The 144,179-nt window shown below is 42.7% G+C and overlaps 1 long non-coding RNA gene across 1 annotated transcript; it reads right to left on the bottom strand.

Annotated features, from left to right (window-relative positions):
* Window positions 1-65,426: 65,426 nt before the first annotated feature.
* On the bottom strand, window positions 65,427-126,211 carry LOC148685834 (uncharacterized). The gene is made up of 3 exons (XR_015949828.1): window positions 126,094-126,211; window positions 74,507-74,648; window positions 65,427-66,295 (listed from the first exon to the last, which is right to left on the bottom strand). It is a non-coding gene; the product is annotated as an uncharacterized LOC148685834 (long non-coding RNA).
* Between the last annotated feature and the right edge of the window lie 17,968 nt (window positions 126,212-144,179).

The following is a 144,179-nucleotide window of genomic DNA, read 5'->3' as shown; positions in this document are numbered from 1 at the left end:
AAAGTGCCAATACCCCAAAGGGCACAGAGGGCGCTATCCATAAGGATTGTATTCATGCTTGGCACAGGAAATATTGTCATATGTCTTTTCCTTATGTGAAAAAGGCCCCTGATTTAGTCAAAGGTTGCAGGTTCAAGCCATGTCAAAAACACCTGCAATGCCGCGCATGTGCGAAAGCGAAGACGAAGAGATGCTCTTATCCTAGGTCTGAGAGGAAGAGCACAAAGCCATTTCAGTTAGTGCACTTGGATATTTCTGGGCCTATGTCAACGTTAAGTTTAGGTGGTTCAAAATATGTTTTGTGTCTTCTGGATGATTTCAGGCATTTTTCCTGGGTCATAACACTGAAAGAGAAGGGGGAGGCTGCCAGAGTGATACAGGAGTGGGTAGCCGAAGTAGAACTACAGTTCTCCGTCACTGTCCAGTGTTTCCAGAGTGACAGGGCGGGAGAGTTTTTGAGTGCAGAACTACAAGGGTTTTTCCGCAGCAAGGGAATTAGGCACAGAAAAACCGCTCCTTTTAGTCCACAGGAGAATGGTTTAGCTGAAAGGAAATTTAGAACGCTGTCTGAACTGGTAGAGGCAACGTTGTTTGATGCAGGACTACCCCAGAAGTTTTGGGGGGAATGCTATAAATTTGTGAATTATTGTTCAAACCGCGCTTTTAATTCAGTTGTGGACAACACACCCTACTACATGTTGTATGGCAAAGTTCCGAAGGTGCACTATTTCAGAACTTTTGGGTGTGAGGCTTGGGTTCTAATTCCAAAGCAGAAGCGCAGAAAGGGAGGATCAAGATCCAGAAAAATGATCTTCTGTGGTTACGAACCAAACTCAAAGGCTTGGAGGTTTGTACCAGCAGAGGGGGACCAAACCCGCGTTCACATTAGCAGGAGTGCTACGTTCTGTGAACAAGAGGGCTGGAGACGCATTCATGCTAACCCCGAAGTTCTTCTTGACTGGTCTTCAGGTTTTGACCAGGAAGAGGAAACTCAGGTAGCTGATGCTGGAGTTCCAGGTGCTGCAGGACCAGATCCAGGTCAGGCAGCTGGTCCAAGTGGTGTAGCTCCTAAGGAAGTGAAGCAAGTAGTCAGAAGCGCACCGACTTCACCCAAGGTCAAGCCTGGGAAGTACAGCAAACGTGGTAGGTCACCCACTTCACCCAAAGCAAGCCCAGAGGGGGCTGCAAAGCGTAGTAGGTCTCTTGACAGTGCTGCTAGTCCGAGAGAGCCACAGTCAGAGACAAGCAGTTCGGATTTAGAGGGGGAAGATGTGGGACCAAGGCGTTCAAAACGCACCACGAAAGGTAAACCACCTGAAAGGTTTACAGCTGTCAGTGTATGGGCGAACCTAGCAGTGTGTGAGCCTGAAAGCTTTGAAGAGGTGCAACAGTTGTCAGTGGAGGAAGCTAGGAAGTGGAAAGTTGCAATGGAGAAAGAGTTGAACTCCATGCAATCTCTTGGTGTGTATAGCCTAACACAGTTGCCAGAAGGTAAGAAAGCAGTCAGTTGTAGGTGGATCTACAGGCTGAAACCCACAGTGACTGGAGAGCCTCAGTACAAGGCTAGATTAGTGGCTAGAGGTTTTACTCAGAAGAAAGGAATCCACTACACAGATGTCTTTAGTCCGACTTCGAGAGCGGAATCTTTCAGGATGCTTTTAGCGACTGCAGCGCAGAGAGGCCTAGTGGTCAACCATTTTGATGTGGACACCGCTTATTTGAACTCTGACCTCCAGGAGGAGTTGTACATGTTGCCTCCTCCAGGGTTTGAGAGTGACGTGCCAGGTCAGGTGTGGAAGCTGCACAAGTCGATCTACGGTCTGAAGCAATCCGCTAAAAATTGGAATTCATGTCTTGATTCTGTTTTGAAGAGCCTAGGTTTCAGGAAGAGTCTAGCTGACAGTTGTCTGTATCTCAGAGGTGAAGGAGAACAGCAAGAACTGTTGCTTGTCTATGTTGATGACCTGATCTGCTTAGCAAAGAGCCAGATGCAAGTGCAGAAGTTTGCAAAAGAGCTAGGCAAGAGGTTCAAACTCAAGAATCTAGGTGCAGTGAATGTTTATCTAGGTGTGCAGATAGACAGAACTGAGGATGGAAGTTTCTTGCTCAGTCAGAAAGGCAAGATTGAACATTTGCTTGAGAAGTTCAGAATGTCTGACTGTAAAGGGGTCAGAACACCCATGGAGACAAACTTTGTGAAAGATTCACAAGTGAAGGACAAAGTAGCGTTTGAGAGTCCTGAAGTGTTTCAGTCAGCGCTAGGGAGTCTGTTGTATTTGTCACAATGGAGCAGACCAGATATTGCTTTTGCAGTCAATTTGCTCAGTAGAGAAGCATCGAAACCTAGCGTGCATGCTTGGAATGGCATTAAGAGAGTGCTTAGGTATTTGCAGGAGACCAAAGAGTATTGTTTGGAGATGTCAGCGCAAGGTGAGCCACAACTCACTTGTTTTGCAGATGCTGATTGGGCCAATCAGGAGGACAGGAAGTCAGTGACTGGTTTGGTAGTCAAGTTTGGAAATGCCCTGATTGGTTGGCGGTCGCGCAGGCAAAGCCTAATAGCAATGTCTTCCACGGAAGCCGAATTCTGTGCGTTGTCTGCGACATGCACTGAATTGGAGTACTACAGATGTTTGGTCCAGGAAATCTGGGGTGATTGTAGCCAGCCCATCACTGTTTGGGGCGACAATCAACCATCTTTGAGACTGGCGGAGTCTGGACAGTTCAAGGCCAGAACCAAACACTTAGACATCCGCTTCCGAAACGTATGTCAGAGCATACAGGTAGGCTTGGTGAAGTTGAGGTATTGTCCAAGCCAAGAGAACCTAGCGGATGGGTTCACAAAACCCTTGAGTTTCCAACGGCATGGGGAATTCTGTGAAGGGTTGTTTTTGGGGTAAGTTTGGATACCCGCTATCCCCAGTGTTCAGGTGAGAGGGGGTGTGATGAGTAACAAGTAACTAAAGAGTTAACTGTGTACTGTAGCACCTGACCACTGAGGAATATCATGTTACAGAATGTACCAGAAGTGTTTCTGTATGTAGCAGTTGGTTTCGTTTCTGCCTGGGAGACGGTCGCAAGATGTCTGCGCTCTCACCAGGTTGTTTGTTATTTTTCTCTCTAGAATAAACTTAAGTAGTTATTAGAACACTTTGGACTCTGTGTGTTCTTAAGAGGCTTTTTATCCAACGGCTATACAAGCTTTCGCTGTGTGAGAAGAAGAACTCTGCTGTGTGTGTGTTTTACTGCCAGCCCGGTTCTACGGAAGCAGAGAAGCGGAGAGGAAGCGCGCCGGGCGATAATCAGAGGCTCCTAATTGAGTCATAAACAACTCAACGGAGCCCTATACCCGTCACATCTCCTGCCTAAAAGAATGCTACAAAAAAGCATATATTAGGGGCATAAAATAAACATTAAAATGTTTAATGCTAATGAAGTTTCCTCCACACATTCCTTATAAGTTGATACGTAAATTAATTTAAGATGGGAAGCATGAAACTGTGAAAAATTTGACAGATTTATTGATTCCCCACTTAGCCATACTTTCTAGAGATTTTTAAAGGCCAAATCTTCCATTGTCCCCATTCCTTATCATTGTGCCATATATTCTACAAATGGTCGAACAGACTGTGGAATGTATCCAAGAAGTTTTCAGATCATCATTGTTTGTTTGTTTGTTTGTTTTTAAAAAGAAGAAACTTCACAAGAATCTCTATAGCAGTGCCCTCCACTTGGTATCCTCCTGGTGTTTTTGATCACAGCTTACAACCTCTCTAACCATTGGCCATGCTGGCTGCGGCTGGTGGCAATTAGAATCCAAAATCATCTGAAGGGCACCAGGTTGGGGAAAGATGCCCTGTGAGGTAAAATTTGTCCAATTTTTTGTTGCCCCATTTTCTATTTTTGCACTACAAGACACACACACACACCCCAAAAGAAAGAAAATATGAGGACCACCCCTCCTCCCACAAAGCAAACACTCCCAACAAATTACATGGTGGGTTTTTATGGGGGGGGAGGGCGGTGAGGAAGCAAAGCTTTATGATAGTATTTTTTACCCAATACAAAATACTGTACACAGGTTTTTATGCTTCCTGTATAAAATGTACTATATAAATGTAAAGTACTTATTATCTTGTTTATTGTATTTTGACTTGTGGGATAAACCTCTAACTGATTGTCTCGAGAAGAGGTATAATCTGTTACGCTCAACTAACAGTACTATTTCCTTCTTTCTTATCTTGTATTTGGTCTGTTCAGACATGTTTGTTCTTCTTACTGATCTTTTAAAATGTGTTTAGCAAAGTAAATGATGGATGGATTCTATTAATGTTCCTTAAGTTCACGTGAAGTTTGTGGTGCACTTTTTCTTTCTGCGTGCCTTAACGTTTAGTTGTGCGTTTTCAGCTTTCTCAATAGCAAAAAAGAGAAGTTGGCCAACTGCTTCCTTGGGTAGGGGTGCACTTTCCCTGAGGAAGTAGGTACACAGCTTTTTTGGGGGGTGGGGATGGGGTTGCCTTTTGGATTCAGGTAGCCCCAGTGGCCAGAAGACCCTTTACCAGCTACACCTGGTGTATTAGTTATGACCTTTCCTCATAGCTACCAAGTCTCCCGTATTACCCAGGAAACCCCCATTTTTCCAGCTGTTCCCAGCAGAAAAAAATGGATTTTTTTGTTTCCCCCCGGTTTATTCTGGCGCGGCGGCCATTTTGGAACTGGGCGGAGCATGCTCAGAAGCGACTTTTGATGCTGCTCTGCCCAGTTCCAAAATGGCTGCAGTGTGACTTCTGGTGCGGCGGCCATTTTGGAACTGGGCAGAGCAGCATCAAAAGTCGCTTCTGAGCATGCTCCGCCCAGTTCCAAAATGGCAGCAGCGCTACTTCCAGTCTGCTACTTCCGGTCCGATCCCTTATTTTTCAGGCAGGAATTTGGCAGGTATGCCTTTCCTGCAGCAGGAGAGCTTAAGCACAGTAGTGAATTCAAGACTGGAATACTGCAATGCATTCTATCTGGGGCTTCCCTTTCACTTGATCTGCAAGCTGCACTTAATGCAGAACGCTGCAGCACAATTGCTGACAGAAGTGAGGCTGTGGCCTTCATCTAGACTTCCTTTTGTTATTGTTTTTTTAATTGAAGATTTTTCTGGAGCTCCACACTTTCTAGGCACAGGTCTGGGCTTTCCCAGCAGGTTTTATTTTGTCCCAATGCTTTCTCTATGAAAAACTGCAATCTACTGCTAAATCAGAGCAAACAGCAATCTGTGGAAAATGTGACTGTCATTTGCTTCAATTCAGCGGTAAACACACAGATTTTCCTGGCAAAAGAACCCAAAAAAGTGTGGGGGGGGAATGCTCAGACATGGAGCTTTAAATCAAATCAAATCAAATACCTTTATTGGCATCACAGTATAAAACATTTCAGGTCACTGGGATAATTAAAAGGACAAGGGTGAAGCTGTCGAGAGTCATAAGGTCACACTGTGATTGTGTGCACTTAGATATTCTGCTATGCCCTGTCTCTTTCTATTCCCTGAAAAGGATGGTTCATTGGGAACAACTTTCGGGTAAAATTGTGACTAAGAAGGAAGCTATTAAAGCAGTGATATCCCGATCTTCCAGGAGAAACTTCATTGACTTCTTCTCAGAGTTACCAGAGGTCCAACATTTTGACGTGGAGCTTTCAGACCTGTGCCTAGAAATGTAGCACAAAATGAATTCCTGTCTACATATTCAACTTCTCCCCAAAGATCTGCCCTGGTTGCCCATTTGCTACTGGACCAAGTTCAAGGTGTTAATGTTAGTATAGAAAGTCCAGAACAGCTTGAGACCATTTTACTTGTGGGAACAACTTTTGCTCCATATAAGCCCACTTGGTTGCTTCAATCTGCAGAACTGGCGTGGTTATTGGTTCCACACTTGTAGGAATTTAATCTTTTAGTGTTGCGGCACCTACATTTTGGAGTTCCGCTGTATTCTTTTTAGCCCCTGCTTAAAACATTTTTGCTTGGAAACATCTGAAGAAGTGTGCATGCACACGAAAGCTCATACCAAAATAAAAACTTAGTTGGTCTTTAAGGTGCTACTGAAGGAATTTTTTTATTTTACTTCGATCCAGACCAACACGGCTACCTACCTGTAACCTTGCTTGGAAACAGTTTTCTTAACATAGACCTGATACATCTCAATTATCAATTCATATAACGGAGTATATAGCTTGGTAGACCATAAGCAGAGAGGGCTGTGGAAACCCCATAACATTCCAGACTACAGAAAATATTTATCAGCTGAGGAAGAAACAATCAGAGGAGAAAGCTTAATATATGAATGCTCTGTGCATGTTTCACTCTTAATCTGAAAATGGTCAACTTTATCGGCTTGTTCAGAAGAAGAAAATCACAAACATTTGCCAATGTTGCAGAAATATCAACTGAATGGTTTTACTACAAAATAGTTCTTATTTAACAAAGCTACCGCCTCTTCCTTCAGAATGGCAGATATAATCTCATTGTTACTTGTAGGATCACCTTACACTGAATACCGTTTCAATCTGTCACTGTTACAGGAGAAATGAAATACTCATTCTGCACTTGTAACAAATTGAAACATTCATACTCTTTCCAAAATCCTTTGCCGAGGCCATTGCAAAATAGCTGCAGCCACATGTTTGACAGACCATCCTTGGCTTGCATCAGCAGCAGGCAACAGCAGAGAGGAAATGAGAGACTAGGAAGTGGTACCAAAGTAAAAATTCCCTCCTCCTGCCCATGAGATGGAATAAATGGCTGCTCACCTCTATAGCCTCTGATGCAATAAATACCTCCCAGGACTGAAAGAGGCAGGGCTTATGAAAATCCAATCAGGCACTTATGAAACCTTATGCTGATTTGCTTTTCCCTTCTTCATTCTAATTAAGGGAAATTTGAATATAAAGGTACACCAGAAAGAAGAGAATTTATGCTTGACATCTTTTAAGGTGACGAACTTGGGGAGTCTGGAATTCAGAATTAGGCCAGCGGATGGAAAGGAGATTTGCAATCTTACCAAAAGGCTAAGGAATCTACTTATGATGTAGAACAGTCTAGCATCGCTGATATCCCAAAATGGAGATGGGCCATTTCTAAATTTAAAACTGGTCACCACAGTTGTGTGTTTATGGTGTCTGCTGCACCTGGGTAGAAAATATATGTCAGTATCTTTTCAGGAATAAGCCCTACTTAAGTTTGTTGCATGAGGACAATGATTAAAATTTCATTAGAGCATTTGTTAACAACAATAAAAAAACATTTGTTTCATTACATATTTTTTAAACAAAGAAACAAACAAAAAACCACAAGCAATATATTGTTTTTTGCCCACCACCAGATGGGACTTATTTATATGCACATAGATTTAAAACATTTTTCTTTGCTTGCTCACACTTCAGTGTGTGTTTGTGTGTGTGACCCCCTCAACTTCTGTGTAAATTCAGTAATGCAAAGTACTACCAGGGTAGATTGGCAACTCATCTCTCTCATATGTTTATCCAAAGCATGAATGCCATTTATGCAAACTTCCTTTTAACTTCTGCAATGTTTGTTACACATAATTTCTCCCATAGAACAGGCTGCTATCCAGATATTCCCTTCCCTTTTGTAGGGATGAATTGTATCAGAGCACTACAGGATTAGCAAGGCCTGTATAGTTCGAGGGTTCTTTGAATCTTGCTCTGATAAATCCTCAAATGTCAAGATTAAAGGGCAGAATTTCAGAAGGTAGAACTGCAGGATGCCCAGCTCGTCCCTTGAAATTATACCTCTGCCTGCTTCCTACCCCTCCCCCCACCTCACAAACCTGGGTTATGGGCATCCATCATGTTGGTGGTTCCAGAAAAATCTCTTCTAGTCCTGCACTTCACACACCCCAAGCATCAGATCCCTTTCCTGGCTGTTGGCTCCAGAGGCCTGCCTCACTCTATAGAAATAACTTTGCATGCATCTCTGGCCAGCCATTTCCCCCATCTGCTGTCTCAGCAGCCAATATATATTTGTTGTCAATCTCTACTGGCTTCAGGGACCCAGGTGGCGCTGTGGGTTAAACCACAGAGTCTAGGGCTTGCTGATCAGAAGGTCGGTGGTTTGAATCCCTGCAACGGGGTGAGCTCCCGTTGCTCGGTCCCAGCTCCTGCCCACCTAGCAGTTCGAAAGCACATCAAAGTGCAAGTAGATAAATAGGGACCGCTCCAGCAGGAAGGTAAACGGTGTTTCTGTGCGCTGCTCTGGTTCGCCAGAAGCAGCTTTGTCATGCTGGCCACATGACCTGGAAGCTGTCTGCGGACAAATGCCAGCTCCCTCGGCCTATAGAGCAAAATGAGCACCGCAACCCCAGAGTCGGACACAACTGGACCTGATGGTCAGGGGCCCCTTTACCTTTACCTACTGGCTTCACAAAGACTTGAATTCTACCTGGCTATCTTCTGTTGGGTTTTTAACGGATGCTCTGGTTTGTTCAGAACTGCAGGCAGCAGCCACATGCAAAGGCCAACCCACCATATTTCAGTGCATAGAGGGATGAGGGTCATGTGAACCACCATGATGTTATTTCCTGTAGAGCTACAGGTGTATTGCTTTAGCTAGAACAGCTGAATTTCTTCAAGACTGACTACTGGCATCTCTGCTTCAAGGATATATCTCTGCTTCTACTGCATATTGCAAGCATGCTGTCTTTTTGTTGCTGTTGCTGTTACTTTTGTCTGGAATAAACCACAGCACAAATCATTCTACCATAGCCATATAAATCAGCCTCTCATGGTCAACAAGCTTCAGAGACTGAATTTCAACTGGAGAGGAGGGGTGAGGGAGAGAGAGAGAGAGAGAGCTTACTTCCCAGAGAGCAAGTTGTTGGCATTTATCTTAAAGGATTGTCCATTCCAAGTAGCTAAGATTAATTTTATCTTATGTAGCATAAGCTAGGAATGGGAAAACGGTCTCCTCCAAATAAACTGCGAGTTTTGTAGAGGATAGAAAATTCAGGCCAAATACAAGCTATAAAGAAATAGAGAAATAATACCTATGGTGCTTACGTGAACTTGCCTTCTGGAGTCAATCACCGATAAAGGTATTTCCCCCCCTTGGGATTATGGCGGGGGAGGAAACAGTAAGCTCATTTCCCCACATGCCACCATCCCAATCACCCCCCTCCTTGGAGATATCCTGCTGCCTAGTGGGAAGGGGAGGGGAGGAGCACGGTGGCAGGGTGGTAGCCATGCAGTGGCAAGGGTACCCAATTGGTTCCACTGGTGTGTTTCCTCCCTGACAACCTCCTTGCTGCCCCCCTCATGCTTCACCCTATCATTAAGCAGCAGAGACTCGGCATCCGAGAGGTCAAGTGAGAGCTGCCACTTTGACCCTACCCCACAATCTGCTACTGGTTTTAAGAGTATGGGACGTGAGCCAAGAAATTGTTTGGGTGGAGCGTCCTAAAGGAGCGTCTCCACCCCCATCGTTCTGCCCGGACACTGAGGTCCAGCTCCGAGGGCCTTCTGGCGGTTCCCTCATTGCGAGAAGCCAAGTTGCAGGGAACCAGGCAGAGGGCCTTCTCGGTGGTGGCGCCTGCCCTGTGGAACACCCTCCCATCAGATGTCAAAAAGGAAAACAGCTACCAGATTTTTAGAAGACATCTGAAGGCAGCCCTGTTTAGGGAGGCTTTTGATGTTTAATAGATTATTTTATTTCATTTTACTGTTGGAAGCCGCCCAGAGTGGCTGGGGAAACCCAGCCAGATGGGCGGGGTATAATTATAATTATAATTATTATTTGGTTTGAATTTTACTGCAGCCATGAACAGCCCTGCTGCTCTCTCTGTCAACTATCTGATGCATATGGGTAATAATATTAACAGACCCTACGCCAAAGGATAAATGGACATAAATCTGACATCAGGAACCACAAGACAGAGAAACCAGTAGGAGAACACTTCAATCTCCCAGGACATTCTATACAAGATCTCAAAGCAGCTGTTTTATTACAGAAAAAATTCAGGAACAAACTGGAAAGAGAAGTTGCTGAATTGGAACTCATTACCAAGCTTAAAACCATGGAGCCACCTGGGATGAACAAAGACATTGGATTCTTATCTTATTATGCATGATCAAGCTTTCTTTAGCGCCTCAGCCCTTGCTTTTCCCCCGCAGGACCAATTACAGTCATCAGCAGTCGTTAACAGCCATCTACAGGTTTACCACTCCCATCAGCCCATCACCCATTCCCCCCCCCCCGTATATACATAAGGGACTGACTTCTGTTTCAAGTGTAACTGAAGAAGTGTGCATGCACATGAAAGCTCATACCAAACTAAAAACTTAGTTGGTCTTTAAGGTGCTACTGAAGGAATTTTAATATTAACAGACCTTACAGAGTTGTAAGGTTTAATGGGCTAATGTCAGTGGAATGCTTTAAATACAGGAAAAAGTTAGTGGGAAAACATTGCTGTAGGAAGTTGGGTGTACGTTCAAAAGATGGGGTTAATGGGGCCACAAACAGTGTTTCTCACAATTCAAGATAGTGGAAACAGTATTCAGGTCAGCCCCATATGAGCAGTCAGGGCACAATTCCAATTCCTTACTTCCACACGTAGAAAACATCTTTTCATATCCCACGGATTTATCAGTTAAAACGATGGCTAGGTCCCATTTTCTTTATGAAATGGTCACATTCAAACACTGGGTGGTTTCTGTAAGGTGCTTCTTTTCCCCACAACTAATTTTTTTAAAAAAATAAATATGCCATTCTGTAACTGTTAAGTGCCATGATTTAAATCACACATTTACAAGTTGTTCCAGTATTACCGAAAGACATTATTGAATTAACATATTTTACTCTGAAAATTCACTAGGGATTTATGTAAAATACATTTGCATTTCCTACTTGAGTGCTTCCCAGTCAAAGTATTTCTTTTATTTCATATCTGAAATATAGTTTGCCCAGCGCCGATGTTGACCCATTTAAAATATGGTCATTCTTGAGGTATCTTAATTGGAAAATCCAGACTTTTACAAACGTTTTGTATTGAACCTTATGGTATAATACCTTTGGCTCCAATCTGGAGAATTTTAATCTTTCTTAATTTCCATTTAAATCAATGGGGCAAAAGTTCGTGGCAGTTATGGCTGAAATGAAAAGGTTTGTGCATTTTATTAAACGGTTTCATCCCCTGAGAAATGCACCTCTTTCGGATAATTCGGAGGGAGAGTTCCTAAGGACATAGAAGTATTGAAGCAAACATTCTGTGGGGGCAGGCTTTGATTTGAACAGGTATGAGGAGGCCAGGTCCCTGCTTTGCCAAGACAACTGGGCTATCACTTCCTGCTTTGCTGCACTGTGCTACAACTGTGACAGCAAAGGTGGAAATGAAACAACCACGGGGCACTGGTTTGGTTGCCTTAGCAACAGGGGTATTTCTCTCTGTCTTCCTCCATTCATTCTAAGTGACGGTAATGCAACAGGCCCCATTTGCCCTCTGTGACACTGGCAATGTGGGGCTGAAATGGCATCTAGAGAGAACTAATTACCTGTGTGCTGATTCTTGCGAAGCTAAAACAGCTGCATCCATGCAGAAGAGGGAGGTATCAGGGGAACGTCAAAGTTTGCAGAAATAGAAGAAGAAGAAGAAGAAGAAGAAGAAGAAGAAGAAGAAGAAGAAGAAGAAGAAGAAGAAGAAGAAGAAGAAGAAGAAGAGGAGGAGTTTGGATTTGATATCCCGCTTTATCACTACCCAAAGGAGTCTCAAAGCGGCTAACAATCTCCTTTCCCCTCCTCCCCCACAACAGACACCCTGTGAGGTGGGTGGGGCTGAGAGACTTCAAAAAAGTGTGACTAGCCCAAGGTCACCCAGCAGCTGCATGTGGAGGAGCGGAGACGCGAACCCGGTTCCCCAGATTACAAGTCTACCTCTCTTAACCACTACACCACACTGGCTCTCAGTGATACAGATGATCACCCCTCCCTTTAAAGAAGGGAGTACCCTATATCAGTCAGATGAGGACTGAGTGCATGCAGAGGGTGGAATACATGGGTGTCTGGCTGAAACCCTGAACAGGAGCACTCCTCACTGCCAACATTTTAGTTGAAGCTCCCACATGATCACAGGACCAGGAGCCCTGCCAGAAACAGGAAGGTGAAAGGGATCTACTTAAGGAAGCACCATGGGAAGGTAGATATTGAAGGCATCGATATCTGGGTGACAGATCAAGGCTTTGGCTGTAGCTAGGAAGAGGGCGATTTGGACTCCCATTTCAGGCAGCAAAGTAGCTTGTGCAGCTTTAAAAATGACTTTTAGACTGGCTTAAGCTATAACAGATCAGGGGGAATGGGGCAATCAACAACGCAGACGTTCTCAAATACATTTTGGTCCCCTCAAATGGTGGATGTGTAATACAGAGTTCGACATAAATTGTTCCACTGATGTAATAGCTGTCAAACATGATGTCATTTCTCCAGATTATCACAGAGATCTGTGCCCCCATTTTATGCTACAAGTGGGCTAGAATTATCCCTTGATAAAAGTTTCTGGTTGCCTCTAGGAACTGCCTAGCTTCTAGGTTGTCTTCAAGCTACCTAGGGGTGATGCACCAGTTATTTCTTGCTACAGTAGCCTATGGCTAAAATGTAATAAGGACATCTTGTCACTGCTGCAAATTTTCACCTAAGGTGAAAGTCAAGAAGAATTTGCAATGGCTTCTCTAGGGAAACCATCTATAGGGATTTTGAGGAAAGTCCAAAGAGTCTTGATAAGAATTGCAAAATAATAATAATAATAATAATAATAATAATAATAATAATAACAACAATAATAATAATAATCCTCAGAGAGGCCATTGCCATCTGTAATGTGGGTCAAACACTGTGAATATCTTACACACACACACACAAACACACACACACAGAGGGGGGAGAGTTTTCTGTGAGCAGGACCTGCCCCAGTCATTTCAGCATCAACTAAATCTTCATCTGATATGGACACAAAGGTACACCTCTGCATGCACACTGGAGATAACTGATTCATGCCAAGATGTGCACAAGCTTTCATAAAGTACTGCAGTAGAGGCAACTTACTACCTGTGACACATGTGTGATAAAAACGTACGAAATCTTGGAGCTTATGTAGCACACTGAAAGAGGGCTAATAATGAAAGGTAATAGGATGAATTGCACAAAGGTAACAGTTAGTATTAATATCAGGGAAAGCTTCCTGACAATTATATCTATTAGCTTTTACTATAATCTCCTTAGGGAAAGTAATGAAGGCTCGTTAGCTCACATCTTCGAGAATATCCTGGACACTACACAGAAAGACATGGCACGGGAAGAAAACATGATGGATGAGAAATAATAAAAAAAGCTGTTGGTCCACTTAAGCCACTTCTACCCACTTCATGCTCTAAGCACATGGATTCTGCACTAAAATCCTGCAGCCAAAAAATCAAGGCATTGTGAAAAGCGTACGTTATGTTCACTAAGCTATTTGACTATATATTTGTCCTCTGGGGGGAAAGCCTAGTCACAAAATGAATTTATTTTGACACAATTCATTATATACAGTTGCAGCCTTTCTGAATACTCACATACCTGAAGAAAGTTGCAGATCACATATCTGAGTAATGAGGCAGATCACTTCTAGGAAGCAGCAGACTTTTAGAGGATATCTGAAGGCAGCCCTGTTTAGGGAAGCTTTTAATGTTTAATAGATTATTGTATTTTAATACTTCTGTTGGAAGCCGCCCAAAGTGGCTGGGGAAACACAGCCAGATGGGCGAGGTATAAACAAATTATTATTATTATTATTATTATTATTATTATTATTATTATTATTATTTATTATATAGCCCAGGTGGACACATGAAAGCAGCAAAATAACCAGATGGTACAATGGTGGTGGGATAAAATCAAGCCAAATCTTTATTGACAGCAGCAGCAGGGTAACGGTTGGCATAGCATTAGGACCAAGTTCAGTTCATCATTTCAGAAATCCCATGTGGATCCATTGGGTTTTGACTGCCCCAAACCTGTTTCATGTGAGTTGGCCAGTGCTTAACCTTGCTGTGGTGCAAGCCGAGCAAGCAAGTTGTCACTGGGTGACCAGGGTACAGATTCCAACCAGACAGATACCCCAACCCAAGCTTGGAGGTGTCATGGTCAATATTGCCCTCTGACCTCTTATGAGGGGCCCCCTATTCTATGCTGATCCTTCCCAATGCCATTCTGCCCTCATACAAACAATGAATGTTCTTCACCTAACAAAGCAAGGCCATAATTTCACTGAGGGAAAGGTGGAAAAAAACCCAACCAAGTGTCTAGCAGGTTAGAATCATAGAATCATGGAGTTGGAAGATACCACGAGGGCCATCCAGTCCAACCCCCTGCCAAGCAGGAAACACCATTAAAGCATTCCTGACATATGGCTGTCAAGCCTCCGCTTAAAGACCTCCAAAGAAGGAGACTCCATCACACTCCTTGGCAGCAAATTGCACTGTCGAACAGCTCTTACTGTCAGGAAGTTCTTCCTAATGTTTAGGTGGGATCTTCTTTCTTGTAGTTTGAATCCATTACTCCGTGTCCGCTTCTCTGGAGCAGCAGAAAACAACCTTTCTCCCTCCTCTATATGACATCCTTTTATATATTTGAACATGGCTATCATATCACCCCTTAACCTTCTCTTCTCCAGGCTAAACATACCCAGCTCCCTAAGCCGTTCCTCATAAGGCATCGCTTCCAGGCCTTTGACCATTTTGGTTGCCCTCTTCTGGACACGTTCTAGCTTGTCAGTATCCTTCTTGAACTGTGGTTCCCAGAACTGGACACAGTACTCCAGGTGAGGTCTGACCAGAGCAGAATACAGTGGTACTATTACTTCCCTTGATCTAGATGTTATACCCCTATTGAGAGGTTGAGAGGGAAAAAACAATTCTTACCAACCCTGTTAACCGGTGACCCAGAATTGCTCAGTGAAGGCTCTAACCCGAGGGTGGGTGGAAAGCTTTCAAGTCGAAGTGGCCCTAAGCTGCAGGGGAAGCTTTCCCCCTCTATAGAAGCTTTCCCCCTTGCCTTTGCAAGGGCTTATGAGACAGCTTTTTCCCATGAGACCATCGCACAGACAAGACACTGGGCAAAACTTTGCCAAGTATTTTACTGTACCCTGTGGGCCACAACACTGCTGGGCAAAGACATCTTGCACTTCCTGGCCATGGAATGAGGCCTCTAAGCAAATTATACAATTGTTATGGGGGCCTGAAGTTGGCTTGGAAGGGGACGTTATAAATCAGATTAAAAAATACATTGCACAATCAAATGTTGGGTACCATATCTATAGGGAATGAAATATCAACATCTCCATACAAGGTTGGTGGAGAAATTAAATTAAGTTTGCACATTCAGAAGTGTGTATTCGGAGAAATTTACACTATAAAGTTGCTGGCTTTTCATGTGGTTTTTTTTTTAAGTGTTGTGAATATAGTGGAGGACCAAACATAAGAGGACAGATTCACCCATCCTTATCTCCATATTTAAGGATCACAGCAGAAGAACAAGGGAAGTGCAATTCCCACTCCCTAAAAGATGTGACTTCCCCAAGGACTCTTCACTTCCAAATTCTGTTGAGCTGCCCCCATACTGTATGTTTTAACTCTTTAGGGAGATAGTGAAAGATACAGGAAATTGAATTCAGATTTCCAAAAAATAGCAAGGAGAGACGAGAGGGCCTTCTTAAACGAGCAATGCAAAGAAATAAAGGAAAACAACAGAATGGGAAAAACCAGAGATCTGTTCAAGAAAATTGGAGATATGAAAGGAACATTTCGTACAAAGATTACCATAATAAAGGACAAAAGTGGAAAGGACCTCACAGAAGCAGAAGACATCAAAAAGATGTGGCAAGAATACACAGAGGAATTATACCAGAAGGATATGGAGGTCTCGTACACCCCAGGTAGTGTGGTTGCTGACCTTGAGCCAGACATCTTGGAGAGTGAAGTCAAATGGGCCTTAGAAAGCACTGCTAATAACAAGGCCAGTGGAAGTAATGATATTCCAGCTGAACTATTTAAAATTTTAAAAGATGATGCTGTTAGGATGCTACACTCAATATGCCAGCAAGTTTGGAAAACTAAGCAGTGGCCAGAGGATCGGAGAAGATCAGTCTACATCCCAATCCCAAAGAAGGGTAGTGCCAAAGAATGCTCCAACTACCGCACAACTGCGCTCATTTCGCATGCTAGCATGGTTATGCTTAAAATTCTACAAGGCAGGCTTAAGCAGTTTGTGGACCCAGAACTCCCAGAAGTGCAAGTTGGATTTCAAAGGGGCAGAGGAACCAAAGACCAAATTACAAATATGCGTTGGATTATGGAGAAAGCTAGAGAGTTCCGGGAAAAAAACATCTTCTGCTTTATTGACTATGCAAAGCCTTTGACTGTGTTGACCACAGCAAACTATGGCAAGTTCTTGACGAAATGGGAAGAAGAGTTTGGATTTGATATCCCGCTTTATCACTACCCAAAGAGTCTAAAAGCGGCTAACAATCTCCTTTCCCCTCCTCCCGCACAACAGACACCCTGTGAGGTGGGTGGGGCTGAGAGACTTCAAAGAAGTGTGACTAGCCAAAGGTCACCCAGCAGCTGCATGTGGAGGAGCGGAGACCCAAACCCGGTTCCCCAGATTACAAGTCTACCGCTCTTAACCACTACATCACACTGGCCCTGATCACCTCATCTGTCTCCTGAGAAATCTCAATGTGGGACAAGAAGCTACAGTTAGAACTGGTCATGGAATAACTGATTGGTTCAAAATTGGGAAAGGAGTACGACAAGGCTGTATATTGTCTCCCTGCTTATTTAACTTATATGTAGAATTCATCATGCGAAAGGCTGGACTAGATGAATCCCAAGCAGGAATTAAGATTGCTGGAAGAAATATCAACAACCTCAGATATGCTGATGACACAACCTTGATGGCAGAAAGTGAGGAGGAATTAAAGAACTTTTTAATGAGTGTGAAAGAGGAGAGCGCAAAATATCGTCTGAAGCTCAACATCAAAAAAACTAAGATCATGGCCACTGGTCCCGTCACCTCCTGGCAAATAGAAGGGGAAGAAATGGAGGCAGTGAGAGATTTTACTTTCTTGGGTTCCATGATCACTGCAGATGGTGACAAGCAGTCACGAAATTAAAAGACACCTGCTTCTTGGGAGAAAAGCATTGACAAACCTAGACAGCATCTTAAAAAGCAGAGACATCACCTTGCCGACAAAGGTCCATATAGTTAAAGTTATGGTTTTCCCAGTAGTGATGTATGGAAGTGAGAGCTGGATCATAAAGAAGGTTGATCGCTGAAGAATTGATGCTTTTGAATTATGGTGCTGGAGGAGACTCTTGAGAGTCCCATGGACTGTGAGAAGATCAAACCTATCCATTCTGAAGGAAATCAGCCCTGAGTGCTCACTGGAAGGACGGATCCTGAAGCTGAGGCTGCAATACTTTGGCCACCTCATGAGAAGAGAAGACTCCCTGGAAAAACCCTGATGTTGGGAAAGATGGAGGGCACAAGGAGAAGGGATGACAGAGGACGAGATGGTTGGACAGTGTTCTCGAAGCCACGAACATGAATCTGACCAAACTGCGGGAGGCAGTGGAAGACAGGAGTGCCTGGTGTACTCTTGTCCATGGGGTCATGAAGAGTCGGATATGACTAAACGACTAAACAACAACAAACTCTTTAGGGTTGGCTGGTCCACTGACCAGTCTCCAAATGGAACATATATATCTATAATATTTTATAGAAGTAGCTGGATGTTGAAACAGAATGCTCTGATGGACATAATAATCAACAATATTTCTGTGATTGAAGCAGCAGGAAAAAAATTGCTGTGACAATCAAGGAAATTGCTGTTGCTCGTGGGCCAGTTCATGCCATCTATATATTAAAAAAACCCTCCGTTTACAGTGGCCTGTAATGCACAGAAGTGTGGGGGAAGTAATATATGAGCTGCTATAACCACATTGGCAGATGCTGCTTCACAGCAGTCATTCACACAAGCTGCGCTATCATACTCTCAAGAATCACTGTCAATGTATGAGCAGTGATGACTGTCGTATATCCTCCATATGTGTGTGCGTCTGTCCACTGGGCAGCTCTACACAGATGATTTCAGAGCATGTGAATGAGCTCCGTGTGCATTATCTCTTAGCTCCCGCCACTTTAGGGGAAGGGCCATGGCTCAGCGGGAGAGCACCTGTTTTGCATGCTGAAGGTCCAAGCTTCAATCCCCAGGGAATCGGAATGTCCCTTCTGAAAACTGGAGAGCTGCGGCCATTGCTTAGTCCTTGTTTACAGTTCCTGCTTTCCGCCTCTCACATTGGATTCCCAATTTAATGGTTAAAGTGCTGGACGTGGCCTGGGGAGAGTTGTCATATGTCCTGTTTTTTCCAGGACACACCCTCTTTTTCATGATATGAGTCATCATAGAGATCTATAGTTAAAAGTACAGTGGTACCTCTACTTACAAATAACTCTACTTATGAATTTTTCTACTTACAAATGGAGCTCCGTCCGCCATCTTGGATTTTTAGATAGGGTTGCTTCGACTTACGATTTTTTTCTCCCAATGCATTCCTATGGGATTCGACTTACAATTTTTTACGACTTACAAATGTGTGTTTGGAACGCATTAAATTCGTAAGTAGAGGTACCACTGTAGAAGTCGGCAAATGTGTCAAAATATGATGCTCCCTGAGGGACCTTGGCTGGGTTGTATTCACTTTCTCAGCCTAACTACCACACAGGGTTATTTCTTGTGAGGATTAAAGAGTTGTGGGCATAGAGCAAAACTATGTATGCCACCTTATTGTGGGCATAGAGCAAAACTATGTATGCCATACTAGGCTATTGCCTGTGAGCTGCTTTTTGCTTTTGAATTCAATGAAGCAATTTGCAAACTTGCTGCTTCTATGAATTCTTGGTCCACAACAGTGAATGTGTAGTTTTTGCTTTGGGAACAGAAAATCACAAATATTCACAGCATCCCAGTCCACTCTTAAACACTGGCAATAGCCAAGCAAGCCTTCGCTGATGATCCCATCAGGTTGTTATTTGAAAACCTAATGTTACAACCTCTCGGACACGGTTCCAAGTGCTTTGATGACTGGGATGTAAAGGCTGCTGAGAGGTTTGTTTGCTTGTTTGTAGGGTTGGGAGGAGGTAAGAACAATGTCATATTCAGGATTTGGGGGTCAGTTTCTAATTCTGGTTGATACATTTAGTTCAGGACTCTGGCTCCTAGTCCTTTTTATATTTCATAAGACTAATTTATTTAGCAGGGTAGGGGCATTCAGTTTTATTTCAGCTAATGGTAAAAAAATAAAGGAATGAATCGTGATGTTCTGGGAGGGCTTTGCTGTCCTGGAAGAACCTTGCAGGAGAAAGTTATATAACAGTAACTCTTAAACTTCCAGTTTTTGTTGTGGGAGAAACAGGTTTACAGATATAGATGACAGATAGATAGATAGATTAGATAGATATAGATATCAGTAATCTCAGTAACAACAACAACAATCTCAGGTTAGGAGATACATTATTTTACCAATAAAGGCATCATATGAATATAATGAAAGCTGTCTTTTGCAACTTACATTATTATTATTATTATTATTATTATTATTATTATTATTATTTTAAAGCAATTTATTAAATTTTCAAATAAACACATTAAACAATAACAAAACATTCAACAACAAACACAACAACACACAATAAACACAATTTTTCTCCTTTTAACATCTATTCAACTATCTCAAATTCACTGTGCTCTGCCGAGCTTTGACTTCCCTCCCTCCCCTCATTCGGTTTTCTTATCCACTCCTGTCTCGCAGTACCTTTACTCCTTCTACTTAAAGTCCTTTCGTAGGATTTATTTCAGTCCTGCAAGTGTCTTTAAACTTCTACAGTTCCTCTCCATATAGTCCACAAATTTACTCCAGTCTTTTTGGAACCTTGCCTCTCCCTGGTTTCAGATCCTGCTAGTCAGCCTTGCTAGTTCCGCATAGTCCATCATTTTCGTCTGCCACTCTTCAATTGTCGGTAACTCCTGAGTTTTCCATTTTTGGGCTAACAAAGTCCTAGCCGCGGTTGTCGCATACAAAAATAGTACTTGGTCTCCTTTTACGATCTCCTGTCCTATAAGTCCTAATAAAAAAGCCTCCGGTTTTTTGGGAAAGGTATATTTAAAAATCTTTTTCAGTTCATTATATATCATTTCCCAAAATCTTTTAATTTTTTTCTCATGTCCACCACATATGATAAAATTCACCATCCTTCTCTTTACATTTCCAGCATGTTTTACTACTCATCCTATATCTTTTGCAACTTACATTATAATGTGCATCACAGTGGGATAAATAAAATAAGCAGTAGTGGCAAAGAATGGAAAATGAAACATTATTATTGATTGTAGTCTGCAGTTGGTCTTGGGATCAGTTTGTTCAAACAGCAGAATCAAGTGGTAAAGCCTTTTCTGGACTATATTATTTTAATATCACGTTTGTGGATGGGGTGGCAGTAAATGTTGGTTAAAACTTAATTTCCCCATAAAAGCCTGCTACATCACATGGAAGGAGGAAAGCTAAGCTGAATCCTTCTCCATGAGCATTCATGTCTTGGAGGGCATTTCTGAAAACAAGAACACACAAACACCTGCCCATGTATATACAGGGTATACCTACCATTTACAGATCAGGGGAAACGTCACATGAATCTACCTCTTTATGTATATTTTCATGACCATCCTGGTTTTCCACAGCAACATGTTGGAGGGTATAAGAATGACACGTGTCACTCCATTCTGTGAATGCAACCAGGATATCAGAGCAGAAGTTGCCTATCCAATTTCTTCACAGTAGTTCCATTGAGAACCCACAGAGAAATAGGTTAAGAAATTTGTAAAAGGCAAGCCTTTCTGCGATTATGCTTTTACACATTTGGCTACAAGGTGTACATCATTTTGAACGCTTCGGGAAGGCCAGGAACTTTGCCCATGACTTTTAATTGTTGTTTTTTAACATTATGCTAAATTCTATTAAATTATTCATCTTATGACTGGCCTTATTTAGGAGCTTCACATCTGCCTTTAGCTGCAGTACAAAGGTTAAGTTGTTAAAAATCCCAGTTGCCAACCCATGTTTGTAGAATTAGGTTTCTTTTAAAGAACCATTGCCTCACTTAGAAAGTTGGTAATTAGATCTGGGCAATATCACTTGATTTTTTTTATTGAATTTCATTTTTATATCTAAAAGGACCTTTTGAATAAAGTTATATGCCAATAAAGGTGTTGAATTTGAATTTGAATAAAGTCCCACATCTGAGTGGTGTGGTTTTCAGAAACTCTATCTCCACGATGTACTTCAGCAGCTGATTTTGAGGCAATACAACATTGCATATGTACATCATCGTCAATGTGTATTACGTGCACATCATACATGTACAATATTTTAAATATTATGATGCAGATAAAACTGCCACTTCAAGCCTGTCTGCAGAAAGTTTCTATTAAAGTGAATGTCACTTTTGTCATTGAAACCTTTTATTTACGGAGCTGTGAGATTTAAATCCAAGTAATTGAGAGGTGTGGTAAACCAGCCTGTGACAACCGACTTTGTGTTATCAACATTATAGTTTGACTAGCAGCTTTTCAGAGTACAGAAAAAAATGCACACCAGTGCAAAGCTTTTCTGAAGCCAAATATTTTCCATGCCACGTCAACACAAAGTACATTAACATTAATTTTTCCTTTCCAGCAATTTTCATTTGAATTACTATTTTGAACAGCAAAACTTCTTAAGTGCAGTGAAGCAGGATTACTTTAAGAATTTTCATCAGCCTAAGCATTCATATTTTAAGTGATGAGTAACATGAGTTCAAATTAAGGATGATGCAGATAACACCGTATTTTCCGTTCCATAAGATGCACTTTTTTCCTCCTAAAAAGTAAGAGGGAATTCTGTGCGTCTTATGGAGCGAATGTGTGGTCCCTGGAGCCGAATTGCCCGGGGGCTAAAGGCAGATTGTGCTTTTTTAAAAAAAGAAAGAAAGAGAGAGCTAAAGGCTAACAAGAGAGAATGAGCGCTTTGAAAGGAACCCGCTCAGCAGCTGATTGCAAGAGATCGGGGAGGGAGATAAGAGAGCTAGCTCCCTTCCCGGCCCCTCCGGACCCTTTGCCTAGGCCTCAATTGTTGTCTGCAGAGGGAGACATGTGACTGGCTGATTAGATTATCTGTCTGGAAACTGTAGAAATGGGTCCCTTTCCTAGAGAAGCTGCAGAACATTGAGTTGAACCCCATAAAAACAGGATTTTTTCCCTTTGCAAGGAAACTCAGTAACTTTGAGCTGATCCTAAAAAATGGAGCTTTGCAAAAAAAGATGCACAGCTCTGAGCTGCCCCCCCCAAAAAAACCGGGGCCTTTCCCATTTGCAAAAAAAGCTGCACAACTTTGAGCTAAAATGTATATATGGAGCTTCCCCCCTTTGCAAAAGAAGCTTGCTCAAATATTTAGTGGTGGGCAAAGGTACCTAGGCCTCTAGGAGTTGGCTGCTATGCCTAGGACAATTCAAGAAAGCAAAAAAAAAAAATTCTTGTTTTCCTCCTCTAAAAACTAGGTGCATCCTGTGGTCAGGTGCGTCCTATGGAGCAAAAAATACGGTAGATGCTTATATTCTGCTGTGGCTTTGGCAGCAAATGTGATGCTGTCCACAAAGTACAGTGGTACCTCTACTTACGAATTTAATGCGTTCCAAACACACATTTGTAAGTCGGAAAAAATTGTAAGTCGAATCCCATAGGAATGCATTGGGAGAAAAAATCCGTAAGTCGAAGCAACCCTATCTAAAAATTCATAAGTAGAAAAAATCCTATCTGAACCGCATCCAAGATGGGGGACGGAGCTCTGTTCGTAAGTAGAAACATTCGTAAGTAGAGTTATTCGTAAGAAGAGGTACCACTGTACTGAGTTGTCTAAGGCTGAAATCCTTTGCACACTTCCTTGTGAGTAAATCCATTGAACTAAATGGGGCTTACTTCTGAGTAAGATCATGCTATTAGTGTTCCATGTTGGCCCACAAGCACAGGACACTAATGATCTGTGGGCCTAGTTGATGTGTTCCTGGAAGACATGTGCAAGCCACCCATTCTTGCTCCCAAAATTATACTTTTTAGAGAATTTCAAGAATTCAATGTGAGTTGTTGAAAGGACCAATTATTATTATTCCCCCACTGCCCCGTTCCCTACAAGTAGGGTTGGAAGAGGGTTCTATTTGTTCCCCTTTGTGTAGCACACCAACCCAATTGGAAATTCATGCTGGTGAATCAGAATGCAGCTATCAGTCAGATTACACACTTCTTTGAATTTGTGGACTTTGTATTTTACATGTGAATTGTGTACAAAGTAGGCGTTTTACAGGAAAAATGACATTGAAAAATGTGTGTGTTATGGGAGGGACATGTACAAAATATGTACTAATAACAATATTTTTGTTGCGCATGTGTCCTTTAAGAAAGTCCACAAAAAAAAAAAAACCAGGACAGAATAGAACAGAACTGTGATTGAGTACTTGACCCTGACTTGGAATGGACTTAAGTTGATCTATCCAGCCCTGCCCACAAATCTCTAAACAGAGGCAGATTTAGGGTAGCCTGACCAGTTTGCCCGTACTGAATGCCAAGCTGAGAGGGCAGCACAACAGTGATGTAAAATGGAAGACGAGAGGCACGGGGTGTGTGTACCAAATTGCGGGCACATGGCCTTCTAATGGATCTAAATGGCAGAAGATTCAGTATGGACAAAAGAAAACACTTCTCTAAGCAGTGCATCATCCATTTACAGAACTTACTACCACAAGATATGGTAAAGGTAAAGGTAAAGGGACCCCTGACAGTTAAGTCAAGCTGCAAACGACTCTGGGGTTGTGGCGCTCTTCTCGTTTTACAGGCGAAGGGAGCTGGCATTTGTCCGCTCCGTAGACAGTTTTTCCGGGTCATGTGGCCAGCATGACTAAGCCGCTTCTGGCACAACAGAACACTGACACCAGAGCAGCACACGGAAACACCATTTACCTTCCCGTCGGAGCGGTACCTATTAATCTACTTGCACTTTTGGCGTGCTTTCAAACTGCTAGGTTGGCAGGAGCTGGGACCGAGCAACGGGAGCTCACCCCGTCGTGGGGATTCGAACCGCCAACCTTTTAATCGGCAAGCCCAAGTCTCGGTGGTTTAGACCACAGCGCCACCTGCGTTATGGTAGTAGCCACTAATTTCTCAGGTAGGCATCTAACTGACCAATGTACAAATCAGGATGGTGAGTTATATAGGCCCATGTAATTTGATCCATTAGGGCAGTGGTTCCCAACAGGTGGTCCGGGGACCCCCAGGGGTCCGCGAGCTATGCCAGAGGGGTCCTCAAGATCCTATTAGAATAAAAAATATATTAAATATATTTCGTATGATAACAGATTTTTTGTTTTGGCCGCTTCCTGCATGAGCAGAGTCTAGCGCAAAACTAGAATTAGATAGAGGCAGTAGTTCTGCTGTATGCCGCAAGGACTACAAGAAACTTGGAGATAAGGCAATGAAAAAGATCCTTCCATTTGCAACCACATATCGGTGTGAGCAAGCATTTTCTTCCATGTGTTTCATGAAAAACAAATATAAGAATCGGCTCGACATGCGGTCGGATTTCAGAGTGAAAGTTTCAAGTTTGGAACCTAATATTTCAGAAATAATGGACTCAAAGGACAGATTTAACTCATCTCATTAAGAACTGAAAATTAAAACTAACTGTATACTGATGGAGTACTCTGTTGTAACTGTAAAAAACGTATAAATATAAAATATAAAAAGACTCTTAATTTGGCTCTCACTTTTTAATTTTAGGATTAGGAATTAATGGGGGTCCTTGTCACAATAGCGGCTCGATGAGGGGTCCTCGAGAAAATTTTGTTGGGAACCCCTGCATTAGGGACCCTATTTTTTGTTTTTATTCAGTTTCCTCCTTTTGTGCAACAGACAGCAAGAACAAGGGAAGGGAAGGGAAGGGATGAAGAAGATGAACCATATAAATACATCAATTTCCAGTGATGCTTCAAAAGCAAAAATCTTGATATTCAAAACAGTGCAAATGGTGCCACAGAATACAGTAATGCCATTTCTAGGCATACAGTTTAGTATATACAGACATTCATCCAAAAGTGACTGGCTGATATGCTACACATTCAAATGCAGACAGTGCAATGAGGTTGTCAGTCCATTGCACAACAGCTATCAGAAATTTCTCCTTCCAGGCTCTGTCTTGTGTTGCTTGTACAGCTATAAATTTTGAGCCTGTTCCCTCCAGAGAGCATTGTAATTAGTAAATGGGTCCTAGTTAATCAATGAATGTCTTGCCGTTCTCCCAACACACCATATTCACAGTGGGCTTTGTATGGTTTGAGGAAAACACTGGTAACTTTCTCTTTCACTTAAGAATGAATTATAGTTCACAGTCTGGTGATTTTTACATAAGAATTCAAAACATTTAAGTAGCAGAATAATTTGCCTCTTTCTTTCTTAGGAATAAAATGAGCGTTTGAACTGGTACACGGTAAACACTGTGGCGATAAAGTGGCAATCAGAAAATGATGCCATAAAACAAAAGACAAAGAAAGCAGCAGACTACTGGAGGGAACATGAAAAAAAAACACTTAGATTTTATTTCTGGGCTACAAATAAGGAAAACTCTTCCGAAGATTTTGCACCATACTGGAAAAAAGAGAACCCCCTTTATCATATGCTGCTTAATTTCTGCATTCAGAAAGAAAGTACTTAACATGTCAAGTAGTGCTTAACTGCATTAGCAATTCCATCCTTTTCAAGGAGGATTAACAATCCCTCCTCATTCGATGTGAATACAGACCTGAGAAATAAAAATGCAGCTGGCGGGGAAGAATTTGATTTTGCTGGATCTGTGTGTTTGATTATAGGGCTAAATAAAGGATGTGACCCACTTATTTTTATTTTTATTTTTAAAAAGTTACATGCCCTGTACATCCATTTTGTCTGAAAGAAATTGATTAGACCCAATGCATACTGTATATCTTTATAGTATCTTCAGAATCTGAATTAATAGCTTTATGGAGTTATGCAATCATTGTCAATGAGGAAATAATCACTGCGAGGGAGGAAAACTGATGGAATTTTCTTCCAAGGTATTTACCAGCGTCTTTGTGTAGCTTCTCTGTGTTTAGCATCTTAGTGAAAGATTGCAAGAACTGCGACATTATTTTTTTTTTTAAAACCCACAATTTTTTCCCTCATGGCTGCCACTTATATTTTAATCATACATTCTAAAATGAGAAAACACTGAAAGTTAAAATAAAGGGAGAGGTGGCAATTTTAAACTCAATTAACACATGGCACTTGGAGGGTTTTAAAGAAATCCATGAAAGTAGGAGAAAATATAGCCACACATCTTCCTTACAAGCATCATATGCTTCAAATCTTTACTGTTGATGAGGGCCTTAGAACTTTATTTATTAATTATTTTGGTATTTTGTGGGAATAAGAGCTTCCATGTGCACGGGAAGCAGAGGGTTAATCCAAGGTGGTCTGTGACTTTGCCATCTTTTTCTTTCTCTTATGACCGATTCTTAACTGTGCAAGCAGGCTGCAAGAACAAAGCATGTCAAACATGAAAATCTAAGAAGGCGTTGTTGCTGGCAAGGTGACATGGAAACTGCCCATAGCTGCCAAGTCTCCCGTTTTCCCCAGGAAACCCCCGTTTTTCCAGCTGTCCCCAGCCCAAAAAACGGATTTTTTTGTTTTCCCCGTGTTTATTCTGGCGTGGCGGCCATTTTGGAACTGGGCGGAGCATGCTCAGAAGCAACTTTTGATGCTGCTCTGCCCAGTTCCAAAATGGCTGCAACACGACTTCTGGTGCGACGGCCATTTTGGAACTGGGCACAGCAGCATCAAAAGTCACTTCTGAGCATGCTCCACCCAGTTCCAAAATGGCCGTCGTGCTACTTCCGGTATGCTACTTTCGGTCCGGTCCCTTATTTTTCAGAGAGGAACTTGGCAGGTATGAAACTGCCTCCACCTCAGGGATGACATACCGGGGTATTTCCTGAACCACCATGTTAGAGCATTTTACCCTCCTCCTAGGTAGTCAACCTCTATGTTTGGCATAACCGTAAGGGATTTAAAAGAGTGCATCTCATGAATTCGTGTGCTGTGAGGGCTTCATTCAAAGGTGCTGAGGTGCAAATGTGTTTTCTTTCAGAGGTCCTCTTGTGAGGCAGAGAGTGCGGTAGTTTTCATTTGGTCTTTCCAGACTGCAATTGATAAAACAGCTCTTGACTTCTTTTTAATTAGCAAGAGTGTGAGGAACATTTTAACACTACCTTAACAAGTGGTGAGAGATGGGGTCAAACACACCTCGACATAACAGGGGTGTGGGGGAATCCATACTGCTTCAGTGTCCGTCTGCCCTAAATATGTGATTCAGATGGCACTTAACTTAGTCAAGGGGCTAATTGCTATGTGCTGTTTCAGGGACCCATCCTTCCTTAATGTAGCTAAAAAAAATTACCCTTACGGCTTTTGGAGTTAATTCTTCTCCTTCTGGAATGAATGGGGGAGGGGTAATGCTTGCGTGCCGGGGTACCAAGACTTCCCACCAAATAATTTCACACATCACTCGGAAATTAAGTTTTGGTTTTTGGCATTACTTTTGGCCACAACTTTATTTAAATACAACTTTATTTAAATACAATAAGGCACTAGGGGTTCAAGTGACCCCACTAAATGCTGTTTAAATTGATTTAAATTAAGTTAAGCACACACACACAACACCCATTTTCATACAATACAAATCATTCACTTCTCTCAAACACCTCTACATCCTCTTCTACCGTAAGTGATAATCAAATGATGGATGTTGGTGGGTGCCCCTCGCCTCCAAAAAATATGGTGTACATTATCTCTCTCTATTTTTATTTTTAATTTTGAAGATGAAGAATCCAATATAGTCTGAACATCCTTAAAAAGTCTCTTTCTTGTAGCCCTAGTTGATCAAACTGATGTAGGATGGATCTAGACCAGGTTGCCAAAGACACCAGAAGAGCCAGTCTCAAAATTGGCAGGACTTGCCACTGCTGACACCAAGAAAAAGGAAAGGAGTCATCTCTTTGATCAGTGCAATGGCAGAACATTGCAATATGAAACAGTTTTGTCTCTCCACCCCATGAAGTTGTGGAATGTAGTTGCTGTACAGCTACAGCAGTAGAGTCAGAGCAGCTATGCTATAGTTGAAAGGTCTATCAAATTGGTTGTTGTCACTGGTATTTTACGATTAATTATTATTACACTATTGTTACATTATACGTACTGTTATACATGCACTAATGGGAGGGTCTTTTGTGATTATATAGTTTTTTTGGGGGGGGGAAGGAAAATCTCAAAAATGAATTTGTTTCTCACCTGCAAATTGTGTCATATTTTATAACTTCCACCAGCTTTCTTGAGGTGCATTTGACCTTGATACCAGATTGTATAGTCAGTTTTGCTTTTGTGTAGGCAGAGGGTCAACCCAAAACATTCTCAGGTCAATAAGGGGCAGATGGAGCTACTTTGGAGGCAGATCTGATCCATCAGCTGCTAGATCTGACTGCCTAGCCACGCCCCCTGGCCATTCAGCTTGCAATCTTATTATTATGGATGTCAGGTTATTAGAAATGGCTGTGTATTTCTCAGCATCTTCCATAGGGCTAAACATTGGTTTGCTCTCAGATAAACAGGATAGGGTGGGGTGTAAGAAGGGCTGTTATTCATCAAACTTTCATTTATAACATTTAAGCCTTGAGGAAATGATCAACTGCTAAACCCACATTTGATTAGCACTGCTGCAATTTACAAGCTTGTAGGCATTCCTGCCATTGTTAGCTTCTTCTTCTTTTTATTTCACTCTGAATAAAACTTCAGTTAATCTGTGGAATATCAACGAGGGCCTAGATACCCAACGGATCAGTTTATCTGTGCATTATGTGTGTCGAAAGAAAGCTAACATAATAAAACTGTTGAAGCATGCAAGTTAAAGCAAAGGCCCTGCTGCAGAGTTGAGAGTGTTTTAGGTCACCTGAGACTTAGTTAAAGCTGATGTATTAGTAGTGAAGTATTAATAAGGTAAGCACTGCTGTTTGTCATTGTTGCTTATATGTATACCACTGGAAAGAGAGAGCTAACAAGAAGCTTCCCTATAATTGTTGGGCTCTGCTGTAGATCTGTGCTATAATAAGACCATCCGTTTTCTTCATCTTTTAGTGCTTTATAACACCTCAGTGCACATAAAACATACAATTATATTAAATGATCTGAACGCATGCTTGGGAAATGAGTAAAATAATACACCGTTGCAGTGTGGTTCATAACATTAAATAAAAAAGAAAAGATAAGAACATCTTCTCAACCAGTGAGATTATTTCAGTTTACCTCTTTTGGAATGGCCATAAAGCCTTCAGCTAATCATCAAGGTCACTTCTGAACTCCCACGAACTTTTTTCTTAATCTATTGATATTTCAAGGAATATGTTTATGACATTTCAAATCCATGATATTTTCTAGTTCTCGGGTGAGTGGAAGTGTATGAAACACTGAAATGTAGTTATTTAGATCAGATCATTTGAATTTATAGTGCCTAAAACTCAGCTGGGGCTAAAAGGAAACTCTTCAATGTCATTCCATTATTTACAATTTGGTCCTAAATATATTTCTTCCCTCCCCAAACCTTCTTCTTCTGGGTAATTTTCAGATTACTTTCCTCTCACGATGATAAACATGGTACATATGAAGGATGTGAAAGCCGCCAACCCAAGGGTGGAGACTCTCGTCTGTTCCTTATCAGATCCTAGTCTCACAGGCTGAATTTGACTAGTGGGTGAGGCTGCCCACCTGTCAATCATCAGACATCACTTCAGGGTGCTTTGACATCCTGAAGTAAGGACTTCAAAGCACCATGCAGAGATTGTAAAGAGCTCTATGCCCGAGGCTTTTGGTTTACTGCTCAGTTGATGGGCAGTAGAGCCAGACATCGACTGGATGAGCCATTTCCCCACAGGTACAGCGAACACACTGAATTCTGCGTTCTAATGAAGTTGCTTGCTCAGCTGACCCAGCAGGCATTGGCTTTACGGAAGCCAGCTTTCCCTTGCTAGTCCAAAATCAGGAGCACACAGTCTAAGGTTCCAGATTGTTCACTGGCAACTGCATCTCTATGTCTTCCACACCTGACATCACATATGACATCAGGTATAGGACAAGTGAGCATAGATTGAGGGAAATGGCCTCACGGCCCAAATTTGAAGAAGAAGAAGAAGAAGAAGAAGAAGAAGAAGAAGAAGAAGAAGAAGAAGAAGAAGAGTTTGGATTTGATATCCCGCTTTATCACTACCCGAAGGAGTCTCAAAGCGGCTAACAATCTCCTTTCTTTTCCTCCCCCACAACAGACACCCTGTGAGGTGGGTGGGGCTGAGAGACTTCAGAGAAGTGTGACTAGCCCAAGGTCACCCAGCAGCTGCATGTGGAGGAGTGGAGACACGAACCCGGTTCCCCAGATTACGAGTCTACCGCTCTTAACCACTACACCACACTGGCTCTCCTGAACTCCTGGAAGGTCAGGTATGACCTACAGGTTGGAGGTTCCCCACCTTGGCTCTAGTCTAAACCAATGGGCTAGGCTGAGTGTGTGAGGCATGATCCTAACATTAGGGAGGGTGAAGTGGATGACGGGGCGCAAAGCAGTGGTTAGATGTTGGTAGGGCCAACCCTACCATTAGGCAGGATGAGGCAATCACCAGAGGATGCAGATACTGAGAAGCAGCAGAGGCAGTCCCCCGGCTGTTGCTCTTGAGCTCCTCTGGCTTTACTATCTGTTCCAGGGCAGAGTTGACCTGGGGCCCGTAAACTAACTTCCTGCCTCTGGTGTGATGAAGGATACAATCACGTCGCAAGTGCTGAAGTCAGTTTCAGCTCACTTAGCTTCTGTACATGGACTACGGACGGTGTACCAACTTGCCGTTCACCTCAGGAAGTAAACTGGCTTGAGCCAACACTGGTTTTTGAAGAACAAAATTATTTGCATCTGTGTCACATGGCCTAGTCTGCATCCCCTAAGTCTTTTACCCCCTAAGCAGGGTGGGGGACATTCACCAGTGCTGAATTAAGATTCAGTTGCCAGTCCACTTGGCTTTGGTACGTGGATTGGGGTGTGTGAAATGTCCTTTGACTCAGGTCAAATGATCTGCTTTCAGTGTGGCATTTCAGGTTTGTTTGCTTTAGGGGTACATGAACAAGAATCAAGATACATAGTAAAATGTTCAATAGGTAAAGGGGACCCCTGACCATTAGGTCCGGTCGTGACCGACTCTGGGGTTGCGCGCTCATCTCGCATTATTGGCCGAGGGAGCCGGTGTATAGCTTCCAGGTCATGTGGCCAGCATGACAAAGCCGCTTCTGGCAAACCTATTTATCTACTTGCATTTTGACGTGCTTTCGAACTGCTAGGTTGGCAGGAGCTGGGACCAAGCAACGGGAGCTCACCCCATCACAGGGATTTGAACCGCCGACCTTCTGATCAGCAAGCCCTAGGCCAGGCATCCCCAAACTTTGGCCCTCCAGATGTTTTGGACTACAATTCCCATCTTCCCCGACCACTGGTCCTGTTAGCTAGGGATCATGGGAGTTGTAGGCCAAAACATCTGGAGGGCCGCAGTTTGGGGATGCCTGCCCTAGGCTCAATGGTTTAACCACAGCGCCACCTATCAAAACTTCAGTTTCCTCTAGGATCCTGGAGCATTTCCAGAGCTCAATTAACTTAAATTAGCATTCTTTTCCTAATTACATAACAGCAACAATAAGACAGAAATTCTATGAAAATGAACACAAATGAGCTATGGTGAAGAAGTGAATGTGAATCTTCCTTCTGCACGAAATAAGACAGAGAAGAATATTGGTTGTCATAACTGCCTGGATAAATTTTCAATAACAGGCTTCTTTAAATATATTCATTGTAACAAGTGATGATACAAATATGAGAAAAGGATAATCAATACAACCATAATGAGAAAGTGTGATTGCCGATCCAGTTACATGAAGAATTAGAATCAACACAGTTTGACAACGGATCAAAGAGGCTTGAAACATAAGAAGAAAATAAGGTTTTGTTATTCTGTGAAGCAAATTTGATATGAAGTGTATGGGGGTGGGAATTTGTGGGCACATTCCAGTTGTACGGCAATGAGTTTCAGAGACTTAATCAGCTGCCATTGACAATCAGCATCTAACCTGCAAAGAAGTTTTCAAAATGTTGTTTCTTTCTTTTTAAATATCAACTAAGGAGAACAGGAAAGAAATGAAAGAAATCACTCAAATGGCAAAAATGCGTGGGATAGATCATGAATATAATGTGCAGTCGCATGAGGCTCTTCCTGTTTTGCAGGCAAAAGTGCTCTAAAAACTGGGATAAAGAGTATCCTCTTAGATAGACAGGAGAAGTTTGTACAGTCAAACCTCAGTTTTCAAACGTCTTAGCTGCCAAAAGTTTCAGAAGCCGAACGCCAAAAACCCAGAAGTGAATGCTTCTGTTTTCGAATGCGCCTTGAAAGTCAAATGGCTTCCGAGGCGTGTTTTTCATCCCCCCCCCATTGAACTTGCCGACAGCCCTTTGATTCTTGGTTTTTAAACGTTTTGGAGGTCAAATGGACTTCCGGAATGGATTACATTCGAAAACCGAGCTTCACACTCTGAGTGTGAAGGAAAATATGAATTGTGAAGGTTGTGTCCAGTTGCTAAATAAATACTGTAGTTTTGTTTTTTTTAAAATGTGGAAATGACTTCAGCATTTGGTGTCTACAGTAAGACATAGGAGAGGCAGCCAGTGGTTGGCCAGGAGTGGGTGGAAGGAAGGAATTTTGCCATACTAATGGTTTCGATTTGATTCTCCCCTCCTGTTCATGCCCGCCATGGGATTGTTGTTGTGTCTTCAGTTAAATCTGCAGATCCTTCCTTTTTAAAAACAAATAATTAAACCATCAGGACAGCCTTTATTTAAAGGTCCGTTTGTTATGATTTTTTCTCTTCCTAGGAGGCCAAGCAAGCCTCCAGGAACCTTACCTGAGCCAATTAGAACCACAAATTTTTAATGAGACTGTTCTTCCAAATCTGCAAACCTCATAAATACTCCCCTAGTTAGATTGCAGCTGTGTTTGTGTTGTGTGTGTGTTTTGTGTGTGTGTGTGTGTGTGTGTGTGTGTGTGTGTGTGTGTGAGAGAGAGAGAGAGAGAGAGAGAGAGAGAGAGAGAGAGAGAGAGAGAGAGAGAGAGAGAGAGAATATTTTTATTTATTTCTTTTTTTAGCACAAGGTAGAGAGTGGAGCCACAGCTTTTCTTTGTACAGCTTTCACTAGCTCCTTTGCAAAGGGCCTCTTGAGAACTTTTAAAAATTCACAATGGGGGTGGGTGGGAAGAAGAGAAAATTCTGGTGTGTTCTGTTGAAATGCATGAACAATCCTATATGACTAGGATTGCTTACAGCCCTATTGACTCTGGGTTGCATTCAGCTAAGTTCTACACAGAGTAAACCCAATGAAATTAATATTGCCCACATTTGTCTGTCTCTGGAGACAATGGAGTGCACTTTCAGGGTTGAAGTCAAACCTCTGTGTTACCAACACCAAAAATGACTTCCCCAGAGTGCAAGCCTGGCAGTGTGTGTGGAGGTCCTGGGCTGACCACACAAGACGCCCCACTCTTGGCTTCACTGATGTGGCCCAAAGGAAAGCAGAGCAATATGTTTGGCTTGGCTATAGGAGTTGCCAGGAGGCAAAGTACAAAATGCCATGCAACCATCTTAGGGACTCCATGCCAGATTTATGTATGGTTTGTTCCTTAGCATTTTCTTCTCCTGGAGATATCTCATAAGGCAGCAGAGGTTTAGGACCAGAATTTCCTTCTCCTAGACTTGTAGTAAACCCATTGAAATTAATGAATCATGTCTATAAACTCAATGGGCCTACTAGCATTGAATGCCATCAACTTATGCTAGAATTAATGTTTGGCTATCATTACCCCCATCGTTCTGCCCGGACACTGAGGTCCAGTACCAAGGGCCTTCTGGCGGTTCCCTCGTTGTGAGAAGACAAGTTGCAGGGAACCAGGCAGAGGGCCTTCTCGGTGGTGGCGTCCACCCTGTGGAACGCCTTCCCATCAGATGTCAAAGAAAAAAACAGCTACCAGATTTTTAGAAGACATCTGAAGGCAGCCCTGTTTAGGGAGGCTTTTAATGTTTAATCGATTATTTTATTTCATTTTTCTGTTGTAAGCCGCCCAGAGTGGCTAGGGAAACCCAGCCAGATGAGCGGGGTTAAAATAATAAATTATTATTATTATTAGGCGGGAGAGAGAATGCTGGTTTTTGTTGAAAAGCAATGTGGTTTTGGAGTGAGAGGAAAGATTTATTAAGCTGTCTTCTGTTTGTCTCCACCAGTTCTGCGTATCCAGAGGTAGACTGCCTCACTCTTGAGATCCAGGGTGTGAATGTGAGGAACTGGTGACCAAGCCAGTACTTAGGATGTGGTCAAAGGGTTTTGAAGGACTGATGTGTGACATCTCTGAGAAGTGGTACTTCAGAGCTTCTCAATGACTTTTGCAATTTCTTCCATATCTTCTCAATTGTACTGGGATTTGCTGGAAGGCCCCAGGCCTCTTACTCAAAGGAAGTATCCCCAGGTATCTGAACTAAGCAGATTCCTGACAAAAATGGCAGAGTTGTGAAGCAGTTTTAGCCCCTACCCTAATGGGGACCCTTAGCAGACCCCTCTATTTTCTCCCATATAATTGAGGGCTGCCATTTTGCAACTTAATAGATAGGAATAAATTAAAAAAAACATGATATCCAAGCATGCTGGGGGTTATACATAAGAAGCAATGTGCTCTATCATTATTTGACTTCTCAATACCGTTTCCATCTTTTATCAGGCTAATTGGTTGCCTAATTTGTAGATGTCACAGAACGATTGCAAACGAGTACTTCTCGTTGTAGAAAGGATGATTTCTTTATTTGATATAATGAGTGACAGTTTTCTTAGAAAAACCTCTCATTCCTTCTCATGTTCTTAATTGCTTATCCATTAATCTCTAGTTCTTGATATCTATAATACTACCAATAGGTGGAATATAAGTGGAATTTTCTCTACCCTGCCAATCAGAACTATACACCTTTCAATCAACAGATAGGATTAGCATTTATAATCATTACTCAATTGCAAGGTAATCCACATTTTTCTCTAACCACCCGGCCTTTTGATTATACCACAGTTGCACATTCAAAAAGGAACGAGAGGCTGTTTCCCCTCACTTGACATTATTACAACTGATGGACTATTATAAATATCTTTCACCTGAATGTTATTGCCAACCCCACCCCACCCCCCAAAACCCCTCTAATAGTTATGCCTGTGCTAATTGTATTGGGTCATGCCGATGAGGACTTTTTATACAGGCCGACTATTATTTCTCTATGTACCGGTAATGCTAATTCTTGTTGCAAGTTTGGTTGCATTGATCACTGTGAATAGCTAACTGAAGAGTGGCTTGGGAAACATTAACAAAAGAGCTTTAATTATTCTTCATTACCGGAGATGTTCATCTGGTAGCTGAGAATGTCTTTACAGCATTTGGAATGCAATACTCCTAAGAGTTGGGGAAGGTGAGATGTCTCAGGACTGTCCCCCACTCTTAGAAGCAGCCTGGGTTCTACTTTCCACAAACCTGTGTTGATACTCCTGAACTGCGGATCGGCCCACAAATCCCAATCTGATGGCACACTTATTTGGATTTTGCAATGCAGCTTGGGTGCACAAAAGGGGCACACACACACAAAATTTTGCATTAAAAGTGCATGCAAAATTTAAAATTGGACTTCCCATATCTCCTTTCACAATCTACACAACATGGTGTGGAATGGACTTGGTGTGGCTGAGTGCAAGCAAAAGTGAAACCTCTCAGTCCATTCCTGAGATTACAGGGCCCAAACCTGAGACATAGGGGCAGCCCTTGGGGATGTCATTAAGCATGATACATGATACATTAACCACAGTTGCTGGGGTCATGTCTTCAAATAAAGAACATGAAGTCTAAGAAGTCAGCAAATACCGGTACCTCACTGGTTGGAAATCAAGACAGAAACCTTAGCTAAAGGGGCATTCCTAGGTCTAGCTGAAGTATGGGGATCTTCTCACCTGCTTAGGGAGCCTAGGTGAAGATGTGATGTTTGTAGATGGGGACAGGAGCCCAGACTGATGCCCCTGAAGGCTGCAATTCTAAACACACTTACCAAGGATTTTCACTCTCTCAAGCCCTCCTGCTGCCATCTGCCAATCTCTGGAACTTCAAAGCAGCCCTGAAGGTGTGGCACTCTCTCAGGATTGGTGGTAATGTGGCTACAGCCAGGTTGCTCCAAGAAACATATGAGCTAAAACAGACCCAAAGAATTTGTGGGCTGCTGTAGAGAATCATAAAACTGTGAAGTTGGAAATGACACCAAGGGTTATCTATTCCAGCCACCTGCAATGCAGGAATCTCAACGGGATCATTCATGACAGATGGCCATCCAATCTAGGCTTAGAAACCTACAATGAAGGAGAGTCCACCATCTTCCGTCAGAGTCCGCCCCACTGTCAAACAGCTGTTACCATCCAGAAAGTTCTTCTTGATGGTGAGTCAGAATTGCCTTTCTTTAGGGAAAAGGTATTTCCAACTTTGTGTGAAATCTATAAATAAGTGTGTTGCGTGATATAAAATGGCTACTATCTTAATAACTGTAAGTAGTTAACTGTGAGAGATAAGGTGGCTACGTGTAAATGAAGCCCAATCATGACTTTGTAAATGAGCTTTAACTGTTGGCAGCTTGCTTACTGTCAACAAAGCTAAAACTTTTACCAAGGAGACATTTATAGGACTCAGAAGGTTTACAGTTAGGTTCAGAAGTTTATGTACCAGACATGAAAATGAAAAAAAGGTCAGGATGTGGTAGGCCAGTCAGAGCATATTCTAATTGGCTCATAAATACAGGCCAATGGACTGGAGCTAACGAGTTATTAAAAGAGGGTTGTGGTTATAGACTATAAGTCCTGAAGGGGGCCGGGATCACCTCGGGCAGAGAAGAGCCTGAGAGGGTGTCACGGTCCGGTCGGCAGGCAGTTGAAGCCCTGACTGAGGACATCAGGACCAGAGGCAAATGGTGATGTAGAAGCAGGAACAGGTGCAGGGCTGATGGTCCAGCAGCAGGCAGTCGCAGGGTCAAGGAGCAAGGCAGAGGCGAAGGTCTGGGAGTCGAGGAGCAAGGCGTCGGCAAGGCAGTGGTCCCGGGGTCGAGGAGCAAGGCATCAGCAAGGCAAAGGTCCAAGGGTCGAGGAGCAAGGCGTCGGCAAGGCGAGGGTCCAAGGGTCAAGGATCAAGGCGTCGGCAAGGCAAGGGTCCAAGGAGCAAGAGGCCAGAGGCAACCAGGCAGGGATAGCGTTGCTGTGGCAAAGAGCTGAAGGGGAAATGCTGAGCTTTTATCCCTCCCAGCTCCTGCCACCAGGTGCAGTGAGGTATCAAGTGGCCTCACCTGAGTGGCCACTCCTTGCCTCTCCAGCACAAGCTGAGGCAGGCCCCAGTCCTGCAAAGCACTACAGGCCCCAGAGCCTGACTCCTGCTCATACTCCTGACAGAGGGGAGACGACTGCGGCAGAGTGTCTGAAGAAGAGCTGGGATCACTGGGATCTCCTTGTCAACATATGATGGGCTGGCCGACCTTTGATATGGGGTGAAGCACCCAGAGGCGGAGCTAGCTGCTCTGGCACCCGGAGTGGCCCACATGCTGTGCACCCGGGAGTGGGGCCATGGGGGTGGGGCAAGTGTCCCAGGGGTGGGGCAGGGCGAGCATCCCAGGGGGGCGCCACCCGCGATGAACATCTCGGGGGGGGTACCGCCCACAGCGAGCATCCCAGGGGGCAAGCCGCCCATGGGGCGGAGCGAGCTACCCATGATGGGCTGCTTCCTGGGCGGGGGGAGGGAGGGAGCTGCACTGCTTTGCCAGCAGCCTTCCTCCCTTCCCTCTTCCTTTTGACAGCTCGAGGGAGGCTTCCCCCTCTGCGAAGCAACCCAGGAATGGGGGACAATGGCCCGTCACCCACCTGTGACCCCCAAGCCTCCTCCGAGCTGTTAAAATGAACGGGGAAGGCCGGCGGCAATGTGGCGCAGCTCCACCCCTTCCCCTGACGGCTTGGGGGAGGCTTGGGAGTCATGGGCGGCGCGCCAAATGTCACTCCTCTTGGTAATGTCACCCCCTCGGTGATGACCCCCCCCACCGCCCCCTGGAAGCACCTGCCTCAGGCAGCAGAAGCACAGGAAGCAGCGCCTCACCTGTCTCACCTACTTCCATCGCTACCCTAGAGTGGAGAAGTTGAGTCACAATGCCTTGCAAAGTGTTCCAGCCCCTGCTGAGTTCGAGAGATTGATGTTCCCGTGCACAGCATTTCTGCTCATCTTCCCTGCCCTGCGGGTGGGTGGGTAAAATTTTCATCTTCCATTGGTGATACACCCATGATAGCATCCTGTATAACCACTAAACCTTATTCTGTTGCTCTATACTTGTGTTCTGCCACTGGTAACACTACATTTTAAAAAAGTTCTACCGTAGTTCTTCTAATGCATTTCACAGCTGGAATAATTTCACCCTTCAATCCCTGGGTGTCTCCAGTAAGGGGAGAGAAACCCTTACCTGGTACCCTGGAGATTTGCTTCCAGTCTGTTCTCAGCTAAATGGATCACCAGCAGCTTCTTAAGAGTCCATCCTCATGATTCTTCTATCATGCCAGTAGTAAGAGCAACTTTGCCCGCTGGTATTCAGCTCTACAGATAAGTCATAATACACTGTTATTCTTTTTCCTCCTAGCATGATTAAAGCAGAAAGTTTCAATATGTTTTATGTTCCTGCAATTTTATTAGCCAGTGCTTAAAACGTCTCCTTCCAGAGGACATGTGTAAAGGTCATGTGGTGAGCTGGCTTGATGGCTATCTTTATCACCTTGCCAGTGACTGCGCAGGCAGATTGGGGTCACTGCAGGCTGGGGAAAAAAGGCTGAGCAGAAATTCTAAGTGAAGGTGGATTAGAAAACAATTTGTCTAGAAAATGACACTTCCAGAGAAAGAGTGAAGGAAGGCCCCTAGAAATACCGACTCACCTGAAAAGGTCCTGGTAGGTCCCGATGGGATAAATGGGGATTATAGTTTTTCGGGCTGAAGTCTATGCTAATTTTCCTTGTGTTAAATGATTAAAGCATGCCCTGTGAGGAGCTTATGCTAAACTCAAGTGCTCAGTGTCTCACTGGGGGAAGTAATTTGACAGTCTGAAGCCAAGTCTCCTGCAGGGAGTAATTTGCAGGGATGAACCAAATTCTCATAAAAAAAGACGAAGACTCAACTTGAGCCTGGTGAATTTGACCCACTCAGGATCTCACTGGTACTTGATACCCAAGGCAAATATCTTGACAAGGCAGGCCAAGCTGTTGCAGACTTTTGGAAACCACCAAATGTGTGATGCACACAAAACAATAGGTCTACACATGGGTTACTCACATGTAGAGCATGGCTTGCTAAGTCAGGAGTAAAGTTGTGCTTTTAACCCCTCCCTGTCAGCTTCTCTGCTTCTTTCAATAACCATGCCTTGTGTGGAGTTTTCTGCAGAATCTCACACATGGTCATTGTTGCTTTACACAAAACCATGCACAATACTTGACTGTTGCAAGAATCAGACACTATATTTGGTGAGGGGCTAAAAGCTCTGCCCTCTTCCCAATTCAATATACCGGTACATTTGCCTTACACATGAGTAATGTGCATCTAGGGCTAAAGTGTCTAGCTAAAAGGATAAGCAAGGACGTATGAAATCTGTGTGAGAACAAATACTACTGGTATTTACTACTAGAATCTGGAGTTACTACATGGCTAGTAGGCTCAAAGCAGACTAGGATTTTGTTCAGTCTGCATTTTTAGCTGAACCTACCTAATTCATACTTCCTGGACACACAGATTAGAACATGCCCCCAAATTCATATTTAAAATGTATACTTTAGTATAAAATGTCATGCAAATAAATCTGTACCTTAGTGGAAAAAAATATTATGTAGAAAATGCATATAAAAACAATGCACATTTTAGTGTTGTTGTTGTTTTATTTTTTTAAAAAACCCAATCTGTCCTGTTTCCACAGATTTATGAATGAATGCATGGAAAACTGACACAGATCAGAAACAGACTGATCTCTCCATCCCTACAGCTAACAAAAGAATATTCCTCTTCATACAATGAATCATTTATGTAGTAAATTCCCTATTGCAAGGTATGGTGATGACAGCTCACTTAGGTCACTATTTCAAAAGAAGAAAGGAACTTGTGGAGTTAATGAATTAGCCATGGCAGCTGAATAGAGCCTCTTATCAACAGGAACGGTGGCAAATTTCAGGTCCAGGGACCAGATGTGGCCCTCCAGGCTTCTCACCTGGCCCTTGGAATATTCTCCAGCCCACATAGCTCACTGGCCCTCTTTCATACCCTAAGTGTTTTTGCGTGGCAGGACTGTGTCCTTGAGAAGTGATCATGCCTCTAGCTTGTCTGGATGATGGGCAGAGAAGGTTGTGTTAATTTGTGCAGAAGCTTCCACTATACAAAGGTAGAAAATTGGACCTGCTCCCCTTCACATTTTTGCCTTTGGCTCCACCCATGTGTGCCTCAAACATTGGCCCTTTTATTTGTAGGCAAATAAAAATGGAGGGTGGTTCTCTTCATGCCTCTTCAAGCTCTCCAGAAGAAGCCAGCTGACCACCACTGAAAACAAACAAAAGCAAAGAAACCAAGAATGGTGGGCAAGATTAACCTTTGGTCTGATGCAACAATAATCTTCTTTAAATTTGTGTTTGGTAGTAGTCATATTGTGCAATTTCAGCTGTAAACAATTTCTGCTGTATTACCAATTCAGAAGACAGAGATGAACCCAGTGCCAAAATGTGTCTTCAGCCTATCCATCATACTTCAGCAAAGTTGTTGTTGTTGCTGTTGTCTTTTTGGACACTCAGCTCATGCAAATAGGAATGCCTAGTTACTGCAGGACATAAACAGCAAAGCAGAGGATTAGTGAGAGCTTATAAAGGGGCTGAAAAGAGAGCCTAAGTAGATCTGGGTTACACATATTCTTTATCAAATTTCTCTAGGGCATACGGCCATGTTTGGACTATCATATCTTAGCTTATAAGCAGAAATATAAAATAAGCCTTAGGTATTTGCATACCACACTTTTGTTCTTCCGTTCGCACAAGCCAGGAAACAAGTCACACTTAATACAAGGAAGGCTTCAGATAACTATAGTTTCCATTACGTCTGAACAGGGAAAATAGGTTCAATGGCTTCCTGGAGAGACAAGATAGAAAACCATAGCATAAAGTAAGTTTAAATCTTATGTTGTTTGGGAGCTATTTACCACAGTTTCCTTATTTGTTTTCAGCAAATTACAGACTTCCTGCCTTGTTTGCTTGCTTGAAGGAGATTATGGCTTGATCATATTGACTTACTGAGTCCAAAAATGATCAGCTGAGTGTGACCATTGTCCTCTGACTTGGGCAACCAATGTGATATTGGGCAACCGATATGATAAAAGGGCCTGGAAACCAAGCCTTATGAGGAATGTTTAAGGGAGTTGGGGATGTTTACCCTGGATGAGAGGAGACTGAGAGAAGATACAATACCATCTTCAAATATATAAAGGGCTGTCACATGGAAGATGGAGGAAGCTTGTTTCCTCTTGCTCTGGAGGGTAGGACCCAAACAAAAGGATTCAAGTTAAAAGCAAGGAGATTCCTACTAAACATCAGGAAGAACTTTCTGACAGTAAAGAGCAGTTCAACAGTGGAACGGACTCCCTCAGAAGGCCATGGACTCTCCTTCCTTGGAGGTTTTCAAGCAGAGGTTGGATGGCCATCTGTCAAGATGGACCTCAGGATTATAATGTTGTAACTTTTTTTAAAAAAAACCTATTGCAGTATACAAATTCTGAAGTTCATGAAACCCAAAATTTGGGGTGTTCTTGAACATCCAAAAATGAACTTCTCTCCCAGAAACCCTGGATGTCAATCCAAACCTCTTTTCTCTTCATAATTATTGAATCAATTTCCAAGTCCTTGCAAAATTCTGTTAACACAGCATGTCATTATTTGTATGATAACATGCAGATATAGACATAGATGAAGCATATTTAAATGCTTTTGCAATGTTGCTGTTGTCTAAAGAAAAAAAAAAGGTAAAGGTACCCCTGACCATTAGGTCCAGTCGTGGACGACTCTGGGGTTCGCTCTCTCATATCATTCTATAGGCTGAGGGAGCTGGCGTTTGTCCGCAGACAACTTCCGGGTCATGTGGCTAGCATGGAGAACCAGAGCAGCACACGGAAACACCGTTTACCTTCCTGCTGTAGCGGTACCTATTTATCTACTTGCACTTTGACGTGCTTTTGAACTGCTAGGTGGGCAGGAGCTGGGACTGAACAATGGGAGCTCACCCCGTCGTGGGTGGGGATTCGAACCACCAGCCTTCTGATCGGGAAGCCCTAAGCTCTGTGGTTTAGACTACAGTGCTACCCGCGTCCCTTAAAGAAAAAAAAAAGCACAGGTAATTCAAGGCAATGTATGCTTTGCTTGATTTATTTAAAAAAAATTCTTAAGTTCTGCATTTCCTTTAAGATGTACTTTGTGGACTAGCACACCCTGGGAGAAATTATTCAAAAATTGCACTAATGAGTGTCAAACTGCATTGCAAGGCAGTTTGAAAATTGTCCTATTAATTAATGGTGTAATTAAGCTTTTGTCATTGACATATCATATTTCTGACAGGAATAGATGGCCTATGCAAGCCTGTGCTAGGCAGCAATCCAGGCAGCTAGTGTGTATAATGGATGGCAGCAATTTAATGCAGGTTTACAGTGATGGGACCACCTGCATTGGGGGAGAGCTGGCAATAGCATACCAAGCAGTTCTCTGCACTGCATCTCGGCAAAATCGCCTTAGCTTAGATTGATGGAATCCTCCCTTGGATGACACATTAGCTCTTTGCCATTAAACCATTAAAAAAGTGTTTCTCGGTGCTTTTGTGACAAAAATGTCAATTAACTTCTAACTTTCATTTCCATTTAATTTCGTATTCCCTGACTCATTTGCATATTAATGTGAACGTGGTATAGAACAGTTAGATTAGAATACCTTGGTAAGGCTAATAGCATGTAATGCATACTTATTGGGTATAATAGTTAGAAAAACATGAAAGTTTCTGGAAAATTTATTACCATGGTAGTATCTTCACATGGAAGGGGGGGGGGAGATAATATCAAGCCATCGACAACATGAGTAGGTGGTATATTCAATAGGGCCGACTAAAAATAGAATGAGGGTAGAAGAGAAATTTCTAAGTGCAAATGAGTGCAATATAAACCATTTTATTCTGTTCCTCCCTTGGCAACAGATCTCTATTAATTCTAATATTAATAATTTATAGCCTTGTGCAGTTAACAAGAACTCAAGAATTTAATCTGGGGGAGAAAAGAGGAAGAATACTATGAGGAAAGAATTTAAGTGCAGGACAGATTTAGCTTCTTTGTCACATGCTCAGATTTGTTATTGCATGTCCAAGAATGCAAACCTTTGCTGTTTGTAACTGCTGAGAAATGTGATTCTTCTGCTGTCACTAACTAGCCTAAAATATAGGAAGAGCAAGGCAGTAAAGGCTAATGGAATATCAAAACAAGTACAGTACATACCCTGATTTAAATTTCTGAAGTTCCCTGCATCTCAAAACATGAACGAGATTTAATGGAAGCTGTTTGGGACTGTCCATTTAAGGAGAGGGACTTCTTGACAGGCTAGTTCCCTCAGCATCACCTAAGGAAAACCATACTAGCTTTACACAATGAATTACTAATATTATAAATAGAGCTGAGCTACCACTGCCCACTCCCACCCCCAAAAAAGCAGTTATGGAAAGTTCGGCAAACTTCCCTTCTTTTCAGCAATTTTTTTTTTTTTGGGGGGGGGGTCCTAAAAAGGATGAAAAATATTCACGAGGGGTATAATCCCTATGGATGCTCCCAGCCAGTTGCAACTGTGCTGCAGCTCCAACACCGTTCTTTGTTTCCAGAGCCTTTATTCTCCTCCACTTGGTTCCAGCCATCCAGGGATTCCACATCCAGGGATGTGATGACATCAGAGCACCACATGGCCAGTCAGGTTTTGACACATGGCAGGGTCACTGAAGTCAAAGGAAATCATTCTGTGAGCAGAAGAGTGGGGATTGTAAGTGATACCAATGATCAAGAAAAGCATAGGGAGCAGGGGAACTGGGAATTTGCATTGATAACTAAATTAACAGAGCATATTAGAACAAGGAAAAATAGATGAAGACAGAATAAATGTATAGCAATCAGGATCTCCTTTATTGAATATTGTAATAAAAAAGCCCCACAAAAACACCCTGTTGCTTCCAAAAATATTATATTTCTTAATGGTTGGAAGTTATTTCAGTCAGATTTTGATTTTTCAGAGATCATGGCATGGCTACTGCATATAATATTTTGAAAGCTAAATCTGTTTTGAAGTTATGGTTTTGTTATGCAGCTCTTTTAATTTTATTGCCTTATGTATTTACATGTGACGAACCATATTTCTTATATTATTTTACATTAGCAATGGTTAGGACCAGAGGTCTCTGTTTTCAGTATTTCATACCATTTTAATTTGCATATGCAATTATTTTTGTGATTAAATTTATGAGTAAAATACCTCACGAATGTAAAAAACAAAAACAAAAACCCTTGCACCTATTTGGCAGGCTGGCTTCATCCACTCAGAATGGGCTATAATTCTTGTTCCAACAAAAAGTAAGGTGTCTAGGTTGTCCCTTTGTGGAAGTTCTCTTGAAGAATGCCAAAATCCAAAGATATGGTAATCCCAGATAGCCATGCACCGAGGTTAGTGCCGGATTTAAGGTGGTGTGGGTGGTTCCCTAACACAGGGTACCGAGCCAACAAAATAATAATAATAATAATCCTATATTTATACAAGTACTTAATCAGATCCTCCTAATCGAGGGTCTGCATTGCGTGTGGGCCCAGGGTGCCCCCTCCCACCTGTGGGCTGGGGGTGGGGGGGTGAGCCTGAGCCACGCGATGGCCCCACGGTCATGGCATGGCCGATTGGCCAATGAGAGTGGTGGCGTGATTGTGGGGGCATTTTAAAAGACAGTGTTGCATCGCTGGGGCTTTTACATGATTTCCCACCGCCGAACACTCGCCCACCCGCCCTAGTTTTTAGGTGTCTGCTCTGGCCTTGCTCTGGACTTCGGTTGGTCGCCTGTTTTGGAACAGGGACTGGGTAGGATTTTTTTTCAATTTGGCTGATTGGCAGGTGCCATTTGGTTTTTGGTTACCTCTTAGCAATCATCACAACTTTGTAAGGTTAGGCGGTTAGGCATTGGCTTGTGAGGTGTGTGGGGGAGGTGCGGCCATCACCTGCCCCTCCAGGTACAAGGGTATTCCGTTAAAGGAACCTGCAGGTCTGGATTTCCTCCGAAGTCCACTTAGGGGGCTAGGGCCATGCTAGGGTCCAGCAGGAACCCAGGGTGAGCTTCAGTTGGTTGCCATCAATGGAGCTCCTTCTTTTGGTGGTTTACCCTTACAGACTTCCTGCAAGGCAGGCAGGAGTCAGGTATAGTCTTTGCCAATGCCTAAGCCAATACCACTCACATTTCTGTAATGAATAAAGTTGTGGCCTAAATTTTGCCCATCAACCTTGAAACTAAAATACTGTGTCAATTAGTTTTTTATTATTCTTGGGGGGGGGGGGTCACCGGGGCCTTGACACACAACTGAGAATATCCATTAAAAAGCAAATGTTCCAAAAGGAATTATTGTGAAAATAAGATATATTTAGAGGCTAGGGTGCCAGATTTTGACCGCAAGAGCTTTCTTTGACCTCTCTGCCTGAAGCACTTTTCTGCCAGCCTCCTCATATGGCCGTCTGGTATCCCAGCAGCAGCAGAAATTCTACATTCCTTTCACCTCTTTTTATGTCTGGGATCTGAAGTGAAATATCAAGAGAGAGAGGTAGCCATCTGGGACAGTCAGGTTGGTTGAGAAAAAGCTGACCAGAAGGAGATAAGCGGTGGTGATTTTTTTTAAAAAAAAAATTGGAACACCCGGAAGGTGTTCGCATGCAGAGGTCATGCAGACCACAAAACTTAGATATATTCCCAGCACTCATAATTTATGCTTTGGGGTGAAAGCAACAACCCGGGCATGTATACTACAGTACAGATTGATATTCTGTGTGTCTAGCATAATTATGCCTTGATCTCCTCTCAGACTCGTAACTCAAGAATGAAAATAAAATTGCCTGCTGCAGTGAGAGCTTCCAGGATTTCTATCACAATAGCTGAAATAAATCTAAGTTACAATCTGCCATAGCCTTTACGCACCTGAGGGTCAACGGGCAGCCAAGATACAAGAGTGTCCTGCAGTTACTGCCAAGTTTCAAAGGTGATCTCGGCCAAAGATCTGAAGACTTCATACTGACTGAATATGTTTCTAAGTGACTATAGAGACACAGCATCTCTTTTGATGGCTTAGTGGATGTCCAATATATTTAAATTAAAATAGTGTTTCATTACATCGGATCAGACATGGAATTACTTTGCCATTAATTATAGGTAATCTGCACTTTTACATTAACTCCATTACCAGTAATAGACTTTTAATGTGGTACTTACATTGTGCTTAAAGGGTGAGCACTGATACTACTTGGAAATATCTAAAGGAGAGAATGAGAGAAGGGAGATTAGAGGGGAGAGGATAAGACATGGGGTGGGGAAGGAAAGGAAAGGAAAAGAAGGGGAGGGAAGAATGATGGGCCATCAAGAGGCTAGAGGAGGTAGCGATGAAGAAAAGAAATGCAGCAGAAGAGAGCAAATTAAAGGACAAAACAGGATAGGGCATTGGTGTGATCATTAACATAGTGAAAGCTTATTCAGTGCTAGAAGAAATAGGTCACAGCTAGGACTAGTTTCAAATAGCTAAAGGCCATTTCAAATATTACACAAGGCAAATGTATCTGCACCAAATCATTCATGTATTTGCAATTATGCTTGTTCCCATCACACTTTATACATTCAGGATAGGCTACCTTTAAATTTGTCGCATTCTGGAAATGCCGATATCAGCAGTTATGGATTTGGGGATCTGTTTATGGGGAATAAATATACCATGGAACTGGGGGGGGAGGGGAGAGAGGAAGAATCACTGAATCCACAGTAGGCTTGGGAGTGGCCATGTTGTTTCTTTCGCTACACTAGGAAGCAGGCATCTAGAGACCTCAAGGCCTGCCAGGACATTGTAGAGCAAATTGCAATCTCCATTAACAAAGTGGACATCCAAAAAGCACTCTACTGTCTGAATTATTGGAGGTGGACCAGATTAACTTTCCACATGCTGGAAAAAGTGCCACAAAACTTGGGGCCAATTAAACAAACTTTGATAAGGCGAACTGTTTGATTGAAATGCTCCTTGCTTTGTGTTTTTTAAGGACTGGAAATTCCTTATGGACTTTTTGCATGAAAGAGAAAATGAACTAAGAGATGGAAAAGGGGCCCCACCCATTTGTCCTCTGGCACAGAGCGCCCTTTTATCTGTTCTCTTTATGACCTATTATCCAGGTGAACATTGGAAGCTAGTCTGGCTTCATTAGCTCTTAACACTTGCCAGGTACAAGGATTACACGGCTGGCAGCCGCAAGCGCAAAACAATACTATGTGCGCCAGCAGTGTTTCTACATTGGTCCTATGGTTCTAAAAACATTATGTCTATTTTCATCCCTAAAGAGCTGCAGTAGATGAAAAGTTGCGGAAAGTAAGAGTCCCAGCATGAATTAGAAAGAAATAATTCATTTCAGTGGGTCTTTGTTGGCAGTACAGAACTAGGGTCTGACATTATGTAACCTCATGCAAATAGGGATATATCTATATCTATATATATATGGATGAGGTTACTACAGAAGAACAGTCAGAAGATAAGGAAACCAATTGAAAATACTTTGAAAATGCAGAAAAAACATGAAGGAGGGATCCACGCAATCCAGCAAAAGAAAGTGACTGCATTTCTTTAAGATTCTGCTTTAAACTAACAAAGTTTTTATTTTGGTATGAGCTTTCGTGTGCATGCACACTTCTTCAGATACACCGAAACAGAAGAAACTGAAAACTTCTGTTTCAGTGTAGAGTGGTACCTCTACTTACGAATTTAATGCGTTCCGAACACACATTTGTAAGTCGAAAAAAATTGTAAGTCGAATCCCATAGGAATGCATTGGGATAAAAAAATCGTAAGTCGAAGCAACCCTATCTAAGAATTCGTAAGTAGAAAAAATCCTATCTAAACCGCATCCAAGTTGGCAGACGGAGCTCCATTTGTAAGTAGAAAAATTCGTAAGTAGAGTTATTTGTAAGTAGAGGTACCACTGTATCTGAAGAAGTGTGCATGCACACGAAAGCTCATACCAAAATAAAAACTTAGTTGGTCTTTAAGGTGCTACTGAAGGAATTTTTTTATTTTGTTTCGACTCAGACCAACACGGCTACCTTACTGCTTTAAACTATACAGTTCTGCCTCTATTGTTTAAGTTAAAACAGCTTGATGTGCTGAATGTAAAAAATAAATAGAAACAGAAACACAGAGTGTCGTTCCTGTTCAATTATATTTATGATGATGCTTTGGAATTTGACAAATTTACAGCAAAAATCTTGAGCTGTAAAGATTTGCACTTCCTCTAGCAGCATCTTGTTATTTAAAGGATTTGCGATGCAAAATCTTAGATGCTGCATCCAGACACACTTTGCCATGTGTGAAAGACAATGGATTTTAAGGTTGTCTTTAATAATTTACCCAACTCTTCATTTCCTTTCCAGTATTTCCATCTCCAAAGTGTAGTGATAGCAGCACTAAGACTTTATTAGCTGGAAACCTATTTAAAAGGAGTCATACAAAAAAGCTATAAATGCATTTGCAAACTGGAATCTTTTCAGGAACCATTCATCAAGCTTTGTAGGCTATGCTAAAACAAATAGAAATAAAATTCTTCCCCAAGGCAGTCTAAATTCTGTATCAAGAAAAGCTAAATTTTGTACCTTGTCCAAATGCCAATTGAACACATTTGTATAATATATCTAATTCACATAATTTATTCAGCAGTTTTTGCTGTTGCACATATTTTATTCTGGATTGTTCATTATAGGCGAACAAGGACCATGAAGCACTCCCCCACCCAATCGACAACTTATTCAGCCACCCCTCTGGTTTTGGAAATTTCTGCAGGCATTGTTCATACAAATTTTCAGATATAAATTGTGTTATAAAAATTATATGGGGGGGGGGAGCAGGACACCATTATTAATGAACAGAGAGGGGTGACAGAATTTGACAGCTGCAACTACCCAGAATCCTGTTCAATGCCATCTTCCCCATCTCCTCTCCCCTCCCGCTAGGACGAGACCCTGCCTGAAGGAACGCTTAAGGATCTGCATATGCACACATGTCTCAACGTTAGCATAAGCTCACACATTTCCCTTCTCCACCTTCCCCTCCGCCCCAGACTCCTTTAGATTATCACTACAGAACCTTTTGCCTTAAATTATGCTAGATTCTCTCTGTATTAGAATTGCTGTCTTATTCATGACGTATGCTAGGATCTCTCTGTATTAGAATTGCTGTTTTATGTCTCAGAACCTTTATATATCAGGACTACTTGAACCTTGCCCCATCGCCATCCTGATTTAAAAGACACACATGGACAAAGATGGATTAACCTCCAGAAGTGTCACCTTTTACATAATCCCAGAGATCATCCTTGCATGACCTGGGGGAAAACACCTGCCGGATGGATCCCAACCCCTCAGCAATCGCCAGGAACGTCCCCACCCCAACTCCCATCTAGACTGATCAAACAAAGGGAAACCCATCAACAACGGGAGGAGAGCGATTGACATTTCACCATATGAAGAAATAGTTGTATCAACACCCAGTTAATCCCATCACCACCCATTTTCCTTGTCTTTCCCGTCCCTCTCAGTCCAGGGATTTTCACATGGGGACAGGAGGGTATAAGAGGGAGGTTCACCATTTCCCGGGGTTCCTTCCTACATTCTTTGAGGCAGGGACCCTACAGCTGTAGTTCTTCCTGTAATAAAAGGATCAGTTTGTTTTTCCTGACAGCATCGTGTGGTCTCTGTCATTTCCCGGCGGAGCTGAACTTAGTGCAAATTTTGGAGCTTCCGACCTGCATCTGTCCTTCCTAAAAGGCTGCGCATTTTAGGGGTCTTTTTACCATAACATTTGATAGCCCCAAAGGCGATACATTTGCTATTTACTCTAGCTATCTATCTGAGATTCTCGGGAAAGTACCGTTTGTGCCCAACACCACATTCTGCATCTTTTCCATGCTTCTCCAGAAAGGCAGCATGCAGAGTAAGATCAGGGGGCCCAAACTAAGGCCCAGGGGCCGGATGCGGCCCAATCACCTTCTAAATCCGGCCTGCGGATGGCCCAGGAATCAGCATGTTTTTATATGAGTAGAATGTGTCCTTTTATTTAAAATGCATCTCTGGGTTATTTGTGGGGCATAGGAATTCATTCATATATTTTTTGCAAAATATAGTCCGGCCCCCCACAAGGTCTGAGGGACAGTGGACCGGCTCCCTGCTGAAAAAGTTTGCTGACCCCTGAGTAAGATGGAGAGAGGCCTGGCTATTGCCATGTTATAAATTTGGAGGATCAGTCTGGATGAAACCCTGGAACCCCTTCCATGCCTGCAATCCTGTATCTGTGAGGGTAGACTGTATCAGAGGAAGCTTGCCAAACCAGCTCCTTTGTCAGGATAATGACTTTGGCTGGCTAGTTAAGTACCGCAAATCAGCATATCCAGAAATGTTGCCCTATTCCATAGAAACAAATGGGTTCATCGGTTTACACATTCATTCAGTCAGATAGACAGTGGAGCTGACAATGCAGATTCGGCAGAGAACAATTTGAACACTCTCCACAGTTTCCACTGACTGTGGCTGCTATCAGCAGATTTTGGGAGATAGTAAACAGAAATGGAGACCCATGGGACCCACAATGGTAGAACCCATAGTCATAGCTGCCAAGTGCCCCGTTTTCCCCGGGAAACCCCCGTTTTTACTTACCTTTTCCCGGTGGTTCCCCCGTATCACTTCATCTCCCGTTTTTCTCCGTTATTTTCTCCTGCCGGCGGCCATTTTTTTTCTTTCCGATTGCCCTTCTATGGCCACCAAAAATGGCCACCGCCGGCTTCGAAAGTCGCATCTACGCATGTCCGGAAGTGCATAGAAGCAACTTCCGGTGTCAGCGGCGGCCATTTTTGGTGCCCATAGAAGGGCAAAGCGACACCGGAAGTTATGTCGACACAACTTCCGGTGTCACACGGCTGCCGGTCCCGGATTCTGCAGTCCGGGACTTGGAAGGTAAGCATAGTGTGAATTCTCTGGGAATCAGCTTGTATGTTCTGTGGCTAGCGTGCCATTTCAGTCACGCTCGGAAAATTCAAAAGTGTCTCCTTCCACTCACAGGGGAATATGGCTGCAATTGTACGAATTCTCAAGGAAACACAATCCCCTCCTCACGTCTACTTTTTGCTATGGTGGGAATATGGATTAATAATAGTGTGGGGTTTGGGGTCCCCCCCCCTACAGAGCATTATAGGGTGCAAGACGTATAGGCCTGTCCACCTCGTAATTTCAAAGCAGCCTAGAAGCCACATATGGTTGATCAAGAATATGGCATACAAGAAACATCATGACTCGTTGGCAATCTATTACTTGGCCTGTTACAATATAGGGCAGGGAGGCCACAATATTCCTTTCCCCACCTTTCATGTTTAGAAAAAGGATGGCTTGATTTCCATTCAGCTCCAAAATTCTTATTCTCATCCTTTTATGTGCTCATCTATTGACACAGGAGGCTGTTTCAGAGAAGATCTTATTTAGTGCTGTGCTTGCATCAGATTTGCAACAACATGAGCTTCAATTGCTCTGTAAACCCCAGGAAAAATGCATTTCACAGTGCATACAGATTCCATCACCTTTCATTACTCACAGGCCAACTTTTCTTCTAGTTTAGTGTTCACCCAAGATGAACTAATAAAAAGCCTCAAAAACATTTCTAGGAAAATACAAGGTGTGCATGTGATGAAAGGCATTCTCTCAGAAAAAAAAAACTCTTCAGACCAAAGTCTGATTTTGACAGTCATCTCATTCTTCTGTATGTTTCTAAAAGCTTTCCCTAATAGGAAATTTGTGTCAGTTCAGTGAGGTCAATGAAATAGCACAGCATCTTGCAGTTACATTTGGAAAGAGAGGCTTAAGAGACCAGCTGGTGCTACAGAGGACTGCCACTAGCAAAAGATTCTTTCAGAGACCTGCTTACCTGGTCATTGTGTGGACTACAGCTTAGGGTCAATCGATGAAGCTGGTTAAAAAGAGCTTCACAGATGCCAAAAGATTGTAGCCATAGCACAGTAGCAGAATACATGCTTTGCATACCAAAGGTCCCAAATTTAATCCCTGACATCTCCAGGCAAATCTGGAAAGGCCCCGTCTTAAAATCTGGAGATGGCTTGTCTACAGTTCCGCTTGTCCTTTGTCTAGGAAGCATGTTTCTGAGCAGTTTTCTGCTTGACCTGTGCTTTCTAGGCATGAGTCTGAGCGGTTTCCCCTTTTTACCCTGCCACTTTACCCTGGAAAACCTGCTCTTTAGTGCTAAATCGGAACAAATGGCAATCTGCAGAAAGCCCAGTTGCCATTTGTTCCAATTCAGTGCTGAAGATTGGGTTTCCCTGGGGGAAAGTGGTGGGCAAAGGGAGGTTTGGATAAGCTCTCGGTGTGGACAATATTTAGATGGAACAGTGACCTGTCTTAGTATATTGCAACTTCCTATTTCCCCAGTTTAATCAGTTAATGGAACTCCCTACTGTAAGATTTAGTGAAGGCTTTGAATAGAAATTGCGGTCTATTTGCTGTGATATCTAAATAGAGAAACAGAAACATATGGTATCTATTTGGGGTGTGCAATTTGCATGAATCCCAAACTGGAGCAGGGTACCTCTGGGAGATGAGATTTTTGGCTTCTTTGAGGTGGGGCCTATATGAGGCACCTTGAAGCAGTGATCCCCTAAAGTGCCTCAAAGCACCTCCAGGACTCAGACACAGAACCCCCCCCCAAAAAAAAGGAAATGCAGAGTAGTGTCTGCAAAGAATTGATATTCTGCCTCTAAGCTTACCCCTTCAGGAAATAGGCCAGGGTGTGGTTAGAAGGGAGAGAAGAAGCAGCTTTGCAAAAGCAAAACTTCTGTCTCTACAATTAAGAATGATGCCAGGACCAGGAGGCGTGAGGGGGAGTGCCTTAATGATTGACAGATCCAGCATGTAATCAGAGATAATTATTTTACCAGTGCTCCAATCCCAGTGCTTTGGGGTAAAGATTTTGAGTAGAGATGGGGAAGATTTCAGTGAACTTCACATTCTGTATCTGTATCTGATCATAACACAGACATGTGGATTAGACCGCATGTTTATGAAACTTTCCAAAGCATGGTTCACTCTAACTTACATTGCATTTTCATAAGCTGGTCTAAGGACATCTCCAGTTCTTTCTTTCTTTCTTTCTTTCTTTCTTTCTTTCTTTCTTTCTTTCTTTCTTATAAGTAAGTAAGCAAGTAAGTTTATATGCAGCTTTTTGCAGCAGCTAGGTAGTGTGATATATTCTGCACTCATTGAAAACTGCAAATAAAATCACCTGTAAGGCTACCCAGGGCGTTGGTGTGTGTGAGTGTTAAGATATTTGCCCCATAGCCATCTTTATATCCATATAATTATTCAGGAAAGGGATGGCAGTCGATACACTAATTGAAACTTCCGACAAAATTCATAACATGCCCCTTTATCTAGTCACTGTTTTCAAGGAATGTGGCAATGGTGGTGCTTTCTAGTCGCTGCAAGCTGAGACATGGAGGCCGAGGCTGATGAGAACTGTAGTCTAAAAACAGGCATCCCCAAACTGCGGCCCTCCAGATGTTTTGGCCTACAACTCCCATGATCCCTAGCTAACAGGACCAGTGGTTGGGGAAGATGGGAATTGTAGTCCAAAACATCTGGAGGGCCGAAGTTTGGGGATGCCTGGTCTAAAACTTGTGGAAGGCACCAGGTTCCTGAAGGGCTGTAGCAGGTCATTTCCATCGAAATTTGTGTCAATGTTTGAGGTTCTAATAACTACCTTGCTTATGAAACGTCATGTCAGAGCATTAGTTGCAGAGATATTCATGCACACTCCCATAAACCCCAATTTCTACCTTTCCTGGTAGCAAAAACTAATCTGTTTTTCCTTGTGCTACAAGTGGCCTCTGTACCAAATCTGGTTCAGATTTGTCATCTCGCTCCTGAGATATTGAGACTGCATCATACATACACTAAATTAATGATTTCTCTTCTGAGAAAGAACAAACGTGTAAGAATGCCAAACTCATTTATCCTCTTCAGAACAACATACCATTCAACCAGAAATCAATAGCCTACTTCCAACATTTCGTGTGCATGGAATGGCATAACAGCCCCCGCTAACTTTCAGAAATGAATGTTGGATTAGGTGGGTTTTGGCAAGGTAATTCTGGTGCCCTTGTGGCTACAGGGACCGGCGCTTGTGTTGCAACCTGACCCAAGAAAAGAGACACAAACAATGGGGTGAATGAAGGCCACTTTTTATTCATAATATCTGCAGGGGAGATTAGCAGAGTGGGAAGCTAAGGAAGGCACAGCCCCCCAAACCTAGGCCTCACGTTATGGTAAGCAAGGAGGCCTTCTCTCTCCCCCCAAAAAACTCCAGCTAAAACTGGAGTGCCAAAACTCCAGCCAGGTACAGCAGGTGGGATGGAGGGTGAGTTGGGCAGGTATGAGAAAACAGCCAAAGGGACTTTCTGGGGATGTGCCTTTGCATACACAACCTGTGTGTATATGTGTACACTAGACAGTCCAGATTTTGTAACAACACTCCCAGACTCAGCACTGGATGGCTTGAGGGGGAGCAGACCTACGACACCTACAGTAGCTCACCTTCACCTTAAAAACAGTAGCAGAGTTCTGCAGATCGTTCCCCTGCCCCAAAATTTGGCTAGGAATTCACCTAGAAACAATCTCCTCCAAAATTAGTGGCTTGGGTGAGCACCCCTCTCTTCCTGTCTTACTGAAGTAGATCTAAACTGATTGAACCTTTATAAGGAAACACTGAAATTTATCCACGCCCCTTTTCACAATAGGGAAGTAAAACAGAAGGGCAATGAAACAACACACAAAGGATGGGGAGGAGCCAGGTAGACATTTATAAGATAGACACACCTTGGATATCTATTGCCACCCTTTGGGAGATAAGGTGGGGTATCTAACAAAGAAAAAAAAGTACTATTGCTCCTCTGAAAACAAATGGTGCTTCATTTCATTTGTTCTTACCGGTAGGTACTTTTGTATTAGGTTGTGCTGGTCTGTTGCTTTCTACTGTCCATGTTCTCTTTCTTTACTGCATGTCATTTAACCCTGACTTCACTTCTGCTGCAGGAATCACTTTTCCTTTGGGTATGTTTTGAAAGAGAAGAGAAAAGAAAAGAAGAGGAGAGGAGAGACCACGACCTAACAAATATTACTGAAGTCCTTTTAACAGTCCCATTGAAATTCCTACCCATATTTTGCCTCAGTGGGACCTTTCAAATTTGCTTTAAATTCCATTTTGGACTAGGCATATATTATATGAACATGGCTTCAAAAGAACATTTCGTCTGCTGCTACTTACAAAAAAATGGCAGGCTTGGCATCTATTCAAGTACTTATTACGAAGCTTCTGTGATATTAATAAATGCTGCCTGCTAAAATCTCATTTTCCCTTTTAACTTTGGTGGGGTGGGGGAGGGAGTAGAGGACGACACACTTATACCTGCTCTGACTCATATAATAATTTTTAAAAGCCAAGACCTCTGCAGAGCAGTCCAAGCTACAGCATTTGCTATTTTTCAACACCTTCTCAGAAGGGAGTCAAATCAATCTCTTCGTTGCCGATATGGTAGGTCACCTTCAGCCTTTTAAAGTCACACACACACACATTGCAGGTAGCTAATGTAGCTTCTCTTAATGCACACCTCTGTGAAAGATGCTCTCTTCAGGGTCCAAACACCTATCTAATTCTACCCCTGCCCTAGCTCAGCAGCATATTAATTCTCAGTGCATGCACACATTGGAACAACCGCAGAATATTTCAAAAACAACATGCTACTTACTTAGTAAGCAAAAAACACTCTTAAGCATGCTCAGTTTCACAACTTTGGCATGTCAGCTACTAACTCTCACCCTAGCCTACTTCACGGGGCTGTTGTGAAAATAAAAGTGGGAAGGGAAAGACTGTGTACATTGCCTTCAGGACCTTGGAGGAAAATAAAGATACAGAGGTACCTCTACTTACGAATAACTCTACTTACGAATGGAGCACTGTCCACCATCTTGGATGTGGTTCAGATAGGATTTTTTCTACTTACGAATTTTTAGATAGGGTTGCTTCTACTTACAAATTTTTTCTCCCAATGCATTCCTATGGGATTCGACTTACAATTTTTTTCTTTTTTTTATAATCTATTTTTATTAATTTTCCAATTAAAAACAATTATATCACATTCATTATTTCAAATTATACAAATACATATCAATCAAACCGAATGTTATGCCAAATCATCTAAAAATTTTCGGGGTTCCCATGCTTCAAGAAATTGGGGATTCCTCGCAACTGCCCACTGCCGTCTTTTTCTAAAGTCCAAATCATCACTCAAAGTCTATAATAGTCCCGATCTTTCCCTTACAGTCACAAAGATGTTTTCCTCTTTCATCCGATTTTTCCCCAGCTGCTGAGATAAGTATCAAACGAGATTTCACATATGTTCTTTCTCCTGTGTGAGTTAATCAGTCCGGCCTCCCCTCGACTTACAAATTTTTTTGACTTACAAATGTGCGTTTGGAACGCATTAAATTCGTAAGTAGAGGTACCACTGTACAATACACAGCAGCAAGCAGAAGATATGTGCAGCTTCACAACTCTCTGCAAAACACATATACTGTACACACAAAAACAGTTCGCCAACATTCATCACTAAAGCTTCCCATGTGTTAAAGTGCAGTTTCCAGGAATTTTAACTTGCTGCAGCTATAAGGTGTTTAATTATTTTATCGTTGTATTTGCTGATTCATTCTGTAGTTTATATTTTTATTTTATGTTTACTGTATACTAATAAAGAACAGCCTAGTGATGATCAATGAAGAGGAAGGAATTTTTCTTTTTTTTCTTTTCTTTTTTCTTTGATGGTAAATGAACAGTAGTGGTTGTGAAGGGCATAGAAAATTGCTGAGGGGTCTGCAAAGTCACCATTTTGGCTCAGTAGGAAGGAAACCTCATTTATTTGAAGGATTTTACATCCGAGTAAAACATAATGTTATGAGTTTGTGGGTGCCAGATCCCTCTAATCCTAGCAAGTGTTAAAAGCCAAACAAAGCAGGCTAGTTTCCTGATGAGGTAACTGTCTGGGTGATGGGCCATTAAGAGAACAAAGGAAAGGGAGCTCTGTGTCAGACACAAAAAAGGTTGGGCTCTCAGATAAAAGGACAAATACTGAGTTCGAGGACAGAATTTGCTGTTACGCAAGCTAGAAGCTGGAGAAAAAGCAGCTAGCAGAGGATCAGAGTGCAATGATCATTCTCTGCTTGAATTCCAGGTTGTGGCTAAGGGAGAAGGAAGACCCTTTTGGGGTGTTAATGCTGTGAACCCCTCCATCATAGGCTCAGGTTATATATATGTGTAAATAAACCCCTTCATGGATCAATGCCTTGTCGTGGCGAAGGGGCTTGAATAACTCAGAGAAGCTATGAGCTATGCCATGCAGGGCCACCCAAGATGGATAGGTCATAGTGGAGAGTTTTGACTAAACGTGATCCACCTGGAGAAGGAACTGGCAAGCCACTCCAGTATCCCTGCCAAGAAAACTCCACGCTCACTGGAAGGACGGATCGTGAAGCTGAGGCTCCAATACTTTGGCCACCTCATGAGAAGAGAAGACTCCCTGGAAAAGACCCTGATGTTGGGAAAGATGGAGGGCACTAGGAGAAGGGGACGACAGAGGACGAGATAGTTGGACAGTGTTCTCGAAGCTACCAACATGAGTTTGACCAAACTGCGGGAGGCAGTGGAAGACAGGAGTGCCTGGCGTGCTACGGTCCATGGGGTCACGAAGAGTCGGACACGACTAAACGACTAAACAACAACAACAACAACAACAACAACAACAACAACAACAACAACAACAACAACAACAAAATAAACCATATATCATAAAGATGCCACAGTCTCCGCTGTGCCTCATTTCCAAAAAAGAAACACTGTTCCATCCCGAGGCTTCTCTCAATCTGGAGAGTATGAACAAAACTCCACAATTCCACACGTTGCATTTTATTGAAGTTCACAAGGCACATGTAGAGCTATTTCCTCACATTCCAGTAGGCTGTTGTTTTGGCTCTGATAGAATGTGGTTAGGAAGCTCTTTGTAAAGTTCTGTAAGAACGAGTGACTTTACCCCCCTTCCTGGGCTTGCAAGAACTAAAACAGAACTAGGTTGCAAAGGAGAGAGGGAGTTTCCACCGCTCTGGGCAGAGTCAATAGAAACTAGAATATTACTGCGCCTTCATTTCCCAGCCTGCCTTGAGTTCTGGAAAGGCACTACCTTTTCTTAGAGGAGCAACATTATTATTCCTTATACCTACCTAATACTAATACAGAGCTTTGCTGTCACTAAATAACTGGACCCTGTGGGAGCAGAACAAACACAGACCCTTGCACCCCTGGAATCTTGCACTGCTTGGAGATTGGGGTGGCGTGCACCCAGGCAATTGTGTTTTATTCTGGAAATGCAGCAGAGTGAATTAAATAATATGTGCTTAAACAAACATACCCCAATAATTTTCTTCATCCACCTTCCCCTATTTCTTTCTGCTGGTCAACATTCCTTTCTTTAATTCCTTGGCAGGTGTGATTAAGCAATAGTGCAGCCTGCCAAAAACTGAAGCTTGAAAGTTATCTCCTGGAGTTGTTTTATAACTTTCTTTTAAAATTCCCAATAAACTTCTTCTTTTTTTAAAAAAATGAAAGCCCAGTAAATGTGTACCCTCATACCGCCTTGTCAGCAGCCCTGAATTGTTTCAGATTGTAATCTTAGTCACAGAAAGCCTCTGGCTTCAGGCTTTCTGTTCAAACAGGCATGGCTTTTTGGTCTTCCTTCCATGTACAACTGCATAATACATAAAGCAATGCTAGCAAACTTCATCTTTAGCTCTCAGCAGGGAACTAATAATAGTGCATGATTGCAGTTTAGCACATGTGTCACAAAAGCTAGCACCTCACTGTGATTTGGGAGCAGAGTGGCAAACTTTAATTCAGTATAAACCTGACCTAATAGGCTTAAGAAGAAGAAAAAGCTAGCCACTGAATCACTACCTATGACCACAATCTTTTTGTTCTCGAAAGCCAATGTTTATTTTCTTCACTTTTTGTGAATCTTTTCTATACATTTTGGAAACTGGAATACTGTTGCTGTTTTATAAAAGGTACTTTAGCTTTAGCTATTTGAATTTGCAAAATTGTAAAAAGTTGCTGGAGAACAGAAGGCTCCCTGCTTCAGAAATCCATCCTCCAGCTCATGTAGGGTAAACCACATTGACCAAGAAAAAAGAAAAGAAAGTGATTAAGCAAGAAAACAGGCACATAGATGCTGTGGAATATTATTATAGAAGGGTAAAACTCCTTTGCGTCTATGTTAAAGTGTTGATCCTTTCTTCTTTGCTTTCTTCTTTCCAAATTTCTGCTCCCAACACTTCCTGTGTCTGATTTCGTGTACATTAAAACATGCTATTCAAATGAAACAAATTTATGGTTATGTTAAATTCTCCATAGCAAGCTGATGAACCCTTTTCCTTTTCCCTTTCGCAGATCAAAGTAAAGGATACCTTTTAATCTTTCAGAAACTTATATTTTAATGAGAATTGTAACCCTGTATTATAAACCTCTCCTTAAGTGACTTGGCCTAGTAGCAGGAAAAACAATCAAAGCTTCTTTAGCTGCTCACATTAAGATTCATTTGCTTCATAGCTAGAGCATTTCTGCTGATAGGTCAGAAATTCCATGTCTTAAATATAGCTACATATCAGAGTGAAATTAGTTAAAGCAACAAAGGAAAGGACTTCTAAACCAGAAAGCAACCAACCTTGTGTATAGCTCCTACACACAAGCACAAGTGCAACAAGGGCTTTTTAGTTGAAATTTTTAGTAGGGGCAGAAAAGGCTACTGCAATGAGACCTTGTACTTAGAAATAATTACTAAATATTAATAGCTTTACAAACGGCAGCAAAAGAAACCAGTTTGTTTGCTGCCTGGCCTTCATCCTAAGATCTCAGCGTGGGTTACAGATTGTATTGGTTAAGGACCAAACTAGATGTGATTGGGACATCAGACACCAAGTGTAGTTAATCTAAACTTCATACCCATTTGTGCCATGGACCTCTCCCCTCTTCACCTGCCCTATGTCTTGAGCAGGGGCAAGGAACCTCAGCTGTGGGAGCCGAATGGAGCCCTCTCTCCCTGGTGCTTGAGGGTCTCCCTACACCAGGCATGCCAAACCTGCGGCCCTCCAGATGTTTTGGCCTACAACTCCCATGATCCCTAGCTAGCAGGACCAGTGGTTGGGGAAGATGGGAATTGTAGTCCAAAACATCTGGAGGGCCACAGGTTTGACATGCCTGCCCTACACCATGGTTTCTCCCTAGCCCAGGGGTCAGCAACATAAGGCCCATGGGCCACAAGTGGCCCACAGGGGCTGTTGAACCGGCCCAGGAGCCTCCCCCCCGAACCAAGCCGCCCGCTTGGCAAGTCCCCGCGTACTGCGCTAAACCGGCGCAGCGTGGCACAGGGACTCGCTTCCGTGGTGCCGGAAATCACATCTGCGCAGATGCCGGAAATCGCAGGCGTGTTCGCTCACATGCACAGGCAATCTGGCCCACGAAGGAATCTCTGCTGGAGTGAACCGGCCCAGGCGAGATAAACCTTGCCGACCCCTGCCCTAGCCGGCCTTGCTCCGTACCTTCCTTTTGCTTCCTTTTGTCAGAATGTGTCCTTGAAATGTGATGGTGCCTCTTTCATGCCAGAATGGAGATACGACTGTATGTCTGTCTGTAGGAACCTAGTAGGTGGAATGAAGCCCATTGTACACAGGTATGGTAAGAGTTAGATTCATAGCCCAACTATGTCTTGCTCTGACTATGCTTGCTGCTGGACTGAAAGTGCTCTCCTACCCCTGGTTTTGAAACACTACCAGGAAAGGCATTGCTTATTTCAAAGAAAAGAAAACCCTGGAGCATTGATTAATGTCCCCTCACCTGTATAACCCCCCCTTGGTTAAAAATTAAGCCCCCTTCTCAATTTATACAGTCTTATGAATAAACTAACATGTCTCCCCACCACATCTAGAAAGAAGGCTTTCTGAGGACAGAAAGATTGTCATTTGTGCTACTGGTGGATACTAGTAAGCTATCAGCTACTTATATTTTCCATTACTAAAGTTCTCTTTGCTGCAGAAAAAGGTATTTATAATGGGCTTTTAGCAAACAGATAGATGAATGAGGTTTCTTGTTGAGCCAGGGATCTGTATGTTCCCAGAGTTCCCTCATAATGTACAAGTCCATGGATAATTGCTAATGAGCCAAGCCCCTGGAGAGCCAAGCTTCTGATCTTCGCTCTTTTCAAGGAGGTCTTTATGTCTGTCAGCACCTGCTGAATATCACATTAATAGCTTTGAATAAAGGACCCGGGTAAAAGAACGGAGATCATTCCATAATAATCAAGCTTGTAGTTCAGGGAACTGAAAGCTTGAACAAAATAGAAAAAATGACAAGTCGTTTAAACGGGTGGATCGACTAATTTCAAAACTTAGGAGCATATGGCACCACTCAACTGTCCCTCATTAGAAGAGACGCCACTCCGAAACCTAACACCTTCCTACACAGCCCTGATGTTCACACTTTATTGTAGTAAATTGTTTACAGAAAAGAGGCTAAATCATGAAAACAGGGCTGTGGAAAAATCTCACATTGGGAGTAGAAATTCCCACAGGAGAAGCACTTTGAGGAAAGAGTGGAGGGGGAGGAACTTCTAAAATGCATTGCTCCAAAGGCCTAGGGAGGTAGTAAAGCTGTGTTTGGGTTCTACCACCTCACATGACAACTAAGCCCAAGTCCCATGAGCACATCCACTCTGATATATTCATACACACAAATGCACGTACATCATCACTGTAGTCATTACTGTACAAACAAGAGAAACTAAATGAACAAAAAGTACTACAGCCCAAACTGAGAAAGAAAATGAGAAAAATATTCTGCATCTCTCTCAAATCATAGCCAGTATTACTAGATGAGCAGGTCACCATGGTACAATCTTGTTCAAGTATTGTATAAATGGGATCTATTGTGTTAACAAAGCCTGATTTGAATTAACATTTCCACCCCAGAGATATTTAAAATAAGTCAACCAAGGCTACAATCCTAGCCTTACTTACCTAAGGGGAAATCCCATTCAGTTCAGTAGAATTTACTTCTGAGAATAGGATTGTGCTATTACAAATCAACACCAACTTCCAATTCTTTCATTTCCAGATCTCAGGACTTGGCAAATGGTCTTGTTCCTAATGTAGTTGTTGTTGTTTAGTCGTTTAGTTGTGTCCGACTCTTCGTGACCCCATGGACCATAGCACACCAGGCACTCCTGTCTTCCACTGCCTCCCACAGTTTGGTCAAACTCATGTTCGTAGCTTCGAGAACACTGTCCAACCATCTCGTCCTCTGTCGTCTCCTTCTCCTAGTGCCCTCAATCTTTCCCAACATCAGGGTCTTTTCTAGGGAGTCTTCTCTTCTCATGAGGTGGCCAAAGTGTTGGAGCCTCAGCTTCAGGATCTGTCCTTCCAGTGAGCACTCAGGGCTGATTTCCTTCAGAATGGATAGGTTTGATCTTCTTATTTAGTAAAAAAAAACCTACCTATAAGTAATGAATTAGCCAATAACTGTCTGTGTTCAGATCTAACATAAGGCTTCACATAAAATATTTATAGGCATCAATGGGATCTCTTTAACTACTGTATAATGTCTTTCACATATAATAAAATATATTTTCCATATTGCTGGGTGATGTCACAGCCCCATCAGATGTGGAAGGAAGTCTCAAGGCATCATTCAAACATGTAGCAATTGAATGACTATGCAATCTGTATATTCTTACAGCATAATGTATATGTTATAGGTATTTTTTTATTAAAAGCTTACCCATTGCATATGTATATATATATGATGTCCATTGTAAGAATTGGTCATCTCAGTAAGCAACTCTCCACTCAGTTTTAATTTAAAGTATTTTATCAACGTCAATCAAACCTCTCTGAATACTTTGGATAGCAGGCACTGTTCTCCACCAGAGTTGGAGTAATTATTTAACACAAAAGGTGTAATTATTTAATACAAAAACAAACATATTATTTTGAATAATAAACTTGAATTTGCAGGTATTGCAAAAAATGAGAACTTGCTTATTATGTACCTATTGTATTAATGTGCCCAAACAAGGGCGTACCCACCATGGGGCAAGTTAGGGCAGCTGCCCTACTCTAGAAGCAGGGCTGGTGGGCAGAGGCGGAGCACAGCCCGGCGGAGCGTGAGTTGCGCCGCGCCGCACCCTCCCTCCAGCTCCCCGGCGCGCCCTCAGGCAAGGCCAAGCGCGGCGGGGAACCAGGGAGCGCGGCGCGGTGGGCGGGAACGCCGAACTCGCGCTCCGCTGGGCTGGGCTCCGCCTCCACCCACCAGCCCTGCTGCTAGGGAGGGGCACAGCCCGGCGGAGCGCGAGTTCGCCGTTCCCGCCCACTTTGTGGCCCCTCCCCTTCCGTGCCTTGGCCCCTCCCCTTGCCCCCCCCCTAGTTTTGATCCTGGGTACGCCCATGTGCCCAAAGATAAAATACTTCCCAAACCATTCCTCAAGCCAAATTTTAAAGTTCCTTCCCTCTTTAAGTTTCTGAAATTCCTTGCTGCCAAGAAAAGAGGAGAATGGATATATTTTTAATGTTATTAAGAAACTTGCAGGGTGGTTATTTTCACCACTGTTTCTTGTATCCACTCAAAGCCACAAGCAAATTTATAGACACCATTTGACTCTGGCTTGGCAATTGGGAGCCAGATGGTAACCTTCAGGGAGCTTATTTTTCGCTCAGGGCCATCAGTTCTCAATGCTCTACTGTATGAGAAGTGGGATGGATGCAGGCTATGTAAGTATCACACTGCTTGCCATGATGAAAGGATTTGAACTCCACTGGTGTTCCAACCAACTGTTTGCAAAGGATGGAGGGCTTTGAAAACATTCAATATGCATGCTTGCAAAGACTCGAGATTTCCTGCCACTGGCCCCCCTCTGTCTCTCTCCTGTGGCTAAGAATCATAGAATCACAGAATTGTAGAGTTGCAAATTTAGCGCTGGGAAGAGGAAGGCAGCCACAGGCGATCCCAAACCATAGCAGAGTAACTTTTCACTCCCGGGACTTGGGAGACCTTACCTTACTTGGGAGACCGTTTTCTGGGGCTACAAGCTTGTGCAAGCTGTACTTTAAATCAAAAGGTGCTTGATCATCTTGGTGTTTCATTTGCAAATGCATGAAGCCAGTATTTCAGGAAGGATCCCTCGAAAATGGCACGTGGCACTTCTCTTAGGACATTGCCTGCAGTGTGAAGTTTTGCTCCAGCATTCCTGCCTCTAGGCCTTCTGCCACCTATGCTCCCTGCTTCCTGGGATGCCCTTACACCAGTTTTCCAATTTGTAGTCTGCTTTGCATAGTTCTCCCCCTTCCATAAGGGTTTAATCCCAGTTTAATCCCAGCCAACTGTCTGCATCAACAAAAGTATAGTGTCTAGATCAAGGGAAGTAATAGTACCACTCTATTCTGCCTTGTTCAAGCTGCAATGTGTGCAGAGAAGGGCAACCAAGACTTATGAGGAACAGTTGAAGGAGCTGGGTATGTTTAGCCTGAAAAAAAAGGAGACTAAGAAGAGATATGAAAGCCATCTTCAAATATCTCAAGGGCTGTCCCATAGAAGAAGAAGCCAGCTTGTTTTCTGCTGCTCTGGAGGGTTGGACTCGAACCAATGGTTTCAAATAACAATAAAGGAGATTCCGACTAAACATCAGGAAAAACTTTCTGACAGTAAGAGCTCTTTGACAGTGGGAACGGTCTCCCTCAGGAGGTTATGGACTCTCCTTCCCCGGAGGTTTTTGAGCAGATGTTGGAGGGCCATCTGTCATGGATACTTTAGCTGAGATTCCTGCATTGCAGGGGGTTGGACTAGATGACCCTTGGTCTCCCTTCCAACTATGATTCTATGATTTTCACAAAAGTTCCCTAGCATCACAGGACTTGAGCTTAGCAATGTCAGAGGCCTGACTATCACAGAATCAGTATTTTAAAAAGCACACAATGCCTGACTTCAAATTAGTATAGGAAGCAACCCTATATACAGAGTTCTCACAGCACTCCTTAGATTTAGAGTGTCATTCCATAAACTCTTTAATCACTACAATTCACAGCACATCTTTGAATCTCAGGGCAACCCCATCTCAAGGTTCAGGGTGACCCAGAGAAGGTCCAAATCAATTGGAGCCATCAGGGCTTATGCAAATAAGAGCCAGCATGAAATGACCTATTCAAATAACTACAGCTCCCCATGCCAAGCTGCTGTGGGTTAGCAGGATCTGACTGCTTTGAGTCCAGACTTCTGAAGATTCTCTGCAATGCAGGCTTCGCTGTTGAGGAGCTGTTTGTAGTGCTGAAGGATTCACCTCTGTTGCTGCTGTCTCCGTTCAGATTAGCCAGCAAAGTATAACATCGGTGCCTGCTGTTTCATCATGCCTGGTGGGTATATAAGGAGATCAAACACTTTACATCTGCACAGGAAGAAAGGCAAGAAATGTATCATACTTAAAAACCAGAAAACAGAAAGGCAACAAACATGGTTATGGCGCTAGTCGTTCCGCTTCAGGCTTTACTTTTAACCAGCAATGCTAAATGCTTGAAGCCAGCCAGCTCTTTGCACATTACTCTTTGTAAGGAACACAGGAGACAGCAGGCACTTTAAATGCATACATAAATGCATACACAAATGTTATGGGAATCCACACTTTCTTTTGTACAAAGTTATTGGATAGGTGCACTTTGAAACTAGGGGTGCCATGAATAGCTGTGATTTCCTACTCCTAATCACTGTTTCAAGGAATGCACAAGCTGTGGGGCACTTGAGACAATGGCAGAATGATTCAGATCAGCATTAATTTATACACTACTGTCTGTGCCTTGAAGAGGAGGGATGTGGTATACATTTAGGGTAATGGTTGTTTTATCTATTCAGCCACCAGAGAAATGTGATTGGGATATAATCCTAAGCAATAAATACAAAACAGTCATAGGCCACCTTTATGTCAAAATGCTCTACAGGCTGCCTTACATCAATTGTTAAGGAACATATGAATTATCCCCATGTGTGCCCCATGGGTGGGGAAGCTGGTTGGAGGGCAAGAATAGTGCTCCATGGCCAGGCAGCAGTCCAGCTATGCCGGTTGGCCTTTGGGGAGTTGACCAGAGAGGGAATGTCTCTCTTCTGGTCCACTCCTGGATTATACAGTTGGATGACCTTTGTGGTCCCTCCAACTCTAAAATTATATGATTCTATGAAATCATAAGTCACAGCCAAGCACTGTTTGGGATGTGATAGGGGATTGGGAATGGAAGAACAGTTCCTAGTTGCTTTGCGCTCACCATTGCCTGCATGCCCTTTTCACTTCATTCAGAGTTGATTTTGAATACTGTACTTCCCCTAGTATAAAGATGCACAAAATGCCCCCTGTTGTAAACAAAAACTGCTCCCTTTCCCTTATGGGGTACACAAGAGCCCTTATAGAGTCCTTTGTACGTTCTCCATCGGTAGGAGAAAATAACAGAGGCCAACCAGAGAATACTGAGAAGCAAAGCAGCTAGTAAGTCTGATCTTTATTAAAGGTGTTGCAACAGGGTGCTCCCCCACACGCATGAGAGAGGAGGAGGACCCAGGACAAAGGTGTGCAAGCCCTTATATAGACTTTTGAACTGCTCACCCTGGAGCGCAAGACCACCCCTCCATACATCATACATACATCAGAGAAGGGGCGGACTACAACAGAAATCTGAGTGCGTTGTTTTTATCCTGTCTGCCAGGTTACCTAATTAGATTACCTGGGCATCCTGGCAACTCTTTCATTATGATAACTACTCAATTATTGAATCCAGATCACAGCTCACCCTATTCATATTTTAACTATGCCCTTGAGACAGGATTTGTGAGCAAAGAGACAGTGGGGAAGCTCCCCATTTCATTCGACCTTACAGAGAAATATTTGAGGTCAATTTGGAAGAGACAAATGGTTTCAGGACTTTTTCTGTGGGTCTCAGACATGTGGTCTATACATTTATGTATGTGCTTGCTTGGTACATTTATGAACATTTACTTTATATACATAAGACCTTAAAATTCTTATAACACCCCTTTACTGGGAACTTACTTATAAGGAGGAGGCTCAGACACACACTCATATATATTTCAAGTTAGCTCCACCCACTGCTGGCCATGCACCCCGCAGTCTGCATACTCTATAGGCTGTGCAGGCAAAAAAAAAAACCCATATGAGAGATTCCCACCCATGAAGGGAATGTCTGTTCATACATCAGTGTGTCTATTAAGGCCCTTCTCACATGTGCTGAATGCATGGAGAATGGTGCATGTGGCTGGGACTAGCCTGGGGGGGGGACCTCTTTATGTGCAATTTGGGCATATGGGGAGGTGTCATTGGGGGGTTCCAGTCTTACACTGCACTCCAGACCACCTACTTAAGTTATAATCCTGTGGCCCCATTGTCTGAGAGTCTGATGCATCGTTACCCCCTATATTTGCCTCTGATGTTGTGTAAGAAGCACAAACACGGGGTTGTGTGTTATTTCCAAAAGAGCTGTAACACTGCAACCCCAAACACATTTACTAGGCCATAAATTCAGCAGAATTCAGTGAGTCTAACTTCTGTGTAAACATGGGCTGGCACTATAAGACTGTAATGCTTAGCCACCTTAATGGTGAGTCTCTGATTTAAATCAATAGGACTTTCACCCCAGTAAACGTGCTAAAACTGTTTTTTCCATGTGCTTTGGACTGAGAAGAAAAACACCAGATAAATAAATGTTTTCAAATACGGTTGGAATGGGGGAAGGTGTTTGCAAGCATCATCTGGGAGGCAAACATAATCTAAAAATAAGTTATTGTTATGCGATTCCTTTGTGATTTTCTTCTCCTTTGTACACTATTTTTAATGAATTCCCCCTTGTGATGCTTCTTACCTTTTGTTCTCTGTTTGTTTCATTAGTTCTAGATTGTTTATGGTTACTTGCTTTTTATTTTAACTGCATTTGCTATTCCCTGCATCTATCCCCCTGGACAGACATTCTTCTCTCTTCCACATTACTGCTTTCTATGTGCCAAGATTAAATACTCTTTGATCTACTTTGCTCCCACTGATCCATTTACATCTCTTCTGTATGTTTTTCTGGTCCTCGGATTACTTAACCCTTAAGTCCCTGATTTATTCTAGGTGCCAAGCTCTGTTTTCAGTTATCTCTCAGAATCTGATACTTCACTTTCTGAAACTATGATTACAGAAATGTGTATGGCCATCTTTTCTCCACCAGCTATTTGCTATCCCAGATTACCTATAGAGTTTTTCAGTGGAGTACGATGTTCCTTCATTGACAACTTCCACTGTGCCTTCTGCCAGGGTGTCCAAGGACACAGTCCCACCCCCAGTAATGATGTGACAGTAATTATGTAACACATGATGAGTGCTCCTATGATTTGAGCATTTGAAATGCATGTTTCTCTCTTTGACATCTGGTGGGAGGGCGTTCCACAGGGTGGGTGCCACTACCGAGAAGGTCCTCTGCCTGGTTCCCTGTAACTTGGCTTCTTGCAGCGAGAGAACCGCCAGAAGGCCCTCAGCACTGGACCTCAGTGTCCGGGTAGAATGATGGGGGTGGAGACGCTCCTTCAGGTATACTGGACTGAGGCCATTAAGGGCTTTAAAGGTCAACACCAACACTTTGAATTGTGCTCGGAAACATACTGGGAGCCAATGTAGACCTTTCAAGACTGGTGTTATGTGATCTCGGCAGCCGCTCCCAGTCACCAGTCTAGCTGCCGCATTCTGGATTAGTTGTAGTTTCTGGGTCACCTTCAAAGGTAGCCCCACAGATAATTCCAGACTGCTCATGGCCATCACATATCAAACTTTCAGTGCTGCGTGACGCTGGTGTTCCCACTGACCCCTCTACATGTTAGAGGCTTTTCGTCATTTTAAAAATGTACCCATAACCTGCTGAGATGTTTTCGTCCTAGTTGGCATATAGCTGGGATGAAATTTGGTAACACTGTTCATGGGATGTGCCAAGGTTGTTACGACTACTCCTGAGTAACGACCTTCCACATGCTTGTCTTTCAAAAGTCTTTATTAGTGCACATTATTTACAGTGTAGTGAGCTGTCGGTTTCATGTCTTCTCATTCCGAATCAGAATCCGGCACTGCCCCCTTTCGCGATTTTGACCAACATAAAAGCCTTGGGATAGTGAATCTCCTCCCCTTTCTCTTCCTTCTCAATACTGGGGTTGGGGGAAAAGGGTCTAAGGTCTGCCCTAGTCCTGCCCACTCTTTCCGCCTCTCTCTCTTCCTGCCTGTGGAGCAGGGGCTCTCCGGTGCTGCCAGAGCCCTGGCACTCCTTCTCCGTCTCCTGACTCACCCCTTCAGGCTCCTCGCTCTCATGACTGCTTGAAGATGGGCTGCTTCTGATGAGAGGGAGGGGGTTCTCTGTAATCCCTCCCCCTTACAGGATGCAAGGAGGATAGGAACAGTCTTTGGACCCAGAGCTCCAAGGATTGTTAATGCAACCCAGTAGAAGACTGTTAACGCCCACTTTTATAGTGCAGATCCGTGTATGTTTGATTCAGCTCCACAGGTTAAGCAGCATTCTGGGGCAGAGTTTGTTCTGCTACAACAAAGCACCTTTTAGGTTTCCTTTCTTTTTTTAAGTTACAGAAACATATGCAGCCTTTGGCTGCCGACACTACCGTTTTGTCCCCAGAAACTCGGCACCACCACTTCCATCTCGCGTACTGACACTTCAGATTAATTGCCAGCTTTTCCCCTGCTGAACTCAGCCAGCAAGCCACTTATGACTCCAGCAGATGTTTCTGCACTTCTAGCAAGCTAAAAAAGTTTATGTTCCCTTCCGCTTCCTTCTGCATTGACAAATTAACTCCACTGCAGCAGAAAAATTAAACGGATGGGGGGAGGAGAGACAGAACCACCAAAACTTATAGCAAAGAAATAACTAGTTATCAAATTAATTTGAATAATGACCCTGTTAACACCTCACTTCTATCCAAGTGGGAGGGCTGGAGTCCAAGCTGAGAATAGACAGAGGCCCAAACTGACCCAGTAAGAGAAAGAAAAACAAACACCACGTTCTTCAACTGAATGCTTCTTCAAATAATCTTTGGTTAACTGAGCTTCAACCACTTTTTTTGGAAAAAAAAGGAAAATAACCTAGTTAAGTTCAAGCCCAGTCCTGACCCCGTCAAGCTGCTGATGACATAGTCTGAATCTTTCTCCTAGCCCCTCTTGAGCCCCCAGTCACACCCTGTGAGATCTCCTATGTCATAATATCCCAGACTTCCTTAACTGATGTTGCAGAAGCACCAGTTTCTGCAGCAGGTAAGGAAGGAAGACTGTCTCTCTCTCTCACCCACCAAACTTGCTATCTTCTTCCCTAGTGCTCTAAAGCCTGATATAATTTGATAGGAACATGGAGAGAAGGAAGAAGGCCACCCTACCTGCAGATTTGCAACCAGAGGAGTGTATTCTATGGACTGAAGTAGTAAATACCATATATCTTCCAGCTGGCTCACTGTACACAGAAGAATGCTCTGCTGTGATGAGGCTAGGGAACTGTGGATCTGAATTGTCTGCTTTCAGCTTAACTTCAGTTATATCTTCATGACCATCAAAGAAGATGCAGTCAATTTCACCCTTCTTTTTCTTTTCCTTCTTTTAGCTTTTATGTTTGATATCTGGTGTTGACTTAATGCATATTTTTTTCCTTTGTTTTTCAAGCTATTACCACATTTTTTCACAAAATATTAATAAGACAAGATTATAAAATCATTGAGAATTCCACTAAAACATAAAAAGTCAAACTTTTAATGTGGTTATTTATCAAGCAAAACTAAATTATATTAATTTAACCCAAATATCTTTTGAATTCCCAAGTCATGTTACAACTTTTTAGCACCCCTCATTTTTGAAATTTGAAATATTCAAGAAGGAAAGGAAAGGAATCAAGATGTTCAGAAACTAATTGCAAACTAGTTACTCCAGACTAATTTCAGAACAGTGCCCTCCCCCTGCAAAGCATAACAATTGCAAACAGTATCCTTGCCTGGCAGGAAATACTGTATTTACTTGAGTCTAATGCACCATCGAATCTAATGCGCATCTCAATTTTCAGAACCTTGAAACCAAAAACAGTATTTACTGGTGAATGTAAATGTGCCATCGAATCTAATGCACACCTTAATTTTTGTAGCGTAATTTGGCCAAAAGAGGTGCGCATTAGTTTCAAGTAAATCAAGAGTGCCTAGTGAAAACCAAAAGCTAGCAGAATTAGTCCTCTCCAAGCTCCAAGCTGTATTTGTTCAATTCTATTGATCCCACTGTTATCGTAAATGGGGTCTACACAGTTATAGTCATAGTAAAGGTCGAAAGGCCATAACAGGCTATTTTCTAGTAGTGTGACATGCAGACATGTTCACAGACGACCATCGTCTGCATACTCATGTTTTCGATCAACCTGGGAAGAAGAGAATGAGAAGTTGTTTGCACGAGGAAGCCTCTTCCCTCAGTACATAATCCATAATATATTGAACATCTCATAATCCCTGGTTTAGAATAATAAAACACATGTCTTTTCGAAGCAGCCATAGCAGTCCTTCTGGGAAAAATAAATGAATAAGTAGAAGCACACAAGACTAGCACATCAAGTACTTTGTCCTCAAGGAAAATAACCTTTGACCAATCATTTTAGAATCATTTCTAAATTGTGGCAATTTCTTTCTTTCATGTTTGAAGTCATTGAATTCCCCCCTTGGCTTGTTTTTTTCCTTCATTCATTGTATCCAAAAATGGAAACCTCGGTAGAATCAATTATTAAACTTTGTTTTTGTATATGAGTAGTGCCTCAGACCAGCAATTGGCTGCCAACCAGAATAATAGTATCACAGTATCCAAATAATAATGATTGGAGATATTTTTAGTTGTAAAAGAAGCCTTTGAGACATTAGCTCCCCAATAACCAAATGCAAAATAATGCCCCCCCTTTCTCTAAATGGATCCTAAACTCTCCATTTGTGACCAGTGGTTTTTCTGACAATCAACTCACAGGAACGTGGGTGAGATTGTAGTCCCAGGTAACACAATATTAACTTATATTTAGGCAAAGGTGTTTCTCCCACTCACAAGAATGGATGATATGACATTATTTGGAAAACCAGTGTCTGTTTGAGACAAATACCCATAACAGTGTGAAAGTGTTCTGGTTTTGGAGCAGAAAATCAAGCATATATGTGCATCCTGGCGCTTTATGCTCTGAGCATCAATGGCTAGGCTTAAATATACAGAGAAGAAACACGTTAATCCCACAGCAGTTTAATGTAATATCAAAGTCATGAACCTCCTCTTTCTAAAATGTGCGAAACTGCCTTGAGTCTAAATTGAAAAAGCAGAATGTTTCCAGAACTCACAGTTGAAACCCTGCAAAGTGAAGCATCATCAAAGGTTTCTGAGTAGGACTACTTTAGGAATATGTGAAACCATTCCTTCTGCTTTTGTGCAGTATTCCATCTCTCCATGCTTTCAGAAAATCACAGGAAGTCAATGGAGTGCCTTTGAAAGCTACATGTGTTCAAATAACCTGTGCCTGCGGAGTTTTTACACACATGTCTTGAAAAAGCTCTTGCATCAACTCACGCGCATTATAACAGTGGATAGGCTCATGCATGTCTGCCAGTTAGGCTTATGGAATATCTGTTCAAATGACCATTGAAAGGCTTATCCAACTGACAGCAAGGCATTACTGGTAGGCACCTACACACATGTGCATTTTATTCTGCCTCTATTTTCCTCTGTTCCACAACATGATTGTACAAGAGTTTGTACCGCTACCCCGACCCCCCTGTGGAAAATAAAAACCAGACAGTTGAACTATTCAGAAGCTTCACGATAATTGCCCACACCAATGGAGCTTCACGATAATTGCCCACACCAATGGAACAACAGTATCCACACCAGAAATAAACCATGGCAATTTACTGCAATCCTCCTAAACTTGAAAGCTTGGGTAGTTCAGTTGGTTAGAGCAGTGTTTCTCAACCAGTGTGCCTCCAGATGTTTTGGGACTACAACTCCCATCATCCCTAGCTAGCAAGACCAGTGGTCAGGAATGATGGGAGTTGTAGTCCCAAAACATCTGGAGGCACACTGGTTGAGAAACACTGGGTTAGAGTGTGGTTCTGAGAAAACCAAGGTTGCAGGTTTGATCCCCATATGGGATAACTGCATATTCCTGCATTGCTGTAAATTCCTGCACTGCAAGGGGTTGGACTAGATCAGGCTTCCTGAAACTTGGCCATCCAGATGTTTTGAGACTACAATTCTCACCATCCCTGACCACTGGTCCTGCTAGCTAGGGATCATGGGAGTTGTAGGCCAAAAATATCTGGAGGGCTGCAGTTTGAGGAAGCTTGGACTAGATGATCCTCAAGGTCCCTTCCAACTCTACAATTCTATGATTCTATGATTCCTACTAGTGACAAAGTGGTATAGCTTCACCCAGCACCAGCTCGAGTTCTAGCTCCTCTCTAAACCACCCTTCATGGGATTTCAAGAGGAAGGAAGAAAAAACAACCCAAGTAAATCATCACATGTTTACACATATTACCATCATCTGCAGAGGTTATTGCAGGTATGAGCTGTTCTGGTTGCAGAAAACAAACAGTTTCTCTTTAAGTTTTGTGCTGTTCTCAACTAGAGATGAGACGTCATGCCCTGGTGGAGCCCTGTTCTTCCTGCAGGGTCAAAGTCTGGGGTGGGAAAAAGAGAGAGAGTAAAAAAAGACATGAGCCTCTGCTGGAGGTGAGGAGAAATTTGATTCAATTCATGTTTAAAGGTAAATCTACATGATTCACATTTCCCGAACTGAAACACAGCCATCTTTCGAAATCCACACTTCTTTGAATTTTGTACTGTGGTTCTCCGGGCAAGTAATGTGAAGAAAAATTCTTTACTAGGGCAAATTGTGCATAAAAATGCATATATTGATTAAAATAACATACAAAAATGCATTGGATTAGGGGGAAATGCATGGAGAAAATCTATTAAGCAAAGCTGTACACAAAAATGTGTACAATGGTACCTCAGGTTACAAACGCTTCAGGTTACAAACGCTTTAGGTTACAAACTCCACTAACCCAGAAATCGTACCTCAGGGTAAGAACTTTGCTTCAGGATGAGAACAGAAATCGTGCTCCAGCGGCACAGCAGCAGCAGGAGGCCCCATTAGCTAAAGTGGTACCTCAGATTAAGAACAGTTTCAGGTTAAGAACGGACCTCCGAAACGAATTAAGTTCTTAACCCGAGGTACCACTGTAATTAGAAGAAACTCACAATAAAATGCTAAGAAAATTTTCACTGATGTGGAAATGTGGAGACCTGAATTGAAGACCAGAAAAAAAATAGGAACTGAGAGAAGCTGGCAGTTCCACTCATTTCTATTCTCTTCATGAATGGTCCTAGATGGTTGTCTCAAGAAAGGGCAGGGCAGGCTCATAGGTTGGAAAGGTAAGCTGAGGTTTGTTTTCCAAAAGCAGCCAGTGGGTAAAGAGAAGAAAGAAGCAGAGGGGCTGGCAAGACCAAGGAACCAAGAAATGTTTGCAGGATCAGGAAGGAGTGTGGGGACAGTCTATGACAGAGCAAGAAGCAGAGTCTGTGAGATGCACCTACTAGATGCAGTCTTACTATATTGCCTGCTACTACTTGCTTTGAATTCTTATTCATGGCTCAGAAATGCGTCCAATTCATTTATCATTCATAAATGTGTAGCAGAAAGGAGAAACATTTTAGGAATCGAGGAAAACAGAGGGATAACCATGTGGGTAGAACAAGGCAAAGATCTGAAAGCTACATGGCGTCAAGAAGGCCTAAAAACATGCAGTGGCTCAAGAAGTGGGCTCCAGACTAGCTTCTCAAAGAACCATCACTTGAATCTACTCTTTGCTGAGAACACTGGCCATAATAAAGGACCGTAAATCAGTTTTGCAACTACCAATACAGCCAGATCCATAGCCCAAGCTGGGGATCACCCATTCAGAAGCGGTGAATTGAGCCCACCATAGTGAAGTAACCAAGGTTCTGTTCAAGAGGACCTGAGCTCTCCTGTGGTTTGGAGCAGAGATGGCAAGAGGGCAAGCTACTTAAATTGTTGGCTTCCTCCGGCATGCATTGAGCCAGCCAGAACTGTTCCAGAAATAACAAAAGCAGGCATGCCAATTTTGGTGCTGATTCAATAGCCCTCCCAGACTGCTATCATGGGAAGAGCTTTGGCTGGAATACAGATAGGCTGTCCAACAGAAGGAACTATCGCCAGGTCATTTTCACAACTGCCCTTGCATGACATTGCAACTCATCGAAATTCATCTAATGGTGAACCGCCTCTTTTTTCCACAAATCCTAGTCCCCAAACCACCTCTTTCTTCTGTGAATGCTTTGGCTGAATTGCTGAAGTCCACATCTCCAAAAGAAATAATGTTTATGTATGTGCATCTGAATTTGCTTGATTCAGCACTTGTCACCATGTAACTTCTACCCATTCCCTCCCCTCCCCTCCCCTCCCCTCCCTCCCCCTTCTGTGCTTCAATTTATATTGTAAGCTCTACAGGAAGGAATGATTTTGCCTGAATTAGCCTTTGATTTGTGTAATATTTCACTGTCTTCATACAAGTAGTGCTTCTCGGTCTAAAGTTGACCCACTTGTATACCAAATGCAACACCATGTTTAGTAGTCTTTTTGTAACATTAATGGCTGTGTGTTTGTTCCTAGCGAGGCCATTTGATGTTTCAATAAATCTATTTCTTGAAAATTTGTACTTCCATTCACGAATGAGAATCTGGTGCCCTGCAGGCAAAGCCAAACTTAATGACACCTCACAAGTCACAAGTAAACTGTGGATCCAAAATGATCTGCCTCAAACACTATACAGTGCTACCTCTAGTTACGGACTTAATTCATTCTGGAGGTCCGTTCTCAACCTGAAGCTATTCTTAACACGAAAGCTCATACCAAAATAAAAACTTAGTTGGTCTTTAAGGTGCTACTGAAGGAATTTTTAAATTTTGTTCTGTGTTTCTCCGAAAATAAGCCATACCCCGAAAATAAGCCGTACCCCGAAAATAAGCCATACCCCCAAAATAAGCCACACCCCGAAAAATAAGTCATACCCCAAAAATAAGCTGTGCCCCGAAAATAAGCCATAGTTATAGGCAGGTTAAACTTGTAGGTTAAACTGTACCATACTTAATAATAATAAAAAAGACATCCCCTGAAAATAAGCCACTGTGTTTTTTTTTTGAGGAAAAATAAATATAAGACGGTGTCTTATTTTTGGAGAAACACGGTAGAGGCGTGCTTTCCGTAATGGGGCCTCTTGCTGCCGCTGTGCTGATGGCGCACAATTTCCGTTCTCATCCTGAGGCAAAGTTTTCAACTCGAGGTAACTCTTCCAGGTTAGCAGAGTTTGTAACCTGAAGCGTTTGTAACCTGGGGCGTTTGTAACTCGAGGTACCACTGTACCAGGGAATGTTAGTTTTTGTAATCTTGGGTGAAGATAACCCAAGCTGGAGGTCCTGCAACTCAGAATGAACTACTGCAGTCTGTCAGCTTCTGTCACAAAATTGGCACTGAACACCAGGAAGGGTTTTGCAGCAGTGCAGTCTGTGTGGGGTGGGCTGTCGTCCAAGCTACAGTGCACAAAACATTAAGCCATGGATATCTCTCATACTTTTGAATACACTGTTAAACCATGAACAACAGAGGGTAGGCAAAAGTACTTTTGAAGACAAATCTGACTAACTATACTTATATAATTTGATTTTATACATGTTATTTTGCTGCTTGCTTTTACATGTTTGTGAACTGCCTTGCTATTTCTTCTCAAAATAAAGGGCAGTATAGATATTGTGTTAGTAAATAATAATAAAAATAATGTTGACTTTTTCACATTCAGCTACAGCCTTTCCTTAGGGGGGACCCTTACTCCAGTCACCACCTGGTGAGACTGAGCAGAGGGTAGGTCTGAAGTGGAAAAAAAGAGGACACATTTTAACTATGGATTGCTAGGACGACTCTCATTTTACATACCCATGAAAAAGAGGACATGTCCTGGAAAAACAGGGCATATGACAATGCTAGCCGCTACCCTCACATCTGCATTGTCAGACAAAGCAGCTTGGGCAGAAGCGGGGACAGGCAGACCTCTACACCAGCTTGGACCGCTTGGGCACCTCACAATCCAATAGATCCCATACTCCCTCTCTGCCCACAGAATGCCACATTGGGGGGGGGGGGCATTTCGCTGGCTGACCCCACAATAAGCATGTGGAAAGGGAGGTCTGCATGACGGGTGGCTAGTAGGGCAGCAGCAAAGGCTGGCTGGGTGGAGGGATACCTCTGTTCTATCCAATCCCCACCCCAGCCGGTGAAAAGGGGAAGCTAATTCCTCTGCTATACTGTTAAATATTACTCCCTACATTTAAGACTAACTTGAAGGTGACTTTCCATAAGAGACATCATTCGTGTAAAATGCCCTCTTTCTTTACTAGCAACCCATAGTTGTGATATATAGATGTTTAAGGAACAAAATATTTTCAAAATCAATTTGTTTTTTCAAGCATTCTACCCACTGCTCATTGGTTGAAGGTTTCAGCAGATATCTGGTATATTTCATATTTGGTTCCATGAAATAAACATCTGACAACTTGATTAACTTGTACACGTTTCCCCCCCGACACACACACACACACACACACACACACACACTGCTTGGTGAGTCTTAGAACATATTTATTTTGAAAAAGATATGAACTGATGGTATTTCTGAAAGTATACAGTTTTGTATACAACATCCATATGCAAATCAAGGAGGAGCCAAATCACATATTCTAAAATATATTGAACCCAAAATAAATCAAGATATTGCCTCCTTGGGGTCATTTGTGCATTACATATTTTTCTTCAAACAGCAGCATGAGTAAATTATGTATTTACTCTTGCATATTAAAACATTGCCATTTGGGAACTCTTTCCCTGATCCAAGGTTGAATACCTTCATCAAAAACAGAAGAGCTGTTTCCCTTTCCCCCCCTCTCTTTTAAATATAATAATGACGACTGCAGAGCTAGCATGAAGGCAGCAAACATCAAGGTCTATCAGGGTTCATCCACACTTCCTTTTGGTTCTCAATTTCTAAACATGGATCCTGGATTTCCAGGTCTGTCTTTGTGTGTTGTGTCTGACTGGGGAAACCTATGTTTCACCATTGAAATGGAGCAGATGTCAATCCACAGAAAATCCAGTTGCCATTTGCTCCCATTCAGCAATAAAGCATAGGTTTTCCTGGGGAAAGTGCAAGTCCAAAAAAATAAATTAAAAAATCCTCAAACATGGAGCTGGAAATCCGGGATCTGTGCCTAAAAAAGCAGAACTAAAGAAGGGATTTTCTTGAAACCTTAATTAAAATATGGCTTTTAAAAGAGGGGCAAGGGAAGGAGATGTTGCATCTTCTTTTCCCCTTCTGACGGAGAGCAGGGGGTCCAATTCTGCATATTGCTCCTTCACAACCAGCTTCCATTTGCAAAGGAGCACCTTGCACCTTTCAGGATCAAGGCCTCCATGCAACAGCTGCTCTGCAGAGGCATCTATTTTGCATGGCCTTAGACAGGAAGGAGAGTCAGCTCCACCTTCTCCCGGGAAGACACAGCTGGCAGTCAGGCGGGTCTCAGCCTTTTCATGGGAAGCCCAATGCATGCCTCTCTTTCCTGCCTGAGGCCCTGCTCCCATGACAGCCCTGTATCCCTTTTGGTCCTCCAACGTGACCCACAGTGATTGGTGCCTCTTTCAACCTGATTCTTTTGAGGCCCAGATCCTTCCAAAGAGGTCTGACTTTGCTTGGGATTTGGGCCTCGGCCAAATTCAGTGCACAAGCCTAGCAGTATGGTGTGTGATTACATAAAATGAAAGTAAAACCTCCGCCACCTTCAAAGATCTCCACTCACCAACCACCCATACTAGAGATAAATGCTCTGCTTTTGTAAATAAAAGAAATTTAGCAAAGGTGTCTGTTGTTCCCATTTTCTTGATTCAGAGCAGACGTGCGTACAGTGGTACCTCGAGTGACAAACGCCTCAGGTTACAAACGCTTCAGGTTGCAAACTCCGCTAACCTGAAAGAGTTACCGGTATAGAGAGTTGAGAACTTTGGCCCAGGATGAGAACGAAAATCGTGGGCCCGGCGGCGTAGCGGCAGCAAGAGGACCCATTAGGGAAAGCACGCCTCTAGGTAAGAACAGCTTCAGGTTAAGAACGGACCTCTGGAACAAATTCAGTTCATAACTAGAAGTACCACTGTATGTTCTACTAACTTAATAGAACAGTTATATTTACATATAAGGGCTGCCTCAATCTGTTCCAATCTTCTTGGTTAATTATGTTATCTCTGTTATAAATTCCTTATGCATCTAACTAATTTTTATTTGGCAGTTGGAATATTAGATGCTTATTTATTTATTTTGTTGGCTCCACTACTCCAATATTGATGGATGAATCTTTGCTTTAGTGCTTGCCAACTTCAACTTCTCCAGGTCAGGCTAACATCTGTGGTCCATAAGTTGGATTTTAACACATATAACCCTGTTGCTAAGTCAGTCAAACAGTTTTGGAAAGTCCCTTCCTTACTGACCTGTCCATTTAATTAACTTGAATAGCTCCCATTAATCAGTGGGCTTCACCCCAAGCAGCTGAAGACACAAAAGGAAGCTAACAGTGCGTTTATTATATTAATCACAGAAAAAAGTATTGGCAACAGTGTCATTAATAAGTATTTGAATTGCAGGCATTATTACTGAATGCATAATTATTATGTACTATTATCTGAGCTGATTATTATCCATTTTCTGGTACTTTGGCAAAGGACTCAAATTGAGGTTTTCAAAATGGTCATGAATTTATATACCTCGACTCCCTCCCCTGCCATTGTTTTACCTAAAGGCCACTAGGTTAAACACATTGGTAAAGGAAAGGGAGGGAGGGTAGCCTGGCGAAAGAAATGCCAAACCCAAGGTTAAAGCATAAATTATACCCAAGGCTGGTTTAAATTAACCTGCCCTCTTATCTCAGCTGTTTGCAGCAGAGCATATACAGGATATAATTTCACAGCAGTGAATGTCATCTATAGAAGGGAAATCGGACCCTCCTATTCTAAAACAAGGTCAGTGGTTAAGGAAAAGGCGGCTGTTCTCATTAGAAAGTGGTGGACCCAAGGGCTTGACTAAATTGCCTCAAAAGTGCAAAGGTTAATAACATTTCTCTTTTCCTCAGCTGAAGAATTTACAAAGGGAAGAGGGCTGATTTCAAAATAGATCAGCACCCTGGTTGTTATATTTATTTTCCGGGGGGGGGGGGCACACATAAACTTTTCTTTGCAGATAACTAACAGGCAACCCTCAACATCTATTACGTGAATGTGAAACTTCTGGTGGTGGGGAGATGTGAAGTCATGTTGTGTAGGGCACCCAGGCCATCAGCAGGTGTACATTGAGACTTAGTCAGGCAGAAGGCCAACAGCAGGTGTAGCCAAGAGCCAGTGACAGGCCAAGTCCATTAATTCTAGTTTTGTCGCCATTATCCTCCCATGTGGGTTCTACAAAGGCAACATGGAGCCCCTAGACTGGTTGTAAGCAGGAAGGCAGACAGGTGGAGGGCTGGCTGAGGGCAGACTGATGTCGGTGGGGCAGCACCCCAGTTGCTCTAGGGGGGGCCAACATCCAGGGGAGGTTAACAGAATTCTAGATGGCGTAACTTCAGTCAATGGTTGGCAGAGAGTGGTTACAGCTGAAGGCTCAACCAGGCAAAGGAGACATGCATACCAAGGGAGCTCACCACAAATAGCACATTGGACAGAAAAGTTTAGCATAGTGCTCTCCGCGCTGTGTTAGCTGTCAACTTCCCTGGGATCTTTGGATGAATGGCAGTATACACATCTAATAAATAATAATAGCTAGCTTTTCTACAGGCTGGTTCTTTTTTTATGAGCGTAAACACTAAAAACACTACTCTCTCCATGTACAATCTGAAGTGGCTCCATCCAGAATTTTATCAGCTCAGCACAGCAGTGGTCAGAGAGGCACCACTTACCTGGCTTCCCAGTGCTGGCATTGATGCACAGGGAGTGGGCACTGTGTGGGCAAGGGGCAGAGCCAATCCTCCACTCCACTGACCTTCCCCTCTTAGTGACCGGCAAAGACCTAACACTGGAAAGCTGCCCCATCCCACTGCATCCTGCTGCCTCAGCGTATCACCATATTTTGTGCAACACATCAAACAACCTCCCCCCTCCCCACTTTCTCAGTCACACCATTCCCTCCCCCCTGAAGGTTAGACATCTGCATCCCAACATAGAATGTGCTGCAGCTTCTCAGCACAAGAGATTGACAGCAAGAGGAGAGAGCAGGGGAGTTTGTGAGACCAAGGTTCCCTATTGCTAGTGCACAGACCGTGCTAACCTGCGGTCCAAAACAGTTTGTTTATTTGTTTGTTTACTCATTCAATTCACATCTTTCCTTTCCCAAGAGGCTTAGGGCAGCAACAAGATAGCAAGGCAGCAACCACAATGTTTATTCCATTAGTCATATGACGAATATGTTTATTAAGTTATTAATATTGATTAAAGTTGTGTAAAATTTCCATATGTGTAAGAACACCTGTTTTAAAGCATGGAGCATATTTTGGTTCTAGGTTATGCACACATGCAGCAAGCATTATCTTAGAAGAGGCATTCTCTCTATGTGAGAGAGAATGAAGACTGCTGCTTCCATATTAGTACATGTGTTAGAAATGATAGATTGATATTACAATGACAATGGGAATTTGAAATTCACACAGCAGACAGTAATGACAGAATCAAATAGCACTTCAGACGAGTTTGTTCTGGATCCTGGTAGGATATATGTTGCATGTGTGTGTGTTTAAATCTAGCAGCCCTAGTAGATAGAGTATTAAATTTGGACTTGGGAAATGGGTTTTTCTCCCACTCGGCCTTAAATCTAATTAGGTGGGCAATGGCACCACTATTGTTCAGCTTAAACTTACTCAGGTGCCTGCATACCCTCCAACATACGGATGCTGAAAATTGTGGTGCGTGTCTTTTGGACTCAAAAAATGGGCATCTTTCAGAGCCACATTCTCTTGGGGGGGCCAAAAGAGGACATTTCAGGATCCAGTCAGAATCTGAGAAGGCATCTGTAAATCCAGGATGACCTGACAGTTGAGGAGTATGTGTCTGTAGTCAGGATAGAATCATAGAATCATAGAGTTGGAAGAGACCACAAGGGCCATCCAGTCCAACCCCCTGCCAAGCAGGAAACACCATCAAAGCATTCTTGACATATGTCTGTCAAGCCTCTGCTTAAAGTCCTCCAAAGAAGGAGACTCTACCACACTTCTTGGCAGCAAATTCCACTGTCGAACAGCTCTTACTGTCAGGAAGTTCTTCCTAATGTTTAGGTGGAATCTTCTTTCTTGTAGTTTGAATCCATTGCTCCATGTCCACTTCTCTGGAGCAGCAGAAAACAACTTTTCACCCTCCTCTATATGACATCCTTTTATATATTTGAACATGGCTATCATATCACCCCTTAACCTTCTCTTCTCCAGGCTAAACATACCCAGTTCCCTAAGCTGTTCCTCATAAGGCATCGTTTCCAGGCCTTTGACCATTTTGGTTGCCCTCCTCTGGACACGTTCCAGCTTGTCAATATCCTTCTTGAACTGTGGTGCCAAGAACTGGACACAGTACTCCAGGTGAGGTCTGACCAGAGCAGAATACAGTGGTACTATTACTTCCCTAGATCTAGATGCTATACTCCTATTGATGCAGCCCATAATTGCCCACAGAATTTCACAACCCCTTTGTTGGAGGAAGGGCATGATATAAAAGGGATAAGTAAATGTGATATGTGTATGGATTCTTTTTTCTTCCTTTCGCAACTAGTGTTTATATACCAATATTTTTCATGAACACTTCAGATATTTTCATAGGTCCCCCTCCCCAGTAATTTTAACGTTTTTCAGCCATTGATTTGTCAAAATAACTGTTAACAGGCATGAGAGGATAGGTCTATTTCTGTCACTTCCACGTAGGGGTGTGTAGCAATCGCAAGATTTGTCTTGTATCTAACAATAGGAAGTGGCAAGAGCTGTTTGAAAGCATATGGGGAAAGTACAATTGGGAAAGAAGCAGATCTCTGAATAGTCTACTGATGTTCCAGTCCCACAGTCAAATCTCAGATGAGAAGGTTGACCCACATGTTTACTTCAATAGCCCTCCCTCAAATCACTGATATTGGAGTGCACTGGGAAAAATAATTTGCTCCGATTTAAAGCTACAGTTGTCCATTGGGGTAAGGGGCGGGGTGGGAAAGCCTAAATTTCCCCAACTCTTTCTCTCTCAAGCTCAGTGCATTTTCTCATTCATCCTGGGGGTGTTTCCTAGAAAGGAAATTGAAGGGGGAAATGGTCATGAATTTAAAATAATGGAAAACTCAGGCACTCCCTTATCTACCTTGACATGCCTTCTTATGTGCATGATTGGACTCCGTAACATGAAAAACTGCCCTCATTCATCTCATTACATCCCCACATTCTTCTATGTTTACTCATAAATGCATTCTGCCCTGTTTTCTACAATTTCGTTTAATCCACATTAAAATACATGTTTTAAAATCTATTTTCTCCATGCATGTGTGTATGTAAAGGATTTTGATACTTTTTTAAAAATGAAAGCTGCCACAGAACATTCAGAAAGTGTAAAAGCTGATGGTGAAGTTCTCTCCAGTTTGGACAAGATTTGCAAAGATCCAGTACTGGAAGCATGTATGACTCTTGCAGGATAGCCTCTTGAACTCCAAAAGTATCGTGGAAGGTAGAAGAACAGGCCTTCAGGAATGCACTCCCCGACTGCCCCAGTCTCTCCCCCCCCCAATTATTATTTTTTTAGCCTTTCACCATTTAAATGAGTTTTAGGAAGCAGATTGCTTCATTTATGCAGAACCAATTTCCAAGGTCCTTTCACTGCCAAAAGAGACTTGGTCCCCAACACTAATAGAATAAGGAAGATGCAATTTTTAATGGATATGTAGTTTTGGAGACTCCTCCCCCCATTATATATCAAATCTGCTCATTGAGGGTATGTTTGTATACACACACACACACACACACAGAGAGAGAGAGAGAGAGAGAGAGAGAGAGAGAGAGAGAGAGAGAGCGCACATAGATTTAGAACAAATTAGGGGCAGCAGAAGAATTATAAGCAACCCCCGATTTGCGCAGGCATTGCATTCCAGGCATTGCTTGTGTGAGTTGTGTTCAACTGAAATACCACATTCCACCCTGCCCTACCCCGCTCCCATTGTCCCACCCTTTTAGTGACATATATTAAGACATTTCCAGGTCTCTTTTGGGTTCAGTGTTGTGTACGTGTGCACAGTCACACCCATATTGGTTGTGCCTAAAACAGGTTGCTTGCACAACAGGGTTTACTTATATAGACAAATACTGTGAATTAGTCTTGTGGATTTTCTATCCTGATTGTCGAGACCAAAAAGAGAATTCCAGGATGTTTCAAGCATAGTGCTTAAAAATAGTGCGTAAAAATGGCAAAGGTTCCTGTGGCACCTTAGAGACGAACACATGCATTAACAGCATAAGCGTATATTATTATTATTATTATTATTATTATTATTATTATTATTATTATTATTATTTGATAGGCACGTGAAGTAAAATCTCAGTTGACAGGCATAATAGAGAAAATTGCATGAGGGGAGTTGAATGGCAGTGAGATTCAAAAGCTACATTCAGTGGTAATTAAAGTTCAAATGTACTCTAAAGAGGTGCACACATTTTACAGGACCAGATTGGTGATGATTTACTCTACATTGGTGAGATGATTACATTAACAAATGTAGTGAGGCAGGAAACCAATCACTAGAAGCACTCATCTACAACACACTTAGCTTGGCATTGGAGAGCTAATTAACACATCTAGTGAGAAAAAAATCCTCTGTCATGATTTAACCCACATAGTGCATCTCAAGGAGGTATCTTGGGTCACCCACAAATCATTATACCTCTCTAGGGAAATTTACACTTAACCCACACCTGTCTGCTATACTATGCTAAGATGGGTAAAATATTATCTTTATGAGGTCTGTGAATGTGCACAACTTGTGGGCACTGGGAGCTTTTGTTTTTCCTCAAACCACATTGAGCAATTTCAGCAGATTCAGGAGACTATTCCATAAACATCTAGAGGGCAGAGCAATGCTAAAAATGTATGGCTTCTGAGCTAGCTAACTGCCTTGCACTGCATATGTTAATATGCTATAGAAATTTACACTTCTTTGTTTTACTGCTGGTGAGCTGCATGGAGGCAGGGTGGGTGGCTGGGAGAAAAGCAAGGGTGTGTTCCATCTGTTTATGCCAAAGTCTAATGTGCATTGCACATAAGTTATTGAGCCAGGCGCTTGAAGCACTAGCTACGGAAGCAACTTAGTTTGTTCATGCACAATTTAACAATTAGCTATCAGGGGACCCAAGGAGGCTAGAGTGGCATGCTGGCAATGACAAAGAGAAGTAATTGTTTTACATTCAGTAACTTCAGGGAGAACTGCAGCCGAACTGATTGCTTTGAACATTTCAAATCTAATTAAAGGACAGACTGTGGCTGGCCCCTGACTGAGTGCAGTAAGATGGAGGTGGTCAGGGAAGGGAATGAGTTTACTTTCACTGCTCATCTATTCAAATATGTTTTGTCAGAGGATGCAGTGATTATTAGTGACTTCCTACTCTCAAAGCTTTTTTTTTAAGTGCAATTGCTGCAGCAAATACATATCCCAAACAGATAGCAGATATTTGCATAATATTATTGGGTGTGGTGGTGTCATAATTGAACAAACTGCACCAATTGTCCATGCAGTGTTCCACAAAGTTTCAGGCTTGCATTAATTTATATTTTGTTTGTGTTTTTGAATGGGTGAACATGATGTACAATGGGGAGCAATGTTTAGATCTGTTCTTTTCAACAATGTGCTTGCAATGTGCACAGCAACCCCCTTCATTTCAGGGATTATAATGGTGCAGTGGGAGCAAATGCACCTGGGTCCATGGCTGTAAGGGAGCCAAAACTCAGAGCTTTCATTTTAAAATAATATGAAGCAGGAGGAGGAGGAGGAGGAGGAGGAAGAGAAGAAGAAGAAGAAGAAGAAGAAGAAGAAGAAGAAGAAGAAGAAGAAGAAGAAGAAGAAGAAGAAGAAGAAGAAGAAGAAGAAGAAGACTTTAGCCCCTCTGGAAGGAAAGTTATGAAGCAAACTGTGCAGGCAACATTCTAAATGATTTCTGTGAAATTGTTCAGTGGCTGCTCCCACATTTTAGCCAACATGAAGTCAGAGCTGTGATTGGTGAGTGAGGGGTCTGGGCACCAGGCTAATTAAGTCCTTGGGGTTCTAAAGAGCTGCTGCTTTCCCCTCCCCTCCAGTGCATTCTTTGGCTTCTGTCTCCTTTTCCAATCCTTTGAATCGCCATAGTTTCTCTTCCTTATCCCCTAGCAACCAGGATGCATCATTCCTGTGGTGGGTTCATCTGAGATCAGGTACTCACTGGAAGTTATTTTCTGCAAGTACTGCCACACAACAAATGGCAAATGCAGAATGTGAAAACTTTACAAAAAGGCTAAGTCAAATTTCCTGTTGTGCAGTAGCTGAAGACCAGGCACTCATTAAGAAGTCACTCTATAATTAACTTACATGTGTTAATGAGACACACTACCAATATCCATTTGTCAACATAGATATAATTTTAATACCAGCTCTTGTACTAATTAAGTACTGCTTGAACCAGTCCAAACTCTGCTTGGGAAATTATATAAATTAAGTAGTTCTTTTAGCTAATTAATGAAATTGGCAATGGTGTGGCCTAATTCATAAAATTTGCATACTGTATCTTCAGATCATGCCACATCATCAGAGGAAGATGATAGCTTTGAAAAGAGAGGGGGGCAAGGTACTGGTTTAAAACGATTGGGCTGTGTGGTATAGGTACAGAAAATAATAAAACAACAAATACAACATAGAAGAAACACATTCTAAAAAAGTATGATTGCTTTTCCTTCCGTTCTTGGCGCCAACTGTGCAAATCAAGCAAGTGACAGAATGAAACATTTGAAATCAAAATGTTTGTAAAGTGGTAGATCTTTTAGCAGCATCTTAACATGCATATGACAGAACACTGGGAATCATGAAGAAATAACACTCCAGGTGGAAAGTGAAACTTTATAATATTTTCAAATATGGTTTTAGAGAAATGGATTAGAGCACTGTCATAAACTAGCACATGTCAAGATGTTTGATAAACTTGTTGTGAGTATAGAAACTAGGACTTGGTGAATCCATGAACGTATTTGTCATCACTAAACGGACTCCTTATTTCAGCATTGCAGAGATAGGGGGCAAATGTGCTTAGGAAGCATTATCTCACCACTGACTAGCCTTAATTTATCCCCAGTGACCTCAGGTCACAGCTCAATAGAGCACATGGTGTTGTGACATCATGCTGACTATATGATAGGTTGGGATATCTCTAGGACCCTAACGTGGGTGAGAGGTGCTGAGCCATTTAAACAATGATGACGGTGGAGTGTGTGTGTGGAAACCAATACCCGGACATTTAAGAATTTCATTAGAAAATGTTTCTACCCCTCCCCAAAAGCATTACTTTGACCTGAAAGCCTAAATTCAGTGCAGTCCTGGACGAAACCATAGTATGTAGCAAAGTTTCAAACTGACCATTAAAGGAACTTCAACAATTTAAAAAAGAATTATTATTTTTTTAAAAAAAATGTGGTTTGTTTGTGTTTAGGTCCTGCTATCTGAACTCATTGCATTCACTGGAAATTGTCCATTAGACAAGTGTTTGCATAACAAATAATTTCCATTGATTCCTATGGGGAAAATTCTACTGTGTTCCTAACCAACCATGTAATTTTGACTTCCAAAAGCAAAAAACAATAATAAAATCAAAAACTCTCTGAAACATTACAAAAGTACAGATTACTACAGTTCTGTACCTCAGTCAACCAGCCAAAGAAAAGCAAAAAAGCAAAAAACAAAAACAATCTGTTCAGATATCTGTGGTTTGTATAACAAGGTTTGGGTACTAATTCCTCTTGTTTGGATAAGTGAATTTTCCCATAGTCAACGTTGTTAAAGCGGGACAGGCTTGCACATATTCAGATCACAACAAAGATGATTAAAAATCCCAATTCTATGTCCAAAAAGATAGAATCATCCACTCAAGCGGGATCAGATTCCTTAGATCTCCTAGATCTTGCTCACTGAAATTAATGGAACAAATGCATTTATTTATCTCATTCGTATCCTGCCGTTCTCCTTAAGAACTCAGATTGCGTGCATTTGATCCCCACAAGATCCCTCTTGGTTGTTAGTCTGAGGTGTAGCAACTGCCCTCAAGCTCACTCTTGAACACAGCATCTGCTACAGCACTGACTTCCAAGCCCTTGGATTAATGTCCTGAATTATTAAACTGTAGTTTATTCACAAGCTTTTAATATGCCAAATGTGCATTCTAAATGGTCTTGACTAGCATGGCCACAATGTACGACCTCACCAATCTTACATCTTTTCTTCTCTGATCCAAAACAACTTACCAAACCAAGTTATTTGCAATACAACAGAGAAGCCGAATGACAAGGCACCATAGCTTCAAAAAAATGTATGTATGCATCTGGACATTTCGAAGATCAGGATTGTCTTCTTGTAGTTGGGGTGGGGATCCTTTGCAACCCCTTTGAAGAAGAGTTCCTGTGTAAATATTTAATGGAAGGCTATGATTGCCGTCACAATAAGTTTTAGAAAAGTCATTATGGTAAGTAAATTACATTTGAATTTCTGTTTCTACATTTATCTTATTGTAAATGAATTACAGCTGAGTTCATTTGAAGCTTCACAAACAGTTATTTTCTCTTTTCAGAATGCAAGAGAAAGACTGTTTCATATTATATGGCATTCCTGTTATTGCCCCATCTACAGTATACATTTCAAACAGTATTGTACCATTTTAAGCAGTCATAGCACACCCCTAAAAAGAATCATGGGATCTGTTAAGAGTGCTTGTTCACAGTAGCGGAGCTTCATGCTACAGCACCAGGGGCAGAGAGCAGGCAGAGGCGCGGCGGACGCGTATCCTGGGGGTGTGGTGCGCTGCCTGCAGGGGTGTGGCATGTGTCCTAGGGATGTGGCATGCCACCCTGAATATTCATAGCCCTGAATACTCACCATGGTGTTGCTAGACCTGGTGACAACTCTATTTCATTCTCTAATTCTCCTCCTCAATGGTATAACTGTTTTCCTTTCACTACCCAAACAATTGTACCGGTGAAAATCAGCTCGAGTCCCTTTTATATTGCTTTGCATTCCTATTTAGGCGAAAGGCCCCTATGTAAATTCCTCTTGCTGCATGTTGCACGGTACAACAAGCAGCCTCAAGCTGAAGCCTTCTTCGCAAACATCATGCGCACACAGTGGTAAGCACATTTAACGTAAGCGGAGTGCATTGTACCACTAACTCATTTGCTGCTGGGATTCTGCTGTGTGATCATAAATCTGGAATAGGGGAGGGTGAGGCTTCAGGGAATTGGCTCTTTTTTCCTTCCCCACCCCTGTTCATTTTACAGAAATACCTGTCCCATAATTTGTTCAAGTTATTTTTTAAGGATGGGCAATCACTGCATATATGGAAACCTGTGGCTATGATTCTTTGAAGCCTTAAAAAAAATAATGCAATTGCCTTGTTACTATTTCAGGTTAGCATCTCCTGTAGTAGAGGAGCCGTGGAGTTGCCATCCATTAGTCACCTTTTCTTGCTGTTAGGCGGTTGTTTTCTGCACACTTCTAAGCATCCCATATCCATTAACCCAGCTCAGCCTTCTCCACTTCTCATGAACTAATTTCCCCTCTCAGCACTCTTACAGGAGTGGCCGCATCCTGACACCATTTTCCAACTGACACTGCATTGCAAAGCCTTATTTCAAAAACAAAACAAGAGGGTATCTGTCAAGGACAGGCAGGGCTGGCGGAGTAGTTGGGAGAGGTAAAAGGGCCAGAGGCTGATCGGGGGGGGGGGAGGGGTAGCGATGTATGGCGTTTTGTGCCTCTTGTGATGCAAAAGCCAGATCTGCAGGATGGAGAGGGGTCTGAGCAGTCAGAGATGGAGAAGGATGTGCCAGGAACTGAGGGAGAGGTGGTGCCTGAAAGGATTGGGGGGTCGACAGAATCCCTACCATACTCCCTGCTGACCCCCAGGACCAGGACCAGCTTAAAGAGTCAGGAACAGCAACAATTTCAGTGTAGAAGTTGCAGGTTCAAGGGTACTTAAGTTTGAGTGGCCAGACAGTTGCTCCTACAATCCAGCTCAGAGCACAAGCTGGGAAAGGGTACCAATGACTTAGCCACCATGTTTAGTGCATCTTAGGTGCTACTCTAAGTTCATGCTTTATCAAGAAAGAATTAAACTACCAGCCATTTGTCTTCCCCGGGCTGGTTGTGTTCAGGACAGTATGGTTCAAATACAGGTTCAAGCTACTTGCTTGGGAAATCAGCACAGCTTTAGAAAACCAATGCAGATCCAAAGAAAGTTCACCAATTCATTAGCAACAAAGGGGACAGCATTAAACAAAGGGGATATAGCCAATTAAAAGAGCCGTTCCATGATTACGACATACTGTCCATCTGTAAAATAGCCCAAAAGGATTATCTGACCAAACCACTGTTTTCAATGGAAAAGGTTTACACATGTGCCGAACTTTTCCACTGAAATCATTAAGAATTAAAAAATGCTGAACAATCACTTGACTGTGTCCAAATATGTGTGCCTGAAAATAATCACAGTCAGATACATAATGACATCATTATTCTAAAAATCATATGCTTTGCTATAACAGGGTCCCAAAGTAGTTGTTTGTGCTACATATCACACTTTCCCCTGAAAAATTCTAGTTTTTACTGTTTTATGGTATTATTTTTACACTCATCACTTTATTTTCAGTTGTGAGTGCAATGTTGCCTGCTCCATGTTGTACCATTCCTGTTTAAAAGCCACCTTTTTGTTTCTATAATAGGATGTACACATTTCTTTCAAAACTCTTTTCTAGGTTAACAGCTTATAGGATGCAATTCAAATTGCATCCTATAAGAAAATCATCCTATAAGAAAATATGCAGATGACACAACTTTGATGGCAGAAAGTGAAGAGGAATTAAAGAACCTCTTAATGAGGATGAAAGAGGAGAGTGCAAAATATGGTCTGAAGCTCAAACTGAGATCATGGCCACTGGTCCAAAACCTCCTGGCAAATAGAAGGGGAAGAAATGGAGGCAGTGAGAGATTTTACTTTCTTGGGCTCCATGATCACTGCAGATGGTGACAGCAGTCACGAAATTAAAAGACACCTGCTTCTTGGGAGAAAAGCAACGACAAACCTAGACAGCATCTTAAAAAGCAGAGACATCACCTTGCCGACAAAGGTCCATATATTTAAAGCTCTGGTTTTCCCAGTAATGATGTATGGAAGTGAGAGCTGGACCATAAAGAATGCTGATTACTGAAGAATTTATGCTTTTGAATTATGGTGCTGGAGGAGACTCTTGAGAGTCCCATGGACTGCAGGAAGATCAAACCTATCCATTCTGAAGGAAATCAGCCCTGAGTGCTCACGGGAAGGACAGATCCTGAAGCTGAGGCTGCAATACTCCATGAGAAGAGAAGACTCCTTAGAAATGAACCTGATATTGGGAAAGATTGAGGGCATAAGGAGAAGGGGATGACAGAGGACAGTGTTCTCGAAGCTACCAACATGAGTTTGACCAAACGGAAGGCAGTGGAAGACAGGAGTGCCTGGCGTGCTCTGGTCCATGGGGTCACGAAGAATCGGACATGACTAAACAACAACAACAAAGAAAACCACATGTATTTATAGTTTAGCTCAATGGGACTACTCCTAGGTAAGTGTGCATAGGAGTAGAGTCTTTATGAAACATCCTATGTACACATGCTCCCCATCTCAACCCCAAAATGCCATTAGAAGTATTGCTAAGCCTCTTCCAGCCAACTCCTTGCTTCACTTTGCCATTAGTTGAGACTCAGTTTTTCCATGTGTGTGGGTAAGAGGGAGAAAATGGCCAAACATCTTTTTCCCCCCTGTGTGGTGTCAGCTATTTTGCCTACTCTCTCCTGGTCATGAACAAGATCAGTCATAGGCAACCTTGGTTCTCCACGTTTTGGAACTACAACTCCCATGATCCCTAGCTAACAGGGCCAGTGGTCAGGGATCATGGGAGTTGTAGTTCCAAAACATCTGGAGAGCCAAGGTTGCCTATGCCTGAACAAGATCATCCCTGATGAGTTTTGGGGAATATGCAGGCTGGAAATGGGCAGTTAAGTTTCTCTTCAATACCTACAGCATGATTCCATTAAGATGCAATGCTGCTGTGTGAACCAACCTTTTGTTTTGAGGAGGGACGTGACTCTCCCAGGTAATGGATATCCAACAAGTTGTTGATGCTCTAATTACGGGTGGTGAGAAAGGGGAAGAAACACCTTTAAGTCTAAGGAAATATCCTAAATCTATGGAAAAAAAGAAATTCACAGTGGTTGACCTTTTCAGGAATATATGTTTATATTTTGTCTTCCAGAAGATAGTATTCTCTTTCATCTTGACAAGTCAAACCCGCTTGTTTGCTTTTCTAGAAATGCCCTACATACACCATTTAACTGTAAAATATATGCTTTCTTTGAGGAGATCGTGGACACTTTTGCCGTTAATAACAGCTTCAGACTCTGGTTGAAGCTATGAACTACTATCTTTCTATCTAAAAAATATGATGCTCGACACTGGTCCTGGCACCTGACCTGACCATCATCCTTTCACCTACCTCCTAAAAGGAAAATATATCAAGCTGTCTGAATTAAAAGGTGTCAAAAAGTGAACACCATTGGGCCTGCTTTGATGTTTTCTTTCCCTGTCACCATCTGGGCTGTGTCCTGGCTTGGAGAAATTGCTGTTCCAGATCTCCACTTGTCAAGCTAACTATGGCTGATACTTGGCAAGAGTGCAATATAACATTGACAACATGATAATCTAGTTGGCTGAAAGACACTCAATTAGGTAGCTGTAGAAGAGGAGACCAGCTCTGTGAATAAACCCTATTTGTCTTATCTACCTGGTGTTGTCTACTCTGACTGGCAGCAAACCTATCAGGAAGAGGCTTCTCTCAGCACCAATACCTGAAATTGCCAAGGATTAAACCCATCACCTTCGGCAGGTAAAGCATGCCCTCTGCTGATGAGTTGTGGTCACCCCATAGACACAATAGGGTCAATACCGTAAGTTGATCAGAAATGTGGGAAATTTTTACAAAGAAAAAAGAAAGACATATAGGAGCTCCTAAAGAATGTTGTCTTGCAGTCTGAAACATTGGGATGAAACCCCATCCTCCCTAAACTGTATCTGACCAAAAGCAACCTCTCAATTTCTAGTTCCATTTTTGCATAAATAGGTTGGTGTTTTTTTATAGTACAGTGGAACCTCAGTTTATGAACACCTCGGTTTACGAATTTTCAGTTTACGAACGCCGCGGACCCAACTGGAACGGATTAATTCACTTTCCATTACTTTCAATGGGAAAGTTCGCTTCAGTTAATGAACAGACTTCCAGTACCAATTACACTCATACTTCGGGTTAAGTACGCTTCAGGTTGAGTACTCCGCAGACCCGTCTGGAACAGATTAATCTACTTTCCATTACTTTCAATGGGAAAGTTCGCTTCAGGTTAAGTACGCTTCAGTTTAAGTACAGACTTCCAGTACCAATTACACTCATACTTTGGGTTAAGTACGCTTCAGGTTGAGTACTCCGCAGACCCGTCTGGAACAGATTAATCCACTTTCCATTACTTTCAATGGGAAAGTTCGCTTCAGTTTATGAACACTTCAGTTTAAGTACTCCGCGGACCGTCTGGAACAGATTAATCCACTTTCCATTACTTTCAATGGGAAAGTTCACTTCAGTTTATGAACGCTTCAGTTTATGAACAGACTTCCGGAACCAATTGTGTTCATAAACCGAGGTACCACTGTATATATAAATAGCTTCATTCATTTTCTAGCCCTATCTTATCTACTCAATCCATGGGAAGCTCTCACAGATTTTTAAAGACATCAGAGGAATCAGGATGTCATCCAGCATGAATTCCTGACTACAAACAATATTTTATAGCCCAGTGTTTGGGTTTTGCATTGTCGGAGCACTTTGTAAATCAGAGCCTTAATCTCAGATACATGGCAGTTTTGAAGCAATCTAGGCATGTAAATATGCACTGCATTTTGAAAAGGGCTTTCAAAGGAAACTTCTGCACAGCAATATGCCAAGAAGACTCTTCAGACCTGAGAAGAATGTGGGTAATGGTTAAGAACAGTTTTAAAATACAAACAGGTTCATTGTTGTTGTTTAGTTGTTTAGTCCTGTCCGACTCTTCGTGACCCCATGGACCAGAACACGCCAGGCACTCCTGTCTTTAACAGCTTCATTAGGAAGTGGCAATCATTCCATGAGCAAAACAAATGAGAGAGACAGAATGAGTGGGAGCATCAAATGATGACATCTCCTTCGATCTGGGCAAAAATACAGATGCAACAGAGAGCATTAAGTTTGCCCTTTGGTTTTTCTTTAAATTGCCCCTCTGCCCCTCAAGGGAAACCACTCCTTTTGTGCCAGAAGCACATTATGTGATATCTTATTTATGCTGGAAAAGAAGGGGCTACATAGAACCATGTGGGCACTAAAGACTCAGGTTGGTGAATCATACAGCTCGGTGTCTTGAAAACAATTCTGAGAGTGAGATTCTCCTTTCCCAGCTCAAAAAAAAAAAAAGGGAATGAGAGGGAAATTATGGTAATTGAGCTGCTTTTAATCATGAAACCAGATTTTAATGAGGGCAGAATTTCACAGGCATATGTTTTTGGCATATAAAGGGGGCTGGTGAGGGTCCAAAATGTTTCTCCATCATTTCCCAAATACTTACCCTTTTCATTCCAGTTTCCTGTTCCTCCCCACAGCTGGTTTAGTGCAGTTGCAGATGGCGCAGTGAGACTGTGCTGCTCACCTGACTACCCCCCCCCATGCTGGCTGAGTGATTTCTGCATACTGGAATGGAGAGCAAAGCTGGTGTGCTGCTGTCATACTTGCAGGAGTCCTGGATTGACTCTCCTGGCAAATCTGCAGCATGGCAAACTTCCCACCTCAACCCTCTCTGTCCCAGTATGAAACACGATGTCTTAGTCAGAGGAAGGTTGGGTGAGTTGTGTGTTTTTAAAACAAAACAAGCCTGATCTACATGCGCAGCAGAATGAGGTGGAAGAACAGGCCGTATAATTTCAGACCCCAGATAGGAAAATCACATTTTTTAAAGTTCCTTTAGTGTTGATTCAGATGGCAGAATCTGAGATGGTGAGGAGTGGGGAGAGATCACCTTGCCAACACACTTTTTTTTTTGTGTGTGTGTGTGTGCAAAAAACACACACCAAAACATCACTTTACATTGCAAAATACTTCTAGTTTCCTGCGTTTGTGTTTAAACTCTCATAGGGAATTTTATGTACCTTTACTTTCTTTTTAGAGTAATATATGCTCTTTATAATATGAATATGAAAATGCTATCATGAATCTAAACAAGGTATATCATATGAAACTGGAATCCAACTGAATCTTTGGTGCTTTGTGAAACTTATGTGGAACTGTTCTAGGGCTGAAATTCTGAGCACAAATTAGGCTGCTTCAACACCAAAGGCTTGGGTGAGGTTTAAACAGCTTAACTGTCATATGTGCATGCACCAGAAGGATGGGTGAAACCACTTGTTTCCAACTTGGGGGGGGGGGGGGACAGCACAGCGCCGAATGGATGTATTCACTCTTCCAAATTGCCAGAATAGATTCCAGCTTCAATAGTGCTCTTAGGGTACCTCTGCCTGTTCATGTTGCTGAACTACAACTCCCATCAGTCCCAGCAACTGTGGTCAATGGACAGAGGTCATGGGAGTGGTAGTTCAGCACCACTGGGAGGACCAGAGGCTACCCACACCAATCCTAGAATCTTGTGGGCCCATATCTATACAATATTGGGGGTGTCCCAAGGTTGCTCTAGACTCATCCTCCCAGTATAGCCCAAATTTCTAGCAGAGGCAGATTTAGGGAAGCATGACCAATTCACCTGCACTGGACATCAAGCTGAGGGGCCACAGCAGGGATGCTGCAACCAGGGCCGCCTTAAGTATATTTGGCGCCCTGGCCCTGTGGTGCGGCGGATCCCTCCGGCGTCCCCACCCCGCCCCGTTTCCCAGCGCAGCAGGCGGGCAGGAGGGCGCAGAGCACAGCGCGTCTGCCGGGGGTGCAGCTCTGTGGCGGGCGGGCAAGCGCAGCTCCGCGGAGGGAGGGAGGGAGGGCGCAGCTGTGCGGCGCCCCTCTGGCGGGCGGGCACCCTGGTGCCCTGTGCCACCCAGCCTGTCCATAGGGCCGGCCCTGGCTGCAACAATGACAAACAGTAGAAGGCAAGAGACAGGGTGGTGCTGAATTTTGGCATTGCACTGCTGAAATTTTAAAGCACAAATGTGCAACTGCTTCTGGTGCATCAAGTTGGGGATGGGCAGATCTGACAGACCCACCACCACCAAGCGCTGTGATTGGAGAGGGTTGAGTAAGTTTCTAGTCTTGGGTTGGAAGTTAGATCTTTCCATGAGTAAAGTCCAACTCCCCTCTTCCCCCTCCTTGTGTTCTCCTTAGAGGGTGTTGTAATTAATAATTGCAACACTTTGCAGACAGTCTGTCTGGCTTTAGATAGACAGTTTGTTAGTTTTGCATCAGCACAAATTCCTACAGATCAATTTGGGTCCACCTGCTTTGCTCTGTAGCTATTTATAGCTCATAGTATCATAAAATTGTACAGTTGGAACAGACTGTGAGGGCCATTTAGTCCAACCCCCTGCAATGCAGGAATCTGTTGCTCAACATGGGGCTGCCTCAATCCAATCGAGATTGGTACAAATCGTACAAGTTGGTACAAATCACCCCATTTCAGTTCAAGATTCTAATGAAAGGGTTGCACCGCCCTAGTGTTGCCCACTGTTGAATAAGTGGTTTTCTACAAATTTGCAAGATAGGAGTAATTCAGAACATATTCATGACTTAAAATCAGTATGTACCTTTCTCTATGGAAAATAACCACCAGAACAGTACCTAATTTGAATAAATAATAATAAATAATGGTTCTGCTTAATATACAAGCCTAAACAATTGTTTCCAGGCTTTAAGAGCTGTCTTAATCCTAGCCCCTCACCCAGTCTCCTAATTTCCCTCAGCTACCTCTTCTAATTCTTCTCCATCCAGGTGTTCATGGCCCTAATTCTGCTTCTCAACCATAACACTCCACCTGTCAATCATTCTGAGTCCATCCATCATTCCAACACACTTTCTATCAAACATTCATTGAAACTTAATCGTTTTCAACTTTGCATCAACAACATTATATTTATATACACATTCATCTCTGTCTACTTGGTGTCTGCTCTCCATAAAATCTTGTTGAACAGTTTTCAGAAATGTTGTAATTACAACAATACAGTATGCATGTAATTCTTTTAAAATCATGTATCTATCTGAAGAGTATTGGGTCTTGCTGAGAATGAATATTTCTTGCTTCTTCTCTGTAATTACTTTATTTATATTTTAAATATGAGTCTGGGAATATTAACAGGTGTTTTGTTTGGTTGTTAAAAATTAAGATTTATCCAACTCCAGTTTATCATCACATATTTTTCTATAGCTTTTTTCTCCCACTTAATTTTCACTTAGCTTGATCGCACATGTGGTGTGTGAAAAAGTGGGAATGTGTCCAAAATGTGTGACATAATTTTTCAATGTTTATCAAATTACATAAATTATACCAATTAATGGAACAGAAGGAGGTTGAGGGTTAGCGGTCCTTTGCTCATAGATACCTTCCAAGCAGCATCTACCTAGCAAGATGCTTTTTCACATGGAACAGTAAAGTTTTCTTAATAATAATAATAATAATATATTACTTATAAGCCGCCCATCTGGCCGGGCCTCCCCAGCTATTCTGAGTGGCTTCCAACAGGATATTAAAAACACAATAAAACATCAAACATTAAAAACTTCCCTAAACAGGACTGCCTTCAGATGTCTTCTAAAAGTCAGATAGTTCTAAAAGTCAGATAGTTGTAACAACAACAACAACAACAACAACAACAACAACAACAACAACTTATTAATACCCCGCCCATCTGGCTGGGTTTCCCTAGCCACCCTAGACAGCTCCCAACAGAATATTAAAAGCACAATAAAACATCAAACATTAAAAACTTCCCTAAACAGGGCTGCCTTCAGATGTCTTCTAAAAGTCAGATAGTTGTTTATTTCCTTGACATCTGGTGGGAGGGCGTTCCACAAGGCGGGTGCCACTACCGAGAAGGGCCTCTGCCTGGTTCCCTGTAACCTCACTTCTCGCAGTGTCATTGTTTCATGTATGACTCAGAAAAAGTCCAACTGAACTAATTAAGTCTGCTATATTTAAATACACACATTTTTTAAAAAAAAATAGGACTCATGTTCATTCACAAACAGGTTCTAGCACACATAGTTCTTGATCCAATTGAACTCATGCAGACATAACTCGTAATTATAGTTTAGAGTTACATGCACAAACCTGTTCTCTCCTTCCCTCTTGGTCATGAGGAGGAAAAGTATCCACAGTTCATCATTTTGTCAAACCTGGGAATGACAGTTGTTTAAATGGTTCACCCTGGTACCATTCAATGATTCAAGGATTGGGTAGGAGCAAAATAAAGGCTGCATTTAGACACGGTTTTGTTACATTAATGTGTGAGTGCTCCTATCCTGGATTTTGACATTACCTGCTACATTATAAAATGGCGGTGTTTCGATTGATATGCTTCCAGGTCTCACTAAATTTTCAACAGCAGGAAAGAACGACATGCTAGGATACTGCCCCAAATTTCATAATGTGGAATGACAATGCAAAACTCCAATGATTTTGTGCATCACCAGGGTTGGAAATGGTTTTTTTCTGGAAACTATTAGCATGGAAATGAGTGCTAATAAGCATCTACCAGATTCCACTAGCAGAAGCAGCTTTTGTGTCCTGTGAAAGATTACATAAAACATGATCTAGGAATCACATGACCTAGCCATTCAGTAAAAGTCACACTGACAAAAAGAGTACTATAAGTCAAACTCTGTTTTATCCATCCCAGACTCCTTTGGGGGGGGGGAATGGTGGGATATAAATTTAATAAATATAGAAATATGTACATAAAATATTTTAAAGGCTTGTTTTCCCTCTGCCTAGCCTGGTGCCAGCTCAGCCAGCAGCAGCCTTGCTCCTGGAAGAGGAGAAAAACACACCAGCGTAGATTATGCTGGCTTCCTATGACGTGGAATGCTATGTTCTGTAGGTCACCCAGTGAACTTCATGGCTGAGTGGGGATTTGAACCCTGTGCCAGTGCTTCCAATTCAACACTCTAGCCATGGCAAGCCACACCTTCTGAAATTCTTAGATTCCTGCATTGCAGGGGGTTGGAATAGATGAGCCTTGAGGTGCTTTCTGACTCTACAATACTATGATTCTATAAATGCCCTTTCTATAAGGCCATCACTCTCCCAAAAAAAGTATGCAAAATGAGACATGTTGCTGGAAACCACGGGAAGGGAGAGGGCTCTGGTGCTCATGTTCTGCTCACTGGTTCCGCACAAGGAATCTAGTTGGTCATCGTGAGAACAGGATGCTGGACTAGATGGGCCATTGGCCTGATCCAGCAGCCTCTTTTGATAAAACTGAAGACACAGAATTACACAGAGGACAACATTTTACCACATGAATGAACTATTCACCTGTAGGAGTCTTCTTGTTTCTTCAAACATGTGAATCAGGTTACATTTGGAGAGAGGGAAATCCCAACAGCAGCCAGAGAGATGTATCTACCAGTATGCTTTCAGATACAAATGCAAGCTTCGTTTGCTAATTATACAACAGAAAGCAGGCCCTCAGCACAATACAATTGTTCTGACTTCCCCCTAATGACAAATGCATTGTGTTGCCTTTGCTCTCCAATTAATGCACTTAATGAGTTTATTCCACAGGAGTTGTGTATTCTATTCAAGGTTCTTTCCTGTTTTTTTGTTTTTTGTTTTGCAATTTCTAGCCAGCCTGAGCAATGTCTATTAATTTATAACAACTAAATTCTACAATTGAATTGGCTAGTTTCAATAAAAAGGGACAGCACTCTTTGGTAATTACTATTACGGAACAAAGGATAGTGCATTAATATTTGTCAAAGTGTTTCTCACTCCGATATTCACATTCAATACACAAGCATTTTGCATTCAAAATATTTCTCTATACCAAACCATTTCTTCTTTCCATAGATGATGTTTTAACAGTACAAATCACTGTGATACAATTGGGGGGGGGGGTGAGCTGAAAAGACTTAAGTGCCTCAATTACAAGTTTTTACTCCGCATTCTCTAATCAACAGTGAAGTAAATAATTAAAGACATTGTCTGCTTTTTGCAGAGTGCTTTCAAAGCAATAAATGACTCAGTATCTGATCATCTCTTCTAGTATGGGGCAGACTGAGATGGCCTTGATTTCAGTACTGCTCTTAACCCTTCAAAGGCCCTCCAAAATCTATGTGGTTTATAAAACTACCTATAAATAAATCCCCATCAAGGGAAGATTCCAGTTGAATCTCACACTCACTTTTACAGAAGTATTTACAGTATTCCACATAAGTGGCAGGTTAAAGAATATTAGGAGTTTTTATTTGCGTGCTCAGACCAAGAGACCTCCCCCTTAAATGAAGACACATTTGACTCAAATTTTAGTTTTGGTTTATGGCAGAATTTAGGCCACAACTTTATTGATTACAGAAAAGTGAGTGGTTGCATAGGCTCTGGTTCGACTAGCTCCCTACACCCTTGCAGGTAGCGCTGACCCAGAGCTCCATCATAGGTCAGCCAAGGGTGAACACCTGAGGCAGGTGAAAAGCCTGGGAACAGACTCTGTTCACTTCCCAGATGCTCCCGTGGACTCAGGCTTGGGCACAACCCCCTTTCAGGGGTTGTCCAAACCAAGTTGAGTCCCTGGATTCCTTTAATGTAATACCCTTCACATAGAGATGGCGAGACTGTTCTCTCATCCCTATCACATGAACCAGTGCCTATCCACAACCTTACAAGTTGTGACGATTTGCTACACGGCAGGCGAAACCCAAATGGCACCAGCCAATCAGCCAAGTGGGGGAAATTCCTGCTGTGCCCCTGTCCCAACGACAGACGACAGACGGCGGCATAGCAAGGTCAATTGCAAAATGCCCTAAAGTTAGGGAGAGGTTGGCAGGAAGTCCAGTATTTGAAGCACACTCCTAAGAAATGTAAGATGAGCTTCATTCTGGGTCATGGGTTTGTGGTGTGTCCTAAAAATTACAAAGTTGCATCACATTCCCCATTGGGAGGCAAACAGCTTATGATTGGAAGCACAGAGTAACCTTCTCAGAGTAACAGTTTCACGCTGTTATACAAGTGTTTACACATCCACGTACTGGATGTGCAAGTATGTGATTGGATATGATCATCTGAAATTGGTTTAAAGCTTTAAATCAATTTCAGATGATCATATCCAGTCATGTCACTATATTTAGTACAGCTTTCCAGTGGTGAATATGTTATAGCATGAAGCCAGTGTGATCTTCTGCACATATTTGCACATCCAGTTGATTGGGTTAAATGTAGATAAACACTCACAATTTTATCTGGACAGAAATTCAAACATTGGGCACATGAGTAAAGTCTATATAGAAGTTAAGAGGAAGATTTCCAGCATATCTCCAGTTACTTGTGATGGATCAGACATGGACCTCTCTAGGGTGAAGAACAGGCTAAGAGAAGCAGCTGCCACTAGGCAGAGCTCTGAGAATGCATTGCAAGTAGGGTTGGACTCTGCCAGCTAGACCTAATCCTGTGATCCACATACAGCTCCTCTCACATAACTGGCAGGATCAGGCAAATGGGAGAGGGGGACACAGAATCTCTGTTGAAACACTCAAGGCACAGATCCAATTACATATGGTATATTTATTAAGCTGCAAGAGGATGGCAATTAGATTTGCTTTTGAAATGAAATGAAAACAGTTGACTGACTAGTGCTTACATAATCCTATTTATCAGAAGACAGTCCTCTGTTTTGAAGGGCTCTCAGAAGTTTGAATTCAAGCCATGGCAGCAAAGGAAAGTTCTTCCTTTGCAGGTGCAACTTGAATGCAACTCATAACAGGAGAGGAGAAGTCCTTCTATTCACACATGGCTTCAGTTCAAGAATATTCCTGTGCACGTGTGGCTTGAATTAAAGCTATGTCTTCAAGGAAGAAAGAGTAGACTCCAGATTCTTTCTTTGCATGTCAGAGGTTCAAAGGTCAATCATATTTTGTCATGTGATGTCAGGCTCCTGACAAGTGGACAGCTCGGTCCAGTGGCAGCCAAGGTGGCTCAATGCATTATATTTTTGAGAAGTCTTGTATAGGACTGCAATGCTCTCTGAACATTTAACGGTAAAACAGCTTATATAAAATTAAAATTAAACTCAAAGGCAAGGAATAAATGACAGAAGACTTCAAGTTAGAACACCTCAGTTGATTAAAAGCCCTTTGAAATAAACATACACCCACTTGCCACTTGAAAAGCAGGCAGGGGTTTCTATACCTGTATTTCGTGACAGGAGCATTTTTGACAAGAGAGCATTTTTGGATGATCTCAACTCAATGAATTTGTCTTGTTGTTGATGCTTATCAGTCTGTGCCAGCTGGATACTATTTGTGTGATGGCATTCCAAAGTAGAACCACCTAGAAAATTCAATATACAGGTGTGCTACTTCAAAGCCAGGAAGCAATCCTAAATGCATTTTCTTTTATTTCTGGGGGAAGCTGCCAGACAACAATGCCAGCCTTGCTATTGTTGTTTGTACTGTATAGCAGGCACGTCCAACAGGTAGATTGTGATCTACCAGTAGATCACTGGGTGTCTGTGGTAGATCACTGCTAGATCACTGGGACCCCTAAAAAAAGCTCACCCAAAATTTTCCTCCTCCCTAAAAAAGCTGAACTATGACCTGAAGCCCTAAACAAAAATGGGCCTCCCTCCCTTCTAAAAGAAGCTCAACAAGTTTGACCTAACCCCCCCCCAAAAAACAGGGCTTCCCGTCCTTAAAAAAAACTCAACAGCTTTGACCTGAACCCCCCAAAAGGGGGTAGATCACTCCCAGTTTTTAACTGTGAGTAGATCAGAGTCTCTTGGGAGGTGGCCACCCCTGCTGTATAGGATCCTGCCAGAAGAAATTTCAAAACACTCAGACGCATCCCTAACTTCTGGTGGAAAACATTGCCCATTTGAGGTGCAGATCAAATGTCTGAGTTAGTTCTCTGACATCAACTGACACCGATGTGAATTTGGAATTCCAAGTGCCCTGCAAGTAGCGTATGGAAACAATCTATAATGGAAGCCACTCTGGACACAGCTGAAGCCATGGGTCATGCCTGATAAAAAAATCCAAATTACCCAGGCAATTAGAGTGTGCATGCACATGTAAATTCTCACATCTGGAATATAAAGGAGCGGGTGGTGTTACTTAAGAACTGGTTCTAAGGCAATTGAATGGCAAATGTGCTGTATTCAGTAGTCTGTGGATCACATTCTTTGTGTTTGTCAAGAGGAAGTTCCACTGCTCTGCTACATTCCTTTCCACGCTCTTTTAGAGAAGAAAAATTAGAAGCCCAAACACGTCTGTTTTCGCTACAAAAAAAAAAAAAAAGTTCACAAATAAGATTAATTGTTCCCAGCTCACAGGCTGACAATGCAGACTTTCAGATACTGTATTTTTAATCACATTTCAACAAACAAATTCCAGCAATTTGCATTTTTTATTTCCAAGTGTGAGTCCTCCCCACCCCCAGTTTACTGTACAGTGATAATTATTCTTCTCACCAAAACAAAAAACAACCCAACCTGAAATCTTGCTAAGGAATGTTGCAACCAGTAAAAGCCCAGAATCATCTTCATCCTTGCTGCTAAGTGTCAGCATTTGTGATATTTAGGAAACCTTCCTTTACTTGTAAGGGGGAGGAAGGTTAACATTTGTGATGCTTGCTAATGAATCTCAAAGCCAGACTCTGTGGTTCATTCAACTTGCTGGTGGGTGTGCTGTTGTATAAAATTGTATTGGGTGTATTGATTTTCTTAGGCAGTGCTAAATAGCCATACTATGATAAAAATCAGTCCCTCAGCTGGGATTGTCCTTATGGGGCCATGTCTGGGCCAGTTTCAATTGTGTAAATAAGTAATCTTTGGTAGTCACATTAGGCTGGGCAGCAAATGCAACAACCTGTGTAGCAATGTCAGGACATTGTTCTGCACCAAAGAATAAATCCCTCACAATTCTCTTTCTCCACCTCTTATAAAGCACCAGCGGGCTCATATTGTGGATCTGAGCAACAGAAAAACAAGGCATTTTTCCCAGTGAGTCACTGTGTCCCTTTGCCAGAAAAGACTGCAGAAGGACAGAGATAGTCAATAATGACACTGGGGGTTGAATTCAGAGAAAGAATTTAATTTCTTATTAATAAGAGACTCAAGGTGATCAGCTCACAACAAGAGTAAAGAAACACAAATTGCAAAGCTTCTTATACACATCTTGGGCTCCTTTCCCCCTCCTCTGTAAAGGTGTGCACGCAAGGGGGTCACAAGTACATATAAGGATCTTCCTGTGTCCGGTCCTGTGCATAAACACATGCTGACTCATGCTACCCCAGTAGCATCTTCCAGCAGCCTTGAGTGCCTGTTCTCTGTGCGTCAGACTGATAGCGTGATAGTGTCAGACAAGACAGTCATCCGGCCTTGATAGCTTAGCAGGTCATTCTGTCTGGCTTACCCTTTGGCACACAGAGAGGCAAAGAGAGCAATGGGGGGGGTGGCTAAGCCATGCACTCAGAATTATACAATGCAGACTATATGATCAGACTTAGCTCAATAACACAATTGGCAAATCCCTCCCTTCATTACAACCATGAATTATCGAACTGTGAACTAGCCCTTCAACTGGCCCAGACGTATGCATGATCCTCAAATTACTGGCGCACTATTAATTCAGTGGCATAGCGTGAGGGGATTTGGGGGGCACATTTTTTGAGGGGGCACAACCAAGCGCTCGCCCCACTATAGTCCCCTCATTGAGGAAAGCTTTGCCTAGGCTGGCCTTCAGGGCTGAGATGCGGACGGCAGCTTCTCCACTCCTGGGTCAGGCCTGACTGTCCGTCCCCCCCCCCAACAGGTTGTGATCCCCTGTGACCGCCCATCAGCGCCATGCAGGCCCAATGGAGTTTGTTTTCCCCTCAGTGTGCTGGGTGCATGGGGCTGCTGCAGTAAGCTCATTTTCTCTCCATGCCCCACCCCCAGCATTTGCACGCCCCTGCCCCGGGCACTGTGGGCTCTCAGAACGCCACTGTATTAATTTAAAAACAATTACCATGTTTTCTGCAATTTCCCTTGTACTGTGAATCTGAACAGTTAATCACTGCTTTGGCAACATGGAAGACTCAATTGTGCCTTTTATTAAAATAAACAATGATGTTCCATTACTAAATGGCAGTGTCTGTTCTTTCTGGAAACCTGGAAACACTTCTGCCTCACTTCTACAGCTAGGGTTGCCAGACTCAATAGAGGACAGGAACTTCTGTGCCTTTAATTGCCCTGCTCTCTTTTGAGTCTGGAAACCTTAAAGAGAAACCAGCAGACCCTTTGTTTAATTTCCAAGCAAAGGGTCTGCTGGTTTCTCTTTAAAGTTTCCACACTCAAAAGAGGGCAATTAAAGGCACAGAAGTCCTGTCCTCTATTGAGTCTGGCAACCCTGTCTACAGCATCCCTAACCTTTTGGGTTGGTTTTTTTTAAAAGCACAATCCCTCAACATCCACCTCATTGTTTATTCTGATGATCCTTGCAGACTGGATTAGAGTGTGGCTGTCCTAAAATATGCTGGATTCTACAGCACTGTCATTGGTTGTTGTTGTTGTTTTAATATAAAAATACTATTTAAAATGCAGTAAAATGGCCACTTAGAAATGGAACAAAACAGAGAATACATCACAAAGTATTACACAGTGTAACAACACAACACCCTCATTGTGTGACTAATTCATGCCTTTAATTTATTTTGCTATGGACAGATCACATGACCAGGATTTACCTACATATAGTGTAGTGGTTAGGAGCAGTAGACTCGTAATCTGGTGAATCGGGTTCGCGTCCCCACTCTTCCACATGCAGCTGCTGGGTGACCTTGCCCACTCACCTCACAGAGTGTTTGTTGTGGAAGAGGAAGGGAAAGGAGATTGTGAGCCGCTTTGAGACTCCTTAGGGTAGTGATAAAGCTGGATATCAAAACCAAACTCCTCCTCCTCCTCCTCCTCCTCCTCCTCCTCCTCATCTCTATAACAGAGACACTTCATCATGCTTATGGTTTACACCCCTTTTACTATTCCCTGTCTGTTATAAGTACCACAAATAAAATATAATAAAATCCCATGAACAGAACTGTTAGTGGATTTAACTAATTCTAAATGCAAATCTGAGATAATCATTCATTTATACCTTTGAACATTCTGAATTTAATTTGCCAATATCCTTTTGGATTCCTCCACAATTTGTTTAAGATGCACCTCTCTTGTCTTGAATAACTGCATATTAAGAATAATTAATAAAAGCATTTCATTCAAAGCTGTCACTCTCCACCACCCTGGCCTTAAACGGAGAAATGCATTGCTAAACCTGTGTTAGTGAGTGACAGGCTGTCTAATTTGCAGCACAGAAAATACGTCGGGGTTGTTTTTGTCACTGTTATACTGTCCCTGAGAATGTTGAAACCCTTTCCAATAATAAAAAAAAAACCTTTGTATTTCTGTTCAAAAATCGATTACATGGCAATGTTCTGAAATCCCCACTTGCTTCTCTTCCAAGCCTGGTCTTTCTAAAGGGCACACAAATATTAATGACATTGTAAAAGAGATTCTGGCAATAGCAAAGAATTACTGAAACTCACACACCTCAGGTTTCCTCCTCGCAGGGGTACCTCTGACTCTCTTGATCTTTTTATAGGCAAGAACTCACTTGACAAATACTCTCCATTTCTCCTGACAAATAAAAATCTGCAATAAGAGCAGGAAATGACTCATACCTGCGCTCATAAATATTGTTCTATAAAGAACAAGGAACATTACACCTAACCCATGTTAACCTTCTTGGGCTATATGGGCTGCTCTCAGAGAAGCAGAAAAATCGCTTAAGCCAGTGGCACTCGGCTCATACCTTTCTAAAATAACACTCTCTTCTCCTTCCCCGGAGTGCTCAACTTCCCCCTACAATAAATACATCTCTGCTTATCTTAAAAATCAAACCCAAGTCCCACTTACTTAGCTTGCTAATCCTTTCACATACTTCTCCCCCTCCACATACACATAAACTCATGTTAGGACAGTAATATTATTTTTTAGAATACATCACCTGATAGCAACTGTTATGTCTTTTCAGTACCATGGAAAGCCCATTTCAACCAACCCACGACTTTTAGATGCAGAGTTCTATGGACACTTTAAACCAGGCATCCCCAAACTTCGGCCCTCCATATGTTTTGGACTACAATTCCCATAATCCCTGACCACTGGTCCTGTTAGCTAGGGATCATGGGAGCTGTAGGCCAAAACATCTGGAGGGCCACAGTTTGGGGATGCCTGCTTTAAACCATGGCCACTTCCAGACTGTTACTAATTAATGGGTGGGATTTGATACATTATGGCAAATTTGGGTTGCACAATTAAACTTGTACAAACAACCGGACCACTCTGCCCCAGACACAAAACTCCCAGTTTTGTTGTGTTGTGTTTTTTGTTAAGGAAAGTGACAGGAAATGTGTTGTAAAGTGCGGGAATTCCTTGACACAACATCACATACATAAACACCCTGCAAACAAATGAGCATGAAAGTCTCATAATCTGCACACAAACTTTGTGCAAACTAATCAGGATGAACGCTCAATAAAATGGTTGCCCATATGCCCATTCCAGCACATACTAGATAAGAAATGTTGTGGATTGCAGACACCAACATATAAACCATTGTAGCATACCCTCCAAGTGTCCCGGTTTTCCAGGCTTCTGATTTGATCCTGGAATGTCCCTATTTCCCTCACCAGCACCACTAAGCTCAGGGAGGAGGATGAGCCAGCGCTTGTCCCGAGTGACAACGGTGATGGCTGAGGCAGTGTTTTGCCAAATGCAAACAGGTTCTCTTCTCAATTGATCTTTGATAAACAACAAACCACTTAGCGAGAGAGAAGACTGAACTTTATTGAACAAAATGGGCTTCTATACTTTCATATGACAGTGCAAAACCTCCCCAAAATGACACAATCAGTGAACCCCCTTCTCATTTAACACACATGCATGCACACAAACAGACAACCCCCCACAAACATTTACCCAAATAACCAACATATAGTAAGAGATCACTAACCCAAATCCCTCCTCACAGCTGCAAGGAGCCTAAGAAACAGCAATGGAGTGGACCTTCTGTTTGGTTTGCAATGCGGCAACAGCAACCACATTGGCCCACATCCATGCTCTATGTATTTAGGCTCCACCCCTGTTTTTCATACCCAGCCCAGGGAGGCAAGGCTTAATGCCTCAACAACCTCCACCTGTAGTGATAAGTGTCACTTTTACCTCCTCCCAGTTCCCTGATCTGCGTAATCAAGCCCCGGCTGGGTCATTCCCCAAGGGTAAAAGTTATCCTGCAAGGACTTAGAATCATAGAGTTGGAAGAGGCCACAAGGGCCATCCAGTCCAACCCCCTGCCGAACAGGAAACACCAGGCATCCCCAAACTTCGGCCCTCCAGATGTTTTGGACTACAATTCCCATCATCCCTGACCACTGGTCCTCTTAGCTAGGGATCATGGGAGTTGTAGGCCAAAACATCTGGAGGGCCGCAGTTTGGGGATGCCTGGGAAACACCATCAAAGCATTCTTGACATATGCCTGTCAAGCCTCTGCTTAAAGACCTCCAAAGAAGGAGACTCCAGCACACTTCTTGGCAGCAAATTCCACTGTCAAACAGCTCTTACTGTCAGGAAGTTCTTCCTAATGTTTAGGTGGAATCTTCTTTCTTGTAGTTTGAATCCATTGCTCCGTGTCCGCTTCTCTGGAGCAGCAGAAAACAACCTTTCACCCTCCTCTATATGACATCCTTTTAAGACTTAAGGCAGGCCTCCTCAACCTCAGCCCTCCAGATGTTCTGAGACTACCATTCCCATCATCCCTGACCACTGGTCCTCTTAGCTAGGGATCATGGGAGTTGTAGGCCAAAACATCTGGAGGGCCACAGTTTGGGGATGCCTGCTCTAGAGGGTGGGGGCACACACAAAATGGTGGGTCGAGGAGGGTGAGCTGTGTGTGTGTGTGTGTGTGTGTGTGTGTGTGTGTGTGTGTGTCAAAAATGTCCCCATTTTCATCTGAGGAATGTTGGAGGGTATGTTGTAGGAATTTTTTAATGACAAAGACGAGAAGTAAACTAAGGGCTGCCTGAACTAAGAAGCTCACTGGAAGTGAATGGAAGTGGCTCTAGACTATTTTCCAGTGTGTTGTGCTCACCAATGCCACTCTGATAATGTAGAAATTGGATTTGGGAAGTGATAGTGTCAGGTTTATGCCTGGCACTTTCACATTTAACAGCCACCCTGCTATCATCATATGGCAAACCTTTCTTTCCATGTAATTAGTGTATCTGAAAGTGTACTTTCCACTGTCATTTGGTGAGTTTCAAGAAGGTCAGGTTCATTTGCAATACAGAATAACATGACCCAGAAAACTAGATATTTTTAGGTCAAATCAAAAGCCCAATATAATTCTGGAGTGTCTTTAATTATCTTTTTTTAAAAAAATCCATTCCCCCTGATTAATGACCTGCTATGCCAGCTGCACACATGAATTTGTTTTAGGAGGATTCTCAAAGCCTCAACTTTCCAGTTGGCAGATTGGTCTGATTTACAAAGAGAAAGTATCCTTATTTTCTGAGCTGTGCATAGCTATCGACCAAAATACAGGGCAGGTTACTCATGCCTGTTGTGTGGCGATGTCCCTCGCTCCCCAGGAAATAAGACACAAGACACAGTGAAATAATTTTAAGTGGGCGAAAAGGCCACAACTTTATTGGTTTCGGATGTTGAGCGGTATTGGCTTAGGCATTGGAACCTAACCGACTATATCTGACTGTAACCCGTGTGTTACAGTCTGGGAGAAATTAACCACCAGAAAGGAGCCCAATGATGTACATCTACTGAGACACCTCCTGTGGCCACCGTTGGGGGGTGCCATAAGGCCCTGACCTCCGCAGGCTCAGGACAAAGCTACCGCCCCCGGAACCCCTTTAACGGGATTAAATCTCCAATTTCTGGGCAGAGGATGACATAATCTGCCCCCCTTCTTCTTTTATGCAAATTTCCAATGCCTGACCGCCAAACCAAGTTGTGACGAATTGCTGTGAGGTAGGAGAAAAAACCAGTTTGGCTAGTCCAAGTGGAAAAAGTCCTACCAGGCCCCCCGGCCAACCAAGGTGACCAACCGAAGTCCATAGCAGCGTTGGCCTAACCTGCCTAGCCTAAAGGGCGGGCAGGTGGGTGAACCGAATGGGCTGAGAGCCGGGGCAGAAGAGGCTGAGCCTGCCTCCGGCTCGTTTAAAATAAGGGAAGCCCCGCCTCCTGGTCGACCCTATTGGTCGGCCCGGGTATGATGGAGGCGGGAACTTCCATCTCGTGAGGGGGCTGAGCGCTCAGCCCCCATCGCGAGAGTTCGCTCAGGCCACGCCCACAACACCACCTCCGTGAGATGCGGAAGTGGTTTTACTCAAGTCCTCTGGAGGTGCATGTGAAGTGTGGGGAAAGAATCCATGGTCAAGGGACCACCCCTTCCTCAGTCTATCAGCTTGATGTGGCTGGTGTGTATATCCTAGGGGGCTTTTTCTCCCTTCCCCTCCTGCTCTAGATAATTTCTGGCCTGTTTTGGGGGGTGTTATGAGCTAATGAGGGCATATACAGTAGATCCTGCAGATTCACAGCCTCTCCTGACATGTCTCAGAAAGTCCCTGTGTTTTTTGCTTGCACTATGAGTGGGATACAGGCAGCAGAAGATTTTTCTGTCACCACATTGGGGGATCACTTTGCTGATGGAGCGCCACTTCCGCTGTATTCAGGGACCACTCAGTCACCTTTCCATCGAGTGAAGAGTTGTTCTCTTCATAAATAATAATAATAATGTTCTCTTCATAAATAATAATAATAATAATAATAATAATAATAATAATAATATACCCTACCCATCTGGCTGGGTTTCCCCAGCCACTCTGGGCAGCTTCCAACAGAAATATTAAAATACACTAATTTCTTAAAGATTAAAAGCTTCCCTAAACAGGTCTGCCTTCAAATGTCCTCTAAACGTCTGGTAATTATTTTTCTCTTTGACATTTGATCGGAGGGCGTTCCACAGGGTGTGCGCCACCACCGAGAAGGCCCTCTGCCTGGTTCCCTGTAACTTGGCTTCTCGTAGCGAGGGAACCGCCAGAAGGCCCTCGGCGCTGGACCTCAGTGTCCGGGGGTGGAGAATGATGGGGGCGGAGATGCTCCTTCAGGTATACTGGGCCGAGGCTGTTTAGGGCTTTAAAGGTCAGCACCAACACTTTGAACTGTGCTCGGAAATGCACTGGCAGCCAATGTAGATCTTTCAAGACTGGTGTTATGTGGTCTCGGCAGCCACATAACTGAATAGGCTTCCTCGAGAGAAAAGGGAAAACTTGGCAGCTATGTCCCTAACCCAGCAATTGATTGGGACCTCAATTTGTCATGGGTAACTTGTCCCATTGAATTCGTTGGGACATAAGCTTGACTAACTTTTTATGCATTGGGATACATATATTAAAGAAGCACACCCCTGGCATTATAATTTTAACTGAATACTTTTGAAAATTGTCATAATTTTAATTGTACGTCACCCAGAAAAGTTTCAATATTGGCTGACATATAGGTAACTATCAGAAATAAATATTCATCAGCAGGCACTACTTGCCCCGGTAACCCTGAAATTATATTTGTTACAAGAGTTACAAGTCCCCTGTCTGTTGCTACAGCTACACCACCTTTGCATAGAAACAGTGGAATACAATAACAATTTTTCCTCCCTTTTGGGAAGGGGTAATTACTACATAGCAGGTTACACAGGAAAAGTAGCACGTTTCACAAGCACAGGTAAGTATATTGAAGAGCTGCATGCAAATTCTCTTGTTCCTTTTTCAAATAGCTGTAAGCTAGCCACTCAAAACTGGTATACGACAACAGGGTCTTTTGTTGCTATCATCGTTTTTGTAAACATAAAATCCAAACTTCTGTACTGTACACCATGGATTACCCTCAACATGCTGGAGATCAGGAATGGTTTGGGGCTATTTGACTCAAAAGCAGCAAACTATTATCCAGTGGAACACAGGGCTGGGAGTGTTCTCTCAAATATGCTGCCCCAACTATCCTCACAAATGAAGTCTGCAAGATAATAGGACACCAGGGCAGACACTAGACATCTGGTTAAATCCTTAGAACAACAACCAGGACTGCCTAAAAGGTTTGGACGAATCCCAAATCAGGAACTTCTCAAACATTACAACAATAGCATCATTCTCAATTCTGTGGAAGGCTCTCTCTCTCTCCCTCTCTCTCTCTCTCTCTCCTTACCTTCCAAGTCCCGGACTGCAGAATCCGGGACCGGCAGCCGTGTGACACCGGAAGTTGTGCCGACGTAACTTCCGGTGTCGCTTTGCCCTTCTATGGGCACCAAAAATGGACGCCACCAGCTTCGAAAGTCGCTTGTACGCATATCAGGAAGTGCGGTGACGCAACTTCCGGTGTCGCTCCGCCCATCTATGGGCACCAAAAATGGCCGCCGCCGACACCGGAAGTCGCGTCTATGCACTTCCGGACATGCGTAGATGCGACTTTTGAAGCCAGCGGCAGCCATTTTTGGTGCCCATAGAAGGGCAAATCGGAAAGAAAAAAATGGCCACCGGCAGGAGAAAATAACGGAGAAAACGGGAGACGAAGTGATACGGAGGACCACCAGGAAAAGGTAAGTAAAATCGGGGTTTTCCCAGAGAAAATGGGGTACTTGGCAGCTATGCTCTCTCTCTCTCTCTCTCTCTCTCTCTCTCTCTCTCTCTCTCTCTCTCTCTCTCTCTCTCTGTACCTGTAAGGGTGACTCCCTACAGGGAGCCAGCCTTCATCATCCTGACGTCCTCCTCGCCCAGCACAGGCAGCAGCAGTGGGTCTGAAGCAGCCGGGGGGAGGGGAAAGACTTGGAGGGAGAGAGAAACCATCGTGCGGAACAATGGAAAAGCTCGGGGGGCGGAGAGATGCAGGCCAGGGCTCAGGGATGCTGGAGAGCCCTGCCACCGCCCGTTCAGGAAGGAGACTGAGAGGGCATCACTCCTTCCGGTGCAAGAGTTAAGGAGTGCACCACGACGCAGGTCAAGGGGGAGGCGTTTTGGGGTGCCCCGACTACTTTGCTGGCGTAAGAACAGATGTACGCCATTGCCGGATTCTGATTCGGAATGAGAGGTCATGTTTTCAGCTGTCTCTGCACTGTAAATACATTGCACAATAGAAGTCTATAAAGACAAACTGGACTCAAGCGGAGTTACTCTAGAGTAGCCACGACCACCCTCTGACAGTACCCCTAAACATTTTTTTAGAAAAAAAGCACTCTCTCTGTGTGTGTGCTTTTTTCAGCTGGAACTTGCCGGAACTCAGTTCTGGCACCTCTCAGGTAGGCACCATTGTCATTAGGTAAAGGGACCCCTGACCATTAGGTCCAGTCGTGACCGACTCTGGGGTTGCGCGCTCATCTCGCATTATTGGCCGAGGGAGCCGGCGTATAGCTTCCAGGTCATGTGGCCAGCATGACAAAGCCGCTTCTGGCAAACCAGAGCAGCACATGGAAACGCCGTTTACCTTCCCGCTGTAGCGGTTCCTATTTATCTACTTGCATTTTGACGTGCTTTCGAACTGCTAGGTTGGCAGGAGCTGGGACCAAGCAACGGGAGCTCACCCCGTCACAGGGATTCGAACCGCCAACCTTCTGATCAGCAAGCCCTAGGCTCAGTGGTTTAACCACAGCGCCACCTGGGTCCCTTACCATTGTCATTAGAATAGAACAAAAGAAAGGAGGTATTCATGCTGAATATTCATGCACATCTTTTCCTAGAAAAATAGCAGTGTGTTTGTGTATACACACATATACTTGCACTCCGGTGATAGCTATACAGATGAAATGGGGGCTACTGTGAAACAAGATGGAGTTTTTAGCTTCCCTGGGAGAATTCCAAGGTTTGCAGAAGTAGAATAATATTCAGGAAGGACAAAGGAGGGGAACAACAAGAGCACAAAGAGGACTGAGCACACCCAGTAGGCACAGAATGCCAAGTACCGTATCTGCTGGAAAGGAGCAGAAAACCAGTGGGGAGTGGAAGGGAAGAGAGTACCCTGAAAGAAAGCAGGGCTTGCTAGCATGGCAGTGTCAACATTGCATTGCAATGCAAGGGGGTCCACTTGTTTAAATCTACATTGTAGATGTGTTCTTCAGTACTAAAGTGGGGTGGTGGAGGTCATTCGCACTCATCCATTGCCCTGGAATTTCTTTAGTTTATATTAACTACCGGTACTGATCTGATCCTCTTTTGTAATGCAGAATTAAATGCAGAAGCTTCTAACAGTGGCTAGAAATATGAGACTGGACTCCTGGGCCCATATCATCAGATGTCTTAAGTTAAGAAATCTCTATTGGAAGTTAATGACATTATACTGATACAGGCTGGCTCCTGGATTCTATTTCTAGGTCAATTTGCTTTCTGACCTCTGGCAAGCCTTTCAGCAAATTAAAATGCACATGTAGTTTAAGTACTGTAATTTGCCTCAATCTACCTGGAAAGGACTGTATTTATTTTATAGGGGTCTTTCTTGAAGTTTAATTAACTAATGCTTTCAGAGTAATCCGAGACTTTCAGATGAACAATAAAAATGTTTTTCTTTTCGCTCCACAGTAGGTTCCCTTCTTTACTTTATGAATTTGTGAAGTAACATGTCTCCAGCACCCTGTCAGAAAATCTGTAATTTCTCAAAGAACCAATCATCCACATATATGTTCTTCAAAGCCTTCTGTTTCTAGAATTCATTTTTTTAAAAAAAGAACGATTTACTTTGGCTAGAAACTATGCAGGAAATCAACTGATGCTAGCTCCTTGTAGGGCACAACAGTGGCTCATTTCCAAGGGAGCCGGCGTATAGCTTCCAGATCATGTGGCCAGCATAACAAAGCCACTTCTGGTGAACCAGAGCAGCACACGGAAACGCCATTTACCTTCCCGCTGTAGCGGTTCCTAGTTATCTGCTTGCATTTTGATGTGCTTTTGAACTGCTAGGTTGGCAGGAGCTGGGACCGAGCAACGGGAGCTCACCCCGTCACAGGGATTCGAACTGCTGACCTTCTGATCAGCAAGCCCTAGGCTCAGTGGTTTAACCCACAGCGCCACCTGGGTCCCCTGATAGGGAGCTAGATAGACTCAAAATGTGGATGCTTCCAGTGTTGTACCTTGCCCAAAATGCCTGTTCCAGAAGAAGGACCTCTTCAGGCCTTCCTCAGAGTGAGGCAAAATGAAGCAAGGTGGCATTTACTCTTTCATTGTGCAACTGAGAGTCTGTTGTGGAAGCAGGACGACGGCACAGGATGCAACCCTTTGTATTCTGCTCTTCATCACAAGGCCACAGGGCAGCTTATAACACAATACAAAGTACACAATGCTAAAACAAATCTTGGTATAATCAACACTTCACCCATTTCAAAATGTCTCACATATCTGAAAGTAAACAACCTGTGTTCCTCTTGCTCCATCTAAAGGCCTGCTGGAATCCACTCAAAGTAGGAGCTTGCCAGATCTCAAGGTGAGGGGGGGGGGTTCCCAAAAGGTGGGGTGTGGTCCCCACTAAGAAGGCCCCCTTCCAAGTCAACCATAATTCCACCACCAAAGGCACAAATAATAAGTCATCTTCTTTTCTTTAGTAGTGGACATACAAGGAAGACACTAGTTCCACATCCATGTGGAATTTCTACTCCCCACAAAGAGGTTGGTGAAGCTAGAGAGGCCATTTGCCCACAGCTCTAGACTGACGGTAGCCACTGTGCCCAGCACTGCTGCTAATTTTGCTCAGCATTCCTCTTTATACTTGTCCTTGCACTGGGCTGTTAAAATTGACAATTACATTTTCTTCCTTTAAGCATTTTTATTGTAGTGTTCAAACACACATTGGCTGTGGTTGCCCTTATTACATAAAATCAACAAACTGTACACATTCTCAGCCAGATTTTCTGGAAAGGCAATACGAAGAATATAGCAACTGTTTCTGCTATACTGAGACAGATAGTATGGTGCAGTTTGGGGGCTAGGACACATTTTTTTTTTTGAAATAATATGGAGGGAGAAAGAGTACAAGAGGCATCGCTGTGTGAAAGAATGAGAGAAGGAGCATTCTCTGTCTGAGGTTCGATATAGCATTTACTGTAACTTGCTCTACTGCTCAACTGTGTGGATGAGAATATTGGAGCCGCATAGACAGAAAGCAGAGCTCCATAATAAGAGATACCTTGAGAGTGTTACTTGCAAGAGTGATACTTGCAAATAAAAAAATAAAAAATTGCTCTCAGCAACCAAATTCTGAACCTTCTTCAAAACCACTGTACCCAAATACCATTGTACCCAGCAGAAATCAATGATATCTCAGTTCATAACATGACATCCCTTCCCTGCTCTGAAAAGTTTCAGTAGGTCTCAAAAAGCCACCACAGACTGTGGTTTCTATTCAGACCATATACCGATAAATCTTTCACCTTTTAACCTAAGATTTAGATCCTAAGATTTAAGGAGCATAGACTGGGAACTCAGGCTGGGTAAAGGGACCCCTGACTATTAGGTCCAGTCGTGACCGACTCTGGGGTTGCGCGCTCATCTCGCATTATTGGCCGAGGGAGCCGGCGTACAGCTTCCAGGTCATGTGGCCAGCATGACAAAGCCGCTTCTGGAAAACCAGAGCAGCACATGGAAACGCCGTTTACCTTCCCGCTGTAGCGGTTCCTATTTATCTACTTGCACTTTGAGGTGCTTTCGAACTGCTAGGTTGGCAGGAGCTGGGACCAAGCAACGGGAGCTTACTCCGTCACAGGGATTTGAACCGCCGACCTTCTGATCAGCAAGCCCTAGGCTCAGTGGTTTAACCACAGCGCCATATTTAAGGAGCATAGACTGGGAACTCAGGCTGGGAGAACTTGCCAATTCTTTAAAAAGAGACCTCAAGAGTTTCCATCTAACTGTATTCCAGTATAGGAATTTTGTTTCCTTTCCAGAGGCATCTTTTTTTGTGAGAAAAAATAAACAGATATCTCCATTTATAAGCAAGCTTCTGGGGTTTGTCTGCCGGGGGGTGGGGCAGAAGCACAAATGGGCAGGGCAACAGATGTGGGACATGCACAGCAGGAGATACATTTGAAATGTAAAAACCAGAGCTTTCTACACCCTCACCCCACATCTCTCCATCCCTCATCCAGGCAAGCAAGTCATCATCACAATTGAAGGATACCTAGAATCAGAGAACTGTTGAGTTGGAAGAGAGCACAAGAGTCTTCTGGTCCAACCCCCTGCAATGCAGGAATCCTTGGCTCAACATAAGGCTTGAACCCATGACCCTGAGATTAAGAGTCTCCTGCTCTACCAACTGAACTATTCCAGCACTCCAGGAGGAAACACTCAAGAAGGCTGTACAGAGTGGGGTTGGTGAGGAGGCCTGAGGATGGAGGAGTTGGTCTGGGAAGAGGCTTGAGGGCCAGATTCAGCCCTTGGGACTGAGTTCCTCCTCTCCTATGGCAAAAAGCCCCCTCTCCTCCTCTCCTCATATGGCAAAAAGTTAGAAATCAGGAACAAGATTAATTCTCAGTGACTGGGGTCACTAGAGGCCTGAAGCAAATTTGGCCAGCAGCTTCAACACTGTACTTGTATAAAGGAAGGGTTGTAATTCGATCCTATGAGAAAAAGAGGTACACTTTTGCAGGGAGGAAATCCAGATTGCGCATATAATAATAATAATAATAATAATAATAATAATAATAATAATAATAATAATATATTTATACCCCACCCATCTGGCTGGGTTTCCCCAGCCACTCTGGGCGGCTTCCAACAGAAGAATAAAATAATCAATTAAAGATTAAAAGCCTCCCTAAACAGGGCTGCCTTCAGATGTCTTCTAAAAATCTGGTAGCTGTTTTTCTCTTTGACATCTGATGGGAGGGCATTCCACAGGGTGGGCGCCACCACCGAGAAGGCCCTCTGCCTGGTTCCCTGCAACTTGGCTTCTTGCAACGAGGGAACCGCCAGAAGGCCCTCGGTACTGGACCTCAGTGTCCGGGCAGAACGATGGGGGTGGAGACGCTCCTTCAGGTATACTGGACCGAGGCCGTTTAGGGCTTTAAAGGTCAGCACCAACACTTTGGACTGTGCTTGGAAACGTACTGGGAGACAATGTAGATCTTTCAAGACCGGTGTTATGTGGTCTCGGCTGCTCCCAGTCACCAGTCTAGCTGCCGCATTCTGGATTAGTTGTAGTTTCCGTGTCACCTTCAAAGGTAGCTCCACGTAGAGCGCATTGCAGTAGTCCAAGCGGGAGATAAATAGAGCATGCAGATATGTTGAATGCAAATGAGGACCAAACTAGATACAATGTTAAATAACAGTGTAAATGTAATTAACATGCAAGTTTGTTTAGAAATAGTGACAGTAGCTGTGAAAAGGGGCTGAACAGCAGCAGAATTTAAGGAGATTATTGAAGAGTTTAACCCTTTTCACCACCCCTGCAGCTGCTGTTTATTTTCCTTTGCATTCACACACTTAACATAATTTATGCTTTCACCGTGATACCCTTGGGAATGTGATGGGGCTGTTATACGATTCCTTGTGGACCCCAGAAAATGCAGAGAACAGATCAAGGTAGGGTATGGTTTTACTAAAACAACTTTGGTATCAACAAGTACTTAGATTGAGGCTGCCAGAATATTTCATAGATGTCTGACCTGGTCTCATTTGTCCACACAGAGAGAGAGTGTCCTAAGTAAAGCTTGGGTTAGAGCTGCTCCAGGTTCTGGTATGTTAAAACCGCCAGAACAACATGGGTGGATTTCTGCACATTACAGTTGTGTGGGGTGCCATTGAGTGTGACTCTGATCATTGCTGCACATTAATTACTACATTTGTAGGCAGATTTCAGTGTCTGAATAAAGCTCAAGTGAATTTATTTGAACTAATTCGTCTGAAGTAGGTGGGAGGTGTGGGGTCATAACTTCAAGTGACAGGCAGGACCTAAATGTCTTGTGGATTTTCAGAAGCTGGCAAATATCAGGTACAATGATCCAAGGCCCACAAAATCCCTGGGGAGAAGTCTTCCTAGCAGGCCCTTTCTGGCACGTATTCCTACCAGCGTCTAAAGATCTAGGATACTTTATGCAGCCTTGCAGTGATTTCTATATTATTTAAATAATAAACCATCAAAGCCTTTTCCAATTAGCATTTTATAGTGAGCCTTTTTTTTCCTGGCAGTGAATCCATAAAGGATCATTAGCGTGCAGCTGCTGTCCCACTACTGCCATAACTAGCTAGATGAAAATTTCCAGTCTGTTTTTGTGTGCATGGTCACTGCACCAAGACTGTGCTAAATAGGGCTTGTAATGAGTTATTCCTCCTTGCTGCCTTTGGTTCTCCGATGGTTTAAAGTTTACTTGATCTATTTGCACTATTTGAGTCTATTGATCCCAAGTACTTCTTTACTGTCTGCAAGAGCATATTGTCTCTTCCCCGCCCCCTCCACTTACTGAGCATAGCTGGCGTGCTTTTGGGTGTTCTTGTTATTTCCTCCTGCCTTTTTCACTCTCGCCATCATCAGTATTATCTTCTCACCTGTTATCCTTTTTGTAATTCTCCAGAGTTTAAAACTTTAAGCTGCAATTTAAAAAAGCCATCTCTATATGCCTGTCCACGGACCCAGGTGGTGCTGTGGTTAAACCACTGAGCCTAGGGCTTGCTGATCAGAAGGTCGGTGGTTCGAATCCCTGTGACGGGGTGAGCTCCCGTTGCTTGGTCCCAGCTCCTGCCAACCTAGCAGTTTGAAAGCGCGTCAAAATGCAAGTAGATAAATAGGAACCGCTACAGCGGGAAGGTAAACGGCGTTTCCATGTGCTGCTCTGGTTTTCCAGAAGCGGCTTTGTCATGCTGGCCACATGACCTGGAAGCTATATGCCGGCTCCCTCAGCCAATAATGTGAGATGAGTCGGTCACGACTGGACCTAATGGTCAGGGGTCCCTTTACCTTCACCTTTATGCCTGTCCAAATGTTAAAGCAAGGAAAGTCTGATCATGGGACCTCATTCTTTGGGCGGAAGACACAGGTGGCAATGGTTGACTCCAGCCTAGAGAAACACACCTTCAGCATGGATTTGCCAACACATTCCTTCAAATTGCAGCTCTGTATAATTTGTGACACACACGCGCAGTGCAGCACATCAGCCATATATTGTAGCTCGCCAGCTAGAAGCAACTTACAGTTCCAAAAGCAGACAGCAAAAACAGGAGGTTCATAAAATCTTAGATTTGGAAAGGAGCCCAAGGGTCATCTAGTGCAAACCCCTCAGCTAAAGCATCCATGACAGCTAAAGCATCCATGACAGATGGCCATCCAACCTCTGCTTCAAAACCTCCAAGGAAGGAAAATAGAAAAAAATTCCTTCAGTAGCACCTTAAAGACCATCTAAGTTTTTATTTTGGTATGAGCTTTCGTGTCCATGCACACTCCCAAAGGAGACTGTTCCACTGCCAAACAGCTCTTCCCATCAGAAAGTTTTTCCAAATGTTTAGTTGGAATCTCCTTTCTTGTAACTTGAAACCATTGGTTCAAGTTCTGCCCTCCAAAGCAGGAGAAAACAAGCATGTTTCCTCTTCCATGCAACAGCCCTTAAGATATCTGAAGATTCATTAGCAAACTGTGAGCCCTCCATGTTTAGGGATCCATTCTGGCCTGGTGGTTCATACTCTTTACAGCCATTGCAGGTCTTACGTGATTCCAAATGAGAACCAAGCTCAGGTTTCCCACACACATTTGGATGTTTCCAGACTGAGGATTTTCATGCAATAACCACCCACTGTAAGCTATAACACTTCAACAGTTGCACCCCTTATCATTGCTTCATCAGCCTTTGGACACTTTTTTACAGGACAAAGTGGAAAACTAGTGTGAAACTCCTTATTGTTGTTTAAAAGTGGTCAGAAAAAAACAGCCCAATCAGTGATCTTCCCAAAACAGGAATGCTGTGGGTTGCATCCAATACTGTCACAAGAGACCAGGGCCCTGCGGGATTTGACATCTTTCTGCAGGGCCTGCAAGATGGAGCTGTTCCGCCAGGCCTTTGGTCGGGGTTCAGTCTGACTCCCCTTTCCCCCATAAGAACTTGCATGAAAGCAGTCTCCCAACTTGTTCTCACAGGCTCATATAAGATCAGCATAAACAGTTGGGGCTGGTGAGCATTTAAGGTCCCCAACCCTAATCTGTGGGTTGCCATCTGATTTTACTCTAATTCCGATTAATAATAATAATAATAATAATAATAATAATAATAATAATAATAATATATACCCTGCCCATCTGGCTGGGTTTCCCCAGCCACTCTGGGCGGCTTCCAACAAAATATTAAAATACAGTACTCCATCAAACATTACAAGCTTCCCTAAACAGGGCTGCCTTCAGATGTCTTCGAAAAGTCTGGTGGTTGTTGTTCTCTTTGACATCTGGTGGGACGTATTTTAATTGATTGCTTGATTTTCTCTTGATGTGTTATATAACTGATGTTTTATATAATTGATTTTAGCCGCGCTGAGCCCGGTTTTGGCTGGGGAAGGCAGGGTATAAATATATTATTATTATTATTATTATTATTATTATTATTATTATTATTATTATTCTGCTCACAAAACAGTCTTCCACTCAGTCTACAGAACTTCCATTTTCCCTCTCCCTGACAACTCCCCCCACACCCTCAAAATCTGCCCCAGAGGTTGAGGGATTCTCCAGAGAGCAGATTGGGGCGGCAAGGGCGGGGGTGGGGTGGGGGCAACACTACATTATATACAGCTCCCTGAAAGTCGCCTTCCCTAGCCATGCAGTAGGGCTTCTCCTAGTTTTAAAGGAAGAGGGAAGAGATAATTCTGGATTGTCCTTAAAGGAGCAGTGCACAGTTATTTCATTGCACCCCTAAATGCAACATACTGATTCCTAATGAAAAGCAGTGCAGACTTAAAAAAATTTAGTACAGGCTTTTTGTGTGTTTGTCGCAATGCCTGCTAGTACAGATTATCAGCAGCTATTCTTTGTGCTGGCACCCATGGTACTTTATATATGACTACGGGCACCTCACCCCACCCCCAAGCACTTTAGAATTTTTACCCAATGTAAGATTTTTAAACTCTAATGAAGGCTTCAACTTAGCAAAACTTTCAGTGTTTTCTTGAATTTAAACAAAAGTTTTTGCAGACTCATGTGGAATGTACCAGTTTAAGTGCAATGGCTCGCTACACACAAACAAGAAAATAAAAATTGGGGAATTGTAGTTTGGAGAAGGTCTTGGAAATTATTTGTTCTATTGCCCCTAAGCCAGCCTCATAAAATTGCATGTTCCTTGCTGGGAACAATAATTGTTAATTCCGTTTAACTCTGCGCTGTAGCCTGTGTGTCTGTTTCATCATACTTAGTAAAAAAACAGATACCATCAAGAAGCAATGAACTGTTCTCTGGTAGACTGTGGCAATCACAATATCCTATTACACTTCAGAGTTATATTGTGATTACATTTGTTTGTTTTAGATTATCCATCCTTTTTATAGCTCTTCACTGCTTTCCAGATTGTTATTTATTTATTTATTTATTTATTTAACAGTTTATTTCCTCAGGATTGGCTGATACACCTCAGGGAGAAAAGTCTGAGAAAATCACAATCTCTTTATTTGGGTTTTTACATTAGCAAGACAAAGACACAGGATATACAATTTCATTAAATTACAACAGCCTGTGGAATTCTGTTAAAGCAGTGGAGAAATGTGGCAAGAAAATGACCCTCCTTGACAAACTGCCCTTCCTAGCACGAATAGCTTTGAAGTGTTGAGAGCCATTAAGGAACACACACTGAGAACACACAGCAGACATTTGGTGTAAGCTCTTAAGTGCACACCTTAGGAACAGATTCCCCCCCCCCCTGTCCTTTCTCTAAGGAAGGAGGTGCTCTGCAGGTGACCTGTTACAGAATGAAATGTCCGATCAAATGTACTGTTGAAAATCAGTGGGAGCAAGTGTCTGAGGGATGTCGCAGAGCGTTTAAGGCTATCAGCTGATGAAAGGGCAAAGGAAACTACTTTTAAAACATTGCAGGATTCCTAAGTTTGCTCAGATGTCTTCTACAGCAGCTCATTTTTTTTAAGAGAAAGCATGCTTGAGGACGGCCAATTCTGGGGCATGTTACAAAGGATCGGATCCATTTCAAGTGAGCTTTCCTTCCTCTTACGTATTGAAAGTTGGGCATTTACTGGCTTTACCAACCAAATAGTTACCCCTGAAAAATTCCCAGAAAATCATTGAGAAAGTTTGAAAGTTGGTCAAAGTCGTGGGAAAAACAGTGTGTCTTCTCCATTTGGTTTTATTTTCCTCTTTCCTCCCAAATGAATAAATAGAAAATTATTTCCATGAAGAAAATGAATATGCCAACATCACAAAAAAATCTCCAGTACTAAAATAAGGCAGAAATAAAGGAAAGATCTCATGAGAAATGTTCAAATATCATTGGTGGGGGTGGGGAAAATAAATTTACTCTTTTGTGTATGATGCCTCTAAACACTTTGTGTTACACTTCATAGACAAGCTACAATGGTGCATGGAATATCCATGTGTGTCTCAATCCACTGTATTGGGATGAAGGATGTGATATACTATGGTGTAAGAAAATTTCCCACAAACAGAAATCCTGATTCATGTTTTCTGCACAAGAAATAGACAGAAAAGGTGAGGCAGCCCACTCTCCTCTCCTGCATCTCTTAATCCGATTGCTTGCCTAAGTAGGTATCCTGCCAGCAGAATCCTCTGCCAAAACCTTGTTCATCTGCAAATGAGAGAAGCCCTTCCATTGACAGAGGCATGGCAGCAATCTTTCCTTATTAGGTGGGGCCAGGGAAAAGGAGAATACAGTGAGCTCCCTGCTCACTCTTCCATTCATAGTGTGTGCTAACTTACGGGTTGTGTAAAGGTCAAGTGAACAGAAAAATTAATAAGAACACCAGGAACTAAGTGAGTGGGGGGGGGATACAGTGAACCAGGGAATACCAAAAGATTTAAAGCAAACAAAATGCTGTAATGAAGAAATTAAAAATTGAGATTCTTTTCTCAAAAATTCCATTTTACTCTTGTATTGCGACAACAATAGAAAAAAAAAAACAATAACAGGTTTAGAAACTGTGTCAAAGCACATTACAATACAACAACAGCCAAGCATTTCAGGAGTGGAGGAAAAACAACTATCTTGTTGAAATCAATGAAATTGTGTCATTAAATTTGTGAAACATTTACTGCACAATAGACTTTTCTTAAACTTATGAAATGTTTGATAAACATACAAGAAAGCGTTCTGAATGGCAGGCTCACAAAATACCTTTTCAACAATTAAGCCCCCCAGCCCTGCTCTACTAATTGTAACGACAGCAGGATAAACAAACTCTTACCTCTTAAAGCAGGCAAACAAATAGGCTTATTTATTGTTGGCTGTGTAGAGAACACAACAGACGCAAAAAGGAAGAGCCAAGGAAATACCAAGAGATGGAGTCTGAGGGCTCACCTACACCTCCAGCCACAGTTTAGCACTGAATTGGAACAATGTGCAAACAGGCTTTCCTTTCCACGGATACAAAGTTCTAATACTTAACTCTTCAAGAGTCATGCTGCTAAGCAAGTGATTCTTTTCAGGGTCACTTATGTAACTACAGTATAGGGTGTTTGTGATCATGAAAACCCACTCTTAGTCAAGAAAGTCTCAAGTAAGCAGACTTTATGGGAATTCTCCCAGATGAGACTTTTGCCTTTTTTCGCTCATTTTTTTTTTTTGAGGCACTTGTATTCTTAAGTTGCTCCTGTTATGAAAACAAGCTGTCGTGCTTGAGATGGAAGTTGCCATTGTTGGTCATGTCACAATATTATGCTTAATTTTTCCAAAATTTCCAGAAGGAAAAGAAAAAATCCCATGGGGGAGGGCAACAACTCTGGAGGCGAAATATACGCTTGTGCCACCGCCTGGCTATGGGGCTGTTAGGAGCCAAGCCATTGTGTTGACATGAATTAAAATTACACGTTTGATGAAAAATTAATGAATTCAATATATTGAATTTACAGTGCAATCCTGTGCTTACTTACTCAGAAATAAATCCCACCTCTTTAGTGGGGCTTGTTAAAGTGCATTTAAGATAGCAGCCTTATATATGGGTGCTTTAGTTGAGATTCCTGTAGGGGAGCTTCTTGGACTTGATGACCCTTCCAACTTCCACAAGTCTATGATATTTGTTTACCCAGTTGTTTCATACTAACTTATATCACACACACCTGCTTTAATTATTATATAGCTACCCCACCAGTAAATACTGCATGGATAACTCAACACCTTCCACATGTGCTGCATCAGGAGGATTTTGGGTATCAAATGGTAGGACAGAATTCAAAACAAAATTGTGCTCTCCTAAGCCCACCTTCCCACTTCTGTCTTAATAATAATAATAATAATAATAATAATAATAATAATAAATTTTTATTTATACCCCGCCCTCCCCAGTCAAAAACCGGGCTCAGGGCAGCTGACACCAACAGAACCACAATAAAACATAAAAACAATTAATTAAAATACAGATTAAAATACAGTATTAAAATTTAAAGTGCAGCCTCATTTCAAGTAGGCCATAAGTGGCTGACACCAACAGAACCACAATAAAACATAAAAACAATTAATTAATTAATCTTAGTGATGTCTATGCTAGCTTGGTCATGTCCACCGAATGGAAGATGGCAGGATCCCCAAGGACATATACTCTATGGGGAGATGGCTTCAGGTACCACTGGCAAACGAACTCTGTGTTACAAAGATGTCTGCAAACATGACTTGAAGGCTGGCAATATCAACCCTACCATGTGGGAATCCCTTGCAGGCAAACACAGTGCCTGGAGAAAGGCAGTCAGGTTGTAGGTGAAATGACCGCTGGGAGGGGCACAGATAGAGAAGAAATGCCATGGTGCATCTGTCGCAGCACAACCAGACACCTTCATCTGCCCTAGCTGCAACAAAACATGTCCCTCCTGTATCGTTCTCTCATATACCTTCCAACATCTTGACCATACTCCCAAAGGCACACTCCTCCATTGTCTCCATAGTCAGAGTGATGCCAACAAAACTGGCCATTCCACTAAAATGTTTCCCACTATGTCATTCCTCCGTTGCCCACTTTTGAGTTAGAATATATCCCTATATTATGTTCGTTTATAGCATGATTCAATCCTTCCTCCCATAATAAAGGCCTTTTCCACCCTTTTCCTACCCTGAACTGAGCCCTGCACAACCTTTGATGCACAAAATGGGTGGGTGGCAGCCTAGTAGAGATGTACAGTGGCCCACCATAGATTCAGCTGTCCTCCTGTTTTTGCCACCTGTTTAGAGTGCAAAAATAGTGAAGCTGTGAGATGCCTGGCTGGCCACATGTTTTTTTTCTTGGTGGGCCACAAGTTTTGCTGGCTTGCTATAGATTAGGCATGTCCAACAGGTAGATCGTGATCTACCGGTAGATCACTGGACGTCTGTGGTAGATCACCGGTAGATCAGTGGCTCCCCCCAAAGAAGCTAAAAAACTTTGGCTCCCCTAAAACAGCTCAACATCTTTGCCCTGCACCCCTAAAATGACCTGAACCATCAAAAACAGGGATTTCCTTCCTAAAAAAAAGTTCAACAACTTTGACCTGAACCACCCAAAAAGGGGGTAGATCACTCCCAGTAGATCACAGTCTCTTGGAAGTTAGCCACCCCTGCTATAGATCATCAAACTTTCACTGAAAAGTTTAGTGTTTTGCTGCTCTTCATCATTATACATTTTCCATTCAGCCATCCATACTTTTATTTGCCTGCCATAAATATTTCAGAAGATACTCCCCCTTTTGCTATAATAATGAATGAATTTGAAAAATCATGCCATTTATATACAGGCATAAATTAAAGTTTGATCCATAAGCTGATATACAATGCTTTGACTTCCCTCCAGTTCAGCTCCAGCTCACTTTTTGTTCCTTTGGCCAAATTCCTCTCTGCTCCCTTCCAAGCGAATTAAAGAACACCAGAGGATTCACCCCAGATCAGAGGAAGGCTTCCTCATCTTCGACTATGCATTAGCAAATTCTGACAAAACTTCTATTTACCTGATTAAAGAGAACTTCTTTTCCTCTCAATTAAGATTCGCTTAATAAAGATTCATCAACGTGCCTGCTTATTGAGCCAAATCCAGTTTTTGGCTGAGGCTGTCCGTCTTGTGTCAAAGCCTTTCTTAGGCAGGCCCTTGAAATAGTTATTCATATGTGTTAAATGTTTCAAGAAGATGAGATAATTTATATTATTAGCTGGCTCCTTGCCCAACAGGGTTTTTTCATAAGCTCCAGCTGGTAGGAAATTCTGCTGCCAGCTTGCTCCTGAAAAGTGGGGGGTTCGACAATTTTTACCCTATTGAAAACTTTGCACAGATGGCTGGTTAACCAATGCACTGATTGCTATACGAACTTCTTTAGTGATAGGGTACTTAATATTACATTAATCCACTGCATCAGTATTCCTTTTAACAGCCGCTAGTCATTCTGCTAAATTCCACTTGACATTGCCCTAACATTGATTTGCTGGTTTTACTGTGACAATGATTTAGATAGTATTTTTCAACTGAAAAGTCTCAGTGTATGCATGCAAGTCTCTCAGGCTGCAGCTGTGAGTCATGAGCTAAATACACCCATGTGTTTTGGAACTGGCCACAAGGTCAATAGTCGAATGGGCATTTTGAAAAATTTCTGTGGAGTGACATGTTGTCAGGGTTCTTTCGTGAACCCAGAGATTCGGCTGATTTTATTTCCTATGGATATATAACAAACAGATGTTGATATGAGGATCAGGTGTTGGACAGGCTGATAGTTCTGCAACTTGCTGCAGAAATTACCCTTACCCATTCATCATCTCGACAAGCTTGCCCTTTTGACAGTAAATGCACAATGCAGAAATAACTTCCAGAGAAGCTCCATCACCTGATTTTGGCTATTTGGAAATACCTTTATGCCTGGTAACTGATGATAATAATTTGCATAGAATATGAAGTTCTTTTCAGTCATAAGTCTTAATGACCATTCCATTTATCTTAACATGCAAGTCCCTAAACGATTTAGGACCCAGACACCTGCATTAAGAGATGTAGGAGAGTCTGCCCTGGTAATCCCACCACTGAGTTATGTTTCATGCGTATGTTTCATTCAGGAATGGCTCTTTTTATTACTGATGCCTTGGTTATGCAACACCTCCGCTGAGTGATGGCTTGTACCATCTCTGTTTTTCTATGCCAGCTGAAACTCCATCTATAGGCCCAGGTTTCTGTGATATCTTTGACATGACTATATGACTGTACTGATGCTGTCTGTTTTATATATGTTTTGTTATATTTAAATTGTTTTTAGATGCTTTTATTGCTTCTAGGGAAATGCCATGGGATTATTGTATGATGAAAAATGTGATATAAATGATCTTAGAAAATGAATTGCACCAGAGTTTTCCATTCTGCATTTAATCTCAGGTTTTTTCCCCTTTGGTCAATTTATCTGTTGGGGGGGGGGGGGGATTGTCAGAATCACTATTTTCTGGAAACTGATATATTCTGCACTTCAATATCATGTTTGTCTCTGTGCAAAAACCAGGACCTAAGGATGAAATTCTAAATTCATTCACTGAAATACTTACTGGTAAGCAAACAAGTACAGGCCTTGAAAGGTTTTCCTCTTTTTGTGAGCAAAGATTGTCTTATATTGTGATGGGTGACATTGCCTGCCACAGAGAAAGGCAAAATTTAGATGCAACTCTTAGGGACTGGGTGGGGCAAGTGGTTCTGGTTTGGGGAAAGTGTCCTCACGGGCCAAATTAGGACCACTGTCGGGGCTAATTAGGTCCACTGGATGTGTTCAAATAGAGCACAGGACCACACTTATTGGAAAGGAATAAAATGGAGAATTTGGGGGGTTAGTATGAAGTCCCATTGATCTGAATGTGTCTATGCATGACTAGGTTAAAATCCAATCCAGACATACCATAGGGCAGACATCAAAATTTGCAAAGGGATGTTTTTTAAATGTTTTTTATTTATTTCAATCATTAAAATCATACAAATAAGACATAGATATTCATTTACAAGAAAGTGGAAAAGAAGAAATAACAACAACAAATCATAATTATATACAAGGTTTTTTACCTCTAAAAAAGAAGAAAGAAAAAAAGATTTATTTATTTATTTATTATTTTTTGGAATTTTCAATGGTGTGTATTTATCTCTCCCTAAATGAACATGCCTTTCAACAGCCTTTCCTCAATATAGCTTGCAATCATACTACTAAGAAAAACAATTTTCAATAAATTTTCATTTTAGTTAAATCCAACAGATTAGAATCAGGAGTCAATTTGTGGTTTAAAATCCATTAATTTAAAGACTCAGTAAAATAAAAATGTCTGAAAGGCTTTCCTCAACCCACCAAATAAGTCAAGAGCACAGCACCCCCAAACTGTCTTTCAATTGTCGCTACATCATATGACAAACTTTATTTACACTGCTGGAATAGAAAATAAGCCAAAGAACATGATAATTGGTTATCCATGCATCATAAATTTATCTTTATTACTGAGGACTTTTATTTTATTTTTTAAATAGAAAAATGTCTTTTGTCTGAAGCTACTGCACTTCAGCAATACGTAATCTGTCAATGTTTTTGCACCCTGCTGTTAACAAAGATGAGTTTTTTCTTTTTGCTTCTTTTCATAAGAGCATTTCACTTTCTATGATTCTCCGCCCAAAGCTTTCACTTTGAAGCTGAACCCCCCCCCAGTAAAAAACCATTTTATTTTTGTGTAAACACAATCTTAAAAACTATTCCTAAATCATGTTGTCTTGCTTGACCAAGGCAGCAACAAAAGGATTGTAAGGAAATACTTTCATTACTTTGAGGAAAGGCAACAACATATGATTTAAATATCCCATTGTTCAGAGTTTTGTTCAAAATGCATTATTTGCTAGGCAGCATCTTTTAATGGTAACCTTTCACCTATAAAAGCAGCCATTAGTCTAATTTTAGTGATAATAGCATAGAAAAATATGATCCATTTTACACTCAGGTTTGGGAAGAAACAGGCTTTTACGAAGCACTTGACTCTTGCTTCCAATGAATATCCGAAACCGAAATTCTGAAATAAATGAATAGCTTATTGCTCAGCAGAAGCATTAGAAGAATTCTGAGGGAAGCAAAGAAAAAAAGCTGCAGTGTGATTTGCAAAATCTCTCAAGGTTTTAATCATCTGGGACCCGAGAAAACATTAATTCAGATTGTGAGTTGTGTTGAGCTGGGTGGAAAGAAATGTGTGTGCATATCATATGCCATTTGCCTCTCCAAAGCATTGCATGTCCAGGATAGATAAAGCAACTCTCCATACTGCGGGGAGCTGATAATATTTGGAATAAGAGTTTCTAGTACAATGGTACCTCCGGTTACGAACTTAATTTGTTCCGGAGGTCCGTTCGTAACCCGAAACCGTTCTTAACATGAGGCACGCTTTCACTAATGGGGCCTCCCACTGCCGCCGCCGCTGCGCGACTTCCACTCGCATCCCATTGCAAAGTTTGCAACCAGGGGTATCTACATCCGGGTTAGCGGTGCTTGTTACCTGAAGCATTCGTAAGGAGGATGGTGCTGTAAATATTAACAGGTGGTTATTCTGAAGTGAATTTGGAGATAGATGTCATGGACTGGTTGGACATAGAGGAGGGGTGGGAGGAACCACCAAGGGAAGAAGTCTCGGGGCCCAAGGAGTGGTGTGGGATGACAAACAGTGATCACAGGGATAAGAAGGCAAAGACTGGGAAGAGGAGATGTCCGAAGCTGAAGGGGTAACAGGGCGTAGTGAGGTGGGAGAGTCTGTGGCAGAGACATAGCTGCCAAGTCTCCCGTTTTCCCCGGGAAATCCCCGTTTTTCCAGCTGTTCCTAGCTGAAAAACGGATTTTTTTGTTTCCCCCCGGTTTATTCTGGCGCAGCGGCCATTTTGGAACTGGGCAGAGCATGCTCAGAAGAGACTTTTGATGCTGCTCTGCCCAGTTCCAAAATGTCTGCAGTGTAACTTCTGGCGCGGTGGCCATTTTGGAACTGGGCAAAGCAGCATCAAAAGTCACTTCTGAGCATGCTCCACCCAATTCCAAAATGGCGGCAGCGCTACTTCCGGTCTGCTATTTCCGGCCCGGTCCCTTATTTCTCTGACAGCAACTTGGCAGGTATGGGCAGAGAGAAGTCTAGAATCAGAGGCAGCAGCTGAAGCAGCTGAGTGGGAAGAAGGAGGTCGAGAGGCAGAGCTGAGTCAGGCAGGTCATGGGTGTCTTTCTCCCCTACTGCCCCCCCCCCTGACTCCCAGAACCAGGAGAGGTATGAAACGGGAGCAGCAAAGACAGGTTGCAAGCAGACGCATCCTCTGATTGCTTACAAGAAACCCTGGAGTGGAGGAGACATAGATGGCTGTGGGGAGGTGGGGACTTTTAATCTTGGCAACTGATTTGGTGGAGCAGAACCTGCAGGGCCTGAGCTGCTGTGCTCATTAGGTCTGAAACACAGCCAAGTCTGTGAAGATTGTGTTTCGCTAATAAAGAGTTAACTCCAGATTTGAACTGTGTGATATGCTGGCAATATCAGCCCAAAATAAAGATAAAGTCTATTCAAAGAGGAAGAAAACAATGAGTTTTGAATGAGCATTGGGGCACCCACCCATCCGTCATATGCGCCCAATCCCCACAGCCTATGCATTCTCCTGGCTTTACCACATACTGGTGCACCATCCGTTCTCGCCATGCACACCTGAGGGAATCCTTCCTTCCTAAATTATGTGAATAATGTGACTTGCTGTCTTTGGCTTTGGGAAGGGGAACATTTAGGGGACTAGCCAGGCCCCCCTGGTCCACTGCCATGCATGCATAATGGCTGCCTCAAATACAGTCATACTTCTTGTTCCGTTTGCTTCATGTTGCGGCTTTTCGGGCTGCGAAGGGTATACTTCTGGGTTTCGCCGCGCATGCGCAGAAGCATTCTGCGTGCTTTACGCATGTGTAGAAGTGCTCAAATGGGCTCTGCGCTTGCACAGAAGTGCCGCTCTAGTTGCAGACTTTTCGGGGTGCGAACGAGTCTGCAACTAGAGGTAGCACTGTAGCTGTGCCTCAGCTTAACTGAAAAATGAGTCTTAGGTTTTCTTTTCGGATTGAAGCCGGTTTGATGGGAAACACACCAGACAGCAGCATTTCTCAAGGAACTACAAGCTAGCTCTACATCATTGGTAACTGTGTGTGCATGAATCCAAAAGCCAGTGGTGGAAAGCATAGAAGCCAGAAGAAACGGTAATGTGTACACAGCCAAAGACTGTGTATTTTCTGACACTGGAAGTCTGCAAACATCCTTCTTTTTGAGGGTTGAAGGGAAACAATGTTTTCTGACACTAGTGAGATGGGCGCTATGTGCTGGCAAAATGAAATTCTTTCACATGTTCACCAGACAATGGCAAGGAAAGACAAATTGCTGTCTCCTTTTAACTGAAGATATAAAACATCCATAAACTCCACAATGGCACTTTGATGTTTATTATTATACCATCTTCTCCACTTTATACAACATTTCATAATTATGACATCAATTCATATCAAGTGCCAAATCATTCAGGGAACAACATTATGAAAATCAATAGCTTCAGTTCATAACTCTTTTTGTCTAGAAGTATAAACCTTCAAAACCCCCATGTTTCAAAAATCACACCATAATTACTGTGCAGTGTGGTATGAGAATAACCACTGAACAGATATTAAATTACAGCTTGCTGCCTCAAAACCCTAATAAAGCGTCTGTAGATCGATATATGAACTACAGTCCAGATAAGAAAGAAAACATGCTTATTTCCTATTTTGAAGAGAAGGAAATGCTTCCACAACACCATAAGTAGTAAATCATAACGTTTAAGATGGTGTTTGAACTTCAGATAGAGAATTATGTTATAACCATTGTTAAAAACGAGAACTTTCAAATGCAGACTGGAAAGAAGAAAAAGCTATTTACAGAAAGCAGGTCCTCCCTACCAAGAGGGCACGTGTTGCGGTGGGACCTGGCAACCTGACCCTGTGTTGTGGGTGGGAACATTGGAGCGGCCGCAACACCCTATTGGTGGTCCCTCAATCTTGGGAGCAATTGGGCCTGAGGGACACCAGTCAAAGCGATCGAGGGGCCACTATTTAAGCGCTGCACGTGTCCCTGAGCTTCCTCTTTGGGGCTCAGTGCATCGGAACACCCGCCCACCTCTTCCTATATTTAGGGCTTGCACTTGACCTTGCTATGCCGTTGTGTGTCACCTGACGTTGGGACAGGGGCATGACAGGAATTTTCCCCACTTAGCTGATTGGCTGGTGCCATTTGGGTTCCGCCTGCCGCGTAGCAAATCGTCAAAACTTGTAAGGTTGCGGATAGGCTCTGGTTCACGTGATAGGGGTGGTAGAACGCTCTAGCCATCCCTATGTGATGGGTATTCCTTTAACAAGGAATCCATGGTTGGTCTTCCCCGTGCGGGGTTGTGCCCTGAGCCTGAGTCCAGGGGACATTTGGGTGGTGGCCTAGCAGGACTCCTGCTTGTCGCTGTCCCAGGGGTTCACCTATAGCTGACTTATGGTTGGTGCCCAGGGTCAACGCTGCCTGCAGGGCTGCAGGTAGCTAGTCGAACCAGAGCCTATGCAACCACTCGCTTGCTTGTCTCTTGTAGGCATTATCTTTGGTGCAAATATAAATCCAGATATTAACAATGGTTATGCCAACCATGGTTTGCAAGCATCCTTGAAAAGTGGTTATCTCAAAACCTTTTGGAAGAGACGTTTTGTCCAGTTGTAGACTGCAAATATGTAGCATTTAAATCATGGGGATACTAATTTAGGGAATCGGTTTTTCTGTATCTCCCACCAACAAGAGGTTCAAACCTTTTCTCTTTTTGTAAATGGGTTACTGAGGTGCAGGGGGATTTTAAAATATGTTCAGCTGAATGCTGCATTATTGACTGTTTCTCCACGTGCAATTAAATAATGTATAGGAATATGTCTGAAGTGAAACCAGGTGGTTGTCACCTTGCACTCGACAACCTAATTCCGTATTTGCCTTTAATTGCTCTCTGAAAGCTATTATTTCCAGCGATCTAAACCAGGTCTTTTCTGCCCAAGGTAGCTAATTAAAGAGTATCTAGATACTTGCATGCGCACACACAGGAGCACTGAATAATACATGAAGATTGACTGAAGTCAATTTCTTTACATTTTTATCTTTTATTCATTAGGGTTTTGAAAAGAAAGAAAAGGAAAAGAAAGCCATAGTTGTTATTGTTTTCTTTGTTTTTGTTTTTTTAAAGGCAAAATAAAGGGCCATCATATTTCAAAGTCCTTCGCATTATGCTTTGCATTATGGTGGAGTATTTATTCGGAGCTGGAAGAAATTAAGCCATAAGAAGAGTTGAGTCCAGTATACAAATGAGCGGCACTCTGGGCCTTCGTCTGCTCGCCCTATCACTACACGCTGCAATCTGAGACTTTCACAATGTGAATCTCTTGTCAACAAAATTAAATTATAGAGGATACAGTGTCGCTGACTTCAGCTTCATTTGGAGTGGGGGGAATGTAGGTGGAAGATAACTATCTTGGCTACAGCTATTTTATCTGATTAAGTAGCTCGCAAGGAATTTTGCAGCATCAACAGTCCTAAGGCAAAGAGGACTTCCAAGGGGACAATCGTGACAGGCAGCTGGAACTGAAGGCAAAGCTTACTGTATCAGAGGCTAAAGCCTTAGCATTGCGAAGAAGAAGAAGAAGAAGAAGAAGAAGAAGAAGAAGAAGAAGAAGAAGAAGAAGAAGAAGAAGAAGAAGAAGATCTGTCTCTTGATCTAGTTCACAGGGGCCCATGCTCTGCCCATTCTAGGTATCTTCCAACTATGTGAACCAGGATGCCAATTCAAATCAGTAACTTCATAAAACTTCACCCTACCTAAAGCCTCACTAAAAGTTCTTCTAAAGTAGAATTTGAAGTGCATTTGGGAGATCTTCATTCAAAATGTCCAAGGGAAACCTGTTAGTTATACAAAACCCGATCAGAGTGGCAGCTGAATCTTACTTCAATAGGACACTAAGACAGTATCCTCCACTGCACCTGAGGGTAGGAGATTATCTTAGGAGGCACAGAGCAAGTTTCATGGCACACACAGTTCTGCCTGCTTCCAGCCACCCCAGGCCAGTACAGACACACCAAGGAGGAATGTGTTCAGAAGACTGAAAGATCCACAGAACAAGGGAAACAATTCTCAACCTTGAACTTCTGAGCATCTGAATTCAGGGATAGCAGCTCAAGCAAACCAGTAATAATGGGCAAGGGCTAATTATCTGTGCAGCTAGGTCTAAAAGCACATGTACTCAGTAACATTCAAGGCTTCTAAAATGGGATGACCCAATAATTTAGATGAAGGATCCAAATTTTGCAGCATGGGGCTCTATTGACTTTCTCAACTGCTTAAAAAAGCCACTGCAGCTTTTCTAGAAAGCATGGCAGTGACATTCTTTTAGCCTGAAGAAGGAAAAGGACGAAGTTCTACAAACCCCTAGTTCAGCTGTTTATTGTTTTACACATATTAATGATTGCAGATTACTTTGGGGAGTAATTATTAAATGTGTTGGCATGCACTTTGTGAAGCTGATGGTTGAAATATGAAAGATAAATAATCATTCAGTTAACTAAAATTCACAGAACGTTGCTGGCCAGATTAATTTACCTATCAGAGCTTAGTCTGAGTGGCAATGGTTTTCAGAGTTTAAATGAAATAAAAACACATTTCCACAAATTATTTATGGGTTCAGTGGGGCTTACCCTTAGGTAGCGGGCACAGGATTGCAGTCTTAGCTACTTTATATGGAACAACAATGAAAAGCATATTAATTATTATTGATTTGGAGAGCTTCCAATAAAATCTCCATGGAATTTTGAGGCTATCCCAAAGAATATGATTCATGAAATTTATATGCGGTGTGTGTGCACATAATGAGGTTTCCTAAAACAACATTTTATGCTTCCCAAGAGGAAAAAAATCTGACAATTTTTCAAGTTTTGCACATGCCTAACAAGAAAACTTAGTTTTCTCCTATCCTGATTTATAACTTGGCAGTGAGATATTGGACCACAAGAAGCAACATGCCGCCCTTGCCCCCAAATCAGTTTCTCATTATTGTAAACCACTGCATGTTTTTCACAGACCCACTCTTTCATGACTTTGATATCATTTGTCCAATCTTAATGAAATCATTACATTCCCACTTCTATCAAGTGGTATTTAACATTTTTGTCTAAAGCACATTAAAATTAGCAGACAACACTGTGCTGACAGAGGTTAACACTTTTTTAAAAAAGAAATACATTCTATTGTTGGTTTCCCCCGGCTGCTTCAAGTTTGCCTGCAAAGCTGTATTAACATTCAGCTACAAAGAACTTCCTCCAGTTCTAAGAGAAAAGGTTATTTGGAGGTTCTCAAAAACTATTTTCATAACATTGCTGATGCTATAAAAGGAAACAGTCTATTTAGAACCTACCAACCATCCTGCTGGTTATAAACTATTGTCCCCAACAGTACAATCTCATGATATTTTCCTATATATAGAAGAATCAAAGGACAAGACCTCCATCACATTATTTAGCAATGGCATATTTTGTACGGTTATTAGAACATGGATGTAAATAGCTGGTCCTATAGGATGATAAATTAAGAAGCGAGTTCACAGGGACATGCTTAGGTTAAAGATGATTCCCTGGTTTGTAAAGGCTGAATATATGTATAAAGCTTCTTGTGCTTTTAACATTTTCCTTAAATGTAGTTCAGAGATTTTGAGGTGAGTTTACAAATTTCTGCCTTAGCCAAATATCTGTGAACATTAGAAAGAAATCAGAAGGGCTTTGGTAAACTAGCAATATCTCTCATTAAGGCTCTCCAAATGATGAGAAAAATATTTAAAACATGTTAGTCCTGTGATGTTGGAAGAACCATTTCATGTCTTGAACAGGTAGGATAAAAATCTCATTGATAAATAAATATTTCCGATTTGTTGATAAATGGCCATAATCCAACACAAAATAAAGCATGCCCAGTGACATTCATGGATTTATGCTTTACTCTTGGACTTGTTTGTATAAGAAAGGGGAGCTATATTCCAGCCAGGACATAGATTATTTTCCGTGAAAGGCTAGCCATTCAGCATTGTCACTGGACCTAATTTTGCCTATGAATCAGAGTATGATTATTGGTCAGCTAAACAAATAACCTGCATCATTTCTCTCAAGCAAATAGTCTCTCATTATCTAATGGCACTGCTGGAGTCTGGCCCAAAAGCTGATTTCCGCCCCCATGCTCAGATTGGCAAATGAACTCTTTCAGTCATCAGTGAAATAGTCCAAAGTCCCTGCCTTCCTCAGACTTCTCAACAAATCTGTGAATGACCATTGACACACACGTGCCAATATAATTCTCAGATGAGCTGATATTTATCAGTACATATTTTTCTGAAAAGGCAGGAGCCAACAGAGATCTCTCAGTGGAAGAGTCAAAGAATGAATTTGTTTGTCATCTGCATTCTGACAGCAGGACATGGTGCATCTGCACCAGCAAAACCAGACGCCCTCATGTGCCTCAGCTGTAAAAATACGAGTCTCTCCCGAATTGGCCTCTACAGACACAGCAGATGCTGTAAACCTAACCCAAACACTAACGCTAAACCTATCCCTAAACCATGAACCCTAACCCTAAACCCTTGACCCTATCCCTAACCTCAAACCCTAAAACCTAAACCCAACTCTGAACACTGAACCCTAACCCTAAGATTGACCCAAACCCTAATCCTAACCCCTAACCCTAAACCCACCCCAATCTATAAACTCTAATCCTAAAACCTAAATCCTAATCCTAACCCTAATTCTAACCCTAACCCTAAACCCTAACCCAGGCTTCCTCAACCTCGGCCCTCCAGATGTTTTTGGCCTACAACTCCCATGATCCCAAGCTAGCAGGACCAGTGGTCAGGGATGATGGGAATTGTAGTCTCAAAATATCTGGAGGGCCAAGTTTGAGGAAGCCTGCCCTAACCCTTAACCCTTAACCCTACCCTTAACCCTAAACCTAAACCTGAACCCTAAACCCAAATCCTAAACCTAAATCCTAAACCCAAACCAAATAATTAACCCTAACTCTAAACCCTAACATGAACCCAAACCCTAACCCTAAACACGTACCCTAAGCCCAACCCGTACCCTAAATCCTAACACTACACCCATACTCTAACCCTAACCCTAACCTTAACCTTAAACCCTAACTCTAACCCTAAATCCTAACCCTAACATTAAACCTAACCCTAAACCCCAAGCCTAATATTAACCCTAACCCTAACCCTAACTGGAGGACTTTACCCCTGGTGGATGTCATTATTAAGTATAGTAATTTAATTTACTGAAGTTGGGAATGCTTAAATGCATCACTGTGTGTTTTATTCAGGAATGTTTGCCAGTAACTTTCACGTGATTGGTTAACTCTGGTCACATGGCAGGTATCTTATTATGGTCTCCATTTTGTTTTGTGCGTGACTGACTTGACCATAATGGCTGCATCTCCATGAGCAGTGAAGAAAATGCAATGTCAGATAACTCTCTCTAAATGAGAGGAGTGGACTGCTGACGTTTCTGTGGGAATGCATGTGACAGAAAGAAGTGCAGAAGTTGATGTTCTCCCAAAGAAGCAGTCAGGAGAAGTCTGCTGGAAGGAGAAAGTGGAAACTTCTCAGAAGGAATTGCCTGGCCGAGCTGGGTCATGGGCAGAAAGCTGAGTGCAAGTACTGGAAACAGAGAAAGACACACTTTGTATGAATGTTTCAGGAAGAAGCTGTGATCTTCAAATAAAGAAGAACAAAGGCCATGCTTGGAGAAGCATGTAAACACTTTGCATACATTCTTCTTTAGCTATATGTTATGCAAGTAAAAGCTTTGATGAAAGGGTTTATTTAGGGCCTATATCAAGCTTTGGTGCAGGAAAGGGGTTTGGGACTCATCTTTCAATTGATTTGCCAACCCGTCCCAGTAGTGATGTATGGAAGTGAGAGCTGGACCATAAAGAAGGCTAATCGCCGAAGAATTGATGCTTTTGAATTATGGTGCTGGAGAAGACTTCTTGAGATCAAAGCTATCCATTCTGAAGGAAATCAGCCCTGAGTGCTCACTGGAAGGACGGATCCTGAAGCTGAGGCTCCAATACTTTGGCCACCTCATGAGAAGAGAAGACTCCCTGGAAAAGACCCTGATGTTGGGAAAGATGGAGGGCACAAGGAGAAGGGGACAACAGAGGATGAGATGGTTGGACAGTGTTCTCAAAGCTATGAACATGAGTTTGACCAAACTGCGGGAGGCAGTGGAAGACAGGAGTGCCTGGCATGCTATGGTCCATGGGGTCACGAAGAGTCGGACACGACTAAACGACTAAACAAGCTGATCCTGAAGCTGAGGCTGCAATACTCCATGAGAAGAGAAGACTCCTTAGAAAAGAACCTGATGTTGGGAAAGATTGAGGGCATAAGGAGAAGGGGATGACAGAGGACAGTGTTCTCGAAGCTACCAACATGAGTTTGACCAAACGGAAGGCAGTGGAAGACAGGAGTGCCTGGCATGCTATGGTTCATGGGGTCACGAAGAGTTGGACACGACTAAACAACTAAACGACTAAACAACAACAACAACAACAACAACAACAACACTTGAATCACTTGTGAGGCCACTTCCCCCAAACCACACCCACATCAGCTGATGTCACTGGGCAATGCAAGCAGATGGGCACCGGCGGGCGCTCAATCCTACAGTGGTCTGTTTTGCCAGCACTGAAGGTTTCTGTTGCAGGTACTAATTTACATCTTATTATCAGTTCTGCATCTTTCCCCACTTAGTAATATGTTAGAAACCCTGGAGGGAAATCCACACAGTTAGGAGAACAGGGGCAAAATGCTGCTAGGTGTTAATATAAGTGCTTGTAAGAGATAATGGTATGTTATAACACAGTATGAGAATTATGTAAAATAGTGTTAACAGCTGCAATCTCAGAACAATGGGTTTATGCACCAGTTCAGGGAAAATGATCCTTGCACTATTTGGCTTCATTGATAGATTTCCCCCCTTTCCCCCTCTTTCTAATATAATATAATTTTCCACTGTAGATAGCTAAAGCTACTCAGGTTCTTTTAAATTGTGAACCAGAGGAATTGGCCCCCAAATCCTCCTTCTGTCATATCCTTGTCATCACTTTTTACCTCCTTTCACTTTAAAGGCAATATAATTTTTGCTGTTATATATGCACGCACACAAACAGACACACACACACACACACCTTCTCTAGTTTAAACAAAACAAGAGAGACTAAAGGAGTCATGAAATCTGCTGCATCAGGAGTAATTCTTGCCATTTTGTTCCCTATTGTATCATTTAACATTCTTATTTTTAAAAAATGTTATGAGAGATTCCATGCATACAATAGAGATTTTGCAACATGCAGACTTACAAAAATGTTAATACATTTATGTATTGCCTATAAAGATCCAGTTAATATTGACTGATGAAATTCCAGGTGTAAATACGTCTCATGGTTTATTTGGATTTTAAGTTTCTGCAACCAATTTAGTAATCCAGACACAAATATTTTCAGCTTTCATGGTGTTGCTCTTTGGGAAATTCTGTGGGATGTTTATTTTGGAAAAGCAAAAGTGGAACACAAGAAGCCCACACAATGTGTGACTCAGTAAACTGCAAACTGTATGGAGTCTATTGAAAACATTGTGTGGCCTGACAAGTTTTTGATAACCCCTCATTTTGCAATATCAGATAGGGAGCATAAATAGGAGATTCATCACCCCTCTAGTGGGCTGTCATACATGATAACTGTTGGGTTTTATTCAACTTGGTGGGTCACAACTTGCTTTTGAAAAAAAAAGAAAGAGAAGCAAAATCTCATTTTTCCCCACTCACAGTTTTTCAAAGGGGCTGCAGTTCTTCCAGCAGGCTTCAGCCTCCGTAGTTTCTTGGTTGGAGTGGTTTGTTCAATTCTGTGCAGGAGAAGAAGTAATGTTATGAGAGAAGTCAAGTCTATCTATATTATCTGTGCTGTATTTGTGATGTTTTATTATGTTCTATCATGTTATTGTTAATACAATAATAAGAAAACATCACAAAGCTGCCTTGGGATTCGTTCGAATGAAAAGTGGCCTAGAAATATAATAAAGGGTAAAGGGACCCCTGACCATTAGGTCCAGTCATGACCAACCAGGGCCGTCTTGAGCAGATCGCGCGCCCTGGTGCTGAGGGGCGGAGATCGCTCCGCTGCCCGCCCCGCCCTCGCAGGGCGCAATTGGTTTCCGCGCGGCTTTGCCGCGCGGCGCCCTCCTTGCCAGGCCGGCGCCCAGCTTACCAGCCCCCCCGCCGTGGTGCACTGCGCCACCGGGGGGTCTATGTAGAGCCGGCCCTGTGACCAACTCTGGGGGTGCAGCGCTCATCTCGCGTTATTGGCTGAGGGAGCCAGCATATAGCTTCCAGGTCATGTGGCCAGCATGACAAAGCGGCTTCTGGCGAACCAGAGCAGCACACGGAAACGCCGTTTACCTTCCCTATTTATCTACTTGCACTTTGACATGCTTTTGAACTGCTAGGTTGGCAGGAGCAGGGACCGAGCAACGGGAGCTCACCCTGTTGCGGGGATTCGAACCGCTGACCTTCTGATTGGCAAGCCCTAGGCTCTGTAGTTTAACCCACAGCGCCACCCATGTCACTAGAAATATAATAAATATAATCAAATCTATCATTCACAGGTTGGACTGGATGGCCCTTGTGGTCTCTTCCAACTCTATGATTCTATGAATTTTGTTGGACTGAGGGCTTCTTTATTTGTGCCTAAATCTAATCTCATAGTGACAATCTACAGCATGTATGTTCGAAAAAAATGTGGTAGCAATATCAGACAAATGAGATATGAGGGTAATTCAGATTTGTAGCCTAATGGATCCCTTAAGACCAGGCATCCCCAAACTTCGGCCCTCCAGACGTTTTGGACTACAATCCCCATCTTCCCCGACCACTGGTCCTGTTAGCTAGGGATCATGGGAGTTGTAGGCCAAAACATCTGGAGGGGCGCAGTTTGGGGATGCCTGCTTGAGACTATCAGTCAAAGCTAGTAATACACTTGTGCTGGATTCATTAGCATTAAGAAGGCCCAGTTAAACATAAAGGTAAAGGTACCCCTAGCCATTAGGTCCAGTGCAGATGACTCTGGGGTTGCGCGCTCATCTTGCTCTATAGGCCGAGGGAGCCGGCATTTGTCCGCAGACAGGTTTTCCGGGTCATGTGGCCAGCATGACTAAGACGCTTCTGGCGAAACCCACAATGTAG

The sequence above is a fragment of the Zootoca vivipara genome, chromosome 4 (assembly GCF_965207765.1).
Source record: "Zootoca vivipara chromosome 4, rZooViv2.hap1.1, whole genome shotgun sequence".
Classification (NCBI taxonomy): domain Eukaryota; kingdom Metazoa; phylum Chordata; class Lepidosauria; order Squamata; family Lacertidae; genus Zootoca; species Zootoca vivipara.
The sequence above is the reverse complement of the archived record's forward strand: the minus strand, read 5'-3'. Positions and strand labels throughout refer to the sequence as shown.